Here is a 119,798-nt window from a genome sequence, read left to right as displayed (position 1 = left end):
GGCAGACAGCAATCTGAACCGCTATTGCAAAAGCAGCCGCTAGAGTCGCGGGTCGATGGAGAAGAACCTCGTCCTGAATCGGTTGCCTCAAACCGGCCACATACAATTCAAGAAGCACATGGTCAGGAACACCGACGACATTATTCTGCAATTTTTCAAATGCCAATTGATAATCATAAACGGTACCTGTTTGTTGAAGCTTCTTGAGAAGACCGATGTGGCTGGTATAGCACTATTGGTCAAAGCGACGCTTGACATCGTCTAGGAACTCAAACCAAGTAACGTGTTTGTGGCTGGAACAGTAGTTCCATATCCAATCTGCCACCACAGGTTCGAACAACATAATCACATAATGGAGGCGTTGATTCTCGGGTGTACCCACATGATCAAAGTAGAATTGGATGCTTCGTATCCAATTGTTAACCTCGGTCCCGTCAAACCGTGGAGGTTCCATCTTGATTGGCTTGTGTTGTTTCTCGTGTGAGAAAGACCCAAGTTGCGGTCTAGGGGGCGGTGGACCCCAGCAAGAGGAAGCACTGACCATCTGCGGTCGTGTTAAGGGTGCCTGAGTCTGCTGCCATTGAGGTTGTGGCAGTTGGGTCCGGCAAAAGGAGGTTGCCACCGCGGAGATTGTCTCGGGCAGTCCGAAAGGCGGTAGTGAAAAGGCTGATGCGCTCGCTGAGAAGGGCATCGTCCGCAGCGGTGTGGTGGAGTAGTGCAAGGTAGGTAAGGTTTGTCCTGTGATAGGCGTCGAGTAGAGTGTGTCACCCGAAGAAGCCTGTGAATATGAGAAAACTGGTATAGGAGTCGTAGCCTGAGTAGAAAATCCAATCCCAATCGGAGGGATCGTTTGTTGGCGAAGGGATTCAGAGATGCGATTGTCAGGAGGAATCATATGCGTTGTCAAACCCTGCACAACGGATGTGAGATGTTCCAATTGCGAACTCAATGATGCGATCGATGGAACATGTGGAGCAATCGTTGTCGATGGCGGTATCGACACACCGATCGGTTCCGTGCGACCAACACCGGGCTTGCTGGCCGACATGATAGCAGAGCACCGGAGGAAGAGAACCGGTGAAAGCACCAGATAATACGGATTACTCCGGCGAGCAACCCGTTCCCGTCGCTAGGGCTTAGCGGCGGCTGTTGTATCTTGAGCAAGAAGCAAAAAAAACGTAAAGAGTAGGTTAATTCTGATTTATTGATAATGATGTCAATAGACAGAATACCTATTTATATTATCTAAGGACCCTAGGTTTGGTTCGACTCGATCATTTCGGGAAAGAACCAACAAGAAAACCCGAAACGGAGCTTATATTATGCTCGACGCAAAAAGTTCTTAAAGGAAATAATTCAAAAATAAAAGTACTAATAATTATTCTAATTAAATGAAAAGAACTACTTAGAGACAAAGTCTCCAAACCACGCTGGTTTCTTGGGCTGCCTCGTTGATCGCCGTGGCTCTGTGTTCTCAACTCTCTCCTCCACTTCATCCTCGTCGCTATCTTCCAACGCCGTCTCTACCTCTTGTGCTTCCATGGCGTCGATGCTCTGTTCTAACATTGGACCCGTATCATGGTTCTTCATCATGTTTCCTGCATAAGAAGACACATCTGTGGGAGAGAGAGATAGAAACTGAGTGATAGCCTCAAATTCCAATATATAACAGAGGGGGAGAGTATACTAGGATTGAATGGAACATGAAGATCTACTGCCTTGTTTAATTTGCTTCACATACAATGGCTTTCATATTACACTCCCTCCGTCTGCGAATAAAAGTCTCATTTTTATATTTTAGTCCGTCTGCGAATAGGAATTACGGTTCACTTTTATCACAAATAGTAATAGACATTCCACTAACTTTTTTCCACTCACTTTTCTTAACATTTTTTAAAACCCGTGCCACCAAGAAATGAGACTCCTAATGGCGGACAGAGGGAGTATTATGTAGACAAAAAAATAGTCAAAGATTAATTGTTCATTACTCATCATTAGGGAACAAAACTTGAGATTATTTCATCATTATAGAGATTGTTGAAAGATTATCTTTAATTATTGGTGATTTGTTTCCTTTTTTATTTATATGTTGATTGACTTTCCTAAATGAGAGTCACGTAAGAGTCCTATAAATAGCTCTTTTTCCCTCATGAGGATTATCTGGGCCTGTGCAGAAGATGGTTCTTCTTTTGATATTAATTCTAGTTTTTATTTTCTCTTTTTGCTTTGCTTTCAATTATTTTTGTGTCAACCGCCTTTCGCTCCATATCGAAATCATTACACTTGGTTCAACAAACTAGGATATACTAACTTCTAAACTGGCAGATGAGGTTAGTATTACACTGAACTGTCTAAGAATAATAATGCAGGAAAAAGCAAAGATTTATCTTCAAATAAATAAATAAAATGACAAATCGAGCTTTTATTTTGTACGAAAACTACTGTCTCGGAAAATTTGTCACTTATTTTCTTTTCGTACATCCCTAAAAATTTGTCACCTTTTATTTTTATCATTTTTTATAAAAGTAGGACCCACGTGCCACTAACTTTTTCAATCCACTTTCTCTATATTTTCTTAAAATCCGTGCCCGGTCAAATGGTATCAAATTATTAGGGACAAAGGGAGTATAATTTAAAAATAACAATAATAACTTTAATATATGTTGAATTCTTGCACCATTTCTGTAATTTGGGCTGAGTCTACACAAGCCCGTTGTGAATTAAAATATGGCCCCAATGTTTTGTGGCTCGTTTACTTGATTCACTTACCTGATAGCTCTGATGGCTGACACCTGGCACTTTACGCGGATCTTGACTGATGGCGGTCAGATTGAGGGTTATGTTAGTTTGCTGAGTTAAGTTACTATGCTCTGCCTTCTCTCTACGCACTCTCTCTAGGGCGATTCCGCCTGATTCTTCCTTCGATCTTCTTCTAGACCGATTAGTCTCTGTTTTAGTGAGATCTAATCGGTGGAGGTCTTGACTTGAGGTCACTTCTTCGGTTTCCTTCAAGATCTAGTGTGAGCAGAGGTGAAGCCAAAAATTTGTACGAGAGGGGGCAAAAGTATAAATATATATTGATAAATAAATAAACATAAAATGATAAAGATAATAAAATTATATTCATCCGTTCTAATTAAGTTGAGTCACTTCTTTTCTGCATTGTTTTGAAAATAATTCGCAATGAAAAATCTTATTAAATCGCAACAGCCATTTCCACATAATTCATTTTTCTTTTTTTTCCTTCTCATTTTTCTCTATAAGTTCCAAATCAGAGAAAGACTAACATTTGATTTTTCAATACTCAAATAACTTTTGATTTTCTCTCTAAAAATAACTAAGTATTATTAAATATTAATTAAAGTACATATTTGACTTTTCGTTTTTATTCAATGGGACAACAAAGATTTTTCTAATAAAATATTACAGGGGCAAAGTTATTAATAATACACATATTATAATAATATATTGTATATATCTATGGATAAATGAAAAGTAGAGGTGGGGCAATTGCCCCTTGTGTATATAGAGTAGATCCGCCCCTGAGTGTGAGGTCTGACTCTGAAGTTAGATATGGTTGTGATCAGAGATGTTCTTGAGAGTTTCGGTGTTCTGTGAGAATCGTGACGGTTCGCGTGATGACATGGCTGTGGTGAGAGGTAGTCGGTGAGATATAGGGTTTTTGATCTCTGATGATCTAGTCCGTTCAGCGGTTCATCCTTTGTGACAATCGGTTGAGATTTGGGGAGGTCCGAGGTGCAGTCACTGACCGTGACCTGAGCCATATCACAACTTTGATTCTCTTGTCTGGTTTTTGTTTGCTTAGATCCTTCAGGATAGCATTGTTGTATTACTGATTCTGCTACTTAGTGTGCAGGTCTTACAATCAGTGAGAGCTTGAGGTTTAGTCCTGCTGGAGGGTCTGAACATGGCTAGGGTTCTGATTGTTTGGTTCTTGTACTTAGTGTACTTGTAATCTTGTATTCTCTTTTGTAATTGGCATGTATCTTCTGAGATTAGTCATCTCTGTAAGCGGTGTAACAAAAGAGGTCCCCAATAAAATTAAATATTAAAATTGTTGATCCGATCCCTACAATATGTTATATTAAAATTAAATATATAAAGCATAAAAATATTCTCCCTCTGTCCCATTATAAATGAAACGTTTTCCTTTTTAGTCTGTCCCATTAAAAATGAAACGTTTCTAAAAATGAAAACAATACTCTCTCTACTTTTTCTTCTCTCTTACTTTACTCTCTCTTCATTAACTCACAAAACAACACTATATAAAATCCTGTGCCGAAAAGCAAATGTTGCATATTTAATGGGACGGAGGGAGTATAAATGTGCATTACCACGTAGTAGTATTTGCATGTGATATTCACAGGAGATATCATTTGCCTGTATAAGCATTAATATAAATAGTTATCCCTCCCTCTTGTAAAAATAGTCTATTGGAAATGACATGTTTTAATGCATAATTGATAAAATTAAAGAGTACAAGAAAAAAAGTTGAAATAGTATAGTAGATGGTTTGATTCATAAACAATACACACTCTTTCATCTGTCTCATAGAATTAAGCTCGAGATTTTTTCTCAATCTCTCTTACTTTATTATTTACGGATTCCGTCATTTACTACTTTATATTTAACTACCTTTTCTATTTTGCTTGCTTAATCAATTACATATTAAACTTAGTGTTGTTACCAAAAATTTAATTATTGTGGGACGAAAAAATTGAAGTGAACAAGAAAGGAAAAAGAGTTTCTGTAAATGAAAGTAACTATTTGTATAGTACCATAAATAGTAAGTAGGTCTCATATTTCACTAACTCAATTCACTCACATTTTATTATAAAATCAATATAAAAAAATGGGTCTCACATTTCACTGACTTTTTCAATTAACTTTTCTTTACATTTCGTGTCCGGTCAAAATGTGACTCTTAATCGGGGACGGAAGGAGTAATATGGATTAAAAATAAATAAATTATTTTTATGGGATAGGGGCCCAGACATTCAAACAATCACACGTGTATATGTATTTTATTTGGGTTGTAATATTTTTGAGCAAAAAGGAATTTCCCCCAACAAACAGTACAAAGAAGTTCGCACGATCGCATCAATTTGTATCTTGCATATAACTGAGGTTCCTTCTGCTCTCCCTATATTATGCATATTTCTTCTTTGTATTGTGCTAATTCCCTCTCTCTAAATTTAATGTTGTTAATATGGACATATTTGAAATTGAAATGAATTGCTGATTACGAGGTTATTTATTTTGAAGAATTTGTGTTAATTGAAGGGGTCTGCGCTTTTTTTTTTTGGAATTTCAAAGCAATTGAGGGTAGTTACAGTACCAGTAAAACTTGCTCATATGCAATCAAATATAGAAATGTGAATTTACCACTTCTGTTTAGAATTGTGGAAAATAATTTATGTTTAGTGATTGTTGTTATTACTGTGTGGAAACAATCATCAGTTGATGGTTGGTTGTTGATAGTTATATAATTGATGTTGATTTTCACTCCAATTCAGATTTAAAGCAGTGAAAAATAATGGAAGATGTTGTGACTGATACAGCTGCTCCAGAGTCACCATTGGCAAAGTGGAGAAACGAAGTCTCGAGGAAGTTTCAGCATTATTTGGAAAGGTCGAGTCCCCATACAGCTCGTAGGTGGCTCGTTACACTTGCTGCTGCAGCAATCTACATCTTGCGTGTTTATTATGCTCGGGGGTTTTACGTCATCTCATATGGCCTGTCAATCTACATCTTGAACTTGTTGATTGGGTTTTTGTCACCCAAGGTTGATCCCGAGCTGGAACTGCTGGATGGCCCCTCTTCGCCTACTAAAGACTCGGATGAGTTCAGGCCCTTTGTCCGTCGCTTGCCTGAATTTTTGTTCTGGTTCGATACTTATGTCTTTTCTATGCTAAACATTTCTTGTTGTTGTGTATTTTTAAGCTATGAGTTGCTCAGTTTGTTACTTTGGCAATTATAAAGTACTCCCTCCAATAAAATGAGGTTTTGTTAGTAAAGTAGAGAGAGAATAAAGTAAGAAAGAGAACGCCAAAAAAGAAAGTGATTCACTTATCTTGGGACGTCCCAAAAAAGGAATATTAATCACTTAGCAGGAAGAGAAGGAGTAGCTTATACTCCATTATGCAGCATATGCTTAGTGAATATATTTGCAACTGTAGCTGCACTTTTTTATGCTTCATCAGTTTCTGTTGTGCATTAAAGGGAATCAATGAGAAAATAGATAGAAAGGAATGTAACTCTGTCCCATACTAGATGTCACTCTTTCCTTTTTAGTGTGTCCCACAAAAGTTGTCACATTTCTTCTTTTGGAAAACGTTCCCTCTCACATCAATTATAAAATTATATTTTCTCTCACCACTTAATACACAAAATAACATCTCCTAAAATCCCGTGCCATCTCCCAAGTGTGACATCTACTATGGGACGGAGGGAGTAGTATCTAGCGTTTAGTGAATATAGTTGCAACTGTAGCTGCAATTTTTTATGTTTCATCAGTTTCTGTTGTGCATTACAGTGAATCAGTGAGAAAATAGATGGAAAGGAATGTAAACTAGACGTAGTATTTTGCGTTTAGTTTCTCTTTTAAGACCTGTGTTTGTGCTAGTACTAGCACAGCCATGACTCAAGTTCATTTTTTGTTAAATTTGGTTCCTTCTTCTGATTTTGTTCTGTGCATATTGTTATTTGAAATATATACATTTTCATAACCATATCCATATCATATCGAACTTAACTAAACTTGCCTGTCATTGACTGTCAGCATGAGAGGATTCGTTTTCTGGTCTTAGTCAATTATTTCATCAATTTTTTTCTGATTTCTGGTCTTGTTTTGAAATCTGGAGCTCCTAGTATTTTAATAATGTAATTGATATAAAATTTTGATGAAATTTAAATGTCTCTAGAGAAAGAAATCTGAAAGCCCAATAATTTTAGGAATGGAAGTTAATTGTGGATCTGGAAAATGCTTACATATTTTCCCTTTTTATTGGCAATGAAAACACTTTTAATTATGTGATTTTCTTATAATCTTTTCAGGTATGCAATCACAAAAGCTTTTTGTGTTGCGTTCCTCTTAACCTTCTTCTCCATGTTCGACGTCCCAGTGTTCTGGCCCATTTTGTTCTTTTACTGGTTTTTCCTTTTCTTTCTCACAATGAAGAGGCAAATCACACATATGATCAAGTATGGATATCTCCCATTCCGCTGGGGAAAGCAGGTGATCGCTCTTGCAATTTTAGTAATGGATGTATAAGTTGGTTTACATTTATTTAACTATATGAAAAAGTAGTTATGCACTCGTTGGCCCTTGATTAATCTACCATTCTTTTCATGTACATTTGAAAACAGCGGTACGGTGGGAAAAGGTTTGCTCAAAGCACAAGTGGTCTTTCAAATGACTGAGTTCATGTGCAGAATATATACCAATGGTGGAACTTTAGGTGAAACTTTTGACTTGAAACGTGCACGCTTTTAACTGTTGTAAATATAATGATTTTTTTTTTTGTATGATGAAAATATTGTTAATGGCAAGATAATCAGTTCGATCATAAGCAGGCAACACGAAATCCAGAAAATCATGGCTGGTCTGCTGCTAAGATGGTTTGGCTGAGTATGGAGTTCATCTAATCCATTTCTGTGGATGAAGAACTCTAGCTAAATAGTTGTAGATTTGGACAATTAATAGTTGTAAAACCATGTTTATATGTATAGTAATCTGTGGGGATATAATGTGATTACATAGTAGATATAGAATCTATGTTTTAAGTACATGAGTTTTGTGCAGTTATTAGGGTCCTTTTGTTACACATAATTGAAATTGATTTGGAATTAAAATTATACGGAATTGAATTTGAAGGGTGGAAGCTATGTTTGCATCCAATATGGGAAGATGTAAGTGTAGTTCTTTTGCGCGGATGTTAATAATTGTTGGAAATTCTGACAATAAATAATTTCAATACCATATTTATTTCATAGTACTCCTCCCGTTCCATTATAAGTGAGAAGTATTCTTTTTTGTTCGTCCCACTATAAGTGAGGACATTTCCTTTTATGAAAAAAAATAACTCTCTATCTCTCTCTTATTTTATCTCTCTACTTTATTCTCTCACTCATACTTTATTCTTTCTTTATTTAATCACAAAACACTGCTATCTAAGAATCCGTGCCTAAAAAAAATGTGTGACCTATGGTGGGATGGAGGAAGTAATAATTTCAGATTAAACGATAGATATGGATTATGAATTTAGTTTATTTATCAATTCATTGCCGAGTTGAAAACAATGTGCTGAATGCCTAAAGATTATCACCTAAAACGTTGTCTGTTGTTTTTTAGTGTGTTTATTTTAAGGTGATACAAATGATTTTAACCTTTTAAGGCTTAAAGAATATCTTGAGAAAGAAGAAAGTAGAAAAAGACAAATGTCTTAGGATCCAATATTGACTGTAAGAAATAAAATAAGCAAGGTCGGCTATGAGAATCAATGTGTAGCCGGCAAAGGAAGACTTGGCTATGATGCTACTTTATTATATACTACATCCCTACTCTCTAATTCATTTTGTCACTTAGATAGTTTGAATTACTAAGTAGTAACACTCTCAAGCAAAAAAAGAAACAATAAAATTGGTCATCTCATATCAACATTAACCGGAATGAAATTGGTGTTGTCTATTTAATTGGGCAATTTATTCATTTCTCTTATTGAAGCAGAGTCAGAGTTTGATCATTACAGATAATAGTATGATGACAAAATAAGTAGAGATCGAGTGATAACAAAGTGCCTGAGAAGTTGGGAGCTACAGAAACCGATTGAGGTAGTCATCGACGGTAGTGTAGTTGACATCAGGATAGAGCTGGGTAGCCTCAACCCCGAGCGTTGGATTGACCTCATAATAGGTCTGATCACCCTTAATGAAAGCGGAGTGGTTGATCGCCAATAAAAAATTCACGGGCATGGGCGACTCTGGAATCATCTTCAGAATTTGATCCCCTGGTTGGTATGTTTTCTCGAGGGTTTTTCCGATCTTCTTCTCCCAGCAAGCAACAAGCTCATTGAATGAGTATATGTTTTGAGATGGCCTAATGTAGAGGATCTTGTTCAAAGTTCTTGGATCAACCACAGTTTTGATAGTGTATGTGGCAATGTCACCTTCCTCATTGAACACAGCTACAACCATATCATCAATTAATAAACATCCCAACTCACAATTAAAAGACTAGTGGAGGTTCAAACCATCCCAAACTAAGAACTGAAAAATGTAGTGTGAGGCCTTTAGTGGTGTGTCCCAAATCAACAGACCATCACAAGACTTGCACTAATTTGGATGAAACATATATATATATATATATATATATATATATATATATATATATACCTTTAACATTTCCATCTCCTGGGATGACGACTTTTTCCCGGGGAGGAGCAGTGGTGCCCAGTTGCAGAAAATTGGAGAGCGCGAAGCCAGAAAAGAAGTTGCAAACGACGTAGGTGTAAGGAATGCCTGCTGCTTCTATCTCTCTGCGAAGCTTCACTCTCAATTGGTAATTTTGGTTAATGGGATCCACTGCACGACACCGATCGGTATCGCTTCCGAATTCAGAAGGTAAGAACCTCTGCAACAGTCAATACCAAGAAAAGAATATCTGGATGAGACGTGATTAACAAAAAAATGGCGCCCTTATAGACAAAGATATCCAAATCGGCATACCATGTTAAATTCGGTCACGTTATCCAAGAATATACAAATGAGACATGATTAATAACATTTCTAAGAAATGAGGGGATTTTCAACAATATTGACAAAAACATATATGTATTTTAATTAAATGGAAGAAGGTACCTTAACATTTCCAGCCTCTTTAATTGCAGAGATAATATTGTGTTGATCAGCAATTTGCATGAAACCTACAGTTGATATAACCACATCCACTTGCTTTATAGCCTTCACCAAGCTCTCATAATCGTTCAGATCTCCCTGCACAAATCCAACATTAATTTCACACTTCACACTTCACACACACAAGTCAACAACAATACACACACTCATATATAGATGAACATACAATTAAGATGGTGACACCAGAATTCTTGAAGCTGTGGATGAGTTGGGCTTTGGTTGGATCAGAAAGAGTGGCCTCTCTCAACAGAGCAAAAGTGGGGTGACCAGATTTTGCACTAGCTTCAACTATGAACTTCCCAATGTATCCTGTTCCACCAATTATCAAGATCTTCTCTGCCATTTTGCTATGTATATGTATAAACTATTAACCAATGATGAATTAAAGAGTTGTGATGGGCTCAACTATAAATAAGCAACCATTAGCTCTATAATATTATTCTAGCCAAAGAAGTTGACCCAAATATTGGTCTCTCTCGATCTTTAGGATTTCATTTTGATTTCTAAACTGAGCATGATTTGAATGGGAATTAATATACTATCACGAAAAATCAGTATTTTCCACATGAAAAGTATTGTTGCATTTTTTGACTTTCTAGACTCATTGGATTACTAAACCCACACTTGACTTTCCAGAACATTCGGATGCGCGCCCTAATATGTACTCCCTCCGTCCACAAAAAATGGATCACTTTGTGTATGACACGAGTTTTAATGTAGAATTGGTAAAGTAAGAGAGAGGAGGAGAAAAAATAGGTAAAGTAAGAGAGATAGGGAGAAAAAGTGGGTAAAGTAGGAGAGAGGGAAGAAAAAGTGGGAAAAGTATGAAAGATAAACTTTCCATTTTAAGAAAGTGATCTATTTTTTGTGGACGTCCCAAAATGGCAAAAGTGATCTATTGTTTGTGGACGGAGGGAGTACTTTATTTCTATTTTAACTTAAGGTAATATACACGTAATAATATTACTTGTGCCGCTCTGAAGGTTGATTATCTTTAGAGTTTAAGTGGTAAAAATGTGCATGAAAAAAAAAATACATGTACAAGTTGGATCGTTTGTCCTATGACGATACAGTGTATTGAAAGAGCAGGTTCATAGTGCAGGGGTTTTCAACCAGTGAGGAGGATTCCTAAGTCGACCTAGTTGTGTCGTTGGACCTTTGCCTAAAACCTGTTATCAAAACTTCAACCCACTTCTACTGGTTAGTATATCAGAGTAAAGGATTGATCCCACAGAGATGGATGTAGGTGAGATACACTTGCGATGACAATCGGGAAGGGTTGGTTAGCTACCACACTTTTGGGGTTGAGTTTACTTAGGCGATGAAATAAAATGGGACTCTACCTATCCTGACTAGTAATTAACTAAATGATTCATGCAGCGCGATGTGTATGTGAGGTTGTGAAGCCTGGACTATTAGTGTGCATGTGAAAAGTGAAAACTTACCCTGAATGGATAGACAAAGCAAAAAGGAATAACTGACTCACGGGCTGATACTGCCTAACTTGCAGAAAAGAAAACTGAAAAACCAAAAGAAAATTAAAAAAGTAGCTAAAGTAAAGGGTGGTCCCTAGGCTGATTGTGACATTTTCTTCTTCACCAAGTAAACGAAAAAATTATTAGAAAACTAAACTTCCATAGATGAATGCTTGAAGTCGGAATCAATCGACTTAAATCTAACCCAAAATCGCGACTCTAAACTTAGATTTAGGCAGAAATTAAATCCATGCAACTGGTAAAGTAAAAACCAACAGGCGTGTGCACAGATCAGCATGCATGGTGGCAGATCTATGCATTTTTAGAAGAAACGATTGATTGAAACCTTTAGAAACTTGAAGAAACACTAGATCTAACTTAACTAAGGCAGATCCAAACGCTTGACCAACAGAAATCAAAGTAAAACTACTAGATCTATCTAACTAGGCTGAAAGAAAGCATAAGCAAGCTGAAACGTAAATAAAAACCATAAAAACTCCATTGCATTCAAGATTATTCAACCAAAAGATGTTTCCAACAAAGCAACAACTGAAATCTAAGTCAAGCGCAAGTGAAAACAAGTACCTATACTAAGAAAGCATTAAAGGAAAGCATGTAAAAGGGATGTTGTGCTCCTCAAAGCGATGAACTTCTGGAACGAACGATGGTGGACTAGTTGATCGGATGGTAGACTCCCTCTCAGGTGGCCGGAAACTTTAAGTGAACACTAGCTACGCTAAGCTAAGAGAATGCATTAAAGCTTATCTAAGAAGTGCACTAAATTTTATGAAAGAAATGGTCTAAGCATGGACAATGTTTCTTCCATGTTGATCTTCTATTTATAAGGAGGCCTGCCCCAATCCCTAGGGTTACTCCTTCTCTTGACTTGACAATTATTCCCCTTTCTAGATGGATGATCCTTTGTAGCAATTCACTCCATCTTGTGCTTAAGCTTTATGGTATACATCCTCATCAGTATAACATCTTTTTGCGCTCTTTTCACCTGAATCCCTTTTGACCCTTTTCCCCCTGACTTGGTATCTCATCTTGCACACTTTAGCAACTATTTTTGCAGATATTATCCTATACTGACTAGTAACCAAGGCCTAAAACGAGACTTATCATGTATTGAGGAAAAATTTAAATGCGAATTACTAAGAAGTAAGAAAATTTGAATTTGAACACGTACTTGCTACATTTAAATTTGAACACAATTAACAAGTGAAACGTATGATTTTATTCTTTTTGATATGGTACAATAACTATAATAAGATAATGACACAATATGATATGATTTAAGCGTATTGCGAATGAGATATGACACACCGACATATTATACCAGAGATCGTGTCACATCACTAATCTGGGCTGGATTTTCTTATTTTCAACTAAAAAAGTGAATATTCTCTAATTGAAAAATTTGATGGCGTGACCATGGAAAATTCTTCTCACTAATTTACTTACACACGATGTCAATGTAGCCTGCAACTCGTGGACTGGCCCGAATCATCATTTTATTTACTTACAACATATTACCCCTAATCATTATTTTATTTATAACTTGTATCATTACACTACACTGCACTGGTAATGATGTGGAGCTCACTCTTCACTAGCAATACTTAGACTCTCATTTATCTCTCTCTCTTAGTTTACCAATTGTGTCAAAACAAATGTTCATAGTTGATATGACCACGTGTGCTAGACGTCAAGGGTGGCATGAGCCATGGGTTGATTTGGGCCAAAGATGAAAGAGAAGACAAGCTAAGGATCCAACAAAGCTAGAGGGCCTCCCGACGATGCAAGGAATAGAGACGGCTCGAATTTGAGGACAAATCATTTCCAAGAAGGGGAGGATGATACGAACATGGGTGCCCCAAGAAGAGGGCAAAGTCATGCCAAGTAACTAAATTGCAACTGGAGCTGCATTCAAACAGAAATCGACTTATTGAGATGACGTCGAAATACCCTTCAAAGACAACCAATCTCTTCTTCTTCAAAAGAGCTTCGCGTGAGTATCTTACACGCCTCGATCGGAGTTCGGTGGAGGGAGTTATGGCCCATTTACAAAATTCGCGCATTGAAACGACGAGGATTCCCGAGAGAACGCCCGGACCGGGCGTTTTGGCCTGTGACAAACGCTCGGTCGGGCGAATCTGCCGATACTTAGATTTTGTGGGCCAATTTTCTATTTTTGGAACCTTAGTATAAATACCTTTTGATGTCATTTCATTTGCTAGATTGTGATTGAATTAAAGTTATCTCCCTAGTGAGTTTTTTCTCTTTGAGGAATGTATTCAATTCCTTCCTTGAAGGTTGCTTGTCTCAATTTCATAGATTGATTCAAGTAGAGGTATGCATCAATGGGGTGTATCCATTGAGTAATGGAGCCAAGGGGTGATAGAGCTAATGAAAGTTGTCTAGGGTTGTTTCCATTGTTTTGGTCAAGGTCCTATGGTTGTAGCTCTTTTATCTCATCTTTATACACATGCTTTTCATTCCTAATCTACCATCCTCTCTTGTTTAGATTCAATTTTGGTTGGATATTTTATTATCTTTTGCTTTGTGTTGTGAAATTGAAAATAGCCTCACAAAAAAATTGTTAGATCAAACATCATCAATGTGTAAATTCTTGGGAAATGGATCATAAATCACAAGGATCCACATCAATAGTAGTTTTTAGAGCATCTACAATGGTTGGCGAGCGACCGGCTAGCCGATTCCCGGTGCTGGCCGGTCCGCTCGCCGAACCATTGCAATCGGCTGGCCGAAGCGCTCGCGGATCCGTTCGCCGCCATTGTAGGCTAGCGAGTGGCGAGCGATCGGCCAGCGCACATTTTTATTTATTTATTTTTTTTTAATTTTCGAAACACTATATATACGCGATTTGAACATCATTTTCATTTGCACCGCTTGTGTTAACGAGCTATCTCTCTCTCTTAATTTCTGTACAAGAGCAACAACGCAAAATGAGTAACGCGGGTGGTAGTAGTAGTAGTAGTGATTGCTCGCCTATACGTCCGGTGAGATAGACCGGCTGATACAGAGGGCTTTGCAGCCGGCGGTACCTCGACCTCGACCAGTTGTCCACCGCCGAGCAGTGATTGCTTGGGATCACGTAGTTGCATATCAGCGGTTATATGACGACTACTTCACAGAGCAACCGCGGTTTAACGCCAACCTGTTCAGGCGGCGTTTTAGGATGCGCAGGGAGCTGTTTATGCGTATCGTTGACGCTTTGAAACGTCGATATCTGTGTTTCCGCTTCAGGCGCGATGCGGCTGGCAGACCCCTATTCAAAAGTGCACTGCGACAATCAGGCAGTTGGCCTACGGAGGCGGGGCAGACATGTGGGACGAGTACCTCCACATAGGTGAGACAACTGCCCTGCAGTGTCTGAAGAATTTCTGTGAGGGCGTCGTTGAAATATTCGGGGACGAGTATCTTCGAAGCCCTAACTCCCAAGTCTGTCATCTGATGCAGATGCACGGGGAGAAGCATGGGTTCCCGGGGATGGTAGACAGCATAGATTGTATGCATTGGGAGTGGAAGAACTGTCCCGCTGCCTGGAAGGGGTTCTACACCACCGGCTACAAGGGAAAGAATCCCACGACGATCCTCGAGGTCGTAGCTGATTACCGGCTGTGGATTTGGCATGCGTATTTTGGGGTAGCCGGGTCGAACAATGACCTAAACGTTCTCAACTCGTCGCCCCTTTTCAATTAGCAGTGCCAGTGCCAGGGCGTCGGTCCGACCATCAGTTTTGTCGCCAACGACAACCGGCATGATATGGGCTACTACTTGGCGGATGGGATATACCCTAGGTGGCCCGTCTTTGTGAAGACGATCAGATGCGCAAATAAGGACATGAAGGCCTACTTTGCGGAACGACAGGAGTTGGTACGCAAGGACGTGGAGCGCGCATTTGGTGTGCTCCAGGCTCGATGGGCGGCAATTAAGGGTCCAACCGCCAACGCGTTTGTGGCATGTCGACTGCATTGCTTCTATAATGTACGCCTATATTATCATGCACAACATGATAGTCGAAGATGAAGGTGTACAACTGACTAGTTGGGCTAATGACGATGAAGCCGGTCCAAGCCACGGCGTGGCCACCCCAACGTACGACGGGGGTACCTCACGATGAAACCGGCCGCCTCCAGGCACATGCCGACATGCGCCAAGTGGATGCCTATATTCAACTCCAAAAGAATTTAATTGAAGAGTTGTGGGCGCGGAGGACTGCACGGCGATAGTTGTTTTTTGTTTTATTATGTATTTTTTTAATCATGTAAATTTCTTTTTGGACGCACTTTTTTTAATTTAAATGAAATTATTGCATTTTCCCGTATATGTGTCGTACATGTTGAAGAATGATTTCCTTTTGCTATTTATTTAGTTATTTTGTTTTTACGTCTGGTTTGTTTGAAATGCTTCTATAAGTATCAATATACTCCTCCGTTTGTGAAATATTGTTCACTTTTATTATTTCGGTCCATCCTTGAAATGTTAGTTCACTTTGCTTTTTTTCACTTTCGGTAAATGTAGCTCACTTTCCACTAACTCATTACACTAATATTTTATTATAAAATTAATATATAAATGTGGAACCCACAAACCTTTAACCTTGTTTACTCACTTTTCTTCATATTTTTTAAAACTTAAAATCATGTCGAGTCAAATGTGCACTCACTTTTCTTCACATTTCTCAAAATTCATGTCGAGTAAAAAGTGGATACCATTTCATCAACGGAGGGAGTAATGCTTATTAGCAACAAATTAACTCAGAAATTATCTAACTCAACTTAGTTTATCTGAATTACTTGTATAGTATTCATGAACTCAAACGAAGAAGAAGTGGAAGAATTTATAATATAAGCGTTATTCACGAATTTAACGTACATGATAGATCCATAAATGTTTCGAAGCACACATACATATATTAGTAATATAAAAAGGTGAATTAGAGGTTTCCCATTATAGATGTAGTCGGATTAATTCAGACAAATTGTTGGAGGTATTCATCCACAGTAGTATAGTTGACATCAGGGTAGAGCTGTGAAGCCTCGAATCCAAATGATGGCTCAATCTCAAAATATGTCTGATCACTCTTCACAAATACAGAATGGTTGATCGCCAGTATTATGTTTATTGGCATTGGTGAGTCTGCAAATGAATTGATTGGAGAATTGATAGACATTTAATATTGATAAAGAATATATTCCCTCCGCCCCTAATAAATTTGTCACCATTTGACCGACCCAGCACGAGTTTTAAAAAATATACTCCCTCCGTCCCCCATTAGGAGTAACACTTTGACCGGACACGGATTTTAAGAAATGTAAAGAAAAGTTGGTTGAAAAAATTAGTGGAATGTGAGACCCACTTTTTTGTATTGCTTTTATAATAAAATGTGAGGGAAATGGGTTAGTTGAATGTGGGACCTACTTACCATTTATGGTAAAAATGAAGTGCTACTCTTACTTGGGGACGGAAGGAGTAATAGAGAATGGATTGAAAAAATTAATGGAATATGTGTACTACTTTTATATAGTATTAGTTTTATAATAAAATATAATTGAGAATATGTCAGTGGAATATAAGATTCACTACCAAAAATAGTAAAAGTAAAATGTGACAAAAATTTTTTAGGACAAATAAAAATGGAAATAAGCGATAAATTTTCAAGGACAAATGGAGTAGAGGACATGAATACCTGCAATCTGTTGAAGAAGTTGGTGTTCAGGAAGATAGATTTTGTGGAGGGTTTTGCCGATTTTGTTCTCCCATAAAGAAGCAATCTCATTGAAGGAGTATATGTTTTTGGGAGGCTTGATGTAGAGTGTCTTGTTCAATGTTGTTGGATCATCAACAGCTCTAATGGTGTATGTGGCAATGTCACGTTCATCGTTGATCACAGCTGCAATAGCGAACAAATTAGCAAAAGATAAAAACGAAATAATGAATAGATGGTAGTGTTAGAAAAATAACTAAATCCTAATGCATAACCAAATAACTAATTCTGGAGGTTATTTTTAGATACGAATTAGGTCATTTGTTGATCGATTCAGTCCAGGTTATTTGTAGATCGATTTAGTTCATAACACGGAATGCCAATCTTAGATCGATTTAGTTCATATGAGGGTTATCAACCAAAACAATCTTAAAAACACTTACAATGGACTTCCTCTGTCCTACCAAAGATGACCCACTTTCCTTTTTAGTTTGTCCCATCAAAGGTTCATTACTAAAAATGGAAAGTCTTTTACCTCTACTTTTTTCCCTCTCTCTTACTTTATTATCTTCAATTAATACATAAAATAAAACTGCATAAAATCTCGTGCAGCTCATGGAAAATGTCATCTTCCTTCGGACAGAGGAAGTAGTAGTATCTAAAACTGACATCTATGTTTTTAATCTTAATATTTGATTTTTGATCTAATGGTTCGATCTAATCTAGTTATATGTTACTCCCTCCGTCCTTACATGTGACAAATTTCTTTTAGGCATAGGTTTTTAGGTATTGGTGTTTAGTTGTTAAATGAAGAGAGAATAAAGTGTGAGTGAGAAAAAAGTAGAGAGAAAAAATAGGAGAGTGGATAAAGTATGAGACAGATAGAATGTTGTTTTTTTGTTATAAAATGAAATGTATCACTTATGAGACGACCTAAAAGGAATACGTCTCATTTATAATTTATAAAGTGACAAATGAATCGTAGAATTTATTTATTTTAATTATCACTGTCCAAAATGAATAAATATCTTTTTAACCAACCTTTGGCATTTCCATCTCCAAAGATGAGGAGTTTGTCTCTAGGCGGAGGGGGGATTCCTGGCTGCATGAGCGTTGGCAGAGAATAGCCAGCAAAGTAGTTGGCTGAAACATAGGTGTAGGGAATGCCTTGTGCCTCTATAGCTCTCCGGATGTCAACCTTCACCGACCATGCCGATTTTGCCGGCTCCACCGCCCGGGCACGATCAACGTCATTTCCAAACTCCGATGGCAAGAATCTCTGTGCCATTATATCATTTTTGTTAATGGCTATAGAATTATTTATCTACCGCGCTATATAATGAATCCCGTACTTATTGTTACTACGTGTAATTAATAATTTTTTTCATTTTTAATAAGAGGATTCTGCAATTGACTAACTCATTATATTGACATTCTACTGTTTAATTAATATATTCTGATCCATTCACTTTTATACTAGTATTACTTTCCTTTCCTTTATATGGTCACAATTTTTTAAACCTTAAACTAGTCAGAACGTGTCTTTTATTCACGGGTGTAGGGAATAAGTGATCTTTTTTTGTATGATGAATGGCCCACACAATAGTGGAAAGTGAAATGACCTTAATATTTCCAGCTTGCTTAATAGCAGCAATGATGTTGACTTGATCAACCAACTGCATCTGACCCACCGTGGATATAACCACATCCACCTGCTTTATGGCCTTCACTAAGCTCTCATGCTCCTTCAAATCACCCTATTATATCAGTCAACTCGACTCAATTAAAAAAAAAATTCAAAGTAAGCTAGGCACATAAAATAGCCTACGATTGGTAAATGAAAGTAAAATTTAAAATTAGAAAAATAAAAGGTAAATAATACTTTGATTATAGTGACTCCAAAATTTCGGAAGTCTTGAATGAGTTGTGATTTAGCAGGGTCATCAATTGTAGCTTCTCTCAACAAAGCAAATGTGGGGTGCCCAGATTTCGCACTCGCGGCTACTATGAATTTACCGATATACCCTGTGCCCCCGATAATCAGAATCTTGCTTTTCTCCCCCATTTCTTTATTTTTTTTGAAGAAAATTTATATATAGATCAATATATACCATGGCTGCATCTTTATATACAAGGGAGGGGTGAAGCAAAACTACATAATTGACCTTGAATTTGTGCTAGTTTTGAAGGATGCTTAGTTACTAATATATGACAAATTTATGGTATGCTTTGGTGCATGGTTGGTGTCTCATGTGTGTCTCTTATATTTGAAGTAAATATTGTAAGTCCAGTTAAGTTTTGTGGTAAGGTTGTGTCAATTTTATTAGTTGCCACATTACTATATGATTGGATGGAAGCATTGCTATGAAAAAGAGAGATGAATGAAAGAGTGTCAAACTGTCAACGAGTAAACATGAGCAAGAAAACATTACTACAATTTATAACACATTAATTTATAATTATTAGGGGTTAGTACACATTAATTTATAATTATTCTTAATAAAATTTAAAAGAAATGGCTATTTAGAGAAAAAATTTAGATTAGTATATAACCCATTAAATTAGTTTAATGAAAAACTTAAGTATATACTCCCTCCGTCCCGCTTTAGCAGTCCCATTGACTTTTCTGTCCTCTTTTTGTAAAAATGATAAAAAATAGTTAAAGATGAGAAATGGTAAATTAAGAGAGAGGTATTATATAGAGAAAAGTGTTATCTATATTATTGTTTCTCTTACTTTACCATTTATCCACTTTAACTATTTTTTATCATTTTTACAAAAAGAGTACAGAAAAGTCAATGGGACTGCTAAAGCAGGACGGAGGGAGTACTATATTAGCAAATGTATCACTTAGCCCAAAAAGTGAAGAAATAATCGTAGAAATGATTGAATTTTAGGTTGAATTTAAATTTCGTAATTAGAGAATATGTTAATCTCATTATCTATAGTAAACAATAAGAGATATTAAAGAAATAAGAAACTGTAGTAAAGAAAAAGAATTGCCTATAGAGAAAGAACAGTTTTTTTGTGTGTAACACACTATAGCAAATTTGGTTCTGAAAAATTATGAATTTTAGTAGTATAAATTTATTAATATGCTATATTAAATAAATTAATATTAGTATATTTAAACACCAATAAAAAATTCTAAAATGACAAAACCATAATGGTCCATGCATTGAAAAGAGAGTTGAAGACACTTTAAGGGCGTGTTCATCTTTAAGGTAGTGTTCGGTTTCCAAGATAAAATAATACCAAAATATAATCTAGGATTGAGTTGTGAGATTATTTTAGTCATAGGGGGGTTAGCTATGACTAATTATCCCCTGATTATCCATCTAGGATTTAGTTATTGGGTTGAATCTCATGAACCAAACACACTACAAATTTAATCTCGGATACAATTTTGCAACCGAACACCCCCTAAGTTTATAAGTACCAAGAAATTGGCTCATTTCTGGGCGTGTCTAGGTGTTCAGTGTCCAAGTTATATATCCGACGAGTCCTAGAATTCAACCATGGCTCGCATTGTTCACTTGAGGGATAGGTAGAATCCAAATCTGCACAGAAGATAGGTTTTTTTATCTGCATCGAAAGTCCCACCCAGAATTGATGCCAAAATTCCATATTTGCCCCTCAAAATATTTCCACCCCCCCACCCCAATTCGTAGTTGTCATTGCAATCGAAGCTACAATCATCATTCTGGATGTTGCCCTAGTTTTGGTCGGCACTGCTCGAGTTACCAATTATTGTACTATCGGAAGGGCGATTGTGGCCCATAGAGCGTGGCTTCTTCTGCTGCCGAAGCCTTCTTCTGATGTCACAAAATCAGGATATTGAATACAAAATGATGAAAGTCATATTTATAGGATATAAAACATTTAACTATAATAATTTTAAAATTTTATGTTTAAACTCAAACATAATTAAATATATATTTTGAGAAATTATAAAGTATATTTTACAAATAGAACATATCTTATATTTAATATGTTAATTATTATTTATTGTTCTACTAATAAAAAATATAGCATACATGTTTATTAAATACTATAAAATTGAAGGTTTCTTTAAGTTATTTATATCATAAAAATAATTATTGAAATATCGAATTATGTGTTCAATATGAAAAAATAATAGACAATAGTTGTATGTAGGTCTAAACCACCAGGGCCAGTCCATCGGGTTTCGGGTCTGGCCCACTCTGGTTGCGTGATAATTAAGTTGTAATTTTATCGGGTTGAAAATTGCCAATCTTAATCTTCTAAATTTGGCTAGCTATTCGGGCCAGCCCTCAGGTTAACACTTGTGCTCCATCAAAAGCTCATACTTATCAGGACGAAGAGAGTCAGATTTTGGATTGAAGATTGCTACCAGGTTTTGGACCCCGGTTCCCAACCATGTGTTAGGCCTTTGCTCGGGTTGTGCCTTTGTTGCTATTGCATGTGTTTCTTGAGCTATGTAGGTTTTTGGTGTTGATTCGGTCTTTTGTTATTTGGTTAGGTTGTTGTTGTGTTTTCAGTTTTTACGGTTTAGCTTTTGACCGCTTGTCTTAAACTTTTGCTCGCCAAATACTGACTCGGCCCTTTTTTAATTAATAAAAAAAACATCGAATTTAATTTGCGTATTCACCTTAAAAAATGTAAAAGGATGACATTCAATCCGTGTCAGCACTCGGTTTGGCGTATTTTATTTCCGCTTGCCAATTCTATTTTTTAGATCTTAAAAATTCATTTTGAGGCTAAAATGGGTGAGCCATTCATTGAACCTAATCACACAAACTTGACATTGACTCATCGAGGGCTTTATTCCAAGCCCTCTTCATCCACTCAACATGGGATGTTTTGAACCACAGAGAAAAATGTCTACAAATGGATATAATTCACAAATAAGTTTGATTTTGTTCATATAAAAACTCTTTATCTATTTTTACAAATTAATAAGGAATATTTTGTCAAAATGTGCTCTTTGTTGTGCTAGTCGCAATGTGTATTTGCTTATCTTATGCATTTATATGATATTTTTTATTTGTATTTAAATGTATAAGAATCAAATAATTCTAATTATTTTGCTTAGTACACATATAGTATACATGTTCATTATAGTAGGTGACATAGTCTATTCTTTGTAGAAGAGAAATTTTATTTTACAACCCAAATAGTCTTTGATTATCTCTTGTAAATGATTGCGATGTCAGTCAGTATATTTCCACCTAAAGAAATAAATGACGATAGTGTGGGATAATAATTAAGAGAAAATAAAACTCTAATATGATAATGATCTAGGATGTGTTAAAAACGTTTTTAACATGCCTTTCTATAGGCAATAGACCTAATTCCATAACAAAAAAGAAAGGTGAAAGGAAACTCTTATTGATAGATGAAAAACAAATCAATGCCAATTCATATTGGTCGAAAACTTTTCGTCTACCTATTTTATTAACTAGGAAAGTAAATAACTATCAAAATAATTTAAGAAAACTCTAGATGAATGCCATCTAATAAGAATTCTTGTTTTTTATGAAGCCATAATTTCTTCGGGCTCAATTTTCATAAAACTACTCATCTCTTCTTCAAATTCTAGCTCATTGGCATGTAATTTAATTATGCAACTTTGGGTTGGTCAAACCATCACCTGCAATGGTCCTCTTGAATCAGCTTCTTGAATAAATAATGTTATTCATTTTTGAACTTCTTAGCTCCCTATCTTGTGAACGATCCAACATGCACTTGAATGTCATGAAATGATGATTCACGAGATACATCAAAGCATTCAGGCAACTAAGTACTTAAGATTCAAGTAGTTATCTCCTACACTGGATGTGAATACCATTAGAGAAATGAAAAAGCATGTATTCGCGTCCTTAAGATGTTAAGCACGTGCTTAGACAGCCTTTAACGAAATTTGTATTTTTGTTCGGCCTATGGGAACCAGCATACGGCGGCTTTTTTTTTTTTTTTGTTTTGTTTTTTCAATTTGATATTGGATTGATAAATTATATCGTCAATTTTCTTCTAAGCATGCATATGACTAATTATGAAATTTTGAATTATGCATGTTCTCTATTTTCTTTGAAAATTGAATTTCGATTTAGGACTTATATTATTTGTAAATTTTTATTTTAAGGATTTAAGATATGTAACTTTAACTTTTAGGATATAAATTGTATAATTTGAATCCAATTGGGGTTTGTGTTGTTATTTGTTGTTTTTATTATGTAATTTTTTAAATTTTGTAATTTTAGTTGTGATTATGAAATACTTCCTATGTCCGCGATTAGGAGTCCCATTTTGTCATTTTAGTCCGTCCGCGAATAAGAGTCACGGTTCACTAGTACTGTAAATGGTAAGAGGCCCCCACATTCCACTATCTAATTTCACTCACATATCATTTAAAATTAATATATATAAGTGAGATTCATATTACACTAACTTTTTTTTACCCACTTTTCTTAACATATCTTAAAACCCGTGCCAGATGAAAATGAGACTCTTATTCACGGACGGAGGAAGTAATGAATTTTATTTCACAAGTAAATTTTATTCTTAATATTAGTACGTTAAAAGAAAGAAAAAGCATAAAGGTAAATAGAGTAAATGAATTGTACGCACATAGTGTCTAGTGCGTAGTGCAAATGAGCAAATAGAAGTGTTCAAATTTAAGGATTTTTGCGAGGCACTCGGCTATTGAATTTTGGTTCTTTTGAAAAATCATCCACTACTTATATATTAATCTAAAAATAATATAACAAAATTAAAATAAATACAATAGAAATAAATTCATCATACCTTATTTATTAAAATTACATGCGAATGAACGTGGACTTTGCTAAGATTATATCCGTTGACAGGGGCGGAGCCAGGATTTCAATTCGACGGGGGCAAAAATATATCTAAGAAGAAATTTTAATAGTTTGAGATAGGGCATTTATAAAGAAAATCATAAATTTTTAAAAATTACTCTATGAAATAGTACTACATGAAATATATGAGGAGGGGCAAATGCCCCTTATCCCCTCCTAGTGGATCCACCCCTGTCCGTTGGTAATCACAATCAACTTTTTAATAAAATACTCATTTCTGTTTCATCAACACATACAATTCTCAATTTATTAAAACTTTTATTTTCATCAATTCTCTTTTAACTCACAACCCCAATACATATTTTCTTTTTCATATACTTTTAATCAATATAAATTATATAATTTTATTCAAATATATCGAAAAACTCATATAAAAATTATAAAATTTGTTTTACAATCAAAGAATCATTTTATCATTTTAGATTATCCACTATTTAAAGAACTGTTTTCTTTTTTCCACTTTAGTATATGGACCATAGTTCTACTAACGTTCTACACTCGCAATTATATAGGCATTTGAGATGACACGTGTATTAATGCATAATTGGTAAAAATGATGGACAAAGGGAATATGAATGAGATAAATTGGAGGCAAAATTAACAAATACTCCCTCCGTTCCACTTTAATTCACACCAATTTCTTTTTTCGTCCGTCTCCAATTAATTGACACCCTTATTTTTTTACTACTTTTGATAATGGACCACACATTTCACTAATAAGAGTCTCATTTTTCCAATTTGGTCCGTCCGTGAATAGGAGTCTCGGTTTATAATTACTATAATGGTAAATAGGCCCCACATTCTATTATCTCACTCTACTCATATATCATTTAAAATTAATATATAAGTGATACTAATATTCTACTCCCTCTGTCCCATTAGAAATGAAACGTTTTCCTTTTTGATCTGTCCCATTAAAAATGAAACGTTTCTAAAAATAGAAACAATACTCTCTCTACTTTTCTTTTCTCTTACTTTACTCTCTCTTCATTAACTCACAAAACAACATTACATAAAATCCTGTGCCGAATAGCAAATGTTGCATATTTAATGGGACGGAGGGAGTACTAACTTTCTTCCATCCACTTTTTTAACATTTCTTAAAGCCTGTCCCGGAAAGAAATGTGACTCTTATTCGTGTAGGAGCGAGTATATAAAAATAGGACTCACGTTGCACAAACTCTTTCCATCCACTTTTTACTATATTTCTTAAGACCCGTGCTAAGTTAACCGGTGCCAAGTAATGAGGGACGGAGGGAGTAGAGCCTTCGAAAATAACAAGTCACAACCCATATCCCTTTATCAGCTCTTTCCCTCTTGTTCATTTTCTGTCACACATTCTGCTGATTGTTAGTTTTAACGACTATGAAAGGGGTTGGAAATTATTATCACCATACAAAAGATTAGAGAATACCAAATCAAAACGACACACAGAATCAGACATTTTTCGGACACCCTGTTGTCACTATTGAGTTTTCACAAAAAGGAAAAAGGTTGTTCAAAAATGGGAAAAATCTAATCTTTGCTGAAATTAGTGGGGAACGTGGCGGGAGTAATTCTTGGGTTCAGTTCTGATCCACTGTATTTGTCTCTTCAAAATTTTCCCTACACATTGAGGCACTTTTCCTTGGAGAAATCTTGGGACTCCAATACTCATCAATCAGTGTGTATATATGGGGGACAGCAAAGCGTGAAAATTACTTATTTTACAGCTTCCCATTTTTTTTATTTCTTGCTTGTTTTATGAGTTTGATGATTCCTGCTCTTTTCTCTTTGTGAAATATCTGAAAGCATGGTTTTGATTTTGGTTTTAGTTTTAGCTAAAGGTGTCCTCAATTTTGGCTTTGGGGGTTTGTAGTTTGTTAGATTTGTTGCTTTAGATGGCATTGAAGGGGAAAAGGGGCATAGATGAGAAGGAATGTGGGCATAGAAGCATTGATCTTAGTGTGCAGGTGGTAGAGGAGCAGAGCCGGTGGGCCAGTTTGCCCCCGGATTTGCTTCTTGATATCATTGTTAGGGTAGAGGCTAATCAGCGTGTGTGGCCGGCTCGAAGGTCTGTGGTGTGTTGTGCTGCTGTTTGCAAGTCTAGGAGGGGGATAGTTAGAGAGGTCGTTTGGACACCCGAGCAATGTGGTTTGCTTACTTTCCCTATGTCTCTTAAGCAGGTAAGCTAGTTTTCTCCCTACGTGGTCTTTGCTTCATCGTTGTTGATTGATTGAAAATGTGTATCAGCCCGGCCCAAGGGATTCTCCGATTCAGTGCTTTATCCGAAGGGAAAGGGCAACCTCGACTTATAGGCTATACCTTGGCTTAACCCCTGGCAAGTGACCATCATCTCTCTCTTGGAATACAATCTATGAATTGATGTTTTGTGTTGTGATTTACATGTATATGCTAGTCTTGTCTTGATTTCTTTTTATAATTGGGGGCCGTTTGCTAAGGTAGATAACTCGCTTACCTTAATGATCTAAAATGCGTGTTCTCATCATAGTTGGAGTCTTGGCCTTGGCTCGTCCTAAAATGCGCGTTCTCTATTTCTGAATCTATGCAGCTATTTCGGGGGAAGCCAGTAAGTTTCTGTTAGCAGCGAGACGAATCAAAAGAGCGACAAAAACAGATTTTGTCATATCTTTTGCAGCAAATGATTTTTCTCACACCAGTGATTGTCATGCAGGCAAACTAAGGTGTCTTGCTTTCATTTCTATCCTCATTATAATCCTCTTGTTGAAACTATAACTTTATGTGACCAGATCCAACTTTTTTGGCTCCAAATTCTATGTTCACGATTCTCGGCCTCCCTGCAACACTCCTATCCAATCGCACCGTTGGTTGGGGAAAAGAATTTCCCCCAAGAAGGTGGCACCAAGAATACCTATTTGCAGCTTTAATGTTGCAACTATTGCTTACCAACTTAATGTTTTCCGCACAAGGGGACCAAGAAGGATGAACTGCACGATGCACATAATTCCAATATCGTCAACTGAGGAAGGTGGAAGTGTGACATTTGGTTGTGGTCACGATGAAGCTTTTAGTCCCTTGACAGCTACCGAAATGAGAAAACAGGATTCTGCTTCCGACGTCCCTATCAGAGGAAAGTCGAAACAACCGTACAGCAGCATTGGTGAACCACTCATTTTGAAGAACAAAACTCCGAGATGGCATGAGCAGCTGCAGTGTTGGTGTCTCAACTTCAGAGGACGTGTTACAGTGGCTTCGGTCAAGAATTTTCAGCTTGTAGCTGCCGGGGAATCATCAGAGAATGTTCCAGCTTCAGAACAAGAGAATGTTATACTGGGCAGAAGGGTTATACTGATCGTGGTTGTGCTGGTACTGACCCTGGTTTTGGTGGTGGGTGTTATGTTGAGGTCTTGGGTTAAATTGGTGCTGGTTTTGGTTTTGGTTCTGGTTTTGGTTGTTTCGCTGATGGGGTGGCACATAAGTAGGGTTCGAGTTCTGGTTTTGAGAGTTTTGGTTCTGAGGATGCTGGTTCCTTCCTACCCAGTTAGATTGGTAGTCAGGGTTTGTTGGTCCGCGGTTGGGATATTGGTTCGGTTGGGGGTTGGGTTGATTTGGAGCCTGATTTTGGTTCTGATTCTGATTTCCATCTCCCTATCGGAAATTTTGGTGGTCCCTCCACGGTGCATCTCTTTGTTTCCCCGGAATCCAATTGCCGTTGGAATTGTAGTAACCTGCGGCATTCGCTTGCTCCACATCCGGCGAGTTGTCCAGCTGATCATATGGTAATATTGGGGCTTCTTGGCCTCCAGTTGGAGAAGGTGGTGGAGTGTTCTGCTTGATTGCAGTCAGCAATTCCTTTTTTAATTCATCCATCTTCAAGCCCATCCGTTCCTCCTGGTCAGTAGCCGAAGCATTCGCTACCCTTTCTCTGCCGTACCCATCTCTCGCGTTGTCGTACGTCTTCTTCGCATTCAACAGCTTGCGTAGCACCTTTTTAGCTTCACTCACTCTCAACTGGGTGAAATCACCACCAGATGATGAATTCGCCAGATCCTTGGTTTCCTTGTTCATCCCCTCATAGAAGGTGTGGTGCACCTCTATCTCCTTCATGCGATGGTTGGGGCATGACTCCAGAAGGCTCATGTACTTCTCCCAGTATTCGCTCAGAGTTTCATCATACTCTTGCCTTATGCACGATATTTTCCTCTTCAATGCACTTGTCTTTGAAGACGGGAAAAACTCGACTAGGAAAACTGACTTGAAATCGGCCCATGTATTGATAGAGTCGGCTGGCAGGCGCATGAACCAAGTGTTGGCCTCTCCCTTTAGGACAAAAGGTAGAGCTTTCAGTCTGTAATCGTCCTCGCTCGCTCCTGCTGGCCGCCTCTGCGCCTTACAGATTTTGCAGAACTCATTTAAGAATTCGTATGGTCCCTCGTAGCTCTTCCCACATTACGTCGGTAAGATTGCGATAACGTGGGGTTTCACATCACAGGCGGTTTGGCCTGGGGTAACCACTATGGCTTGTGGGGGATCTCCATCGGCATGCGCGGTAAGTGTCGCGAGCTCGGGATCGTCCTCACCTTGGTCAGCCATTCTCACTAGTGTTCTTACTGGTTGGGGTGGAAGCTCCGGGAGTTGGTACTCTAGCTCCTCTTTTTCTTCGTCGCTACGCGTGCCTAGGTCGGACAGTGCCGTCGACAGGCCAGAACGAGTGGTAACGAGTATTGTTCCTCGGGGAAGTATCTTGGTCTCCACTGGCTAGGAGCTGAGCCACTTCTCATAAATTGAAAACAAAAAGAAAAGAAAAATTATAAACAGTATGTACGCCAAAAAGATCACACACAATAACAAGTATGAACGCCATCCATCCCCGGCAACGGCGCCATTTTTGAAGACCAGGTTCTTTGTCCTAGTGGTTTTCGTATGTGAATTGGAGTGTATCCAACTGATCAGGAAGTGATTCCCGACCCAGCTGAGTCGTTGGTACGATAACCGGGACCTGGCTTCAAACAAATTTCCTCAACCCATTTCTACTGGCTAGTATAATGGAGGTAAGGGTCGAATCCCACGAGGATGGACACGTTTTGATAACTGTGGTGACTTTCCTGGGTGTTTTGGTTAGCTACCACGCTTGGGTTGAGATTTTACCTAGACGGGAAATAAAGGTGGTACTCTACTGACTAGTAGGCGGGAAAATAACAGACATGTGGGAGTGTTCGTGAAAATAGGGGACAAGGTGTATCAGAGACATATGGAAAGTGGACAGTTACTAAAAGAGGAAATTTAGGCTACAAGGTATATCTGTTGGCTGGGGCTCTCTGACAGGTCTGGATAGTACATCTGAAAAGTAGGGAACAAAAGTAAAAGTAACTTAAAAGTAAAAGTGGTCCAAATAAAGTTGATTTTGACGTTTTCTTCCTTACCAAGTATTGACAAAAATCATATGAACACAGACACCATAACTAAAACTTCAGATTCATAAATTCAAACTCAAAATCCATCGATTAAAATGCTTAAACTTAAATTAAACGGTAAAAATGCAACTTTACTTCTACTGGCTGACATGCAAGGTGGTAATCACAACGCAGAAAAGAACTCATGCACGAAAACTTGGCTAAACATAGCTACACTTTGAATCAACAACTCTCGATCAGAAAACACTTAGAAATTGAAAGCAATGACTAAATCTAACTTTCCTAGGCAGAATGAAGCAAACTCGAACCAAAGTGACATGCGAAATAGAAACTTCATAATGCAAATGTCGGAAAATAACAAAGTACTTCGAAAGAGCAACAACGATGAGTGTTTGCAAATAACTAACGATGAAAACAAGTAAACTTTAAACTAAGAAAGCGATAAAGATTGTTTTTGCAACTCCGGGCGATGACACTACTACACTGCTACGATAACTGGCTGGAACGACGGACTGATGACTTCTCCGGCAAACTCTGGACGTCAAGTGACCATGGCTGTGGCGAGGAATGAGAGGTGGGATAATGCTGAAAGATGGATCTTCTAGAGAGAATTCTACTAAGTGTGATTGTCAAACTCCGAACTGAACTTTGAACCGACTCTAAAGGGGCGTTGATCGAACTTTTCTCTCTCTCCAAGTGGCTTCTTTTATAGGGAGGCTTGCCCTTGCTTTTAGGGTAGACTTCTCCCGCGTTTTGACCTTTTTGCCCTTGTCAATGATCATCCCAGCTATCCTCCTTCTCCATCTCGAGCCTTTTCTCTGGCATGCATCCTGGTCAGTATCGCACCCTTCTGGCGCCCTTTTCACTTGCGTCACCTGAATTGTTTCCTACTGACTTGGATCCTTCAATCCTGCACACTTAAGCAACTGTTTTGCAGATAATACATGCATTTCATGACATACTGACCAGTAATCAAGGCTTAGAATACGACTTATCAGACGTCAAGGATATGGTTTCGCTTTCGAAGCTTTTGTATTATGGATAGAAAATTTGACTTAAACCATTTGGATTTGTGTTGTTTATGTAGAACATGAAATTGTAATTGTAAGCTATTACCAAATGCTTTGCTAACAGTGACTATGGAAAATGTTGGTTTATTTATTTACAAGTGAAATATTTACAAACAAGTGTCTGTTCAAGTGCAGCATCAGCTTTATTATGTATGTATGTGTGTATGTGTTTGTGTGTGTGTGTGTGTGTGGACTTGTGATTTTCATCTTAGAGAACATCTATGCTGTTCTCTCTATTCCCTTTCTGGCATGAGACACGACAACCATGGCGCCGGGGCTTTTCTTGCTCAGAGTCGCTCATTTCCATGAGAAGACCTCGCAGGCATCTTCTTCTTATTGTTGGCTGATAGGTGAGTTTCTCTGCACGACTGGTGCTAACTTCAGCCTTTCGTGCCTCAGGCAGACTTGTTTCTTCTTTTGACTGGATTGGCTGATGGCTGACAACCATGTGAACTCCTGGACTTCCTTCAACGATGGAGTTGTTGATCCCTTGTGCATTGTTGTTTACATATTCCTCCGACGGTTGATCTTCCATGCATCTCTCATTTTCTGACTTTTTCCTTTGGGAGCTTTCCTCTCCATCGGTGGTAGCTTCAGGACTTTGATCAGGGTTGCTCTTGTAGCTCCGGTGAATGTGAACCGGCCTCTCTCTTTTTGAATGATCGGACTCCATGTGCATTGATGCTCCTCTGTTCTCTCCTACGAGGGTTATCATACTTACAGGCCTGTCAGAAATGGCTTTTTTGTGGTCTCCACCGGCTATTTCCTTGGCAAATTTCGACATGTCAGCCATGATCTTTTTGCTTTTCTTCACTGGTTGAGAAGATGTAGTGTCACCGGGTGTTATTAACATGTCAGGGCCATCTTGCTTCTTTCTGAGGATTTGGTCTACTTCGCTCGGGATTTCAGCCATTTCCACAATTTGTGCTGCAGAGGTAGACTTTGAAGCAGCAGAATCCACGATTTCCTTCTCGTCTGCTTCCACTACTTCCTTCACATCTTCAGACTTTGCATCCAATTTGATAGCGGGGGCATCTCCGCCATCATCCATGCTTTTGCTCTTTTCACGTTTCTCCGGGTCTTGGGCAGGTGGCGCTGCATCGTCAAGTTGTGATGTTTGAGAAGGCTTGTTTTCGTCATCATCACGCTTGAAGCTCTTCCCATCCTGGGCTTGGCCATTGGCTACAACAGGTTTAACCTCTTCCTTCGCCTCTGCTTCTTGTTGAGATGCTAAAATGGGGGCTTTTGATGGGGAAGCGGGCTTGGGAGAACGAGGAGTGGCACGGATTGGAGAAGCAGGTTTTGATGCTAGTTTGGGCGTGGAGGGGGTCACACGAGACGGGGATTGTGCTTGGGGTGAAGAGGGAGGGGATCTAGATTGAGACGTGATGCACTTTTTATTTTCACTATAAATACCTGCAAGTATACAGAGTAGGTATAGTATAGCAAAAGGTTAGTACCGGGTATCGAACACGGGGAAGATGTACACAAAGTGTCTATCTTCTACTAGAACTCAATTACTATCCGGAGAAACAAGAATTTTTGGAAACTTTTGAAAACAGTAAATATTAAAAACAGTAAACAACTAAATGCAAGCAAATCACGGAGAGAAAAGTATAGAGATAAGGGGAATTCCAGGGATGTGCTTTCACTTTTATGGTTATACAAATTCCAAACTACAATACCCTAGCACAGTTAATACTTTGAAAGGACGAGTCACCTAGCTTATGCTCATGCGATACAAACGTTGATTACTAACATTAGGGTTGTCAATCCTAACACGTAACTCCAAAAAGCTCCTAAGACCCTTGAAAAGTCCTCACTCTCAATTAACAGTGCCGTTTTAAAGGAAGCTAACTGTAGTGTCTACTAAGTGGATCTAACTCGCTAGAACTCTGTCACAGTTATGAAGCAAGTTGTATTGAATCATACATAATTGTGTCACTCAATTATGAAGCATCATGATTAACTTAGGGAAGAAACAAAGTAAAAACAAAACGGATATTAAATAGAAAACGGAATTGTATAACCAAAGTTGCTACTAACACATCCCTAGAATCCTATGAGTTTAGTTACACATGACTGAATAAACTAAAAACATAGATTGAAGGGAAAAAAATTTGAACATAAAACTAAAGCAAATAAAACCCGTAGGTTGAATCCTTGTCGTTCTTGATGTTCTTGAAATCCTTCTCCAACTCCTTGCACAATTGAAGTACTCTAGCTTTTGATCTCTATGAATGTTGCAAGTAGTCACTCTCTTTCTCTATGAATGTGTTCTTGTTGTGTGAAACTCCTTTTGATGAAGCTTGAGGTCCTATTTATAGGGGAAGATTATTCCTCATCATAGAAGGAAAAGATCTTCAAAGTTTGGTAAATCTTGGAGCAAATCTAGGGCTGGTCGGATTCGCCGCCTTTCTCCGGCGGGCCGCCGCACCTTGGCCGGCGGTCGCCGCGTTGGAGTCCAGAGACTCTGACCCTTCGGTGGCGGACCGCCACATGTCCTCCGGCGGTCGCCGGGCGAGACTCTTCTCCTAGCGTAAATTTCCGAGGCGGGCCGCCACATAGCTCTGACCACCGGGCGCCGGCGGTCGCCGTACAACTTCGCGGCGGTCGCTGGTCGCCGTCTAACTCCAGATTTCCAGACTATGCGTTTTTACTCCCCTTTTCGGCTCAAATATGCACATTTCTCACAAAACACGTCAAAATACCAAAATGTATAGAATATGCAAATAATGGACATGTAGAGTGATTTTGATAATAAAAACGGACCAAATAATGGCCTTAAAACAGTGCAAAATCCGGGCGTATCAACTCCCCCAAACTTACATTTTTGTTTGTCCTCGAACAAAACACTAAAGACACAAGAATAGACGCACAGAATGCACAAGGACTAGACGTCATAATTGCCTCAAAAGATGAAAGAATAGATTAAGCATGGATTAACACAATCAAATCAAGCAAGGCTTAATAGTGCACTTTCATTACTAACTCGTGGAACACCTTGAATTCAAGCACTCACATGTGGCAAACTTCCAAAGATGGGAAGTGTTCTTTCTCTCACTCTCAAAGTGTATAAAGGTAAAGTGTAAATCACTCAAATCATGCATCATGCAAAGTTTACCATAGGCTTGCTCAAAGTCTAATCCCTCCTCTACTCAATGTGATTAAGCATCAAAAGTCCGAAAGGTCTTTCTTTTCGGTTGTAACGTAGGCTCTTTGGTAGGTGAGGAATATTTGGCTAAAAAGTGACTCAAATATAAAAATATCCCAAGTAGAGTTAAGATGACTCCACTTTTCTAAAACTTAAGGCACTTCTAACACTTTATTTTTCTCCTTCAATTTACTTTCAATCCTTTGATTTTATTTTCTTTTCACAACCTTTCACACATTTTTTTTTTCTTTTTTTTTTCTTTTTTTTTTTTTTTTTTTTTTTTTTACACATCCTTTCTTTTTTTTTCCTAAGATCAAGCACATATTTGGAATTTTTCTCAATTTCACAACTTGTACTTTCTTAATATTAAGCACACTACTTTTTATACTTTCCTCCTTATCTCTCCAATTCCTTTACAAAAGAAGATAACAAAAACTATACTAACCCAAAGAATTGTCCCCCCATTTATTTTGGCTTCCAAAGAAAAGGCTCAAAGGCTCAAAATTGGCTCCAAAGGAAAAATTTGAGAGGGTCGAAAATTTTGGATATAAAAGTAGCTAAGAAAAGACGGCCTAACATCCTCCTAAATCAACTTAAACACTATGTAAACTTAGGCAGACTAGGAGCAAGTTCTAGAAACATATACATGCATACAGATAAATCACACAAGAAAGAATTTAAGGCTCAAATCTCACAAGGTAAAAGCACGATTCAAGGCGAACAAGCAATTCACTAATTATGCACCTTTTCACCCAACCATCATATCAAAACGTTAAGCCACACTTAAACATAGATGGAATATAATATCATTGGCAACTCGGTCTAATGTGTCCCTAAGCATGCGTGTTTCTAAGTTCTTCATGTTATGTTCATGACATGGATTCAAGAAAACATTTTTAGAACACAAAAATCTCCTACGTTGGAAAATTAAAGCAAAAACAAACTAACAACAAAAAGAAAACCCTAAACTCACGGTCCACCACTTCATCCCCCCAAACTTATTTACAACAAAGTGTAAAATAAGTTTGTAGAGTCGGTAGGGACGTGAGTATACTACTGAAAAAAAAACGTACCCTGAAAAATTTCGCGTAGAGGTTGAGCGGGGCGAAAATTCGAAAAATTTCGAAAAATCGCGCTGGAAAATTGTGCCCAGGTGGCGGTCCGCCGCAGCTGTTCGGCGGTCGCCGCACGTCAAAGATGCTTTCCAGCGTTCAGGTGGCGGACCGCCACAGAGCTTGCGGCGGTCGCCACGGAGAGGTCAGAACCTGCGAAAATTTTTGCAAAGCACAAAATTAAACCAAAACCAAAAATACTTAAAATTAAAGCAAAAATTGTTAAAACAAGGAAATAAATCGTCTCAAAAATATCCAAAGACATGGTACAAATGCTCATTTAAAGTCATCGAGCTTGACTTCTTCAATCTTGAGGAGGTGGAGGGAAACGGGCGCTAAGATCCTCGAAAGCTCCAACGAGGTACGTGATATCACTCCTCATTGTCTCTCGTTCCTCTCTAGCTTCGACGGCCATCCTTCAGAGCTCTTCATATTGTTGACGCCGATGAACGTCTTCCAAACGTTGTTGCTCCCAAAATTCTTGCTCCGCCGTGCGCCAATCGCCTTGAGCCGTCCACCCTTGGCGGTTGTAGGCATTCTCCGCTTGTTGCTCCGCCCATCGATTGTCCCAAGCGTTGGACATGTTTTGCATATAGGAGAAAATTTCTCCTAATTGGGCGGAGGTGTTGACTTGAAACTCCATATTCATTGTCGTCTTCGGGGTTGGGGTCGAAGCAATGGAAGATCCCACTAAGCTCTTCCATGGTGAGCGAGTGCCAACGGTTCCCTAGGCGGAAATCGATGCTAAGTGGAAAATTTTGGCGGCGATCCTTAGTAACCTTTAGCGAGCTGAGGAACTCGAGAGTATACTTTCGAAACGATGGCCCTTCCTTTGGAACATGTAGACGAGGCCATTCCCATCACCCACGTCGCACAACTTCCAAAAATCCTCCATGATCCCCAAAGTTCGGAGAGGGAAATCGTGGGGATATCTAGAAGGTGCCGTTTCTCGGGCCGACACTTTCTTCCACATAGCCTTTTGCTCTTCCGTGGCAAGGCTAATGCCAAAGTTCTTTGCATTCTCCGGTTTCCCTTTTGATCCCATTATCCTACAAAAGAAATTACACTCTTAAAAGAGCATCAACAAGTAGGAGATCAAAAGTTCCCCCAAACTTGCATTCAACCAAGTAAAAATCAAGAGATAAGAACTTATATGCAAGCTTGGGTAAAATAGCATCCTAATTTTTAGCATAATAACATTTTAAGCAAAAAACAACCAAATTAGGACACAAAAATCATCCCCCAACGTGAATTCATCCCCCATGCAGAGACGTATCAACCAAATATCCATAAAAACCAACAATCTCTACAAAATCACAAATATTGCAATTCATGGAAGTAATAATAGCCTCACAATGCTATGAACATGATTGCTACTTTTAAACTCTAAAAACCAAGAGAGAATCATCATTCACAACTTAATAATCACAAACCAAGCAAATTTTAAACCATAGAATTCAAAAATTCATACACATAATCATCCCCCTCATGAATTAAGAGATTCTACCGAACAATTCACCCAAAATAAAGCACAATCCATGGAAGAAGTAAAGAAAAACCCAGAAATTGAGTTAGGATTCATACCTTTTTGTGGAGAGAATTTGTAGAAGAAGAGCTCTAGACTTTGAGAGAATTGAGAGAATGATAGTGTGGGTGTGTGAATTTGGTGATTTATATAGGTGGGGGTTGTGTGCAAGGAAGGAATTTGAGAAGGAATGTGAAAAGGAATGGAAAACATACCTTTTATGGTGGAAATCCCGTCTCTGGACTGCGTGTGGCGACCGCCGCGTCTCTCGTGGCGGGCCGCCACACGGGCCTTTGTAAACAGCAATCTTGGCGGGCCCGTGCAGCAGTTACTCTGGCTCGCCCTAAGCCCGATCCTTCCTGCACATGTTAACACACGTGTGGCGACCGCCGTGCTTTAAGTGCGGCGACCGCCACCAATTTTTTTTTTTTTTTTTTTTTTTTTTTTGAACAGAACATAAAAAAAAACGAGAAAATTAAAAAAAATAAAAGAAAATTGGGTTGCCTCCCAATAAGCGCTTTTGTTAAAGTCGTTAGCTCGACTTGAAGTGGCCCACTAGTTGGGCGGATCAATAACTCGAGTGTTGAAAATTGGCATAGGGAGCAATTTGGTCCCTAGCTTCTTCCACCACTTGTACTTCCCCTCTTTCGTTTTGATGACGTATATCTCGGGGTCCTCTTTGGGTGTTTTCTTTCTCTTCTGTTTCTTCTTCTGTGGAGCAGATGTAGAAGAATTAGCATCACCCTTTTTAGAAGAGTGTCTTACCTCTTTGACAATGTAGATAGTGGAGGTTGAAGGATCCTCCGCTTCAAAGGGATCTTTGGACTTGGTCAAGTCGGTAGCCATGACTGCTCTGCACTGTTGTTCCATTTTTGCCCGCTTTGCCTCCTCAAACTTTAGCATCTCGCTCTCGATCTTATAGGTGGATCGACCATGATTATCACTGATTGTGATCTCGCCATGACCTACATCAATCAAAGCTTTGCAAGTGGCAAGAAAATCTCTCCCTAATATTAGAGGGACGTTCTTGTCTACTTTCATGTCAAGCACAATAAAGTCGGCAGGAAAAATAAAATCATCAACTTTAACTAAGACATCCTCAATCATACCTACAGTCTTGATGGACGAGTTATCGGCCAACCTGAGTGTTACATCTGAAGATTTGAGTGGCCCGATGTTGAGCTTTTCGTAGTACTTCAGTGGCATGAGATTGATGGACGATCCTAAGTCGCACAGTGCTTTGTCAACCTTCCCTTCTCCAATTCGGCACCTAATGATGAACTGGCCCGGATCTCTTTGCTTCACTGCCCTTTCCTTTTGGATGATCTCGCTGCAATGATGCGGTAGCTTAAGGTCGGCTTTAGTCGGCTTTTTTTTCCTCATTACCGCCTCCCTTAGTAGCTTCGCATACTTTGGTATCTCCTGCAACGATTCAACAAGTGGAATGTTAGTATGGACTTTGCAAAACATGTTAAGGAATTGCTTGAACTGCTCTTCAAGCTTGAACTTCCTCTTTGGCTGAAAAGGGAGTACAATCCCGTTGTGCCGCACAAGCTCCTGCTTAGTGGACGATTCTGCCTTCTCAGTGGCGGGCCGCTGCGGGGTGTGCGGCGGTTGCGTGGTTGACTCTGCCGTCTCAGTGGCGGGCCGCTGCGGGGTGTTCGGCGGTCCGCCGGCGACTGGGCAGTCCTCAGATTTCTGCTTTGCCACCCACTTCTTGTTAATATCATCCACTCTTGCTGCTGCCTTTGCTCTATCCTCATCTAACTTCTTCTGAATTTGCTCCATTTGAGTGGTAATATTGGTTACAGCTGCCGAGATTGTGTTCATTCCTTGCTCGAGGTTGTTTATCCTTGCTTCGACCACTCCGATCTTGGTGTCATTAATCTTCCTATCTTGCGTAATTACCTCCAAAATCTTCGTGATTCCTTGTTCATACTTGTCTTCCTTCTTCATCGGCTCAACCACTCCTCCTTTGCTAACATTAAATCCTGCAGGGGGTTGCAAGTAATTATTGTTAGAATAAGAAAGATTTGGGTGCGGACGGTTCCCATTATAATTATTGAAATTACCGCCCCCCTGATTAGGGCGATAATTGTTATTGTAGTTTCTGGGACCGCCTCCTTGCACGTAGTTGATTTCTTCCACAGTTGATATGGCAGTTTCGGGTGCCTTGACCGCCACTATGGAAGTTGCCGGAATTGGATCTTCCTTCCTCGAGATGTCCATTTGATCAATCCTGACTCTAAGTTCTGCTAACTCCTTAGCAAAAGAACTTTCTTCGGCCTCTTCTATGGCTGCTACTCTTCTCGTGGCATGCCTTTCCTTCGACCCCCCCCGACTGTTGGTGGCGAACTCCTCGATCACTGCCATGGCATCCTCTCCTGTCTTTCTTAGAAATCCTCCATTTGCCCCTGAATCAAGCATAGCACATATTTTCTCATTAAATCCATTATAGAGGATTCCTACCTGATGGTCTATGGAAAAACCATGGTTTGGGCACTTTCGAAGAAGAGCTTTGAAACGAGCAAATGCCTCATAGAGGGGCTCGTCATGGCCTTGTGTGAACTGAAAGATCTCACTTTTGAGCTTCAAAATAGTGTCTGGCGGGTAGTATTTGTCGAGGAAGGTAGCTACGATGTCCTTCCATGTGGAGACCTTTTCTGGTGGCATACACTCAAACCACTCCTTAGCAGAATCAATCAATGAGAATGGAAAAAGTCTTACCCGTATGGCATCGTCGTCGACACCATTTAATTTCAGAGTGTTTGCGATTTCCACGAATTTGGAGAGATGGCGGTTAGCATCTTCAGTCGCCCTACCTGCAAAAGGAGTTTGCTCGACCCTTTGGATAAGGGGCATGCGTAACTCAAAATTGTTAGCATCAATACGAGGGCCGTTAGGAAAAGTGATCATATTCCCATGATTGAACATGTTCATCACAGGTAATGTTTCTCTGTTCTTCTTTTCCATGGCTTCTCGGGCTGCTCTCTCCGCATCTCTCTCATCCATCAGCAACTTCACCATCTCCTGCAGCTTCTCAATATCTGTTCGGTCACCCATTGTTCCTGATCCTTTTTCACTTCTTATTATTCTACGAGTTCTTTCAAGTTCTAAATCAAGCGGCTCTAAGATGTACTTCCCAGAACGCGTTCGCATACAAAACCTGCAAGACTCGAAAACAAAAAAAAAAAAATTAAAACAAAAAGCAATAAAAATCCAAAGTAGTAAAATTATCGTTTGAAGATATCACTCCAAAGTGAATTGTCTTCCCCGGCAACGGCGCCAAAAACTTGATGCACTTTTTATTTGCACTATAAATACCTGCAAGTATACAGAGTAGGTATAGTATAGCAAAAGGTTAGTACCGGGTATCGAACACGGGGAAGATGTACACAAAGTGTCTATCTTCTACTAGAACTCAATTACTATCCGGAGAAACAAGAATTTTTGGAAACTTTTGAAAACAGTAAATATTAAAAACAGTAAACAACTAAATGCAAGCAAATCACGGAGAGAAAAGTATAGAGATAAGGGGAATTCCAGGGATGTGCTTTCACTTTTATGGTTATACAAATTCCAAACTACAATACCCTAGCACAGTTAATACTTTGAAAGGACGAGTCACCTAGCTTATGCTCATGCGATACAAACGTTGATTACTAACATTAGGGTTGTCAATCCTAACACGTAACTCCAAAAAGCTCCTAAGACCCTTGAAAAGTCCTCACTCTCAATTAACAGTGCCGTTTTAAAGGAAGCTAACTGTAGTGTCTACTAAGTGGATCTAACTCGCTAGAACTCTGTCACAGTTATGAAGCAAGTTGTATTGAATCATACATAATTGTGTCACTCAATTATGAAGCATCATGATTAACTTAGGGAAGAAACAAAGTAAAAACAAAACGGATATTAAATAGAAAACGGAATTGTATAACCAAAGTTGCTACTAACACATCCCTAGAATCCTATGAGTTTAGTTACACATGACTGAATAAACTAAAAACATAGATTGAAGGGAAAAAAATTTGAACATAAAACTAAAGCAAATAAAACCCGTAGGTTGAATCCTTGTCGTTCTTGATGTTCTTGAAATCCTTCTCCAACTCCTTGCACAATTGAAGTACTCTAGCTTTTGATCTCTATGAATGTTGCAAGTAGTCACTCTCTTTCTCTATGAATGTGTTCTTGTTGTGTGAAACTCCTTTTGATGAAGCTTGAGGTCCTATTTATAGGGGAAGATTATTCCTCATCATAGAAGGAAAAGATCTTCAAAGTTTGGTAAATCTTGGAGCAAATCTAGGGCTGGTCGGATTCGCCGCCTTTCTCCGGCGGGCCGCCGCACCTTGGCCGGCGGTCGCCGCGTTGGATTCCAGAGACTCTGACCCTTCGGTGGCGGACCGCCACATGTCCTCCGGCGGTCGCCGGGCGAGACTCTTATCCTAGCGTAAATTTCCGAGGCGGGCCGCCACATAGCTCTGACCGCCGGGCGCCGGCGGTCGCCGTACAACTTCGCGGCGGTCGCTGGTCGCCGTCTGACTCCAGATTTCCAGACTATGCGTTTTTACTCCCCTTTTCGGCTCAAATATGCACATTTCTCACAAAACACGTCAAAATACCAAAATGTATAGAATATGCAAATAATGGACATGTAGAGTGATTTTGATAACAAAAACGGACCAAATAATGGCCTTAAAACAGTGCAAAATCCGGGCGTATCAAGACGACAATCGAGAGGGTGAAGCAGGCTTTGATGAGGGTGGGGACCGCGATGGTGATGAGGTTTTAGGCTCGTCTTTGGTTCGCAATTCACTTGTGGGCAATTTGCTTGGCTCGGGGGATGCCTTTCGAGGCTCTGCTCTAGGTGGAGTGGCGGGAGAGCTGCTGCCTTTGGTTGTCAACTGCCTGGCCGGAGTCTTGGGTTCAGCTCGACATAGTGGTGGTGATGAGGTGCTAGATTGGGATGCAGGTGTTTGTTTAGTGGTCGTTGCTGGTGGTGGTGCAGCACCGGTTTGGGAGGGCGTACGGCGTGAGGCCGATGGAGGCCAAAATCGAGAGAATAACGACTTTCGATCTGCCATGAAGAGAGGGAGCATAAGTTTGTTTTTGTATTGAGATAGATTTTGATGATCAGCTAATACTATCTGGATATTTTATAACTTTTTGAGGTGCAAAAGTTGGTGCAGATGATTTCTTGGCCTTGTAGGGAATCAACTTTACTTGTCCAAAATCATGTCCAACTTTGGACCAAGTTTAGAATTTTTGTCCATATTTTCACCCTTCCATTGGGTTTTGCCCTTTCTTACACCACAAACTTGGTATCTATTCCTTGTACTACAAAAGATTATTCAAACTAAGCCAATTCTTATTGAATAAAATCAATTAATATCTCCCTCCCACAATAGAAGTCACATTTGGTGTGGATACGAGTTTTAAGAAATGTAAAGAATAGTGAGTTGAAAAAGTTAGTGTAAATGAGACCCACTTTTTTATATTAAAATGCAAGTTAGTGAAATGTGAGACCTATTTATCATTTATGGTAAATGTAAAATAGGACTCCTATTATGGGACAGACCAAAATGACAAAATATAACTCTTATCGTGGGCCGGAGGTAGTAATTACTTGGACAGTTTAGAAAGTCGAAGTTGGCAAAACTTAATCAAGAAAAGAACACAGAAAATTAATCCAACAAGCAACTGATTATGGGAAGAAACATTCTAATCTCAATAGCTTGCTTTATAATGATAATTAAGCCATCTATTCTTGAGGCATACTTCTCTGCCAAGAAGGTACAATCTAATTTTTATCTTTCTCATGCCACACATTCCACATATATGTCCTGTTCTCATTATGTGTTATCTAAGAAACTTCATACCTAAATTTAGTAATCATACTAGGAAACACAATACTGCAAGAAGCATGCTCATATGTTGTTTATTTGTGTTCCATATCTAGGATCAACAATGCAAGGGCTTCTACAGACAGTTCGATTTTGGACAACAAAGCGTCCGCAAGGTTTGAACAGTGCAAGGCCAGAGACAGGACTGCGCAACACAACGGTTGCAGAGGTGCTATCAACCAAAGGGCAAGACAAGGCCGGGTCCTGGCTTTGGTGTCGGACAGATGACACCGTCTATGATGCTGTCAAGCAAGTGAGTGAGTTCCCCCCATCTTTAATGAAATAACATGTCATGTAATGACGTATACTGATGAAGTGAAATATTGCAGATAGCTCAGAACAATGTAGGGTCTCTCGTGGTTCTTAAGCCGGGGGAGCAACATCATATAGCAGGAATTCTAACGGAACGAGGTAACATCGTGTAATTGTATTAAGACTCTAGATAAATACAGTAAATTGTAAAATGTTGCATGTCAAAACAGACTATTTGAGGAAGGTGATTATGCAAGACAGGTCCTCTATATACACAAAAGTTGGGGAGATCATGACTAACAAGGTTAGTGCTTTTGGTCTTGAAGATTTGATTGCCATTTCATCTTTTGACTATGAGATTTGGTTTATATTATAGGACAAGCTAGTGACAGTAACATCAGATACAAGCATTCTTCATGCAATGCAGCTCATGACTGGTACTTCCTCCATCCTAGAATCGTATTCCTTTCTAGGCCGTCCTATTATATACTTCCTCCGTCCGGCTTAAGATGACACGTTTTCCTTTTTAGTTTGTCCCAACTAAGATGACACATTTCCTTTTTTAGTAAATTTCTCTCTCCAATTAATACACTCAACCACTTTTTCTTACTCTTATTAAAATATTCATCTTTCTTTATCTCTCTACTTTAATACTTACACCCACCTTCTCTCTCTTTAATTAAACACTTTAACCAATAACTCCTAAAATCCCGTGCCGGCTAAGCAATGTGTCATCTTATCCGGGATGGAGGGAGTAGTTGAATCACTTTTTTATATGGAGTAATGAAAAACACTTAATTTCTCTGACTTTATTCTCTCGTTACTTTATTTGACTTCAATTATTTATTTTATTCTCATACTATTTTCTTCATTTATATGCTCCATTCGTTTCCCACAAATAGAAACTTTTGAAACGACATAGGGTTTTATACAAGTGTGTTAGTGGAAATGGTTTTACCTCCTTCGAGAGAAAGAAATTTCTTTAAATAGAAATTTTTATTTTTAGGAGATGGACCAAAAAGAAAATAGTCTGTACTTTTAAGGGAAGGGGGAGTAGTACTTTATTTAACTCCGCTTAACTAACAAAACACCCTTCCTTAATATCTGTATCCAAAAGAAAAGTGGGCCTATTTCATGTGTTAGTATTAAGACTTGATATTGGTGAAGAATATTAAAATAATATATATGTTGCAGAGAATCAGATTCGGCATGCCCCGGTTATAGATGGGAAGATAATAGGCATGATTTCCATTGTGGATGTTGTGAAAGCTGTAGTAGAGCAACAACATGAAGAATTGAAGCGACTAAACGAGTTTATCCGAGGATAATACTATTAAGCTCGTTCCATAAATTCATGTTGTATATCGATAATATATAATCAAATGTCTGGTTTATCATACTACAGTTAATATATACTCCCTCCGTAATAATCAGTGGTGGACGCATAAAAATTTATTGGCAGGGGCTAGACTGAATAATTTTAGACAATGCGAAAGTGATTTTTATTCAATTAAATTTTAGTTCATTTTAGTAAAGGTGGCTTAAAACAATCTAAAAATATCTCTATGTTTTTAAAATCCTGATTTTTGAAAATAAACTTATAACGAACTAAAAATTACTCTCACTTCTATCCTAATCTAAAGTGACAATTTAATGAAAAGACTATTTTGCCCTTTTTGGCGGGAAAACTTGAAGCTATTTTGTTTATCCTTTTAGTCATTTTAAGAAATGATAACCATTGGAAAAAAAAGAGGCAGAAATAATTGGACCAAAAATTGGTCCAATATAACAATGGCTTCTCAATCAAGATAAAACACATATACAAACACACACCTTCAATTGAATCTGCATTTTTAATTAATTGATTTACTGATGATATTATTTTTTATTGCAGCGTAGCAGAATTCTTAGAATCTAACGACAACTCCGACGATGGGTGTGACGAAGGCGGCAAGGCTAATGGAGGCGGGGCAGTGGCGGAAAGGCGGCGACTGGCTACGAGAAAGTGACGGATCCGGGGTGAGAGAGATAGGGGGAAAGGTGTGAAGACAAAAAAGAAGAGGAAGAAGAGAGAAGTACAACATCGGTGAAGGCGGCTACCAGGCAGTGCAGACTCGCCAAAATCGGTGAAAAAATGAGAAAGATGAAAGGGAGAGGATGGAAAAAAACTGGCGAGGCGGGTGGTGGTGGCGAAGGTGACGGCGGTGGTCGGCGAAAAGAGAGATGAGGAAAGGAGAGGGCGACGGTGGGGCAGCTGCCGGCCGAGAGAGTGGCCGGATCTCACCATAGCTAGGCTGGCGAATTCGGCGGGCGTGAAACGGGGAGAAAGAACTGACGAGACGGGCGGCGAAGAGAGCGCCGGTGAGGAACGAATAAGCCACTGGTCTGGCAGCGCCGATAGGGAGAGGAAGAGGGATAAATGGGCGAGCGATACTCCAATTTAGGGTTTAGAATAGTTTGTCATATAGTACATTATTTGGGCTTTAGTTGGGCTTCTAGAGTTTGAATTTTTTTTAATTATGTATGTATACCATAGAATTTAATTGGATTTTTAATGTATTTTAGATTATAGGTTTTATAGTTTATAGTTTACAGTTTAACTAATAATAGTATATAATTAATAAAATATAGATTTCTTGATTATGATTGTTTCTCTTGGAATTGTATACTCTTTTTTTAATTATTTTTTATAAAAGAATATTTAGTTATGAATTAAGAAATTAAATATTGATTGTTCCAAGTTGATGGATTACAATTCACACTTGATACAAAATTGTGCTTCTCCAACGTCACGCAATCCAACTATATACTACATGATAAACATTTATTGGAAGGAACAAATACATACTCCCTCCATCCCAGATAATTCGAGTCACTTTAACCGGGCACGAGTTTTAAGAATTGTAATGAAAAATGGGTTGAAAAAGTTAGTGGAATGTGAGTCCTACCTTTATATATTAGTTTTATAATAAAATATGAGTAGGAATGAGTTAGTGGAATATGGGATCCACTACAAAAAAGGTAAAAGTGAAATGGGACAAATTATGTGGGACGGACCGAAATGGAAAACTGGAACGAATTATCCGGGACGGAGGGAGTAGTAAATTAATACATTAGTTTAATTAAATATGTTGAAATTACTTATAAATATATATAATTTATAAATATATTTATATTTAAATTACTAGAAGTGCACATAGTTATAATTGAGTTGATTTTGTTAATCGAAACAGGTGAACTATTTATTCGTTCAAATAGTTTGGTTTTTTTTATTCTTTTGTAAATAGTAGTATTACATTTTTCTTTATTTGTATGTCTTATTCTATTTCATCCACACGTCCCCACTTTTGTTATTTCTTTTATTTTATACTACACTCATATCAAATATTGAAATAGCATACAATTATGTGCTAAAATAAGAAATGTTTCATTGAGAATGGGTTGAGAGAAATACAATTGTACAAATATTTTTTTATTGTTTATAATGTTACAAATACTTATTTTAATTAGTTCTTATTTGTAAATATATTTTATACTTATTTACTATATATTTTTTATTTTAAGTTAATATATCTTTATTATTAAAAAATTATTTGTCCTATGCATAGCACAGGTGTTAACACTAGTTACCTAAAAGTGCAGTTCTGCGTTGGACACTACATTTTCTATTGATTAAAAACGCTACAAGATATGTATGTTACGAATCTGAAAAAAACTCATTAAATATATGCAATGAAAAATCTTTTAGTTTAACAGATATGGAGTAATAATATACATTGGCGGGCACAAGAAGAAGGGAAAAGGGGCTTAAGCCCCTCCCAAAAGATATTTTTAATCATTTTTTCTACTACTGTAATTTTCTTGGTTGAAAATCTTGTTTAGCCCCTGCCAAAATGTGTCATTAAAGATTAACTTATTAAAAAGTGATTAGTTGGAAGGGGCTGAAATTTGAATTAGAGAATGAGAAAGTATCAACTATCAACAATGGCTGCCAATCGTTTGATGAAGAAGAAGCAAACCAAAGTTACTTAATTGGAGTATAAAATTATTATTTAAAGCAAATTCTTAATCCTTTTTCACGCTATTTCCCTCGCATGTTAGAGACACGTTTCATCTAGCATTCTAATTTCTTACATAGTTTTATCAATTTAACTTGATAAAATATATTTATTAAAAGATTTAAAATTTGTTTCCTCATTGGACCGCATTTATATTTAAACGGCTTATTACTTATTAGATGTTTTAATCTCTTATATAACAAGTTATTTGTTTTTAATATTAATAAGAGTGTCATCCTCAATTTGTTTCGATTAGAAATTTAGGAAGTACTTTCGCAAAAATGGTCAAAACTAAAAGATATTTCGTTTTTCATTAGTCCATTGAATTATTGAATTAATATAAATTTTAATCTATTTGTTATATATTAGTATTGAAGTGATCATTATCGAGCAGGCGGTGGTGACGGAATTGAGCATCAAGCGATTTTGAGGTTCTTGTATTTATAGGGTCGTGTATTAATCGTTACTCCTTATGAATTTATAAGGTCAACAACTATTAATATAATCTTTATGTTGCATCGTACAGGAAAAAAATATAACTGACTTTATTTTTAGGTCTATGGGTTTGTAACTGCTAATTAAACGCTAACTGCTATTTAAACGCCAAATTTGAATTTGTACATGACAAATGACACACTCCATTGTTGCGAATGTGGGCAGTTACAAATAATTATTGGGATATTTAATATTTTACATGGTGGAGTGCATGTATACATATGAAAACTGCCGTATAGAATTTCTAAATTTTATTTATAATTAATATATATAGAATAATTGCAATGGCAACAAAAACTTATAAATTATTTAAAATCAGCCCAAAACTCGCCTTTTATATATGTATATATTCATATGATATTATTTATTTATTTATTTTGAAATCTAATTAAATTACTTTCATAATTTATTTAAACTACCATATTCATTAAAATAACATACTCCATTTACTTGCAAATATCAATTAAAATTTTTAATTAATATTCAACTTAAATTCACGTGGTAATAAAAATATAAATATTGTTCAAATTAAATCCATATGATAATAAAAACATAAACATACTACTCCCTCCGTTCCATAGTAATGGAGGCGTTTCTTTTCGGCACGAAGATTAAGAAAAATTGTGTTAGGTGGGCTAAGTAAAGGGAGAGCAAAGTGAAAAATGAAAAAGGTAGAGAGATGAAGAAAGAAAAAAATAAGAGAGAGTAAAGTAGGTGTGGAAAAATGTGTTGACTTTTACTAAAAAGGGAAATGACCCTATTACCATGGAACGTACCAAAATGGCAAAATGACACTATTACTATGGAACGGAGGAGGGAGTAGTAGAAAAAGAAAACAAAAAATAGAAAAAAAAGAATGTAATAAAAATGAAAATACTAAAAATAAAAAGAGTAAATGTCAAAATTGGTCCTAAACATACAGCCAGAATACGAATTTGGTCCAAAACATTTGAAATATTTATCGAAGTGGTCATTTGAAATCGTTGTCGAAGTGGTACTTTTCCGTAAAAAACTAACGGTCAACGCCTAATTAATATTTTTTAACTTAATTAATACACTAATGCATAATTAATTAAACAAAATTAAATCGGAATCTCTCTCTTCCTAAATCGGAATCTCTCTCTTCTTCTCTCCGGCGCTCAGCGTCGTCGCGTATTTCTCTCTCTGCTCGCTCCTCCACAAATCGTTGTCATCATGTGTTTCTCCGCATTGCTGCTGTCCGAGATCAAAACCGTCGTCGTCCACCATTTCTCTCTCTCAATTTTCTTTCTCGGCGGTCCGGCGTTGTTATCTCCGCCGACGCGGTCGCTTTTGCTGGAAAATGGTTTCGCTTTCGTTGCCTCTGCCTGCCTCGTTGTCTATCGAGCAGTATTGCTGCTCCATGACCTCATCGTCGCCGCTCTTGCCTCAGTCCAACCTATTGTCATCCTCTCTACGTCATCCAGCTCAACCATCAATGCCCTCTCTTCTCTCCCTCCTTAATCAATCTTACTCAAATTCATATTTTTCTCATAATCAAATTCATGTATTCTCCTTTTCGGGGCTTACAGATCTTGAGGCGGCATGTGCTGTTGATTTGGGGGCCGAGATAGGTGGCGGCGTAGATTTTTTAGAGCAGGGGACTCTATTTTGATTTTTTTTTAATTTTATTTTATGTTATTAAATTTTTACGCATCATTATACTAATTAAGTCAAAAAATCGTTAATTGGGCGCTGACCGTCAGAAATTATGCATTAGTATATTAATTAGTTTAAAAAATCATTAATTAGGCATTGACCGTTAGTTTTTTATGGAAAAGGACCACTTTGACAATGATTTCAAATGTTTAGGACCACTTCGATGACGATTTCAAATGTTTTGGACCCGATTTTCAAAAAGTGAATGTTTTGGATCGAATTCAGACTATATGTTTATGACCAATTTTGACCTTTACTCATATAAAAATTATGAAATTGGTTTGAACCAAGAACCTTTAGGATTTACAAAAGCACATCTAGACTAAAAATTAATTTTGTATTGAAATCCGACGAATTTATATACTCCATCCGTTTCTTCATAGTTAAGTCATTTTTCCATTTCGGAAAGTTTCTTCATAGTTGAGTCATTTCTATATATGGTAACCTTTTTCTCTTTCTTACTTTACTCCCTCTTACTTTATTCTCCCTACCTTTTCCTCTCTCTTACTTTTTTATCTATTTATTTAACACACCCAATATTCTTTTCTAAAACTCCGTGCCAAAAAATTTCACCTCAACTATGGCGAAACGGAGGGAGTAGAAAGAAAAAAAAAATCATTACATGCAAAACTAATTGTTACCCGTCTAACTGACGAGCAATATTAGAGTTACAAAACTATCTATAAAATAATCTCTCAAACAATGCAAAATTTACTTCTCCATTCCGAATGATTATACAAAAAAGTTTATACTCCCTCCGTCTCTAATAATTTGTCACCATTTGACCCAACACAAGTTTTAAGAAATGTAATAAAAAGTGGGTTGAAAAAGTTGGTGGCATATAAGTTATACTTTTACATATTAGTTTTATAATAAAATGTGAGTGTGAATGAGTTAGTGGAATGTAGGGTCTACTACCAAAAAATGGTAAAAGTGAAAGATGACAAATTTTGAGGGACGAAAGAAAATGGAAATATTTGACAAATTTTCAGGGACGGAGGGAGTATTAATTTTTAATTAGTTTGCAAATCTAACTTTAAGTATGAATTATTGAGACTTTTATGTTTTTTTAAAAAAAATTAATTTTTATATGTAAAAATTTGATTTTTATAACACTATATAGCTGTTAAATTTTGAAATAGGATAAAACGAAACTCACTACCAAGCAGGCATGTGGGTTCGCAACCACTTCCCATTGGTCGACAAAGGGGGGACGTGGATGAATAAACCCTTCCCCTCCATCACTTGTCCAAAGAGTATTTGAGGAAACAAATAGCTTGCAATGCATTCTTATCCCATCTTATCCCCGTAACCACCCAAATACCAAATGAATGATTAATAGCTAGTGCGGGACAGACTTGCAAGAATGGCCAAAGATCTATACACACCACTGCCGTATAATTGCAACACTTCTCTTAGATACAAGTGTGAGACCTTGGAAGTTGGACTTCTGGCAGGACAGTGGGTTATGCCCCTCCCCATTAGTGGACCACTACGATTGAACACCCTTCACAATATTGTTGGGTCGGGATGTGGGAGGCCCTTGGGGTTGGGGTAGGGGTGTCGAAACGGGTAGCGGGTATTGGGTACCCGCACACCCAACCCGATACCCGTCGAGTATTGGATACCCGCTACCCAACGGAAACGAGTAACGCGTCGGGATCGAGTAATCAAATTTTTAGTTTTCGGGTGTCGGGTATACCCGATATCCACTCGGGATACCCGATAATCCCAAAATATTACCCGATTTTAGTTTAGTATTTTATAATTTTTAATATAATATAATTTTAAAATTATCCCGGCCAATTAATTACTCAGATTTCAATATATAATTCTTTTTCTTTTGTCCTCTATTATGAGTAAAGCGTGTTTTTTAGCATACAAATACCAATATTATAGATACAGTAGCATATGTATTCTATTAATTTATAAATTAGCATATGCTACACACACATGCATAAAATATACAGACTACATTAGCATAAATATTACTTATTAAGTTATAGATGTTCAATGTCTAATAATTTGTGGACTTTTTTATGTTTATTAAAAATGCGTCAAAAAAATACTAACATTATTAATGAACAAGTTGATAATAATGCAAATAATAATAATAATAATAATAAATATTTTCAAAACAAAAGAAAATATATTTTCAAAAATGTGGTGAGCAACAACACTAACAAAATGTTGTGGGCTTCCATATGATGAATGCAATTTGATTTATATATATATTGGACTCAGGGGTTATTATTTGTGTGATATATATAGTGGATTACACAATGGCACGCCACTAATCAACCCCAATATGAGACAATGAACAAATTATAAAGTTAAAAAAAATATTTCTTGTATCATCAAACGATATATTGCATACATGTGATAGATATGATAGCTTTGTGACGGGGATTAATCATATGCTATTTTAAATATGCCAATATAATTAAAAGTACTATAAATATAAGAAAAAAATACTCCAGTGAGCCCTAATTCTCACACATCCCTCTCTTCCGCCGCCAGCTGTCTCTCTCAACCTAAGGAATTCACAGGATTTATAGAATTCCATTTCCACACAATTCTTTCTCAACTATCCCTGCATCCCATGGAAGAGGAGATGTCAAAGGAAGTACAAGTAGATCAACCTATTTTCTCAAGGATACATTTTAGTGGATTGACAGTTGGATTATCCTATCAATTTGTAATCCTTGTTTACTTATCGGGATGGGCAGCATTGGAAATATTACGTTTATCAAGTGAGACGGCAAACATCGGAAAGACAACTCTTGCCATAAGGTAATAATGTTCAATAAATCTCAAGACTGATGAAGTATGAATTTATTATTGCTCAATGTGTTGTTTACATGAATGAAACTTGATAGTTGTTAAAGTCATTTCATGAAACTTTTGTTTTATGAAATCTCAACAGGGGAGCTTTCCAAAGCTTATCTTCGTAAGTATGAAGATTGCTAGCTCGGATTTTAGTTTTAAAGTTGCAATCATCATTGAAATATAAAATGTTTCCTACTATAATTTTTGTTGATCATTCATCTTTAATGAGTTGAAGTCAGATTCCATAAACTCTCAACTTAGCTATAGTGTTTCTCGTAGCTTAATTAGCAATATTAGAGCATCCACTATAGGTAGACACTTTTTGGTGGACAACTTTTTTTTTTTTGTCCATAGCCACTTTTTATTTGTCTACAGCCACAAAAAAAAGTGTCTGCAACAACAGTGGACACTTTTTGGTGGACAAATTTCACTTTATTTTATTTGTTATATATTTTAATTCAATTACAATTAAAATTATCGGACTAAAAATAATTAGAAAACGAGATAATAATAAAATTAAAAAGTGTGATGAGACCAAATATTCGTTGTTTTAATGGATACCGGAAAATTACACAACAAACATTTTATAAAAAAAAACATATAAAAACAAATAAAAACACCGCCACCATCTACTCGGTGGCGGAGTCGGAATCCTCTGCCTCTTCTTCGTCGCCCACTCCCCCCGGCGCCGCCGCCCCTGCCCCCGCCGCCCCCGGCGTCGCCCCTGGACCAGTCAGCCCCAGATCCTCTCTGATCCTACACATGAGCTCATAGTATATCGTCTTGGTGATTGGGTCGGTGGCCGACTCGTAGAAACGGCGGTTATCTTGCAGTTGTTTCATCAAATGCACATTCAGGTTCTGTTCAAGATCACATGGGCCCCATGGTCCACGGACTGAGCTCCAGAAGGCGCCTGCGCGCTGCGCGATCCAGACCCGGGCGCTGAGTAGCGGGAGGAACCTGCAGACATTCGGGCGCTGCGGATACTGACCTTCTGCCCCGGAGGGCGTGAACGCCTAGTGTGTGTCAGAGGGCTCCTCCGTTTGGGCGTCGTTGAGGTTGATTGAGTGTCTGTCGCTGCTGCTGTTGTAGTTCCCGGCTCTGTTGCATCTATTGCGCTTCGCCCAATGACTTTCAGTCTCCTCTGCACAGATGGACTTGAATTTCAGGCAGTTCTCGAGAACGAGAAACTCCTCCCACTGGGTGAACTTAGGCTTATATAGCGCGTTGTATTGGGACACAAACAGAGCCTTCACGTCGGCTTCGTTGCGGCCACTCTCAGCGTTGATAAGGCTGTTTCCGTAGATGCCCGCGAACTTCCTGGTGGGTGTCAGAATCCTCCCAAACTTTTTCCGGATCTGTTCCGCGTCACGCGGTTTGGCGCCTCTCGGCTTGAACTCATTGTAGGTTAACAAAACGCGCTTCCAAAAGCCAATCTCGGTCTGATCGGTGCCAACACAGGGGTTTGATGTGACGGCATCCCATGCCCTCGCCACAGCAATCGACTCGTCTTTGGTGTAGTGCCCACCCCGACTTGTTACCGCCGACTCATTACCGCCGCTGCCGCTGCCATCCCCGTCGCCGTCGCCACCGGCCCGTCCCCCACCGCCGTCGCCGCCGCCTCTCCCCCCACCGCCGTCGCCGCAGGCCCTCCCCCCACCACCGTTGCCGCCGCCTCTCCCACCACCGCCGTCGCCGGAAGATCTCGTCGGCGGGGTCTCCGGTAGGCCCGGACTCATCAGCCCCATCATCTGCTCCAGTGTGAACCTATCGAAATCAGACAAAGGAGTCTGGGTGCGCTGGAAAGAGTGAGAAGGGGTATCTGGCCGCGGATGGTTGGGCGAGTCCATAGTGGGTCGATAATCTCCAATTGCCGAACAACCCAAATTCCTCTGATGAGAAGATTGACCCCGATATTGGCTTTTGTTGCCACGGTGGGGATGTCGGTGACCACGACTGGAATGGCGGGGGACTGGGACTCGATCCCCACAGCTGAGATGGCTGGGAAGAAGGATAGTATCCGTATCCCGATTCTTCCCTGCCGGGTGAATCTTCGTCTCTCCCGTGCATTTGGTATAAAATTTAGGGTTGTGAAATTGGGGGTGGAGTGAAAATGGGTGTGGAGTGAAAAACAAATTGGTGGGGTATTTAAATAAGCCAAAAAAAATAATTACAAATTCGAATTAAAAAAAAAAAAATTTCAGAGCTGGCGACCGCCGCGCGGTTTCGCCGCGCAATAGATAGGCGCGGCGGCCGCCGCGCTTCTCTCTCCTCCGGCCCGTCCTCGCCGCAATCGCGGCGAATGTCCGTCCACCCCAACAAATTCGTCCGCCCCCGGGGCGGACGCCTCCTCCGCTATAGCCCGCCGCGGCGTAGCCTCGAACGGGGCGGCCGGCGCGCCGCCCCTATAGTGGATGCTCTTACATCTTAATTTCGTACCACCCTTTACTGTACTTGCCCATTCTACTTTTCCTGACCAAACAAAATTAAGATATGCCATAACTGAAATTATTGTGGGATTCAAAATATACGTAGTAGCCTTCATTTATAACATTTTTTTTGTTTGGACTTTTTTTATACTACCCCTGTATCCCACTAATTGGCAACGTTTGACTGGGTATGGGTTTTAAGAAATGTAGTGAAAAGTGAGTGGAAAAAGTTGGTGAAATGTGAGTCCTACTTTTATATTAAAAAATGTGAGAGTAATGAGTTAGTGGAATGTGAGGTTTATTACCAAAAGTAGTAAAAAGTACGAGTGTCAATTATTTAGGGTCAAACGAAAAAGGAAATTGGTGTTAATAAATGGGAAAAAGAGATAGTATTACAAAATAGGGAAACAAGCCAGAGCATCTCATGTCTATAAGAAACACGCGAGAGTGTGAGGCGTCTCGCTATACGCGAGAGTGAGGTGCGTGTTTCTTATACATGCGAGATGCTCATGCGTCACTACCCTAAATATTCCAGTTGCCGCTATTCCTTCCCTTGTGTGACTGTTCCTCCATTTTGTTTTAGTTTTCCAGGTAAAGTTGATGATAACCCATTCCCATTTTAAGTGTTACTCCCTCCGTCCCAAGGAAGATGACCCCTTCCTTGGGCGGCATGACATTTTATGCAGTTTTATTTTGTGTGTTGAGTGGAGAGTAAAGTAAGAGAGAAAAAAGTAAGAGATAATAAAGTAGAGATAAAGAGGTTTCCATTTTAAATAATGGGTCATCTTGGTTGGGATAAACCAAAAAGGAAAATGGGTCATCTTTAATTGGACGGAAGGAGTATTAGTTAATATTTGACCCTTAAAATTTCAATTATTATGGCTATTTTGCGTATAACTTTGTTGAATATAGAGATTTAGGGGTTGAATATGGATGGATTTATAATTGTTGGCTATTCAATTAGGTTAAGATTTATGGTTGAAAGTTTTTGACATTTGCTCACGATATATTTAATTTCGTTTAATTATGGTTTTTTCATTGAATATAGGTTTTGAGTCTTAAATATTGATTTTGTTGAATATAAATTTTTATAGATTAATTTTTGGCAAGCTCGGTGTGGCTGCACTAGGAAACAGCCGCTGGCTTTTTGAAAAGGCGGTTACTTCAGTTACTCAAAGAACTGAGCAGTTAGAGTAGCTCTTGTATAAGAGTGTGTATGTGAGGTCAAGAGAGTGAGTTAGTCGGTTCATAGTGACTGAAGATCAATAAATTCCTTTAATATTTTTGCAAAAAAGATTTCTTCCTTTCATTCTTTTGGTTTTGCTTCTTTGATTGGTCGATTATTCAATAAGGATGATCGATAAAACTTGAGATACCGGTGGCTATATGTTTTTTAAAAGGAATATTCTTCCTTAAAGACTAAGCATCAATATAATATCTTTTTTCATCACACATTGATTGTGATGTTCAAAAGAAAAAAGAAATTTGACATGTCTGAACATGATTTGGTAAGACATATTCAACAACTTCTTAAATAACTTCATAAATATTTTTTCATGTAACTTTTTTTTCATGTGGAACAGATAATATGATGAAACATTCAAAATTTATTGATATTAGTTACAATATTGCGGAAAGATATGTTCCATCTGGACCTCAAAGAGAAGAAATTGGACAAGTTGGCAGATGTAGTTCAGCAATCTATAGTCAATTTTATAATAGGGCTACAACTGACAACAAGAACGACTGCCTATCTATATGATCCGCCAAATGGATTGCTTGCCAAAAATGTGTAAGCTGAATAGATCTTTGCTACTGATTCAGTTTGTTAGTTTAAACTCCCTCCATCCCATTATATGTGATACATCCACAGGTATTTAGGTAGTGGTGTTTAGTGGTTAAATGAATCGATAATAGAGTAGGAGTGAGAAAAAAAGTAGAAAGAAAAAGTAGGAGTGAGAAAAAAAGTACTCCCTCCGTCCCAAGGAAGATGACCCCTTCCTTGTGCGGTACGGGATTTTATGCAACCTTAGAGAGTAAACTAAGAGAGGGAATATAGTAAAGATAAAAGGCGTTTCCATCTTTAGTGATGTACAATCTTGATTGAGACAAACCAAAAAAGAAAGTCGGTCATCAGTGAATCAGTGGGATGGAGGGAGTTAGAGAGATAGAATATTGTTAGGAAATGTGTCACTTATAGTGGAACGGCCTAAAAAGGAATATGTCCCACTTATAATGGGATGGAGTGAGTATATTTCAGTATTAATCTCTATTTTTCAGCTAAAGATGTTAATGTCAATCGGTAGCAATGTTATGGATGGCGTATGGCGGCTTACGGCGGTAAGCCAAAAAACCGCCACAGGGATATGGCGTAGCGCTATAGCGGGATATGGCGGTCGATAAATTAATTAATAAAATATTACTAATATATGTATAGATAAATTCAAAAAAATAAAAAATACTGAAACAGTTAATAAAGCATAAAGTCATAAGCAATTATATATTATGCCTATAATAATAAGTCTTAGTTCAACAATTAAAATATAAAGTCATCATCATAATGAGGTAGAAGTTTCTTTTCTTTTCTAGATATGGATGTGGTTCTTTAGGCTTTCCTAGAACTTGATGAGGTAGAAGTTTCTTTTATTTTCTTAGACCTAGACCTAGACCTAGTATAAGTGTTAGGCTCTCCAATGTTTGACGACTTGACACGGTATCCCAATCAAGTGAATCTCCATCAAAAACCATATCATTGCCTTCACCTTCACCTAGTATAAGTGTTAGGTTCTTTGGGAGAGAAGGCACAGCTAGTGTTTTTTGGGAGGGAATCTGATAAGAACAAAAACCCTAATATTTTACTAATTGGGTCGGGTTTGGGCTGGGTTTAAGGGTAAAATAAATTTGGGCCGAGGATTTGGGGCAACCCAACCAAAAATGACGCCATATCTGCCATGGCGCCTCTTTCGTGGCGGCAAATGGCAGTCGCCATTAAAAAGTTCCATGGCAGCATATCAGTATGGCGTTTTTCTTGAAACCCGCCATGCAATGGCGCCACGGCGGCGCCATAGCTGATATTTAATAACATTTATCGGTAGTGGTAGTTGTTCCTATGTCAACAACACTAAATTTAAATAAATTGATGATATTACACTACAAAAAAACGGTGTTTGTCTAGCACATATTTCCGAGCACCAATATGATTGATTCCGTGTGTGAAACTGTAATTATTTGGTCGATTCCTTTCAAAGCATGAGTTTCGATGTTGAAGCATAGAGCTCAATTTTATTCATGAGCTTGATGTAATGTAGCTTCACTTGAGTCATCACTCTTTGTAACTTTTGACCTTAATAGGAATGCTACTGTCTTTGTGAATTTTTTCTCTATTACATTTTTTAGCTTGTGTGAAACTGTGTAATTATTGCTCTGGATTTTGTGAATTTGGTCGATTCCGTGTGAAACTGTAGTTGTTGTTGTGGCTTTTGATCTATGTCATGAGGTATTGAGGTTGTGTTTTTTGGTGGGATTTTGCTTCTCCCACGGTGTCTGATGTGCCAATTCCTTTTCCTTGTCTTTGATCTATGTCATGTAGCACCTATACTTAATGGGGATTCCTCAAAACTATAGAGAGAGAGGTCACCTTTGAAAAGCATGTTGTTTTACTCTTGGATGGCCTTCTCCTGAACAATGTTATTAAATATCAGCTATGGCATCGCCGTGGCGCCATTGCATGGCGGGTTTCAAGAAAAACGCCATACTGATATGCTGCCATGGAACTTTTTAATGGCGACTGCCATTTGCCGCCACGAATGAGGCGCCATGGCGGTGCCATGGCAGATATGGCGTCATTTTTGGTTGGGTTGCCCCAAATCCTCGGCCCAATTAGCAAATAAGATGGCCCAAATTTATTTTACCCTTAAACCCGGCCCAAACCCGACCCAATTAGTAAAAAAATAGGGTTTTTGTTCTTATCAGATTCCCTCCCAAAAAACACTAGTTGCGCCTTCTCTCCCAAAGAACCTAACACTTATACTAGGTGAAGGTGAAGGCAATGATATGGTTTTTGATGGAGATTCACTTGATTGGGATACCGTGTACGAGTCGTCGGACATTGGAGAGCCTAACACTTATACTAGGTCTAGGTCTAGGTCTGAGAAAAGAAAAGAAACTTCTACGTCATCAAGTTCTAGGAAAGCCTCAAGAACCACATCCATATCTAGAAAAGAAAAGAAACTTCTACCTCATTATGATGATGACTTTATATTTTAATTGTTGAATTAAGACTTATTATTATAGGCATAATATATAATTGCTTATGACTTTATGCTTTATTAACTGTTTCAGTAGTTGATATTTACATTTTTTATTATTTTTTAATTTTTTGAATTTATCTATGCATATATTACTAATATTTTATTAATTAATTTATCGACCGCCATATCCCGCTATAGCGCTACGCCATATCCTGTGGCGGTTTTTTGGCTTACCGACGTAAGCCGCCATATGCCATCCATAACATTGCTCCTGAAATTATTCAGTGAAAAGAAACATCAGGAGAAGATGATATTATGTAAAATGATGAAGTGAAACCATTCGGATGTTCTTAAGAGAACTGTCAAGTTGCTGCTCCATGTTCTGCAGATCTTTCACGCTCATCGAGTCCAGATCTTTAGCTCGTGTTTATTTTGTTGAAATAGCAAGAAAATGTAGGTGACTGGTAATAGATATATATATCCTAAATGTACCATTTCTCATTTGCAAAATGCACGTTTCTGCAAATGAATGAAGATGTTTTGGTGTTATTTGATTCTTTTTTCTTTCTCTAATTATAGTTACATTTGATATCCATATATGTACTTACTTTCCTTTCAAAGCAAAATCCAATAGATAAAATATCAATATTTCTTGTATTATGAATTTGTTTGAGCTCTAAGTTTCAGGTGCTTTGCACAATGGGATCATCAGATAGTAGCTTCAATAACCTGCTTCATCCTAGAGCTTTCGTCGCGTTTAGATAATGGACTATCTCATAATCATGGTTGATTTTCCATTAATCAAAACTTGCTATTGCTGCTGATTGATGCCATCATCTGCTTGAATTTTTTTTTTTCTGATTTTGATGCTCAGTTTGTGTCGAATCCTCTGTTTTCCGACTTGATGATGCGAAGAGATAATAAGTGATTGTTGTATTCCTCAGCAAGAAAATGACAGTAATGTTTGGGTGATATATGTGATGTCAACATTACTATATTGTTTTTCTTTCTTCATGGCTACTAAAGAGTACTAATCACATGCTCCTTTCTGCCTTTTCTGTGGTAGTTATTTAATTGTAGAAATGAGAGGGTCATCATTGGGACGCTCAACTACACACTCCGATGGCTCACCACCACTTGGTCCTTTAAAGTTGTTGGACGAGAACAGTGAGGAAGAGTATTCAACAGCCCCTAACGTTGAAGGGGAAGGTAGAGATGCAGCTACTAATAATGCAAAAAAAGTAAGAGGCCGCATATAATTTTATGCACTCATTATATTATTTTAAGTTACTAATTGTATATTAATCTGTATTTTGTGTCCAACTGGTGTAGTGGCCAACATAAGCAATAAGTCTTCCAAGCACATAGTTGACCAGGGAGGACACTGCCAAACAACACTTTCAGATCAATATATTGAACATTATTGGAAAGAATTTCAGGTCAAATTGTGAATTTTATATTTATAACTCAATTATCATAAATTATTTAATACTTTATTAATTTGAGAAAGATGCAAATTGTGAAGCTTATGATCAAGTGCTATGCAAGGAAGCTTTTCGTAATCAGTGCAAAGCTAGATACGGCGATTCCATGGATTATAAAAAAAACAATGAAGAAATCGGCCTACTTCACGGATGCCCAGTGGACGACATACACCAATGCCTGGAAGCTTCCTGAGAATATCAAGGTTTCTGATAGGTGCCTCGAAAAATCGAAGACAAGGGCGGGAGACGGCCTTTGGAACACATTGTAATGGTTGTATTCCATTTGAAGAGAGAGTTGAAAAAATGGTAAAATTTATATTTTTCTAGTTTAATTTGTTTACTTTTTTAATTATTTTTTAAATCCTTTTTAATGTTGTTTGTAGAACAAAAAATTCACAAGGGATGGTTTCGCAAAATGCCACTCAGATTAATGTAAGTGTTATCTTAATTTGACTAATTTTGGGCTTTTGATCCCTATTTGGTATTTGAGAACAAAGAAAGATAATGTGCATAGGCTTGAAACCTATCATTTAGATGGCTCCATTCTGTAGCTTCTCTTCCTTTTATATGCATGCTAGTGCTATTAATAAACTTAAGGGTCATGTTCTGCTTTCCTAATTATTCTTCGTATTGTTTTGGTTAGTTCATACTGTCCAAACCCCACTGCATTAGAAGATGTATGATCTCACAATTATCAAGCAACAAAGAGTAAAGAGTAAAAGTGTATGACAGAGAAAGGGAGAGATATAATTGGGGGGGGGGTTCTCATTGTACTAACTATACTTCTCAAATTTCAATGTTTTAATATATGAATGCTACCCTTCACCCCTCTTCCCTGCAATTCTGAGTGCTTGATGAGCATTTTCATATTAGATTACTTATGATTTTCATAGTGCTTTCTGAGCATTTTCACATTATATTACTTATGATTTTGCAAGTACATGTGCTAAAATATGGATGTTTAGGTCAATGTAGTTGGTTCTAAATTTGCAGTTAGATATGTTACAGTGTTTCAGAAAATAAGTGAACTTTGATTGGAAATGAAAGTTGAAACACATAATATGGCCTTTAATTTATTCTTGAACTGGAACAGAAGCATAGATGTGCTTGTGTTTGTGTTGTCACTTTGGGGTGGAAGATGATGACGACGACTCTACTTGACTATCATCGCATTTAACTTTCTTGATTAGTTGAGCTTTGCCGTTGTGGTTCACAACCAGCATGTTGCATCGGATCTTCTTGACTATCATCGCATTTAACTTCCCTGCAATGTTTTAGCATCTAATTTTTGTTTGCTTGTTGGAAGGATGATATTGTGAGAAGGGCTGAAGAATTAAGAGCCGAAGGGATAGACGATCCGGATTTAGATGCCATCTTCTTGAGCTTCATGGGAAGGTGAACAAGAGAAAGCAGATTCCAGGTGTAGGAAGTGTAACAAAATTATACTTCCCATCAGCTACTTCAGCATATGCATCTAGGCGTTTGACCGGCAGTGACCCTAGGAAGATGGACGAGCTCTATGAGCATAGACTTCAAGAAGAGCAGGAGCGAATGGAAGCCCGGTTTGAAGAGAGAGTTAAAAAGATAGAAGAAGCGTCGGAGAAGAAAATGGAATTGATGAAGGAACATATGCAAGAACACATTAAGACCTTATTTACTGAAAAATTTGGGTGAACTATATAGATATAGATATAGATTAATTTTGAACTCATGACCTTGTGAAACAATTTAATCCGTGATTTTGTGAAACAATTTAATTCTCGCAATCCATTTGGCATTTTAATTTTGTTTATTTCATTCATATTTTTAATTTAATGCCATTTTAATTTCATTGAATTAACAATTTAAAATCAAGCTGAAGTAATGATACAAAAAAATAATGAAAAATATGAAAAAATCATAGAATTCCGAGCACTTGTGTGCTTGGAATATTACATTGCTGAAATGTCCTTCCCTAGTACAGCCAAATTGTGCTAGCAGTCTTAAAGCGAATAACTCACACAGGTGCTAGGAAGAGAATGGAGGTGATAGTGCATTGCATTTCCGAGTAATTCTTGTGCTCGGCCATTATACAAAGGAGTTGACCATGTTTGCGAGCACCTGAAATGTGCTTGGAAAAAATGGAGTATTGCTCAGAGACGTGCTCAGAAATAATTCCGATAGAGCAAATGGCCAACACCCTAATGTGCTCGGAAAACCTTATTTTTCCTAGCACTATGGAGGTTTTCCTAGCATTTTGGTGCTAGCTAATTGTGTAGTGTTAATCGAATGGTTTATGATATTTTCTACTACAGTTTATATTGACAAAAGATTTATTTTATAACGAATGCGTATGATGATATAATTTCCAATAGTTATTATTGTTTTATTCACATGATAAGGGAGTTAATCGATATAAGAAACATATAAAATGTAAGCTATTCGCAATCAATTGACATATTATAAGTACTTATTGACACTGAATCTGCAAAGTCGACATTACTGAAATAAATCTTGAAATTTAAAAGCACAACTATTTCCCCTTGAGTTTCTCTTAATTTTAACACAATTTCCGGAATCGTAATTCACCATTTCATGACACTTTCTGTAACGAGTAAGAGGTTTATTTGTCGCTGCAATTGCCTCCTCTTTGCTCGACTAAGTCCTGCTGCCGGAGGTACTTCAAAGTCCCTTGGTCTTAACCACATCTGGAGGATGAGCAACTATAATTTGAGGTGGAGCAGCACCATATACATTCTCGATCCTCTGGTTTTATCAATAGACGACAATCCAGTATTAACGCCACCAAAATGATTTTCACCAAGATCATCCAAGCTCACCTTCACATCCGTCGTGGCATACTCGACCGCCAGACCAACAGCCAGTCGCAGTGCCTCCGCAGTGTTGTACACTTCCGCCGTCCATCACACAGCCGCCACTGGGCGTCAAGCCCGAGCCCTTACTGCGCCTTCGCTTTGACGGCTACAATGCTCAAGATTGGATTCATAAAATCCAACACTACTACAATGATCAGTACATGCCGCTCCATGACCGTTTATACCTAACCCAATACTTGTTTGATCATCCGGCATCGGAGTGGAGAGAGTACTGGGAGGAAACCAATAAAGGCAAAGGTTGGGACGAATTTTTAATTGATGTCAGACAACGATTTGAGCCCGATTCACATGATGAGTACGTAGGGCGTCAACCAGCCCTACACCAAACCTGCCAGACCGTGGCCGTCGTGCAAGGAGCCTCCCCTCGACCAGCCAGGACATCCACAACACAATGTCGCCGGTGCAGGTGCAGGATATTATCTGCACAGGGCCACCACCGCCGCTCATGGATCAAGAGAGTTTTGAGGCAAATAGCAGGGATTCCTCACCTCAAGCAAGAGATTTTGTTCCCAATATTGTAGTGGAGTCAGAAAATATTGTTTTAAAGGCTGAAGATGTATTTTCAATGGCCCATTTGATTCTGGACCTATCATTGCTATGGAGGAAATAAAGGACGTCAGATTACAGGGTGTGGGACGACCTATTCAAGGGTTTTCGGGTGATGCAGCGGGTCTCCTTGATCCATACTACAATGACCGTAGCATTCCGCGGCAAGAAGGGCTCCCAAACCAAGCCGTACCTAATAGTCTCCGGATTTTTGTTGTGAACGAGGATCTTGCCATTACAAATTCTTCTCAGGTGGAGATATGTCTGCATTGGCTCTCCAAGATAGATGATGGTGTGTTGGATCTTTATTATAAAGGGTTTAAAGAGCCGGTTACTAGTTGTACTTCATTTGAGTTACAGTAGGATGAGAAAGCTGCTATCATTGTTGCTACAAATTCTAAGGAACGTGAGGGAAGGGTCCTTACTAGTGCTACAAAGCTGCTATCATTGGTGCTACATATCACTTTGGTGTGTTGTCTTGGATTATTCTAGCTTTGGATTCTCATACACAAATATTTGCTTCAGCCTTCACAATGGAGTTCATTAAGAAACATATAAAGGGGACTGTTTTTTCCATCAAGGCTTATGGCTGATTTTTCTGGAAAACAAGTTGGTGAAGTGCACTCCGCCCCGGTCGAGCAATGGGCTGATCCAGCAAATAAAGGTGTCACACTATTTTGATTATCAAATTTAGGCAACATCTACGGTGCTTGATGGTATATCCGATAGAAAGGTGATTTATTCATTATATGCCACCTTGAGGACAAGGTGGTTTTAATCCCACCTCGATCTACTATAATTCTATAGTATTTTGATTCATTGAGAAATAAAGTTAATTACTTGTTCTCATTCTCGGTTCTGGCGGAAATCGCCCCTAGCACCTAAACTAAGGTTTATCTTTCTTTTATTCTCGTTACAAACCTGAGTGCTCAATCCCGATAGAACAGGGTTCTATCAGATAACATCTTACCAGTCAGGATAGTATAGTCCCCTTTCAGTTTAGCGTCTAGATAAAACTCAACCCAAGCGTGGTAGCAAACCAACCTTCCAGAATGTCATCTCAATCATATCTCGCATACATCTATTTATGTGGGATTTGACCCTTTACTTCATTATACTAGCCAGAAGTGTGTTGAGGTTTTTATAACAGGTTTTAGGTTTTCGTGCCAACGACACGATTAGGTCTGGTTTCCAGTTGATTACACGACCCTGCACAAACCTCTGCAGCACAAACCTGTTCTTTCAAGCGTCGATTATGAGCTGAACTAAAATGAAGAAAAAATACAAAATCAACCGATAAAATGCCAAATCTGATTGGGCATCGATTCACCAAATTAAATTTGAAATCGATCAGATCAACGTGAAATCAGAAAATACAATCAAGTAACACGCAAATCGATCAACCTGAAATCGATTAAATCAACTTGAAATCGATTAACTAAACCTGAAATCGACAAATACAATCAAAAGCAGCATGCGTGATCGTCCAATGTTAGGAGATTTGCTCAGAATTGTGATCTTTAAACTGGAAACATAGAACGCAACAGAAATTGGTCGTCCAATTGCAACAGATTTGCTCAGAATTACAATTGCGGAAATATTAACTAAATTGATTATGAAATTAAGGTAGTTTTCGGATTGAATTAGGAAATATTTGATCATGAATAGCAGAGTAGATTTGGTGGAGGAGAAAATCACATATGGAGAGAAAGATCGCACGCTTCATGCAATAATGTGTTAAATGACAATTCTGCCCTTTTATTAATTAAAAAAAATTAAAATATAAAATTCATGTGGCAAAATCTGGACCACCGGATTCTAGAAACTAATGGAGTAGGATTAGTTGTAGTTATCCATTGTCAATTGATCACATCCATATATTCATCTAGTAATTTAATGCATAAATTGTACTCCGTTTGTTCCCTCATAGTTGAGGCGGAACCTTTTTGGCACAGATTTTAAGAAAGGAATGTTGGAGTAGGATTAGGATCAGTTGAGGTTATCAATTGTCAATTGATCACATCCCTATATTCATTTAGCAATTTATTGGATAAATTGTACTCCCTTCGTTCCCTCATAATTGAGGCGGAACCTTTTTTGGTACGGAGTTTAAGAAATGAATGTTTGTGTGTTAAGTAGATATGATAGAAAAAGTAAACACTAAGGAGTAGGATTAGTTTTAGTTATCAATTGTCAATTGATCACATCCCCACATTCATCTAGTAATTTAATGGATAAATTCCTTCGTTCTCTCATAGTTGAGGCGGAACTTTTTGACACAAAGTTTTAAGAAAGGAATGTTTGTGTGTTAAGTAGATAGATAAAAAAAAGTAAAGATAATAAAGTAGAAAGTGAATAAAGTACAAAGAATAAAGTAAAAGAGAGTAAAGTATTACTACCATATGTAGAAATGACTCAACTAAGAGGGAACTTCCCTTTACGGAAAAATGACTCATCTATGAGGAGACGGAGGGAGTAGTAGTTTGTTTGGATGTCGTATGTGGGTCGAGAATTGCCGGAAATGTGCCACAGCATAAACAACACTTGGAGAACATTGTTGTGCGACAGCTTGGAGGGACACCGTTCATTCCTGAAATGCGTGATTGGGGTTTTGACACTTGGCATTTTAAAACAAACTGATGAGGGAAATCGAAGAAGAATTGGACAACTGAGAATAGTGCGTATATTCAACAATGGGAGACAAGGTTGAATATTGTGTCTAACCACTACTTGGAACCTCTCCCAGAGAATGTCCCGAATTCAAAACTAGAATGTTCATTCCTCCAAGATGTCCCAATATGAAGGATGAATAATGCTTAAGATTATGGGGGAAATTGAATTTTTTTTTCGCCTGAGATGTGAAGTTATTTAATATGAGTATGCAGATGTGTAGTAATCTTAGTCTGGATTGAAGTTTTTGCTTTGAAAATGGTTTTGAGTGTTCATTATGTGTTTACTTTTTACACAGGGTTTATTGGGCTGCATTACCGAGCAACTCTACAAGGTAAACCCCTCAACTGGAATCAAAATTTGCCACTCCCTCCATCCCACCGAAGATAACTCACTTTCCTTTTTTAGTTTGTTCCACCTAAGATGACTCATTACTAAAAATAAAAAGCCTATCTCTACTTCATTCACTCTCTCTATTCTCTCCACCTAACACACAAAATAAAACTGCATAAAATCCTATGCCGCCTAAGGAAGGGTTCATCTTCCTTGGGACGGAGGGGTTACTTCACATTGCTACATGGTAAGTTTTAGCTGCAATCACATGCATCTACTAGTTTATTATATGATCCCATTCTTGTATGTGTTATTGGAACTTATTATTGCCATCATATACAAAGAAACCTTTCTCTGGTAATTAATAGTAGCTGAGAAAGTTAATGGTAAAATGGGCCAAGTGTAAATTGGATTCCATTGTAAAAAATTTTAGTAATAGAAAGACCAAGAATTGTAGGAGCAACAGAGCAAGGGCAATAGGAAATTGAGTATTTCTGATTGATGTCTTAGCAATGTGCTTCAGCAAACAAATACTACACCACTGAGGATTAGCATTTACTTCTCATACTAAAATGAGTATCAACTAGATTCACTTTGTACTATTATATGCAATGGACAGCAGTAATATATCAAACTAATGTCTCCTACATCAATAATTTCTGATGATCAGATTTCATGGTAAGTCAGAGATGATGGCCATGCTATTGATTATAAGATGTCCTTGATTGTCCATTTGCTTTTGAAGTCAATAGGAATGCAGACTCTGACTATGGAAAATCTGTAGTTTTAGTTTGATTGGACACTGAAATAGATAGGAATGCAAAAGCTTCAAACAAATCCTTTCATGTCATAATCAAAGGCTTGATAATTGATGTCAGTATTATGGAGAAAACTTAGAAGATAGTCTAGAGATTACCCTTGCTTCTTGTTTGAATATTCTGTTGGGGCAAAGTATGGACGCAAAAGTTTGCTTCGAGTATTATTTTGACAAACACGCTGTTGAATATTTATTTTGTAGAAACGGGAGGATCATTCATACGACATTCAACTACACCCTCCGATGACTCTTCGCTACCCAGTGATCTAGAATTGTTGATTGAGGGATTTTCACCTGATAATGTAGAAGGAGAACATTCAGCAACAAATAACACTGAAGGGGAAGGGGAAGATGCTACTAATAATCAAACGAACGAGTCAAACGCGGATGTAGCTTTGGAGGGTGCAATAGACCACAAAATCATACTCCCCCTTCTCCTAAAAATAGGAACTTTTGAAACAACACAAGTTTTAAAGCAAAATTGGTAAAGTAAAAGAGAGATAAAGAAAAAAAAGTGTGTTAGTGGAAAATGGGTCCACCTCGTTAGAGAGAAATACATTTCCTTAAAAATAGGAAGTTTCTATTTTTATGGTACAGACCAAAAAGGAAAGAGTTTACATAATTTCAGGGGACGGTTGCTCTTGCTCGGATTCTCCTACAATTTCTATTGCCCTTGCTCAGTTGCGACAAGATTCTACACATAGAGAAGGTGCAAGTCACATCGATATATTTACGTGTTTATCATTTATCTATGTAAATTGCACGAAAATTGAATTAGTTCACATAATCACCCAAATAGATCCATTAGGGTCCGTTTGATTCCGCACTCTTCCGCTGCAACAACCCCTACACTTTTTTCCAATCTTTCTTACTTTTATCATTTATGGCCCCTATCATGTGCTACATTATTTCAACAACTTTTTTCTCATTTTCTATTACTTTACCAGTTACTCCCTCCGTCCTTTAAATTGATTCACACTTTGACCAGACACGGATTTTAATAAATGTAATGGAAAGTGGGTTGAAAAAGTTAGTGGAGAGTGGGTCCTACCTCTATATATTAGTTTTATACTCCCTCCGCCCTTTAGAAATAGGTCATATTTCATTTTCCGTCCGTTTTATAGAAATAGTCCATATCCATTTATGGTAACCTTTTTTCTTCTTCTCTTATACTTTATCATCATGGTCCCACCACCCACTACACAATTTCAACTAATTTTTCTCCTTCTCTCATATTTTACCAATTGCACATTAAAACTCATGTCAACCCTAAAGAGCCTATTTTCATGGGACGGAAGAAGTAATAGTGGCATATGGGGTCCACTACCAAAAATGGTAAAAAAATAAATGTGACAAATTTTGTAGTACAAACGAAAATGGAAAAATGTAACAAAATGTAAGGAACGGAGGGAGTACATTTTACAACTTGTATCATTCTCAAATAACCTATTTCTTTGGAAAAGTGGAAGCATCAATTTTCAGTATCGATATATTTATTTATCTTAAGATACCTTGAAAAAAAAATTCTTATCTATATAGTTTCTGATTTTTTACTTTGAATACTTACTTTTAATTTTTGTACACAAAATAAAAAATGGATTCATGAAAAAAGAGTTTACAATGATATTCACGACACAAAGTTTGATACTACAGTTTGATACTCCCTCCGTCCCAGAGAAGATGTCACACTTGGGAAATGACATGGGATTTTAGGAGATGTTATTTTGTGTGTTAAGTGATGAGAAAAAATATAATTTTATATTTGATGTGAGAAGAAACTTTTTCTGAAAGAGGAAATGTGACATCTTTTGTGGGACAAACTAAAAACGAAAGTGTAACATCTTTTGTGGGAAGGAGGGAGTACTTTGATTACTCTTGTACGGAAGCGGAGGAAGTGATGAAAATGACACCATCGGAAAACAATAACAATATATATACTATGTCCGATCCCAAAAATTTCATTTTATGGATCTGCATTGATACAAACAGATGATTAATACAGGCTTGAATGCCAACTATATATGTATTGCATAGAGGGGAGTGATCGATTGCTAACTTATCATTTAATTGCTAACTCAACTTATTTTTAACACAAGTATACCAGCGAGTGTACGGGGCTAACGTAGCAAATAATAAGCAAAGAGTATTGTATCCACAGAGACAATGAGTGTCAACCTAATTACCAAGAACCAACCTCAACTACTATCTAGATGATTTGGAAAGTTTTGGTTTTCTAAATCTACTTAAGCAAGGTAAAAACAATTAAAAACAACTAGAGAACTAAAATCAAATAAGAGAAAACGGATGTAGATCAAGGATGAGAAGGGTAGAATCCTACGGGATCGATAACAACTATCCTATGCTCAACTAATTTCCAAACTATGCCAATAAAGGGTCTCAAGGGTTATTAAGCTATCACTAAAGTAAAACTATATCTTCTCCCGAAGCATACAATTTGTAGATTGCTACCTAGAATCGAAGTGTCCTTCCTACAACTAAGATAACAACTCCTAATAGCTCATAAGATACTTAGCTTCATTCAAAGGCTCAAATCTGTCAATTATATTGGCAAAGACGTCAGCTTCTCTTCTTTCAAATTAAACTACTCACTTCTTAGTTCTTGTAGTAAAATTGAAGTGACTGATAGAAGTGCAGTGCGTGCTATTTGATATCACTCGATCTAACAGGTCCAGAGGATTCGACAAGGTCTCAGAGGCTAGAAGATCATGAAACTATCAGAAAGGGGTCGTTGGACGCACTCTATTTCTTCAAAAACCTCAACCCACTATACAACAACTAGCACAGGGAAGTAAAGGATCGATCCCACGAGGACGAAGGTGTTACGAAACTACATTTGAGGATGTTTTGGGAAAAAGGTGTTGGCTGCTGCTACGCAATTTTGTGTGTCGAGAACTTAAAACTACTGGGTCTGAGAGATAGGGAAAAAACTTTACTCTACCTACTGGGTCTAAGAAATGAGAACGTACGGAACATGCATGACTTTAGAGAAACGAGATATTTTAAATTCTAAGACAACTGGAGTTAACTTAACTAGACGGACTTTCCTAATTTGGACAGACAAGTATAAAGCGAAAAGTGAGGACAAGTTTCCTTAAACTGCCAGGGTCTGGAAAAGCATGCAGAAAAGTAAAAAGACAATGCAGATGGTACTGACAGAGTCTGGGGGACATGCAGAAAAAACAAAGTACATGTGCAGAAAGTACTGACAAAAGCAGATCTGGTTCTAACTACCAACAACTTCATCTTCTTCGGGAATCAAACGAGAATAGCAGATAAAACAAAGTATTAAACACCATGAAAACAGAGCAAACTTCAGACCTAAACTTGAAATGAGAAATTAAAGCCTAAACTAACAGATCTACGCTACTGGACCTAAAGGATGCAGAAACAGAAAGTAAATAGCCATAATCATGCAAACGTAAACAAAAAACATCAGATCTATGAAACTCCAACTCAAATCCACCACGATTCAACAAATCCAGACACCTCCATACGCAAATCCACAACCTCCATCAACAAACCAACAGATTTTAGCTCCAAACATCCAACAATAAACAAGAACGAAAGCTAAAAGCAAGAAATAATCATCAACTCAGCGAGATCCAACAAAAACCAACATAAATTTCCATAATAATGAGAACTAAGTTCGAATCCAGTAGATCAAAGTTAGAAACTAGAGTTACGAAACTTGAAAACCAACAAGTACTTGAAACGAAAACAAACTAAGCAAAGCAAAGTAAATATTGTTTCTTCGCCTTCACAAGGCGGTGTTACACAGCAGCAAAACAACGATGAGAACCACGGTGGCCAGAATCACTCCATCTCCAAGTGCGCAGCAAGTGAAATGAGAAATTTGAAGTGTGGAACTAAGGAATGGAAAAAGAGCTTGAACTAAGAGAGTGTGTAGAAGTGGTTGTCTTGTTCTTCATGTTTGAGCTCTTTATATATATGAGGCTCTGATCCCTAGGGTATCCCTCTGGTAGTTAGACGCTTTTGCTCTTGAATAAGACTCTTTAAAATAATCTGCTCTTGCTCCATTCTTCTCCTGTCGCCAACTTTTAATTCTCCCAGGTCCGAACGATGACTTCTGATTTTTACTTCAATTCCATCTCTTTTGCATCTGCTAGGTCAGGTAACAACAACTCCTAGGTCCGACAGATTTACTACGCACCTGAACTCATAAACACAGATTAGCGCCCCAAATGCACAGAATTTTAACCCAAAACCAATGCATGAAACGACCCTTATCAAAATGCTCACACTTAAACCATACTTGTCCTCAAGTATAAAGACAAGAAAAAGGAATAAGGCAAGTTTCAATGCATGGTTTCCCCTTAACCGACTCTACTAAAAGGAAAAAAACTCAAACTACTAGACCTAGACGCTAAAGGACTTAGACAAAGAAAACAGACAAAGACACACATACTAAAACACATTAACACATAAATGCATAAACTGGTTCATTTTCTAGTAGCCATCCCCACAAGATTAAGGTCAATCCAAGAACCTACAGTCTCCGAATCTTCCCCTTCCCTTCTTCTATCTAATCGGCTTGTCAGTTTGTCAAAATAGCCTCTAACTTTACTAATTGTTGGATTCGCTCGATCACTCATTCCTCACCAGGGATGTTAGGATCATTCGCTCTTATATTGCCATACCACTGATGCCTCGGGTCAGAGTGTTCCTCTGTCTTTACTCTTATTATGACTTTTTTCTCCTTCCGTCCTGGACTTTGTCCAGCTTATACCTCCCTGGACTTCGTCCAGCTTATACCTCCAGTTTTTTTTTTCAGACTCTCTGGACTTTGTCCAGCTTATTCCTCCTTTTTAGATCCTGGACTTCGTCCAGCTTATACCTTCAGTACCCTTTCCCTAGGCCCGAGAGGTTATTTCTATCACCAAAACTTTTCTCCTTCTAAGTTCTCTCCCTAAGCATCAAGTGGCAGCCCTCTCATTTTGTTTTAGTATGAAGTATTTAAGGTAACTCACTTTTATGGAGGGCTTCACAACTAGATCAGTCGAGGCATATTCTATCGTCCTTACTTCATCCAAACCGATTTTGATTTATTAAGGAAAAGTGCATCAAAGTTGACATGCATTCTCTCTTCAATTACTCTCACTAAGGGGCATTTGCTTTCCATTTACCAGTTATGCACAAACACAAAATTACCTATAAGTGACTTACTACTAGCTCCCAGACCTAGCAGACAGACACACATGGTTGACACTAACTTGCACTAACTCCTTCCCCCCTCCCACTTCACCATGCTTGTCCCCAAGCATTTTCGGTGAAGTGGAAATCAGGGCTAAGTTAGTGCGACACTCAACAAACTCACAAAACACATATTATATAAAAACAAACTTCTCACACTTAGACCGAGCATCGGGCTAAGTGGGAGAAGGTATACAAACTAACAGATACCAAAGCATGCTATATCAACATAAACTTCTCACACTTAGACCGAGCATCGGGCTAAGTGGGAGAAGACAGATAACACATATATACATAGTTAACATGTAAACATAGATATTTGCAGACACATATATACGAGCATGCTTTGTAAAAAAAAAACTAAAACATAAAAAGACATAAAAAAAAACAGAAACTTAAAATTACTTGGTTTGGGGGGGGGGGGGGGAGGGGTTAATTCTGGCTCTGGTCCCCGTCGTGGGACCAAACTTCTTGGACACCATCTTTACTTTCTTCTGGCTTGGTTTGGATTCATCATCCATCTTGGTCTCACTGTCCTTTCTCTTCCTGGCTGATGGCATTTCCTGGACGCTGGATGCTGGCTGCTCTGAGGTGACTCCTAGGGCTTGTTGCCTAGATTCTGTGGGCAACTTTGGGGGCATGCGCTGCTGTTGGACCCGGAGGATCTTTTGGTCGACCACAGCGACCATTCTCATCATTGTCTCCACAGCCCGGGTCATCTTATCAGCTTGCGCGGCCATCATCTCCCTCTGGGTCACTGCCTCCTCGTGTATCTTCAGCAAGATCTCCTGTTGCTGCACCGTATTCGCTCCCAGCCTTAGCATCGTCTCTTCCATCCCGGTCTGCCATCCTTGATCAGTCACTCTTTCGCTGCCATCTTCTTCTTCCTTCTCGGTCTTTATCTTGGTTCCATCGAACTTCCCCACTTCGTAGAATCTGAGTACATCGTCTTTCATTATCGTCAGTCCTTGGTTGAAAAAGAACGCGAGATCGAAGTACCCTGGGGCGCTACACATTGGCAGGTTAGTGACCGAGTCGGCTATCTTCATTGACACGTTCCTCTGGAGGAAGGCTCCTAGCAAGTTGCAAGTGTAGAGATGGCGGTCGGAGTGGGTTCTGACTCTCTGGCATGCATAGGCAGTCCAGTACCCGAGGTGGACCTTCACATTGTTCAGCATACACCACATGAAGTACAGCTCTGGAGTAGTGAGAGTTGCACCCACTTGACCCAAGAGATTGTATCCGATGTATACTTGTGCCAATCGGAGTACAGGGTCAGTGATGTGTATCCCCTTTGATGTGCTCGTCTTGAATTTGACCACCTTTTTGTGGGCAATCATCCTCCAGGCCTCCTCAGCATCGAAGCATGCTGTATTCTTTGGTGCGCCGATCTCTCTATCGTTCCAGGTCCCTTCTTCCTCTTCCTCAGGCGTGAGTAGTCCCATCCTTAGTGACCACTCTCTGATACTCATTTCCATCTCCTCATTGAACAGTCTGAATGAAATTGAGTCCGCGTCGAGATCCGTAGTTTGTTTGAATTTGAAGGACGTGAAGAACTCCTTTGCCAGAGCCACCGGTACCTCCTCTTCACTGTGGTTTAGAAGCCACTCGAACCCGATGCTTTTGAAGTAGGAGATGAACTTCTTCTCCACTCCCAGATCCCTCAAGTCCGAGAGGCACAACTTCTTCCCGGATTTCGCCGACTTCCCATTCGCGGCGCATCCATCACATGCTCGCTGCAACTTGGGGTCCTCGAACTGGACCATCGCTTCCAATAACCTCTTGGTCACAAGGACCTCCATCGTTTCGAATGGGCTTTCTTCCACATTAGGTATCCCCGTCTCCTCATGCGCTTCCTCTTGCTCTTTCTCTTCTTCTGCTGGATGGGCAAATCGCACTCGGATTGCCTCTGGCTTGTTAATTAGAACAGTGGTAGACGCTGGGCGAGATTTATTCTTTTGGGGCTTAGCACTGTGCTTCCCCTTTCTCTTCCTCTCTGCCTCATATCTCGTCTCCAGGGCCTCCGGAGAAAAATCCTTCTCGGCCACCAAAGATTCCTGGACCTAGGGGATGTCGTCCCCTGTTTCTTCTGTGTCCTCCAGTCTTAATCTCTTGGCCCTAAATGCCTCTACTTCATCCTCTTGCTTCCTGTTCCGGCGGGACTTCCTCCTTGTCAACCTCTCATCTGTCAGGGTCCCTTGCTCCTCAGTAGTAGTGTCGTCTACCACTACGATCTCTGTCTCTATCTCTTCACTTTCTTTCTCAGCACCTTTTCCATCGCCGTCTCTTTCCTCTTCCTTCTCAACAACATCTTCACTAACAGTCTCATCTTCCTTCTCAGCCTCATCATCATCAGTCTCCTCTTCCTTCTCAGCCTTCTCATCACCAACCGCTTCACCTTCTTTACCTGCTCTACCCTCACTATCCTTCTCACCATTTACAGCCTTCTCCAGATCCTGCCCTTCCGTCTCCTCTACATCATCTGTTTCTTCCACCTTATCTTTCCCTGCCTCAGCACCCTCTCTACCGTCTATACCCTCTCTCTTCTCTCCCTCATCCCCTGACCCAGTGGCCTCTTTATCCAGTATTTGTTCTTGCTCAACTCGTTCACCCCCCTCCTCCTCTCTCTCAGATTCCTCGGTATCCATTTTATCGCCATCCTCCTCGGCAGTCTCTTCTTTATTTACAGAAGGCTCGGCAAGCGGCTCAGTTTCTGTTTGAGGAATAGTGTTTGGGGGGTTCGTTTCTTGGGTTAGGGTTTCTGGTAAGATTTTGGAGTTTTCTTTGTGTGTGGGTAAGGCTTGTACAGTGGTTTTTTCGATTAAGGTTTGGGGCCTTGGTGGGATTGTGAGTGGGGTTAGGGCAGGAAACTCTTCTTCTTGCTTCTGAAACGCCTTAGAGATGTTAGCGAAGAATTTGCTCTCCTTCGGTACATTCCCATACTTCTCCATGAATTCTCTCACTACCTCTTCGGGATCCAGAACTTCCTCATTAGGTCGTCGTGGCGGAGGCTAGTGTAGATGTTGGGTTTTCCGGTGTGATTTCTGGCTGTGGTTGAACTACCGCCGGTGTGGGTACTGGATTTTCTTCGGCAGTAGGGTTCGAACTCGTTGTCTCTGCCGACGTCTTTTTCGCCTTTTCCTTCGGTGGATTTTTTTCGCGGGCTGAGCGCGCCATCGGATTTCTCTGCATCTTCGTTTACGGTGGTGGTTTGCGGCGGTAGATTAACGGTGGTGGTGGTTTTCGGAACTGCAGAGAGAGAAAAAGAAATTGTGAATTGGGAGTTGTGAGGAAATTATTTTAGGAGAGGTAAGTTAATTTGGTTTTAGGGAAGTTATTTTAGGAAAAGGAAAATAAAAGGAAAATAAAAGAAAGGAAATAAAAGAAAAAAAATAAAAAATAAAATAGAATATCATGATTGGCTGCAGGTGAACGGTCGAGTCTCTGATTTTTCTCCGCCCCCCTCTGACCGGTTAATCTTAAACACTTAGTAGAAAAAACGAAATTTGCTAAACATATGGGTCAAAGAGATGAGCTTTTCAAACTTGTGCATTTTCCACAGATGCTCAGAATTTCAAAAATCTTTTTGGGTTTTAGAAGTATATTTAAACATGGCTTACTGGGCAATAGTGGAAGGTGTGTGGAGTGGAATTTCTTCCACTTCATACAACTCCGAGCTATCCCTAAACACCTTCACTCTATGACCATTAACAAGGAAAGGAACAGAGTTAGCATTAACAATTGTGTATGGGCCTATCCACTTGGACTTCAGCTTTCCAGGCATGAGTTTGAGCCTTGACTGAAAAAGGAGTACTTTCTGCCCGACACGCAGCTCCTTGGTCTGAAGGTTCTTGTCGTGCCAGAGTTTGGTCCTCTCCTTATACCACATGGCTGAATCATATGACTCCAGCCTCAATTCCTCTAGCTCCTGCAGTTGCAGCTTCCTTTCTTCCTTACATGCATGAGGCTTCATATTCATTTCCTTGACTGCCCAATACGCCTTGTGTTCTATCTCCACGGGCAGGTGACACATTTTTCCAAATACCAATGTGTAGGGTGACATTCCAATTGGTGTCTTGTAAGCGGTCCTATAGGCCCAGAGGGCATCATCAAGACACTTGCTCCAGTCCTTCTTCGAGGTATTCACCGTTTTCTCCAGAATGCTCTTGATCTCTCGATTTGAGATTTCAGCCTGACCATTTGACTGGGGGTGATATGGGGTAGATAACCTATGGTGGACTCCATATTTTCTCATCAGTGCTTCAATCGTCCTATTACAGAAGTGAGTTCCTTGGTCTGAGATGATCGCTCGGGGCACTCCATATCGGTTGAATATATTGGCCTTTAGAAACTTTGAAACTTCCTTCGCGTCGCTTGAACTTATAGCCTTGGCCTCTATCCATTTCGACACGTAATCCACAACAACCAATATATACGTATTTCCATATGAAGATGGGAATGGGCCCATGAAGTCCATGCCCCAAACATCAAAGATCTCGCAGACTATTATCGGAGTCTGTGGCATCTCATCTCTCGTAGAAATCCCTCCGGTCAGTTGGCACCTATTGCAATTCTGGCAGAACTCATAAGCATCCATATTCAGCGAAGGCCAGTAGAAACCGCTGTCCAGAACTTTCCTTGCAGTTTTCCTTGGGCCGAAATGGCCACCACATGCCAGTGCATGGCAATGGTTGAGTACGTCTCTTTGTTCCCACTCTGGAATACACCGTCTTATCACCTGGTCTGAACCCATCTTCCAGAGGTATGGGTCATCCCAAAAGTAGTACTTGGATTCACCTTTAATTTTCATCCTCTGGGCCCTAGTGATTTCCTGTGCAGTAGGTAGTTCTTCAGTAACTAAATAATTCGCCAGGTCCGCGAACCAAGGCTCCTCATTCGGTTTGCCTTTTCGTTTTTCTGATTCCTCGGGCCCAGTTAATGCTAATACTGCTACCCATCTGATGGGTCTAGTGGATCCCCCCAAGTAATACAAATGATCTTCTAGAAAAGCATCGGGTACGGCTTCCTCATCTTCTCCTTGGACAATTCTGCTTAAGTGGTCAGCCACTCTATTCTCGGTCACTCTCTTATCTCTGACTTCCCAGTCGAACTCTTGCAATAGCAGCACCCATCGGATTAGTCTTGGCTTGGATTCCTTCTTGGCTAGGAGATATTTAATGGCTGCGTGGTCAATGAACACTATTGCCCTCGACCCCAGTGGATATGGTTAGTGTCACACCCCAATCCTTTCTGATGTATAAACTTATAATAAATAAATTCAAAATTTATTTATAAATAATCCACTCGTCATGTAAATAAAACACACATATTATATCATTTCAAAAACAAACATTTATCAAGTACATATTTTAAAACATTCTAAACCTAGTGGGACCCTCTCACCACTCTATATACTATACATTTATGTAGATGCAAATATGATGAGGAGGAGAAGGTTGCCAAAATGCGTCAGCCGCCGACCCTGATAACATGTGGAGTTCCTATGACCCACGTCAACGAATAATTTCACTGATATCTTATTCCTGAAAAATATTAGTGGTTTATATGAGCCACAACTCAGTGTATATAAATATTACCTTTAATTCCACATCCCAGATATCAATATATTCTTTAACCAATATATAAAACAATAATCAGCAAATATTAAAATTAATTTCATATACGTATGCATATGCCACTCTGTTCAGTTTATTATTCTGTGACAAATCAAGCCTGGTATCTGCCCGGGATTCCTCTATGACCCAAAGGTCCCTCTGTAATTGGACTCATAGGTCCCTCTGTATTTGACCCGAAGGTCCCTCTGTAATTGGACTCATAGGTCCCTCTATGACCTGAAGGTTTCTCTATGTTTTTTTTTTTTCAGATTCAGGGCAAGACAGTCACAGATCCTCTTTAATCACATGATTCATGTACTTTCAAAACCACATCATATTCCACCATCAATATCAAATAACATATAACCATTTCAGGCTCACATCATATAACTAAAATATTTACTCCAATTTAACATATGACAATCAACCACATAAAATATGTAAAATTAAAAGTGTGATTTATGCACACCTGATTACGGCAGAAAATCTAACCAAGTTCTGAATCTGCCATGCTAACCAAGTTCTGAATCTGCCTCCTAATCAGTTTCTCGATCCTTGAATCTAAATAGTGCAATTCTATTTGATTTTAGTGCATAACTATATAAAATTTTGTTTTTTCAATCCACGTCTCCCTCTCTATTTTTCTTCTGTTTTCTTTTTCTTTTTTTTTTTTTTTTTTTTTTTTTTCCTTCCTCAAGCTCACTGACTCTACGAATATATATAAGCATGCAAGGCTGTTATTCAAAAACAATAACTTAAAGCTACTTATATTAATTATAAATATTAAAGCAACATGCATGCTGTATAATATACTTTTGTTACACTTGTCCAACAAGATTAGTGGCACTGCTAACTACTACCACGTACATACTAACACATTTATATTTTTCAAACTATGCTACTATTATTATTTATTTATATTAGTTTAGGATCAATATCATTTTCTATTTAATATACATAAATATGTACGTACATAAATACTAGTACTACATATATAGTACACATGCACACACATTTACATTTATATATGTACTAATAAAATATGTCATGACAATATAATATGATAATATGCAATATAATGTAGGTTTCGGGTTAGGGATGTCACAATTCTTCCCCAATTTAAGAATTTTGTCCGCAAAATTCATTTCTCACTAAGTTAACGCAGTCTATGAAATTGCTAACCGGTAAACAGATGTGGATAATTCTTGCGAAGAATTAGATCGATAAAGCCGAATCCTTCTGGCGTAGAGAAATATTATGAATCTGTGCCAACTCTTGAGGTAATGTGAACCTATACGCCAATGGTTCAACTCATTCAACAATATCTCACGGTTCAATATAATGAGGACTCAACTTAACTTTTTGCTCAAACTGCATGACTCCTTTCTGAGGTGAAACTCACAAAAAGACTTTATCAAGACCGAGATAGTAAATCGCAGATCTCTGTCAATATATAAGATACTAGAATACCATATAAGCGTTCCTATGGATAATGATGCCAAATCTTCAAAGCAAAATAATGTCGCTAATAACAGATTTTGAATAGAATAAGAAACTCCTTGTACTTGCGATTGTTACGACGCATAAGCAATAAACTTTCCATTAAGTCAAAGATAACCAAATCCATGTTTCAGCGCATCACTATAAATAACATAATATCTTGTACCTGCGGAGATAACCAAAATAGGTGACATATTCAACCGATGCTTCCACTCATTAAAACTCTTTTGATATGCTTCACTCCATATAAAAGAAGAATTTTGTCGTACTAACTTCATTATCAATTGAATAATAATCGAGAAATATTTCCAGTTGAAATCCAGTTCAATCTTTTGTAGATCCACTTCTATTCCATGACCTGACACCACGTGTCCCAACAATACCACATGTTCTAGCAAAAACTCACATTTACTCAACCTTGCAATAATCTGTTTATCTCGCAGAACTTGTAATACTGACTGCAAGTGATTAACATGCCCATCTGTACTTCATGAATATAATAGTAAGTCAATAGAAATAATCACTAACAGATCCAGGAATAGTTGAGAGAATTTGTTCATCAATGCCATAAATAATTGTAGGTGCATTTGTTGATTCGAAAGACATAAGAAAAACTCATAATGGTCGTACTGAGTTCAAAATGGTGTCTCTGCAATATTCTCTTTAGCTATCTTCAACTGATGATATCTTGATCGAAAATCAGTACTCGAAAACAGTTGCATACCTTGAAATTGATCAAATAAGTCTTCTATTCTCGGTAATAGATATTTATTCTTCAAAAATAATATTGGTGCTCTTCAAGGTAAAACATTAAGTCATACATATCTCTGACAACTCCTGTATCTGTTTCTTCAACTCTTGAAACTCTAATAAAGACGGTTGATAAATAAAAATAAAAATAAATGCAGTGCTCAATAGAGAAATATGTCTCCTGACAAGGTGAAAACCCAGATAAATCTGCACTTCCAATAAATCAAAAAGCCGATCTAGATAATATAAGAAAACCTGGAACAATATATTGTTTACCGTAAAATATCACCCGATCCCGTCTCGATGATCATATTACCATTTCTGACAAGCTACCTTGATTCGATGAAGTGAAAACCAATCTATACCCATAATAATATCAAAAGTTGTGTATGAATAAGAGAATCAATATCCGCTGGCAGCTCAACTGAATTAACTCGCAACACCTTCTCTAGAAAACCGTGTATATTGAAATAATGCCAGCTCATAATCAACAATCATAAAACCTTCTCTGCTTCTTATCACAATACACTTCTTTGCATATATTTAGCATTGAGTTCTCTAGAAAAATCATCTGAACTGAATAACAGAATACCAGAGGTTGTATCATAGCTTGTGGGACTGTTTCCCACCAAGAGTAAGTATTGCTTCAAAGAAGAGACACCATATAATCAAAACCTTCTTCTGACATACAACTCATCTGATTGAACACCGGTTCTATCACTTTTAACTATATCCCAATCTCAGTCAGATTAGTCCCATAAAATCAACAACTTCTACTTTTTCGAGCTCTTTTAAATTTTCTACCTCTTTACATCATCATCATTGGTCCATGTACCAAAAATCCCAATATGATGCAGCATGTATATGAGATACAATTAATATATGATGCAGGGCAGCTGACCCTTCTCTCCTCAGTGACATATGTTCATGACAATACAAATGCTCATGAAACTTATGTATCATATGATATACATGAATACTATGTCCCAGCGGGATTCTATCCCCGCTCTGATACCACCTAAACTGTCACACCCCAATCCTTTCTGATGTATAAACTTATAATAAATAAATTCAAAATTTATTTATAAATAATCCACTCGTCATGTAAATAAAACACACATATTATATCATTTCAAAAACAACCATTTATCAAGTACATATTTTAAAACATTCTAAACCTAGTGGGACCCTCTCACCACTCTATATACTATACATTTATGTAGATGCAAATATGATGAGGAGGAGAAGGTTGCCAAAATGCGTCAGCCGCCGACCCTGATAACATGTGGAGTTCCTATGACCCACGTCAACGAATAATTTCACTGATATCTTATTCCTGAAAAATATTAGTGGTTTATATGAGCCACAACTCAGTGTATATAAATATTACCTTTAATTCCACATCCCAGATATCAATATATTCTTTGACCAATATATAAAACAATAATCAGCAAATATTAAAATTAATTTCATATACGTATGCATATGCCACTCTGTTCAGTTTATTATTCTGTGACAAATCAAGCCTGGTATCTGCCCGGGATTCCTCTATGACCCAAAGGTCCCTCTGTAATTGGACTCATAGGTCCCTCTGTATTTGACCCGAAGGTCCCTCTGTAATTGGACTCATAGGTCCCTCTATGACCCGAAGGTCTCTCTATGTTTTTTTTTTTCAGATTCAGGGCAAGACCGTCACAGATCCTCTTTAATCACATGATTCATGTACTTTCAAAACCACATCATATTCCACCATCAATATCAAATAACATATAACCATTTCAGGCTCACATCATATAACTAAAATATTTACTCCAATTTAACATATGACAATCAACCACATAAAATATGTAAAATTAAAAGTGTGATTTATGCACACCTGATTACGGCAGAAAATCTAACCAAGTTCTGAATCTGCCATGCTAACCAAGTTCTGAATCTGCCTCCTAATCAGTTTCTCGATCCTTGAATCTAAATAGTGCAATTCTATTTGATTTTAGTGCATAACTATATAAAATTTTGTTTTTTCAATCCACGTCTCCCTCTCTATTTTTCTTCTGTTTTCTTTTTCTTTTTTTTTTTTTTTTTTTTTCCTTCCTCAAGCTCACTGACTCTACGCATATATATAAGCATGCAAGGCTGTTATTCAAAAACAATAACTTAAAGCTACTTATATTAATTATAAATATTAAAGCAACATGCATGCTGTATATTATACTTTTGTTACACTTGTCCAACAAGATTAGTGGCACTGCTAACTACTACCACGTACATACTAACACATTTATATTTTTCAAACTATGCTACTATTATTATTTATTTATATTAGTTTAGGATCAATATCATTTTCTATTTAATATACATAAATATGTACGTACATAAATACTAGTACTACATATATAGTACACATGCACACACATTTACATAACTAATATATATATGTACTAATTTATACTATAATACAAAATATATATATATATATATATATATATATATATATACATTCATTTAATGATTTCCGTAAATAAGAGCTATCTATATATTCGATCATAGTGAGTCGATCATAACCATAAATATATTCTCTATGACACACTCATATCTCTGTAGTATAAATGACAATAAAATATGTCATGACAATATAATATGATAATATGCAATATAATGTAGGTTTCGGGTTAGGGATGTCACAGTTAGAATTTTTCAAATGAGTACACCACAGCCAGCATCTCCTTCTCGGTGGTGTCATAGTTCTTCTAGGCCTGGTTGAGAGTCTTTGAGGCATAAAATATGACATAACTTTTTCCTTCGATCCTCTGGCCCAAAACCGCTCTTATTGCAAAGTCACTGGCGTCGCACATTACCTCGAAGGGGTAATTCCAGTTGGGTGAGCGGATTATCGGAGCTGTTACCAGACGATCATTGAGTAGCTGGAAGGCTTGTTTACACTTATCATCAAGCCCAAACTCCACATCTTTCTGAAGAAGTCTTGTCAGGGGCTAGACGATTTTTGCGAAATCTTTAATGAACCTTCGGTAGAACCCAGCATGCCCCAAGAATCCTTGAATTTCCTTCTGATTCCTTGGGCATGGAAGTTTAGAGATCACCTCCACCTTCGCTTGATCCACCTCGATGCCCCTTTCCGATGCAACGTGTCCCAGCACTATCCCCTCCTTGACCATAAAGTGGCATTTCTCATAGTTTAGCACCAGGTTCTTCTTCCTGCATCTCTCCAAAACAACATCCAGGTGCCCCAGGCAAGTCTCCAACGAATCTCCATATACAGTGAAATCATCCATAAAAATTTTTATGCAGTCCTCCGGTAAATCTGAGAAAATGCTCATCATGCATCGCTGAAATGTCCCAGGTGCGTTGCACAGACCAAAAGGCATTCTCCGGTAGGCGTATGTTCCAAAGGGCCAGGTAAATGTGGTTTTCTCCTGATCCTCCGGATTGACATAAATGTGGTTTTCTCCTGATCCACTGTAGCCATCTAAAAAACAGAAGTATTGCTTTCCCGCCAACCTTTCCAGCATTTGGTCGATGACGGGTAGTGGGAAATGATCCTTGCGTGTGGCCGCGTTGAGGTTCCGGTAGTCTATGCACATTCTCTACCCCGTGACTAACCTTGTGGGCACAAGCTCGTTGCGATCATTCGTGACTACTTGTATTCCTGATTTCTTCGGCACCATGTGAACAGGACTCACCCACTCACTATCGGGAATGGATTATATGATTCCCAGGACCAGCAGTTTCAATACTTCCTTTAAGACTTCCCCTCTCATGTTGGGATTGAGTTTCCTCTGGAGATCCCGATGTGCCTTGGCTCCTTCTTCCAAACGGATGTGGTGCATACATAGATCGGGGCTGATCCCCACCAGGTCAGATAGAGTCCACCCTATTGCTTTTTGGTTCATCCCCAACACTTCCAATAACTTAACTTCCTGCTCCTTGGTCAGATGGTTGTTGATTATGACAGGTAGAGATTCGCCTTCGCCTAAGTAGGCGTACTTCAGACCCGGAGGAAGGTTCTTCAACTCTTTCTTTAGAGGGGGTACTTCAGGGGGCAACGAGTTCTTCTCCATACCTTTCTTGACTAGCTCGTCCAATTCTGGCAACTTTTCCACACTGGCCAGTTAGACTGATCCCTTGGATCCAGGGGATCCTGCTTCGCCACAGAAGTCCATTATTGTCTTTGTGATTTCTTAATCAGATAGCCCTTGCTTAATAACGGCTTCACACCATCCTGCAACTTCTTTTCTCATAGATTCAGTCATCTCCGAAGCATCAGCAAAATGGAGGTTTTCCACGTCAAGTGGTTTCCTCATAGCTTCATCAATGCTAAAGGTGAATTTCTCCCCACTGTAATCTAAATAGATGGTGCCATCAAAAATATCAATTATAGTCTTAGCGGGCCTCAAAAATGGTCTTCCTAAAAGAACGCCACTAGACTCAGCAGTTTCATTTTCACTCATCTTTATCACATGGAAATCAGCAGGGTACAGAAAATCATGCACTTTTACTATCACATTTTCTAATACTCCATCAGGGCTAATTCATGATCTATCCGCTAACTGGATCACCACTTTCGTATCAGTCATTCTTGCTCCTACCAGTTTTTTATATATGGAAAGTGGTAACACATTAATAGACGCACCTAGATCACACATAGCATGATTGACTCTAACACCTCTATAGTGATAGGTAAGGTAAACATACATGGGTCAGTCTGCTTCGACGTCATTATCCTATTCTGAATTACTGCAGATACATTCTCCCCGATCACGATCTTTCCGTCGGATTTTGCCTTGTCCGCAATGAACTCCTTAATGAATTTGCTGAACGGGGGCAGCTTCAAAGCTTCCAGGAATGGGAGATTGATTTCCAGTTTTCCAAAGATCTCCATGAAGTTCACAGGGTTGTCCTTTTTCTTCTTGGCATCTCCTCGGTAGGGAAAAGGTTTCACCCTCTTTGCTGCATTGGTAGGATCTTCTTTAGAGTGTTCTTCCGCCTCTCCTTTCTCCTTTTCAGTTTCTACCTCAGGCTCCGGGTCTAGGAAAAATGGGCTAGCCATTCGAGGTAACGGTATTCCCAAATCACCGGCTTGGATACCATCCTCTGCTTTGACTTCTTCTTTTTGCTGGACCGGGTGGATAACATCCTCGCTCATCGGGACTGGCATCTCATCATTTACCTTCAACTTGGGTCCTTCATATGCTTTCCCGGATCTCAGGGTAACCTGGCTGACATTTGCCCTTTCTGGTGTCTTTACTGAGGCTGAAATTCTCCCTTCATTCCCTCGCATGTCGCTCAGGGATGTCGCGATCTGAGATAATTGCTTCGACATCAGATCCATTGCGGCCTTGTGTTCCTGCTGAGCATCCTGGAGCTTGTGGACTACGTCATTATTGGCTAGTAAGTTGTTCTGCTTGTGCTGTTGAGAACTCACTAGGTCATGGACCATATCATCCAGATTCCTCTGGGGTCTGGAGTTCGGTTGACTGCCACTTGGCCCTTGACCATGATTTGGTCCACTCCCTTGGTGCGGGCGAAAGTTTCCTTGACCTCCTTGGTTGTTGTTGTACTGATTCCCTAGTCCCTGGTAGTTGTTGTTCCTCTGGTGTGGGGGTACATATGAATTTCCCTGGTTATTTTGATTCCTATTGTTCCAGTTAGGCTGATTTCCTTGACCTCCTTGACTCCAATTACCTTGTCCTCCTTGATTCCAGTTGTCATGTCCTTCTTGATTCCTTTCGGACTAGTTGGATTGGCTCCCTTAGTTTCCTTCTTAGTTAGTAATCTGGAGTTGAGGGTTTTGATTCCCATCGGACCACCTGAAGCATGGATTGTCCCTCCACGGAGCTTCTTTAATTTTCCACTGGTTCCAATTACTGCCCTGATTATTTTGGTTCCAATTTCCCACAGCATTTACGTGGGCTGGACAATCCATCCCTCCTTGAGGTCCGTAACAATTGTATCCATCCTCTGGACCCAGTGTTTGTTTATCTTTTTCTATTGGACCCGGTGAGTCGTTCTTCCCCAGGGCGGTTAGAATAGTCTTCTCCAGCTGCTCCATTCTAACATCCATCCTTGCATCTACTCGAGCATCCATTCTTTCTTCACTTTGCACTATTACTGCATCTACACTTCCTCTCCTTAGAATGGTACGAGGTGAACCGTATGCCTTTTTTGCATCAATTAATCTTCCCAGGATATCTCGGGCTTCGCTCACCTTCCTCTTGGTGAAATTTCCTCCACTAGCGGTATTCATCAGGTCTTTAGACTCAGGTTTTTCCCCTTCATAGAATAGATAGTAGGTTTCGGCTTCCATCATCCTGTGGTTCGGGCAAGCATCGAGCAGCCCCTTAAATCTGAACCAGTATTGACTCAACGATTTATCATAGTCTTGCTTGCATTCCTGAATCTCCTTCTTAAGAGCATTCGTTTTGTTAGAAGGGAAAAAGTAATCCAGGAATTCCAACTTGAAATCCTTCCATGTGTGAATCGAGTCGGGTGGCAACCTAAACAACCACGTGTTAGCCTCTCCTTTCAGCGCAAACGGGATCTCGCGTAGGCGGTAATCCTCCTCTGTTATATCGTTGGGCCTCTTCTGAATACTGCAAAGCTTGCTGAACTCGTTGAGGAATTCGTATGGACATTCATTCTTCCGACCCGAGAAATTGAGTAGAATGCCCAGCACATTAGTTTTGATGTCGATCGCCCTCTGGCGCTGGGTAGAGACGATAGCCTAGGCAGGCTCACCATCTAAATGGGCAGTGAGCGAGCCGATCTCCGGGTCGTCTTCGCCTGCGTTGGCCATATCTTCAACGCTTTCCTCCTCTGTTTCTGAGGTTGACTTCGATTCCTTCTTAACTGACGAAGTTGACTCCTCGTCGCTCTCCGAACTAAGGTGAACTGGATCCCCTGTTGTAAGCCCCGATCTGGTGGTAACTGGGAATATCGCTTCCTTGACCCGCCAACTAGTCTGGGCGCTTCTCCAACAAGGTGAGTTGTTCCAGTGTCCGAACCTGGAGCTCCTGTTCATAAACTGAAAAAAGAAATAAAAGAAAACATAATAAGTAAACTATTTATACCAAAACATTTATAAACACACAAATAACACCATGCATCCCCGGCAACGACGCCATTTTGAAGTGACTGATAGAAGTGAAGTGCGTGCTGTTTGATATCACTCGATCTAACAGGTCCAGAGGATTCAACTAGGTCTCAGAGCCTAGAATATCATGAAACTATCAAAAAGGGGTCGTTGGGTGCACTTTCTTCAAAAACCTCAACCCACTATACTACAACTAGCACAGGAAAGTAAAGGATCAATCCCACGAGGACGAAGGTGTTACGGAACTGCATTTGAGGATGTTTTGGGAAAAAGGTGTTGGCTGCTGCCACGCAATTTTGTGGGTCGAGAACTTAAAACTACTGGGTCTGAGAGATAGGAAAAAAACTTTACTCTAACTACTGGGTCTAAGAAATGAGAACGTACGGAACATGCATGACTTTAGAGAAACGAGATATTTTAAAATTCTAAGACAACTGGAGTTAACTTAACTAGACGGACTTTCCTAATTTGGACAGGCAAGTATAAAGCGAAAAGTGGGGCCAAGTTTCCTTAAACTACCAGGGTCTGGAAAAGCATGCAGAAAAGTAAAAAGACAATGCGGATGGTACCGACAGGGTCTGGGGGACATGCAGAAAAAACAAAGTACATGTGCAGAAAGTACTGACAAAAGCAGATCTGGTTCGAACTACCAACAACTTCATCTTCTTCGGGAATCAAACGAGATTAGCAGATAAAACAGAGTATTAAACACCATGAAAACAGAGCAAACTTCAGACCTAAACTTGAAATGAGAAATTAAAGCCTAAACTAACAGATCTACGCTACTGGACCTAAAGGATGCAGAAACAGAAAGTAAATAGCCATAATCATGCAAACGTAAACAAAAAACATCAGATCTACGAAACTCCAACTCAAATCCACCACGATTCAACAAATCCAGACACCTCCATACGCAAATCCACAACCTCCATCAACAAACCAACAGATTTCAGCTCCAAACATCCAACAATAAACAAGAACGAAAGCTAAAAGCAAGAAATAATCATCAACTCAGCGAGATCCAACAAAAACCAACATAAACTTCCATAATAACGAGAACTAAGTTCGAATCCAGTAGATCAAAGTTAGAAACTAGAGTTACGAAACTTGAAAACCAACAAGTACTTGAAACGAAAACAATCTAAGCAAAGCAAAGTAAATATTGTTTCTTCGCCTTCACAAGACGGTGTTACACAGCAGCAAAACAACGATGAGAACCACGGTGGCCAGAATCACTCCATCTCCAAGTGTGCAGCAAGTGAAATGAGAAATTTGAAGTGTGGAACTAAGGAATGGAACAAGAGCTTGAACTAAAAGTGTGTAGAAGTGGTTGTCTTGTTCTTCAAGGTTGAGCTCTTTATATATGTGAGGCTCTGATCCCTAGGGTATCCCTCTGGTAGTTAGACACTTTTGCCCTTGAATAAGACTCTTTAAAATAATCTGCTCTTACTCCATTTTGCTCCTGTTGCCAACTTTTAATTCTCCCAGGTCCGAACGACGATTTCTGATTTTTACTTCAATTCCATCTCTTTTGCATCTTCCAGGTCAGGTAACAGCAACTCCTAGGTCCGGCAGATTTACTACGCACCTGAACTGATAAACACAAATTAGCGCCCCAAATGCACAGAATTTTAACCCAAAGCCAATGCATGAAATGGGCCTTATCAAAAATCCACATGCATTTATAAGGTGATCAATCAAATAAATGTATAAGCACAAGAGAAGTCAAAATAACCACATGAGCCAAGACATAGAAAAAGGAAATGAATTAAACATAAGAATCATTGTATCTCCCCCGTAGAACTCTACGAAAGATTTAGCTACTCATGTTCAACACAATAGTCAAAGAAATATTCAAAAACATTGTTTGAACAAGAATAAAACTAAAAGTAGAAACTCCGAGAATTGGATTGGGCGGATTGGAGGCTTCGTCAAATTCCATCAAGTTAAGTCGTCGAATGCACTTTTACTACTAACTCGTATAACACCTTGGATTCATGCTTCACTCAGGATGTACATGTGTGTGTATTCACCTCACTCAAAGTGTATAGGATACCAAATAACACTCAAATCAATCAAAAATGCATGGTTTACCATAGGCTTGCTCAATGTCTAACATCTCCTCTACTTCGTGTGACAATAAATCTAGAGTCCGAAGGTCTTTTATTTAGGTTATAATGTAGGCTCTTTGGTAAGTTAGGGTAATATTTGGCTAAAGTAACTAAATTTCCAATAAGATAAAATCCCAAGAAATCACAACAATCAACTTTTAACTTCAACCATTCTCAAAACACTACTCGATAATAATTAGACTTTGTCTAATTTCTTCCCAACTTCCAAAGAACTCAAATTATTCTCTTTATACAATTTTTTTTCTTTTTTTTCCTCTCTTTTTTTTCTTTAAGTACAACCAATTACCAACTTGATAAGCTAAACACAACCAATTTCTTTCAACAACTAAACTCTCCAAACTCTTCTTTTCATAACTCAACAATTCTAGATTCTAGGATTCCCAACCTCTTTGATTAGCTTGACAAAAGGAAAGGCAATAGGCTCAAACTTGGCTATCAAGGGTATTATATAATAAGGTTAGTGTTTAGGTAAAAATGAGGCTAACAACGATGGCCTAACATCTTCCCCTATCTTTAAGGTCACTATGTAAACTCAAGAAGACAAGGAGCAAGTTCTGGAAACACATACACAATTGATGATAAATCACACATGAAAAATTTAAAAGCTCAAACCTCACTGGGCAAATAGCATGAATCAAGGCAAATAAGCAATTCGTTACTTATGCATCCTATTACTCAAACTCTCAAGTCAATGATCAAGTGATAGCTCAAAATGGAAGGTTCTTTTATCATAGACGACTAGTCTTCACCCAAATTACTACCAACTTTTTCAATTCAATTTCAAAACCCAACCAATCAAAGCAAGCATTCAAAGAGTTCTAACAAAATAATTATATCCTAAAACAAAATAAAACAACAAAAGCAATAAGATACGTACCTCGTTAGTGTCTCTATCCACCATATCATCCCCCCAAACTTATTCAAAGCTAAGCAAAGAATTAGTTTGAAAAGTTGGTGGAGAAGAGAGACATACATGGTAAGCAAGCAACAAAAAACACACCAAAAACAAAATAAAACGATAAAATTAAAAGTTACCTACTAGGGGTTACCTCCCCTACAGTGCCTTTGGTTATCGTCGTTGGCTCGACGTCCTCCATGAGTTGCATCATGTCATGCCATAAATGGTGGTGTTGGATTTTCTATCAATCTTGGAAGCATATGATCTAGTCAATCTCTTCTTCCACCAAGTAGTTTTCAAACCTCCATCACAAATTTTGGTTTCCACTTTGGGTGAATTTGCAGCTTTTGTTTTCTTCTCCTTCACTTTAGAATTTGGTGCAGTCTCTTCTTTAGAAAGTGATCCACCACATGAACCAAACATCCACTGCGGCAATGAAAAATCCCCCAATGTGGACTCAATTGCTTGTGTCTTTTGGACCTCTACAACATGCACAACTTTGCATTCCATCTTCATAACAAGTTCCTCATCTTCACGACTCTTCATAGCATTATAGATAGACAAAATGTGTCGCTTCTTGCCCATACGAAGAGTGAGCTCTCCCTTTGCTATATCTATCAATGCATTTCCCGTTGCTAGGAATGGGTGCCCTAGGATAAGCGGCACATTCATGTCTTCCTCCATATCCAACACTACAAAATCGGCGGGAAATATGAAGTCATGTACCTTCACCAGAACATCCTCAACAATTCCTTTAGGATGGGTGACTGATCTATCTGCCATCTGCAGTGTGATTGTAGTCGGCTTGAGAGTGTCGATCTTCATCTTTCTAAAAAATGATAATGGCATCAAATTTATGCTCGCCCCCAGATCACACAGTGCCTTTGTCTGTCTGTCATTACCAATGACGCATGAGATATGAAACTCCCAGGATATTTAAGCTTGGCGGGTAGCTTCTTTTGAATTATCGCACTACAGTTTTCAGATATGTTTACCGTCTCATAATTAATCCACTTCTTCTTCTTGGAGAGCACATCTTTTAGGAACTTAGCATACGTAGGCATCTCTTGCACAGCTTCCACCAATGGTATATTAACATGCACCTTCCTAAAGATATCAAGAAATTTGGAGAATTGCTCATCCAACTTCTTCTTCTTCACCGCAAATGGGAAGGGCACTCTAACTGTCGTAGGAATGGAGGGAGGGGGCAGCTTTTCTGGCATTGCGTCTTTCTTGGTCTGAATGTCTGATGCACTATTTTTTAGCACTAAATAAACCTGCAAGTATACAGAGTATATATAGTATAGCCAAAGGTCAGTACCGGATATCGAACATGGGGAAGGCAAGCACAAAGTGTCTATCATCTACTAAGACTCAATTACTATCTGGAAAGCAGTAGGTTTCGGAAAACTTTTAAAAACTAAAAACAATAAAAATCATATAACAACTAAATGCAAATAAAACACGGATATAAACGATAAAGATAAGGGAATCTCAGGGATGTGCGTTCACAGTTATGGTTATACAAGTTCCAAACTACAATACCCTAGCATAGTTTATACTTTGAAAGGGCGAGTCACCTAGCTTATGCTCATGCGATGTAAACGTTGATTACAAAATTAGGGTTGTCAATCCTAACACGTAACTCCAAAAAAACTCCTAAGACCCTTGAAAAGTCCTCACTCTCAATTAACAGTGCCATTTTAAGGGAAGCTAACTGTATCGTCTACTAAGTGAAGCTAACTCACTAGAACTCTGTCACAGTTATGAAGCAAGCTATATTAAATCATACACGATTGTGTCACTCAATCATGCAACATCAAAACTACTTAGGGAAGAAACAAAGTAAAAACAAAATGGATATTAAATAGAAAAATGAATTGTATAACCAAAGTCGTTACTAACATATCCCATGTTTTGTTGATACCTTCTTTTAGAAGAAATTTAATTTCAGTTTCTAAATTGGTTTTTGATGGATATTCGATTTCTTTCAATGGCAGTTGTGTTATAAAGAAAGATGGTTCTTATATCTGTCGTGGTATCATGGAAAACAATTTTTACACAATCATATCTACACAATTTAATAATCGCAAATTAGAACTCAATAATGCATCAAAAGTTTCAAAGAAAAGGAAACAACCTTCAAGTTCAATGAACGAAACGTACTTATGGCACCTAAGACTTGGTCATGCCAACGAAAGAAGGATTCAAACTCTAGTGGACCAAGACCTTCTTAAAGGTCTAGACACAGAGTCATTTTCTACGTGTGAATCCTGCTTGGAAGGAAAGATGACTAAGAGACCTTTTAGGGTGAAAGGTAATAGGGCCAAGGAAGCACTAGAACTCGTTCATACTGATGTGTGTGGACCAATGTCAACCGAGGCAAGAGGTGGCTTTCGCTATTTCATCACCTTTATTGATGATTACTCGAAAGTCGGATATGTTTATTTGATGCGCTTTAAATCTGAAGCTTTTGACAAGTTCAAGGAGTTTAAGGCTTATGCGGAGACGCATCATGGAAAACGTATCAAGTGCCTGTGATCTGATCGCGGAGGCGAATGCATCAATGCCGAGTTTTTGGACTACTTATTGGTAGAGGGAATTGAATCCCAACTGACTGCGCCGGGCACACCCCAGCAGAATGGCGTAGCTGAAAAAAGGAATAGGACCTTGTTGAACATGGTCCGATCTATGCTGAGTTATGCACGACTGCCTATTTCATTTTGGGGACATGCCTTGCTTTCCGCGAGTGATATTTTAGACAATTTTCCGTCAAAATCTGTTCCTGCCACTCCATATGAGTTTTGGACTGGGCGCAAGCCCAATCTAGAACATCTCAAGATATGGGGGTGTCCAGCTCATGTATTGGAAAAGGATACAACTAAGCTGGGGTCAAGGACAGAGGTATGTTTGTTTATAGGGTACCCCAAAGGTTCGAAACCTTATGAATTCTATAGTCTCCGAGACAAGAAAGTCATAGTGAGTGCTCACGCGACATTCTTAGAGGAAGACTTTGTTATGAATCATAAACCCAGCAGTGAGGTAGCTCTTGAAGAGCTCACTTCAGTCACAAGTTCCATTAACCAAGAACAAGTACCAATTGTACAACCTATTCCCGAACCTTCAACTTCTACACCTAATGTTGTAGTGCCGCGCCGCAGTGGGAGGGTCTCTCATGAGCCCGATAGGTACATTGGTTTGGGGGAATCCGTGGATCACTCCTCGGACAGCAATGTACTAGATCCCTGGAACTTTGCAGAGGCGCAGGCGGATGTCGATCATTGCCAATTGGTAAGTGCAATGGATTCGGAACTACAATCTATGATAGACAAAGACGTCTACGATTTGTCCGTCCTACCCGAAGGCTGTACTGCCATTGGGAGCAAGTGGATATACAAGCGTAAACATGGACCCAATGGACGAGTTAAAGTCTTTAAGGCAAGACTAGTGGCTAAGGGGTACACCCAAAAGGAAGGTGTCGATTACGACGAGACCTTCTCCCCAGTGGCCATGCTCAAATCGATCCGGATTCTGTTGTCTATAGCAGCTTATATGGATTGGGATGTGTGGCAGATGGACGTTAAGACTGCGTTCTTTAACGGTAGTCTTGAGGAGACCATCTACATGGAACAACCCGAGGGTTACGCTGTCAATGGCAAAGAGCACATGGTTTGGAAGCTTAAGAAAGCCATTTATGGCCTCAAGCAAGCATCTAGATCATGGAATCAGTGCTTCGATCAAACTGTTCACAAGTTTGAATTCGAAAAATGCCCTAACGAGAGCTGCGTGTACAAGAAGGTTGAGAAAGGGAATGTGGTGTTCTTAGTTTTATATGTAGATGACATTCTTCTAATTGGAAACAATAAAAAGATGTTGTCATCAGTACGAACTTGGTTGTCAAACCAGTTCGAGATGAAGGATATGGGAGATGCGGGACACATCCTAGGTATCAAGGTCCTTAGGGATCGTGAGAAAAGGATGTTGTGCTTATCCCAAGAACCCTACATCGACACTGTACTTAGCCGTTTTAGCATGCAAGATGCCAAGAAAGGTTTCTTACCTTTTAGACATGGCATTCATTTATCTCAAGAGATGTCTCCTAAGACAACAACTGAGATAGCTGACATGAGAAGGATACCATACGCTTCGGCAGTTGGTAGTCTCATGTATGCTATGCTTTATACAAGACCTGATATTTGCTTTGCTGTTGGCATGGTAGCAAGATATCAGTCGAACCCGGGCCAAGGACATTGGACTGCAGTAAAGAACATACTCAAGTACCTTAAACGGACTAAGGACTATGTTCTAGTTTACGAAGCAGGCGAGCTCTGTCCTTTGGGGTATACTGATTCAGATTTTCAAGCTGATCAAGACTCGAGGAAATCTACTTCTGGTTATGTGTTTACCGTAGGAGGTGGAGCTGTGATTTGGAAGAGTGTAAAGCAGAAATGCATTGCAGACTCTACCATGGAAGCCGAATATGTGGCCACTTCAAAGGCTGCAAAAGAGGCTGTATAGCTCAAGAACTTCCTTATGGACTTAGGTGTCGTTACGAATCTGCCCAAGAGCATCACTGTTTATTGTGACAATTCTGGTGCTGTGGCTAATTCGAAGGAACCAAGAGCTCACAAAGCGAGCAAACACATTGAGAGGAAGTATCATATCATCAGAGATATAGTGCAGAGAGGAAACATACAAGCGGTCAAGATTGCGTCAGAGAACAACCTGGCAGATCCTTTTACTAAGGCATTGACGGTCAAACCGTTCGAGCGCCATGTGGAAGGGATGGGAGTTTGACTCGCTCCAGACCCCAACTCGCTTTCAGTATAAGTGGGAGAATTAGACGTAGTGCACTTTTTTTTGTATACTCGAAAGCTGTTTTGAGTATAAGTGGGAGATTGTTAGAGTTTGTATACTAGAAATCATCTTTCGAGTGATTGAATACTGTTGAAACTCTTATTTTATTTTCCAAAGGAATAAACAGATTATTTTTGTCATAATGTTGTTATGTTTTACATTTAATGGATGTTTAATGCATGTTTAAATGTACAAGTAATTTAACAAAGTCTAAGTCTTTGTTTTAGTAGACCGGTTGTGGGCGTCGTTCACTTTAAGGTAACACGGTCAGTTCTAAACAAAGAAAAAGAATAATTTCACTTTAAGTCTGATTATTTCTAATCCTTACTGAAATAAGATGACGTTGGTGTGGTATAGCACTGAATGGATCTAACAGCGAGATAGTCTTTATGCTATCTACTGAAAGACGAGGTCTCGTAAATTATTTCTCAATCAATGTACGTTAGCATTGAGCATACGGTATTGATTATGCACTACTTTGACTTACCAAATGGTGCGGGTTTATCGTAACCCAATAAGCCTGGTATATTAGGTAGTGGTGATTAATATCTAGCGGTGCTAGGATTACTATTATGTTGAATCGTGCACGAGGTGAGTCTCGTTTGATAACATCCTCAAGAGAAGCTTGAAATAAGGTTTTATTATTCGGAACCTAGCTAGTTGTAGTGTAATCACTCTATGAATAATAAATAAGATTTTCTTGCTGAGTCCTCTCTTGGAATAAATAAGATATTAATTAATTGAGTCCATAGCAGACAATAATTAATTAATGGATGTTTCTATCTTAAGCGCGGGAAATAAATATTAATTTTTGGAAACCCAAAGTACTTGTAATTTCGGATTTGGATGGGGAGTGCAATATTACTTCTGTAGTGGCTGCTCGTAATATTCCAATTTTAAGCTTAATTTAATTAGTAAAAAGCTAATTGGAGGAGCCCATATCCAAAGCCTTCCATAGATCCATGTCAGGGCCCAATATGTGACTTATTATAAATAGGAGAATAAAGGAGACAGAAAATATACTTGCTATATACTCCAAAATTTCGTCCCACTCTCTATCATCATAGGGGTCGAATTTCTCTCCTTTGTGGGATAGGATTTCTGTCTTCTTTATTTAAGTCCTAGTATACTGGTGAGATCAGCCTACCCTGATATCAGTTTAGAGTCCGGGAACCAGTCAGAAGATCTGTGGTTTTATACTAAAGATCTTCACGTGGAGAAGACCTAGCAATTTTCGATTCTTTGGAGAATCATCAAGGTATAATGGCTAAACCGTAGAAAAACATGTTTTAGGTTTCAATTGATTTAAAGCATGAGTTATTTGAGTTTTGAGCATGATACATGTGATAATTGCGCGAATAGAATTTATCTAAATAATCTGCTAATAGATCAGAATTATTATGTAATGATTTATGATAACCTAGCGCTTCCACTGCCAGTCCCTTCAATTGGTATCAGAACCAGTCTTTGGCTCTGATTATTTGGATTTAAATTTCACGAAATTCATGTATGCATGCGTTTTTATGTTCGAAGAATGTTCTTGTTTTTAATTGTTATTTTATTATGCATGATGAACTCAAGAACTATCGAAACAAATAACTCAAATTGTTGGAACGCACGAGACGTGCGATTCGTCGGCACTTGCGCCGAGACGAATCACGCGACATGCGATTCAAACTAGGGTTGTCGAGTGAGTGGGAGATTGGAGGGTGATTGGCCGGCGACACACGGACGAGAGAGGTCTCGTGTGCGCTGCCTGCGTGACCACCAGTTCTGCGGTCTCCGAGCACTAGCCGCCGATCGAGTGGGAGCTAGGGCGCGATCATGCGGCGACGCGAAAATGAGCGTGGGCTCGTCCGCACCACCGGCAAGACCGCAGCACCTTCTCCTTGGTTCAGACGGCAATCGACGATGGCAGTGGTCGATAGGAGCCGCTGCTCGTTCGAGAGCAGCGGCGGTTCCACTGCCAAGAAACCCTAAAGCTAGACCTAACTCTAACCCTAATCGGATTCCAGGATGCGCGGCGCCGAGCCGAGAGCTTCGCCGCCATGGGTGGACGTCGCTGGCTTAGGGCGAATCGCCGTCGGTAGAAGCAAGCCGCCAGAGCAGCGCGGCGATGCCCGCGCGATCGGCAACGTCGACGGGAGGGTTTTTCTTGGCACTCTCCATGTACTTGTCAGTTTTCTCCATGTACTTGGTAGTCTGATTCATGAATGCTGCAAGATATCTTCAGTAGTAGGCTTTTTCTGTTGTTCTACCAACCCATTAGACACTGTGAATCCTGGCGGTGGTTGCAGAGCATTGTTTGGATTCCCATATGAGAGATTGGGATGCACATTGTTACCATAGTTGTTATAGTTACCACCACCTTGCTTGGGGCGATAGTTGTTGAAGTTCATGTTATTCCCTCCTTGGTGCACATAGTTGACACCTTCAACTCCTCCTTGCAGTTCTGGTCCAGGTTGTCTCATCTCCATGATCCCCAGTTGAGTGGTCAAAAGATCTAGCTACATTGACATTCTGTCTATCATATCATCTTCTGTAGCAGAGGCCACCTTGTATGACTTGTCTCTTTCATTATACCATCCTTAATCAGTGGAAGCTACTCTCTCAATTACTTGCATGACATCATTCTCTCCTAATTGAAGGAGTGCTCCTCCTGCGCTCCAATTCAGTTCACGCATTGCATCTGGAGTACATGTTGGAACAGATATACTAAAAAACATTTTTTGAGTTTATTTTGAATTTGATAAATTGCTTGTATATTGTAAGCACTCTTCATTTAATGAGAATAATAAATGTTTTCTTCATACTGTGTATTTTACTTTAATGAGAATTGACCGTATCTAACTATATATTAAATTATATAATTAAAATGCCGGAAAGTAAAATCAGTTTAAGTCTTCTGCATTGAAGGTTGGGTCGTAGAACAGGTCATCACAGTAGGTGGCCCAACCGGTACCTTGTAGAAGTAAAACTTTTTCACAACCTAGATAGGCCTTGGCTACCTATCGTGAAAGGTTGCAGTGTCCATCTGAAAGTCGTCTTTACCTTGAAAATGACTAGTGACATTGGTGTGGTATAGCATTGAATGGATCTAAAGTATAGACACGTCTTTGTTGCTATCTACTTTAAGACGATGTCTTGGAGATTTAATATTTCCTAATCTTTGTAATAATATAGGACACACGTTATTTAATCATACGCTGCTTTGACTTATCAATAGGTGTGGGTTTTTCGCAACCCAATATTCCTGATATCTTGGGTAGTAGTAATTAATAACTAGTACGGTGTCAGTTTTATTATTTATTACATTGAATCATGTGCCTGCGTGGTTTGACTATATCCCCAAGAGGTGTTCGAGAGAAGTCATATTATTCGGAAACCCGGCCGGTTTGGATTTAATCCAAGAATAAATAGAAAAGGAAAAGTATATTTTGATATACATCTCGTACTAGACAAACTCTTGGAAATAAAAAGATATTAATTAAGTTAAAGTCTATAGCATACTACAAATTAATTAATGGATATAAAAAGTCTTAGACACGGGAAATAATATATTAAAGAGGTTAACCCGGATTGCTTGTAATCACGGATTGGATGGGCGGTCAGTATTTCTTCGATAGTGGCACAAGAAATATTCCATTGGCCTTATATTGAATTATAGGTTATAATTTAATTAGTAAAGAAGGTCCAATTGGGGAGGCCCAATCCAAACCCCATAGATCCCTAACCTAGCTCATCATAAATTTTATAAATAAGGATGTAAGGAGAGGAGACAAAACAACAACACAAAAAACCCTAGCCTCCACACTTAGAATTTTCAATCCTCTCTCTCTAATAGAGGAATTCGAAATTCATCTTTGTGTGTTCTTGGTTTTCTTGTCTTCTTCTTCAAGATCCTTATAATTTCTAAAAGATTCCTCCCACAAGGAATTTAGATCTATAGAGTTAAGGGTCATAGGTTAGAAGATCTTTGGTCTTGCATTCACAATCAAGCTTCAAGATCTACACGTGGAGAAGTAGCAAGCCACTTCGATTCTTTGGAGAATCATTATTATAAATATTCAACATCATAATTTAATTTAAATTATGTAATTAATTGCGCAATTATATGTCTCTACATGTTCAAGCGTGAAATTGAATCGATCCACATAATCACCTAAATAGATTCTTTTGTGGATTTATTTGTTTTTGCAATTTCCGCTGCGTTATTCCCCAACAATTGGTATCAGAGCTATGCTTTTAGGCTCTGATTATGTCGGTTTAATCTTTTTTTTTTCAAAATTACATGGATCAATGAAGAATATTTTAGATCTATAAGTGAATATTCTAGATCGGCTAAAGAACATTCTAGATCTATGAATTTTCTTCAAGATTGATGAAGAATGTCTTGATCTACAATAGAGTACTCCAACATCTACAGAACATATTCTAGATCTATTTTATATAGTTGTTAAATGGAATATTCTAGATCTATAAGAATATTCTTGATTAAGAATATTGTAGATCTATGATAGTTTATTCTTGATCTAAGTTTATTATGTTCTACTCATGTAGATGTACATGTTTGAAAAATGTGATGGATGATTGTTTTCATGCTTGCAATATTGCGTGATTGTTGAATCTTGTTGTTCTTCGTTTTATTGTAAACCCACGGGGGTTGACCGTGGTAGATTTGGTCTTGCTTTTCCTTGTATTTTCTTTTGTAAACAAATGTAATAGTTAGAATACAAAGTAATGTAATACAATGGAGCAAACAAGACGAAGAACGAGACCGGCGAGAGAGACCTAGGCGGCCGCCGAAACCCTAGCGGGTTCGGCCGCACACAGATCTGGTCGGCGGCAAATGGCGGCGGCAGCAGGACGCCATGCAATGGCAGCGGCTGCTTTACGAAGCAGCTGCAGCAGCGCTGCGTCGGCGGCTCCAGGCTGGCGGAGCCGATGGCGGCTGGGCAAGGCGGTGGCACGGGCTGACGGCGGTGGCTGGCAACGCTCGGCAGCGGGAAGGCGGTCCCGATGAAGACGACAGCGGCACGGATCCCTACAAGGCGGCGGCGGCTAGTTGTTTTTATTTAAGGGCGAAACCCTAATTAGGGTTTTAGATGACCCGATTAATAGGCAAGGCCCAATGTGTGGTCTTGACCTAATTTTTATGCCCTGGATATTTGATTTATTCAAATGAGGTATATATATCTTATTTAATCCTTTTTATCCGGAGTACCATGGAAAGGATAAATTGTGATTTATTTTAATTATTTAGTTTTAGACAATTAGTGGTTTAAAATCACATTATTTATTTGGTTATGTGTGATGTTACAAAGTGTGCAAAATTATTTGCCTATAAAATTTACATCTTATGTGAATTAAATAACTTTTTGCTTGCATGATAATCAAATGAAAACCATTTTATCTAAAAATGATTAAGCGATAATTACGAACAGTCATGTTGTATATGGTCTCCATAAATGGTATTCAAATGTGAAGTAAATTAGATAACATTTCGACCTTTCTTTAGAGGAGTTGTGTTATTAGTAATATTTACAGATTTCATAAGATTTGAATAACTAAAATGGTTCTTTTAAATGAAAGGCATATTTCTGAAGGAATATTGTGATTAGTAGGAGCAATATTATCATGAAGTGAGCATTGTTTAAAAGATGTTAACCATGGTCTTAGATTCTCATTGAGTGGCGTGCGACCTTTCTTTAGAGGAGTATTCAAAGCGAGATAAGATTCTTGAGGACTAGAATTATGGTACTAGCTTAGGCAATATTAGGAAGTCATGCCATTCTTATGGTCTCTGGACTATCTGTCAGTATTGTGACCAAGATTTTTTTTTTAAATCTAAATAATCCATGACATCTTTTGGTGCTTGTTTATTTAGCGTTTTAATAGCATATGTGATTCTAGAATGTTTTATGGTTTTTACCTTCCTTTATCATGTATGGTTGTGTGATGGATACCTTTTATTTTCTCAGTCAATATCAATTATGTCGCTCAATCCATTATCTGTGATCTTGAAAGAAAACAAACTCGAGGGGCCAAACTATGTAAACTGGAAACGTAATTTGGATATTGTTCTCATCGCTGATGATTATAAGTTTGTGCTTGAAACTGATTGCCCCGAAAAACCTGTTGGTACTTCTGCGGAAGATAAGGCCATGTACAATAAGTGGATAAAGGCAAATGAGATGGCGAAGTGCTATATTTTGGTTTCTATGTCAAATGTACTTCAACATCAACATCATTCCTACGAATCCGCTTTTGAGATCATGGAGAACCTTAAATCTCTTTTTGGGACTCAGAGTCGATCTGCTAGATCTCTAGTGATTAGGAGTCTCATGAATAAGACGATGAAGGAGGGCACGCCAGTTAGGGACGATGTCCTTGAAATGATGCGCCATCTCAATCAAATTGAGGTCTTGGGAGGATCAATAGATCCAGATTTTCAAGTAGACATAATACTCCAAAGTCTTCCGGCAAGTTTTCAACAGTTCAAAGTCAACTATGAGATGACTAAGCAAGACCTTAACTTGGCTGAACTTCTAAGCAAGCTATGTTGGTTGACCGCGCCTCCAGTTCCAAAGTCACTAGACCTAGGAAGGATGGCAAGGCGGAGCAGGGATTGAAGGCAAGGAGGGGCAAGAAGAAGGTCAAAGCAAGAAAAACTGGCAAGTGTTTCAAGTGCGGTGAAAAGGGACATTGGACACCTGATTGCCCCAAAAAGGGGAGCGATTGCAGTGGGAGCTGTTTATATTCATTTTTCTAGTAGTAGAGTTTTGGTATTAAACAATGCTTTATTGATACCTTCGTTTAGAAGGAACCTGATTTCAGTTTCTAAACTGGTTTTTGACGGATATTCTATTTCTTTCAATGATGCTTGCATTATAAGGAGAGATGATTATTTTATCTGTCAAGGTATCATGGATAATAACTTGTATACTATACGCTCTACGCATCATCTTGTTGAGTCGAATAACATATCTGTTTCTCGCAAGAGAAAAACTTCACCACACGATATGAATGATATGTACTTATGGCATCTAAGGCTTGGGCATGCGAATCCGAGAAGGATCCAAAAGTTGGTAAGCCTTGGCTCAATTGAGGGACTAAGTTTAGACCCTTTTCCAACTTGCGAATCCTTCTTGGAGGGCAAGATGACCAAAAGATCCTTTAAGATCAAAGAAAATAGAGCTAAGAAAGTACTAGATCTCATTCACTCGGATGTTTGTGGTCCATTCCAAATTCAAGTTAGGGGAGGCTATGCATATTTCATCACCTTTATTGATGATTATTCAAGATTAGCCCATGTCTATTTGATGCAACGCAAATTAGAATCCTTTGAGAAATTCAAAGAGTTTAAGGCATTTGCAGAAACGCGTCATAGTAAGACTATAAAAGCCTTACGATCTGATCGAGGAGGCGAGCACCTTAGTGAAGAATTTTTGGGCTACTTGGCAGAAGCTGGGATTGAATCCCAATTGACCGCTCCTGGCACACCTCAACAAAATGGGGTTGCAGAAAAGAGAAATCGAACATTTCTTGAAATGGTTCGGTCAATGATGTGTTATGCTCAGTTGCCAAAATTGACCTTAATACCCTTATTGACGTTTTTAGTTCATCGTATTGACATTACGGGGTTGATGATCTAGGCCCTTAATTTGAATATCTAATGACTATTATTTAGTTGTAGTTAGCAATTAAGTATTGAGTTAACAATATAACACTCCCCATTGCACAGATTTACTTTTAAGTAGTGATTCTGTTTGACAATCTTTCATACTACGATTCTAAAAATATTACTCCCTCCGTCCCATTGAAGATGACTCACTTTCCTTTTTAGTTTGTCTCAACTAAGATGACTCATTACTTAAAATGAAAACACTTTTATCTCTACTTAATTCCCTCTCTCTTACTTTACTCTCTCCTCTCAACACACAAAATAAATTTGCATAAAATCCCATGCCGCCCAAGAAAGGGGTCATCTTCCTTGGGGCGGAGGGAGTACTTCATACGTTCTGATAAATACTCCAACCGTTCCAAGATAAACGAGTCATATTCCTTTTTGGGATGTCCCATAATAAGTGAGTCATTTCCCTTTTTAGCAAAAAAATCCACTCTCTTACTTTATTCACCATCTACTTTATTCTCTATTTACTTCTCTACTTTTCTTTCTCTTATGTGTTATTCTCGCTACTTTAATTATTTAAATATCAATTTCTTAAATCACGTGCCCAAAAGAAGTGTTTCGCTTATTTTGGGATAGAGGGAGTATGACATATTGACCTTTTTAGTCTCAAATAAGATGACAGGAGTATATTTTTAGTTTTGGAAATTTTCTATCTTCTCTTTCCAATTAAAATAAGAATAGTGATTTAGAGACATAATGTCTTCATGCCATAATACACTTATGTATTTTTGCTATACATATAATTTACAATGTGACTATATTACCCTAACATTATAGTATTAAATAGATATATATCTGATTAAGGAAAATTTAACCTAAACATTATAGTATTAAATATATATATATATCTAATTAAGGAAAATTTAACCAGATTAATTATTCTTATCTAAATGCATATATGTTAATTGGAGATAAACTTACTCATGGACTAGAGTGATGAATTTAAAAAAAATTCAATCAAAACCATTCTTGTCGTGTAAATTTTAAACAATTAATTAAAAAATCAGTAATTTAGATTATCAGTATTAATGAACACACTACATAACTAAATTTTTATATTTAATTGTAAAATAATTTGATAACTTAAATAGCATTATATGATTTTTCAAATAAATTTTTATTCAATCATTCTATGATTTAATATTCAGCCTTTTCTTTATCCATTGTGCTATTCTTTCATAACTTATTTTTTTCGTTAAATTTTTTGAAACATTTTCATTGTGCTATTGCATCAAAATATTAAAGAATTGAGCAAAGAGCTATAAAAAAGAAAATATTAATTATATATATTTAAATATTAAATATAGATGAGTTAAGAAAACGTACGTATAATTTTTTATATTGAGATTCTATGTAACGTTCCAAAAATTAAGAATTAAGAAACTGAAATTTTGGATAAAAAAACTAAAATTAAAATTATGAAATTATTAAAATCGGAACTGTAAACTTAATGCATACTATATCCTATATAAAATTCTAATTTATAGCATGCTACAGTAGTGACGAAGCCACTATGGGGCCTGAGGGGCCATTGGGCCCCCTAGCTTATACAATTATTATTATATATATACTATTACAAAGATAAAGATTATGAGTAGCCCAATTGGTTTTAGCCCAAGTCATTGTTCTTGCACTACCTGAGTTCGAATCCCTAAGCCAGCAAATTGTTCATTTTTTTATCCTTTGCACAATTTACTTGCATTTTTATGCTCCCAAGTCGACCCCTTGAGCCTAAAATTCAAATTTTTTTCTTTGCTTTATTTTTTACACTCTTATATCTAGGAGTTTGTTTAATGTTCCCAAAATTCAATTCATTAAGTAACAAATCATTATTTTTACACTTTTACTTCCTAGAATTTGTTTTAGTTTCTTAATTACAGTATATTTTTTTGTTTCCAAGTTCAAATCCTTCTACCTATAAAAAAAAAATATCCTTATTTTATTTTCTTACACTTTTATGTCTAATAGTTTTACTCTAACTGCTATTTTATTTGCATATATCCAACTTTTAGTTTTATATTACTCTAATTTACTTGCACCTTGTTTTATAAGGATAATAAGCACATATAGTACTAGCATAATTCTAATTTCTATTATGCATTCTTTTTTTTTTTCCTCTCATTATTCATCTACTATATCTTTTGCAATTCTCCATTGCTGATGCTAAAAAAAAATTCAACGATGCCAACACTAGAAAATACCTAGCCTCAGGCCCCCCAACGTAAAGTTTCTGGCTTCGTCTGCTACAGTGATTTGAGCTAAGGTAATGGTCCATACAGAAAAGAGAAAATATTAATTACATATTTTAATATTAATTACATATTTTAAAAATATTAATTACATATTTCAAAAATTATAAATTAAAGAAATTATAATTCTATAAAATAAAGAAATAAAATTAAAACTACAAAAAATTCTATAAAATAAAGAATTAAAATTAAAACCGTAAACACTAAACTCAATTAGTATTAGTACACCATATCAAATTTTAATTTATTGCATGTCATAGTTAAATCAGCTAAAAACTCTAATATTGCAGTATTAAAAAGAAAAAAAAATATTTTAATATATTTAAAATATGAAATATATGATATAAGAACATATGATTTTATCGAGGTTCAACCGTAATGATCCAAGATTTAAGAATTTAAAGAAATCAAAATAAAAAAATTAAAAATTAGAACTATAGAATTCTTAAAATCAAAACCACATACTTATTAGTCTACTCTGATTAAAAGTATGATTTATACACACCTGAGTTTGATTTATACACACCTGAGTTAAGATAATAAGTCTACTCTGATTCTTTATTTCACCTATTGATTTACACCCTTGATCTATCTCTCCTGGACCTGCTCTCTCCAGCTTTCTTCTTCCTTTTTCTATAAGTCGACGTGTTTCTCAGCTCTATTGTTATTCCACACTCTTACAAAGCTAATCAATTCTTAAATTGAGTACCATAGCATTTTATAATAACTTTAAGAACACATGATTTTCTTGAATAAATTCTTCCTCTCCTACACTAACTATTTATTGAGGCCAAAGTCGGCTAAACTGAGTATCGATTTTAATATTCTTTTTTATTATTATTAGTATAAAACTTTGCTTTATTTATATAATATCACAGCATGCAAAATTTTATGATCAAACGTGGACGTGACGTTTTATTTATTCGGAGAAGCAATTTGTATGTTTATCGTCTAGGAGCTTTATATTTAATTCTCTTACTAATTAAATGAAGTTACATATCTCGTAACATGCATGGAGACTATCGGTTGACAATAAAAATATTAATGCATTTCCAAATTACATGCTATATATATTTGCATCACTTTAATTATATTTTTATATAATACATTGATGTAATTTACAGATTTTGTATTCATCTCCTCCGTAAAAATACTTTCATAAATATTCAGTCAAGTGTATATAATTAATCTTTCATGTCTTATATCATTTAATATACTTAATTCAATTAATAATAAAATAAAATAAAATAACATATAGGCTACAGTATCATATACTCCCGTAATATATTTATTTTACAAAGCTAATATACACCTACATAAAATATAGTATTAGGTAGGACATGCAAAATTGAGGTAGAGTCTCAAACATGCAGCAACGAGGAAACGAGAAAAAAGAATCGAGCAAACTACGCATCGGTTAGGATGACACATATAAAGAAAGGACCGACGGTAGTAGCAACCTTTAAAAATCATGTTGCTTGGTCTCCAGTTTCAGTTGGTGAGTTTGCTGAAATGAATAAGGATTTCTCATATCTTCTCTTCTTTGGCTACCTAAATTTCAAGAAAATAAGCGTTGTCGGGAATATCAAATATGTGACTTTTTCTATCTCAAGGAATTATTTATGTAATTATACACTACATGAAATCGTCAATAACAAGGAGTTTTCGTTTGTTATGAACCTCCTTTTCCTTAACAAAGAAAATCGATCCGGTAAGGTACGAAACTCAAGAATCCGGCGCCCTCGAGATGAGAGTCGGCGGCCAACGGTTAAACTGGCGTGGAAGAGATCTCCGTCGGCAGTGATTTAGGGTTGAGTGTGTTACGCAAGTAATTGGGCGATAATATTCTTCATTAATTGATTGTGAAATTAATGAAATGCCCTATTTATAATAACTAGGACCCTAGGGTTGGTTCGACCTAATCCTATTCATCGGGAAAGAACCAACAAAGAAAACCCGACGGAGCTTATAAAACGCTCGACTCAATAATTGTTTAAAATTAAATAAATAATAAAACGACAACCAAAAATAACTAATATTCTCAATCTAAATAAACTAAGCTAGCTGATGCATTTCCTCGAACATCTTCGGCGCCTATTTGGCGACGAAGTCTTGAAAACGATCCGGCGCTTTTAGGTCCTTTCTCGGTCTCAAGTTCCTCGCCGGTTCTCCTCTTATCACCTTCTCTGTCCCGGTATCTGCTGGCTGTTCTTCTGAACGTGGAGCTGTTGAACTTGGTTGCTCCTCAGTCGGCGTGGTGTTCGTCGTATCCTGTTTCAGCCTCTGTTGTAGTAGATGAAGATGCATTCGTAACAACTCCCCTCTCCTTAGCAACCGCCTTGTCCTCAAGGTGGAGAGTAGGGAAACGGCGTCGCAACACCTCCAGCGGTTCCCACGAGGGAGAATCGGAGCCGTCAGACCACCTAACCAAGACATGTTCAACTGCCGCTCCTTCATGCCACATCACTTGGGAATCCAAAATGGCGACGGGGTGCACAATTGGGCGATTTCCTTTGAAGTTGGACGGTAATGGTTCGACCTCATCGCCCTTCACAAATGCTCGTAATAAGCTCACATGGAAGACATCATGAATTCTGCTCCCAGCTGGCAAACGGAGCTTATAGGCGACCGGCCCAATGCGCTGCAAAATCTCGAAGGGGCCATAGAAGCGCTTTGCTAGTTTAGCCGACACTGGCTTCGCCACCGAGTGCTGGCGGTACGGCTGCAATTTCAGCCAAACAAAGTCCCTAACTTCAAACTCAATATGTGTCCGGTGTTTGTTGGCTGATGCGCTCATGCGTTGCTGAGCCTTTGCTAAATTCTTTCGGAGCTCAACCAACAATTCTCCCCGTTCCCTAATCAGTTCTACCATATTAGGTGGTGTTTTCACCGAAGGAACAACGGCTACCAGCAAAGGTGGTTCCCGCACGCTTTAAATGGAGACGTTCCTAGCCCTGAATGATGGAAGCAATTAAGCGATAGTTCAGCCCAAGGCAGGAAATTGGACCACGTAGATGGGCGATCGGCCGTAAAGGCACGCAAATATTGTTCAAGCCCCCGATTTCGGATCTCCGTTTGACCATCGGATTGGGGATGGTAGGCTGTGGAGAAGTTTAACTTGGTTCCGCTAAGGCGCAATATTTCCTCCCAAGTTGCATTCAAGAACACGGAATTGCGGTCCGAAACCAAGGTCTTTGGAAACCCGTGATGGCGTACAACCGTGTTGATAAATAAATGGGCCACGCGCAGGGCGTCGAAATGCGTAGGAAGTGGCGCAAAATGAGCGTACTTCGAAAGTCTATCCACCACCACCATTATAGTGGTATATCCTCTGGATTGCGGCAACCCCGTGATAAAATCCATTGAAACATCCTCCCAAACTTGTGAAGGGACCGGCAATGGTTACGATAATCCCGCTGGTTTTTGGGTGGAATATTTAGTCGATTGGCATATGACACACTCATCAACAAAGTCCTTGACGTCCTTCCGCATTTTAGGCCAAAAGAAGCTCGCTGCCAGGAGTCGGAAGGTACGTTCATGGTCCGGATGACCCGCTAGAGGGGTGCTGTGATGTTCCTCTAATAGTAGCCTCTTCATGGTCGACGAGGGGCTGACGAAAATTCTGCGATTGTAGTAGATAAGGCCATCGACAAATGACAGGTGGATAGGAGCCGCGCCCGAACTGATTTTCTCTGTCAGTTCAATTAACTCCTGTCGAGTTGCTGTCTCCTGCCGCAAAACGTCGAGCAACTTGGGGATCGGGCGAGCTGTCGCTGCGAAGATGACCCCATCGGTGTCCCACCCGTCGTGACCCAGGGCAGACCCAGCTGACGGCTGGGCTTCCTCCGCCGGCTCCTTGCCTTCACGGCGGGATAAGGCGTCCGCCGCCCGATTAGTCGTTCCCTTCTTATACTCAATGCGGAACTTATACCCCATCAACTTCCGCACGTAGAGTTGCTGATCGGGAGTCTGCACCACCTGTAGAAGCAACTCTTTAAGGCTTTTCTGATCGCTGCGGATGACGAATTCTCTTCCCAATAGGTATTGACGCCATTTCTGAACCGCTTCTACTATAGCAAACAACTCCTTGTGATACGTAGACGCGGCTTGGTGGCGCGGGCCCAGCTTGCGACTGAAAAAAGCAATGGGGTGATTGTCCTGAGTTAGCACCGCCCCGATGCCAATGTCAGAGGCGTCTGTCTCAATAAAAAATGTCTTGTTGAAATCTGGTAATCGCAGCACTGGGGCTGATGTCATGGCTGTTTTTAGCGCCTCGAATGCTGCACCCGCCTCGTCGGACCACCCGAAGGCATCTTTCTTCAACAAATTGGTCAACGGGGCGGCTATGGCAGCGTAATTTGCAACAAAGCGCCTATAATATCCCGTTAAACCAAGGAATCCCCGCAGTTGTTTCACCGTGCGAGGCAAAGGCCACGCCGTCATGTCCTCTAGCTTTGCCGGATCTGCTCGCAATTTGCCATCTGAAATCAAATGCCCCAAATATTCAACAGTGGTGCTACAAAAAGAGCATTTCGATAATTTAACAAAAAATTTGTTGGCGAGCAGGAGCGATAGTACCTCGGCCAAGTGTAAACAGTGTGACTCCAATGTTGGACTATATATCAATATATCGTCGAAAAATACAATCACACACTTCCGAAGGAGAGGCTGAAAAATGCCATTCATTGCTGCTTGAAAAGTCAACGGAGCATTGGTCAAGCTAAACGGCATTACCAAGAATTCGAAATGGCCGTCATGCGTTCGAAACGCTGTTTTAAAAATATCATCTTCATGCATCCTGATTTGATGGTACCCCGAGCGCAAGTCAAGTTTTGTGAAAAATTTCGCCTGCCCCAACTCATCAAATAATTCGCCTGCTGTCGGGATGGGAAAATGATCTGGTACCGTCGCCAAATTTAATGCTCTATAGTCGATGCAAAACCGGAAGGTACCATCTTTTTTTCGAATTAACAGCACCGGAGAAGAAAATGGACTCTGACTCCGTTGGATGATCCCCTGATCCAACATTTCTTTGACTTGCCGCTCAATCTCATTTTTTTGGAAATACGGGTAGCGATATGGTCGCACATTCACTGGTTTGGTGTGTGGCAGCAAATGGATTCGGTGATCGAATGGCCGAGCTGGTGGCATTCCCTCTGGCAGATCGAACACCCTGCTATTCTCCTCTAGCACGCGGCAGAAATCTGCTGGCAGATCCGAAGGAAAGTCCGCCGCTGCAGTCAGCAATGTTGCCGTCGGTTCAGCGGGGTCCAGTGGAATCAATTCATAGAATTCGTGGGCTGGGGAAAAAGAGGCTAGCAAGGCCAACGAGTGTAATGAAATCTGGCGGGGAACTGGCAGATCGCCCCGCAATAAGATGCGATGATTATCGCGCTGAAACTCCAATGTCTTTCCCACAAAATCGGCTGATATTTTGCCTAAAGATTCCAGTCATGCCATACCAAGAATCACGTCAGGTCCATGGATATCTAATATATGAAGATCAATTTCGAACGCTACCCCTTGCATAGAAAGTTTGGTGCGCCGAGAGACATGGGAGCAGACCAAAGACCCTCCGTTCCCAACATAAAATCTGAACGGCCGAATGGGGGTTAAGGCTAGCTGAAGGCGCTCAGCTATACATGGGTGAAGAAAATCATGAGTACTGCCCGTATCAATTAGGACCGTGACCTCAGTAGTGCCAATTTTGCCCACCACCTGGAATGGCTTCGAGCGGCTGTTCCCGTTTAAGGAATGTAGATGGGATAAATCCGCCGTTATCACCTGGTCCCCAAGCTGGTTTCCTTCTTCAAGTGCCTCACCTTCGTCCTCCTCATCATCACCAATGTAGCAAAGGAGTTTAACGGCACACACATGGCCGGGGACGTACTTCTCTGGACAGTGCCAACATAGGCCCTTGCGCGATCGCTCGGACTTCTCGGCATTGGATACAAGAATGGGAACCACTTTTGGCCTCTGCGAATCGCGAACTGTCGGGACTCCACGTGGCTGAGTTGGCAGTAATTTCGCATTCTGGGCTGGGGTGGAAGCGGCACTCAATCTCGAATCCCGGCCTGACCAACTCCGTTTCTGGAATGAACCTGCCTGCTGGGAACGGCGTTCCTGCGACGCCCCCAATCGGAGGGCCAATGCCATCGCCTCTGCGAGCGAGTGCAGTTGTCTGAGCTCCACTTTCTCCTGAAGGTCGGGTAAGAGGCCCTCGACAAAAATTGGGATCAAGGCCTCGTCCGAAAGGCCTTGCACTCTGTTCAAGTACTTTTCAAACGTATCATGATAATCCGACACCGATCCGGTCTGGACTAACTTCGCCAGAGGTCCGATAAAATTGCGAAAACTCTGTGGATCAAACCTGTGGCGGACATCCTCCAAAAACTCCGGCCAAGTAACAAATGGATTATTATCGCGATAATTAAAGATCCATTCAGTAGCAGGAGGGTCAAAAAGCATTACCGTGTAGTGAAGACGATCCTCCTCCGGAACCAACATATGATCGAAGTAGTATTCCACGCGGGAAATCCAATTTGTGCCATCGGAACCGTCAAAGTGCGGTGCGTGAATTTTAACTCCTCGTTGTATGTCCCGGTGGCGGTTTTGATGGTGATTCGGCATATGCGGTGGTTCCCAATACGTGGTGCGACGGCCACCCCGTCTAGCGCGCTGCCTAGTTTCTGGCGGATCCCAACACGAGCGTTGCCGTGGATACGTGATGGCCAATCGGTTGTCTGAGGCATATCCGCGTGGGGAATCCCTCATCTGACGCCGATCATGACGGGCATGGAGAACCCCACGCTGGCAGCGCCGGCCGTGTCGCGTATCACGCAAGTCATCTCTCCTGCCCACGGGTGGCAACGGAGACCAGTCGCGATGTTCTGCATACTCTCTGTCATCAGAATCAAACCCGTCATCAGGAGGGTCAGAATCCTGTGGAATCGGGTTCTCCAATCCATCGATGCGGCCTTCTAATTGATCGAATCTGGCCATGATTTGGTCTAAGCCACGCGTGATGGGGTCTCCTTGGTTATCAGCGTGCGGCCTTGTAAGCGGTAGATCGCCGCGTGGTGGGGGGCGAGGAGCACCCTGCAGATTGCACCAGCCCCCTTGTTGTTGCCGGCGTGACGGACCGATCGCCAACTCCTGGGCGTTGCCTCCAGTCAGTGCCACCGGCGAATTGATCGTGTTATCTACAATTTCCATTGAGTTCGAGATGAAAGACACCAGTTGTTATGAACCTCCTTTTCCTTGACAAAGAAAATCGATCCGGTAAGGTACGAAACACAAGAATACGGCGCCCTCGAGATGAGAGTCGGCGGCCAACGGTTAAACTGGCGCGGAAGAGATCTCCGTCGGCTGTGATTTAGGGTTGAGTGTGTTACGCAAGTAATTGGGCGATAATATTCTTCATTAATTGATTGTGAAATTAATGAAATGCCCTATTTATAATAACTAGGACCCTAGGGTTGGTTCGACCTAATCTTATTCATCGAGAAAGAACCAACAAAGAAAACCCGACGGAGCTTATAAAACGCGCGACTCAATAATTGTTTAAAATTAAATAAATAAAAAAACGACAACCAAAAATAACTAATATTCTCAATCTAAATAAACTAAGCTAGCTGATGCATTTCCTCGAACATCTTCGGCGCCTATTTGGCGACGAAGTCTTGAAAACGATCCGGCACTTTTAGGTCCTTTCTCGGTCTCAAGTTCCTCGCCGGTTCTCCTCTGATCACCTTCTCTGTCCCGGTATCTGCTGGCTGTTCTTCTGAACGTGGAGCTGTTGAACTTGGTTGCTCCTCAGTCGGCGTGGTGTTCGTCGTATCCCCTGTTTCAGCCTCTGTTGTAGTAGATGAAGATGCATTCGTAACATCGTTGCTGGAGTTATAGCAGACGCATCGATGGATGATCGTGTTGCAGAATATTATCACTATTTCTTTAATATTAGAAGTTACGTATGGATAAATATAGTTATCTTAGTGATCTTTTTAAAGTACTATGTTTTAGCTTTATAAATTGTAATTGGTTATGTTTTCCTTTCTTTCCATTCATTTACATTTATTGCTATATTTTCTTTTTTAGATATTAATTTTTCTATTTACTGTGTGTTAATTAAAATTTGTTTATCTCGCATTTTGAAGCGGATATTCTTTTAAATTTATGATAATTGATATTTATATAAGCGGTAATGCAAATAACTTTAAGACTAAAATTATCAACAGCATGCACCTAATCCATTATCGTTTTTATTAGAACATCGAACTTAAAATGCAGTAGAGAAACACCTCCAGCAGTACTGCAAAACCATTCCTATTATAAATTTTTAAAGAAAAAATACTTATTTTTAGATTTACATTAAATATATACTAAAAACACTTTTTTATTGCATTCAATTCCAAATTATTTTATATTTATCAAAATAGAATAAGGGAAGAAAGATAAAAATACAAGAAGAAACGATATGGAAAAAACTTGCTTAAGCAGAACAGATGCAGACGGCGCTGGAGAAGAAGATAACAAATAATAACCTAAATAATCTATTTATACTATGTTAATTACTACTTAATTAGTGGGCTGGCCCATATATACACGCTTTTTCAAAATTAAAAGTACAAAAGCAAAGGCTAAAATATGATTAAGAAAATTAGAAAAAAAAATACTCAACCTAATTAAAACAAAAAATGCATAAAAAGATATGTGACCTAATTAAAAAATGATTAAGAAGATTAATAAGCCAAATACGTAAGAAAACAGAAAGATTAATAACTAAAATTACATATTTTTTAAATTATATAATTTTTATTTAAAAAATATAAATTTTATATATAGTCATGTTCTCTTACTGTATTATTGAATTGAATTTAATTAAAGTTATTAACAAATTGCTATGGGGTTAGTATGTATAGATAAAATGTGTATTGAAAAGTATAAAAAGTAAGTGGCTACAAAATATCTATTTGGTTTGAGTTTAGCGTAAATGATTGGAGTAAAACCATTATTATTTATTGTAACATTTACACTAAAATGAGCCGGAGATGGTCTTACTCACAAATTTAACATTTTGAATATTATAAATTTTTAGATTAATTATTTCATACGTATGGTATTCTATTATTGAACGATATATGTGCTCCTTTTAATAAATCCAATAATAATCTAATTAACATAGATTTTATGTTTTTTAGTTGTTTGATAAAGTGTTATTAAATATTTAATTTTTATTATATTTATAGTTTGTACTATATCGTTCTCATATTTATTGATTAATTAATAATATGATATTAACTCAAAAATAAAATAAAATAGATCGTGCAACGCACGGGTGTGATACTAGTAGAAAATAAAGAGCGAGACTCCTGACCACTTATATGAAGGAATGAAGGGTTGTGAAACGTAGTTTATTGAGTATGAAATAAGATTAAAAAATAGAAGTAGTTGTAGATCACCTAAATAGTAGAGTAAAGGTCAATTTTGATCATAAACATACGACCAAATGAAAATATTCATTTTGTAAAAAACGGATCCATAACAAATAAAAATGTCGTCAAAGTAATCCTTTTTTAGACGGTTCAGTCAAAAAACTAATGGTCCAACGCTACACAGTGGCATGACCGTTAGTTTTTTGACGGAACCGTCAAAAAAGTACCTCTCCGACAAGAATTCCATTTGTTATTGACCCATTTTTCAAAAAGTGAATGTTTTTGGACAAAATTCGTATTTTGGTCATATGTCTAGGAGTAAAATTGACCTTTACTCCATCATCGAAAACACTTTTATTTTATTCATTTTTGGGATGTCTAGCTTCATCGGCTTTTTACGATCCAATAGGCCTCCAAAACCAAATGCATCAAGCCAAGGCCTCACATTGTGATGGATTTCCAATGCCCAAACCTTGCTTTCAATTCGGCGACAACTGAAAACATGTGGTTCTCCCCATGCCAAAAGGTTGCTCGTAATGTGCTTACTCTGAAGATATAATATTGACGGATCTTCAGATCGTAAACCAATTGAGCCGTAGAGCTGGAAGATGTCATCTAATTCAAACACTTTAAAGACTATTCACAATCAGAACTCAAGAAGAAGATAGATAGAGATTATATAATCTGTTGTTGTTTACACAGTTTAGCACAAAAACTAAATTAACAAGTAAACAGAAAGAATGCACCCCATTAATTTTTGTTTGGTTAGGAGAAGTAGAATGGGCAAGTTTAGTAAAGGGTGGCACGAAATTAACAGCTAAACACTACAAAAAAGTCGGGGTTTTCCGAGCACTAGAAATTAACATGTGCTCGGAAACGTGAAAATGTGCTTGGAAATAACCATATACTAAGCACATATCGACCACAAGATTTGCTCTGGCAGATGGCTCGTCAGAAACATTTCAGAGGAAGTTCCGAAAACGACCATGAAAAGTGTCCGAGCACTGTGTGTGTGCTCGCAAAAAGACTCGTTTGAAAGTTTTCCGAGCAGCTTGGGAAATGTGCTAGCACTTACAAGTGCTCGGAATTCTCCTCATCGTATATGCGCTAGGAAATTTGTAATAAGTGCTCAGAATTCTGCTCATTCGAAATGTGCTAGTACTAATCTGTGCTCGGATATTTGTGAAAATTCTTTTTGCAGGGACTTTTTTAATTTTTATTATTATTTAAAAAATTAATATAATAATTATATTGTAATGAACCTAAAATAGCAAAATCCAAAAATTGCATAAATCAAAATAACATCGTTTTACACTTCAAAGGAAGTTAATTATTTTTTAATATGAAACACTATTAAAATATAAAAAGCACTAATTAGTACTCCAGCATTAAATAATTATTTTTAATAAAAAATACACCGTCCGTCCCATAGTAGATCACACTTGGGTGATGGCCCGGATTTTAGAAGATGTAATTTTGTGTGTTAAATGGTGAGAGAAAATATAATTTTATAATTAATGTGAGAAGAAACTTTTTCCAAAAGAGGAAATATGATATCTTTTATGGAAAAAACTAAAAAGAAAAGTGTGACATCTATTATGAGACTGAGGGAGTACTTACTATTAAAATATAAATAGCACTAGTTATATTGCGGGACATAATAGTTAGCTTATTCAATGAATATATAAAAATGACTTAATATTGTTTTATTTTTACATATATTCAATAAAATTACTAAAAGTCAAAATATATTCAACAAATAATATATTATGATATCCTATAGCACTTTTAAAACTAGGCTTATTAAAAAAGTAAAGTAATGAAATCAATAATCAAAATTATTACTATAATTATTTAAATTAGGTTACAAATAAATTTATAAATAAAAGCAAAAACCAGCGAATATACCAATTATTGATTAGTACTACAAAGTTGAAAAAAGAAAATAATAGTAGTAGTCTCCCTATAGAGAGTAAAATATTATTAATGTTAAGGCTGAAACTTATAATAAAGTTTTATATTTTCATTCAACTTCAATTATCATGAAGACTTAATTTAATGTTGCAACTTGTATTAAAATTATAAGGTAAAATTGAATTGGGCTTCAAAATTAATTGCGGCCCAATCAATAGAAAACTAATATTCAAGGAACTAAACCCTTCTTCTCTGCTAAAGTAGGCGCCGCTGCAGAGCTTAACATCCATTGAGGGCGGGGCAGAGAGGTGCAGACACTGTGGGGTCGGCGGCCGATTGAGGGTATTTTCCGGCGATTCTCCATAACCGGCGGTGGGTTCGACCGACCCCATTCGACCCCACCTAGATCCGCCGCTGGATAAATATATCTTAATGGAGTAATATACTGCTACTCCCTCCGTCCCGGAGTATTAGACTCACTTCTTTAGGGCACATGATTTAAGGAATTGATATTTAAATAGTTAAAGTGGAGAGAGTAAAGTATGAGAGAGGGAAAAAGTAGGGGAGAGAGGAGAGCAAAAAGTAGGTGGAGAATAAAATAAGATAGATACTTTTTGCTAAAAAAGGAAATGAATCTAATATGTTGGGACATCCCAAAAAGGAAAGTTGGTCTAATACCTTGGGACGGATGGAGTACTAAGTATCTATATACTACTCCCTCCGTCCCACTTTAGGAGTCCCGATTTATCATTATTGGGTGTTCCACTTTAGGAGTCTCGGTTGGAATATTCCATAAATGATATTAGACCCAACATTCCACTAACTTTTTTCCACTCACATTTTATTATAAAACTAATATAAAATAGTAGGACCCACATTCCACTATCTTTTTTCACTAATTTTCCTTTACATTACTTAATACTCGTGCCGAACTCAACTGGGATTCCTAAAGTGGGACGGAGGGAGTAGTTGTTTACGTGTGTGTATACTAGTAATTAGTATGAAAATGATAGTATACTAGATTATTATTTTCTCTCTTACTTTACTCACTCCGTCCCAGCTAAGATGACACATTGTTTAGTCGGCACGGGATTTTATGAGTTATTGATTAAAGTGTTTAATTGTAGAGAGAGAAGGTGGGTGTAAGTATTAATGGCCTGCTATTGTGTAATCCACTGTATATATCACACAAATAATAACCCCTAAGCCCAATGTATATATAAATCAAATTGCATTCATCATATGGAAGCCCACAACATTTTTGTTAGTGTTGTTGCTCACCACACTCTGTGCAGCAGAGCTTATACTAATGTTCGAGGCAAATGACTCAAATTGGTCGAGCTAATTATATTTTTTTTGAATTATTAATTATATTTACTAGCTATCATTCGTTCTTGCCAAAAATAAGGTTGATACCCCAACCTAGGGGTGTTGAAACGGGTACCTGCGGATACCCGCACCCGATTTCGGCCAAAATTGTTGTCCCGATACCCGCCCCGCATTGTGTCGGGTATTACCCGATACCCGAGTCGGGTATCCCATACCCGACACGGTGGGTACCCGACCCGACCCGATATATATTTTTTTTGAAAATATAGTTTCTTTTGTTTTGAAAATATTTTTACTATTATTATTATTATTTGCATTATTATCAACTTGTTGATTATAATGTTAGTATTTTTTTGAAATAAACATAAAAAAGTCCACAAATTATTAGACATTGAACATCTATAACTTAATAAGTAATATTTATGCTAATGTAGTCTGTATATTTTATGCATGTGTGTGTAGCATATGCTAATTTATAAATTAATAGAATGCATATGCTACTGTATCTATAATATTAGTAACACGCTTTACTCATAATAGAGACTAAAAGAAAAAAAATTATATATTGAAATCTGAGTAATTAATTGGCCGGGATAATTTTAAAATTATATTATATTAAAAATTATAAAATACTAAACTAAAATCGGGAAATTTTTTAGGATTATCGGGTATCCCGAGTGGATATAGGGTATCACGAGTGGATATCGGGTAAACCCGACACCCGCAAAACTAAAAATAGATTACTCGATCCCGACGCGTTACCCGTTTCCGTCGGGTAGCGGGTATCCAATACTCGACAGGTATCGGGTTGGGTGTGTGGGTACCCAATACCCGCTACCCGTTTCGACACCCCTAACCCAACCCCACGGGCCTCCCACATCCCAACCCAACAATATTGTCTTGGACTCTTCCGCCGCAGTAGGACTATGTGCTAGGAATGTATTAATTCAGTCTTGACCCTCTGAGTTTCTTTTGACTATGTACCCATTCGCCTTCAAAACTATTTCTTCGAGTTGAATTATTCTTTTATCCTTAATTCATGATTGATGAACTTATATTGGTCGCGAAATAGCTACGCTCACTAGCACTAGGGAGTTGTGGTCATGACAAGCTGATCTGAATCGGCTTGCACTTTTTCAAGTTGCAGCTGCATTTGATCTCGGTGTTCTTTAACTCGTTGCTCGACCATTTCATTGATCTGCCTAGCATTGATGGGGGTAGAACCCACATATGAGTAAGTGGCTAATGGGAAGTATATGCTTGTTGCTTGCCCTGCGTCAGAATTTTTTTTTCTCTTCTTCACCTTCCCAAAAGCTCCAAAAAGATGACTTCATGATCCGGGTTCTATATTCCTTCAGCCCGTTGTTCTTCAGGCCGTGCCATAACGTCATCCTTCCCTTAAACAAACATGAAAAACATTCAAAATGCGTGACAACAAAGTGGAGACCTCACAAGCAAAAGTCATCATAGAATATCAATTAAACTTCATAGGAAAGTAGTAAATAAAGTCAATCAAGTCAATCAGACAATTTTGTGAGAACTAGAAGAGAACGAATATGCAGCGACTCTACAAATTCAAGACAGCCTCTACTAACAAAAACAAAAATAGGAGGCAATACAGAAAAATTTCAACCAAAGTATCCATGAGTAAACAGGTCCACTTTGAGTATATAGTATAAACCGAATGTGAAGCCTAATTTTAGTCTGCTATCAAAAGCATTTTTCAAATCCTAAAAAAGCAAAAGGGACCACAATATACTCATTGCTACTATAATTTAGCATTTTATAAGCCAAGAGTCTAAAATATGAATTTTGCATTTTCACTGTCGAAATAATTTTTCAGTTAATTGAATAAACTTAGCCAATGGTTCAAACATCCTAATCTATTTGGTAGATGATTTGCTACCACTCATGCACCTTATGATGACCATGATCCTTCATCCACCTAGAGTGAGACTCTCTATATCAAGTCCATCATCATGGTACCTTGACTTGTAGCCACTCCTACTATGTCTCTCTCGGTCACTAGGTGTCATGAAATGGTTATGTCTAACTCTATCTCTAAGGTGGCTTATATCCTCATGATACACCGTAAATCATCCTTGCATAGCATTTACAATACCCCGCACCTCGTGCATCTCCTTCATGATTGAGGAAAAAATCTCTTTGAGGGTGTCGTCGGATGTGGACGCGATGCCGTCCCCATCCTCCCTTCTAGGAGAAT

At 38.5% G+C, this 119,798-nt stretch overlaps 7 protein-coding genes, 1 long non-coding RNA gene and 1 other non-coding gene across 14 annotated transcripts; 5 read left to right on the top strand and 4 right to left on the bottom strand.

The window, feature by feature from the left end:
- The first annotated feature begins 5,029 nt into the window (after window positions 1–5,029).
- On the top strand, window positions 5,030–7,809 carry LOC125202746 (protein RER1A-like). Of its 4 annotated transcripts, none has more exons than XM_048101202.1 (5): window positions 5,030–5,148; window positions 5,538–5,907; window positions 7,078–7,258; window positions 7,390–7,481; window positions 7,597–7,809. In XM_048101202.1, exons 2-4 carry the CDS (start codon window positions 5,558–5,560, stop codon window positions 7,441–7,443), a joined length of 585 nt encoding a protein of 194 aa, XP_047957159.1. In that variant the 5' UTR covers window positions 5,030–5,148; window positions 5,538–5,557; the 3' UTR covers window positions 7,444–7,481; window positions 7,597–7,809. The 4 variants fall into 4 exon arrangements, with proteins under 4 accessions (XP_047957159.1, XP_088920430.1, XP_088920428.1 ...); XM_089064304.1 differs by having other exon boundaries at window positions 7,574–7,809; XM_089064302.1 differs by having other exon boundaries at window positions 7,390–7,809.
- An 873-nt stretch (window positions 7,810–8,682) lies between these two features.
- On the bottom strand, window positions 8,683–10,413 carry LOC125202737 (isoflavone reductase-like protein). Its single transcript, XM_048101184.2, has 4 exons — window positions 10,103–10,413; window positions 9,880–10,014; window positions 9,415–9,652; window positions 8,683–9,206 (listed from the first exon to the last, which is right to left on the bottom strand). The coding sequence occupies exons 1-4, from the start codon at window positions 10,277–10,279 to the stop codon at window positions 8,836–8,838; spliced, it is 921 nt and encodes a 306-aa protein (XP_047957141.1). The 5' UTR covers window positions 10,280–10,413; the 3' UTR covers window positions 8,683–8,835.
- Window positions 10,414–16,260: 5,847 nt separating this feature from the next.
- On the bottom strand, window positions 16,261–19,246 carry LOC125202293 (isoflavone reductase-like protein). Of its 2 annotated transcripts, none has more exons than XM_048100672.2 (5): window positions 19,028–19,246; window positions 18,768–18,890; window positions 18,187–18,424; window positions 17,128–17,331; window positions 16,261–16,577 (listed from the first exon to the last, which is right to left on the bottom strand). In XM_048100672.2, exons 1-5 carry the CDS (start codon window positions 19,208–19,210, stop codon window positions 16,411–16,413), a joined length of 915 nt encoding a protein of 304 aa, XP_047956629.1. In that variant the 5' UTR covers window positions 19,211–19,246; the 3' UTR covers window positions 16,261–16,410. The 2 variants fall into 2 exon arrangements, with proteins under 2 accessions (XP_047956629.1, XP_047956628.1); XM_048100671.2 differs by having other exon boundaries at window positions 18,768–18,902; window positions 19,028–19,245.
- A 6,642-nt stretch (window positions 19,247–25,888) lies between these two features.
- Window positions 25,889–30,485, top strand: LOC125196196 (tubby-like F-box protein 5). Its single transcript, XM_089065133.1, has 5 exons — window positions 25,889–26,173; window positions 26,241–26,328; window positions 26,560–26,692; window positions 26,759–27,335; window positions 30,471–30,485. Exons 1-5 carry the CDS (start codon window positions 25,889–25,891, stop codon window positions 30,483–30,485), a joined length of 1,098 nt encoding a protein of 365 aa, XP_088921259.1.
- Window positions 30,486–30,624: 139 nt separating this feature from the next.
- LOC125196186 (uncharacterized) lies at window positions 30,625–41,514 on the bottom strand. Its single transcript, XM_048094600.2, has 2 exons — window positions 41,465–41,514; window positions 30,625–31,826 (listed from the first exon to the last, which is right to left on the bottom strand). The coding sequence occupies exons 1-2, from the start codon at window positions 41,512–41,514 to the stop codon at window positions 30,662–30,664; spliced, it is 1,215 nt and encodes a 404-aa protein (XP_047950557.2). The 3' UTR covers window positions 30,625–30,661.
- LOC148932513 (small nucleolar RNA R71) lies at window positions 38,730–38,836 on the top strand. Its single transcript, XR_016136083.1, has one exon. It is a non-coding gene; the product is annotated as a small nucleolar RNA R71 (small nucleolar RNA).
- Window positions 41,515–42,166: 652 nt separating the features above from the next.
- Window positions 42,167–43,798, top strand: LOC125186113 (CBS domain-containing protein CBSX3, mitochondrial-like). The gene is made up of 5 exons (XM_089063381.1): window positions 42,167–42,397; window positions 42,474–42,555; window positions 42,627–42,700; window positions 42,779–42,833; window positions 43,591–43,798. The coding sequence occupies exons 1-5, from the start codon at window positions 42,173–42,175 to the stop codon at window positions 43,722–43,724; spliced, it is 570 nt and encodes a 189-aa protein (XP_088919507.1). The 5' UTR covers window positions 42,167–42,172; the 3' UTR covers window positions 43,725–43,798.
- A 7,312-nt stretch (window positions 43,799–51,110) lies between these two features.
- LOC125202585 (uncharacterized) lies at window positions 51,111–61,415 on the top strand. Of its 2 annotated transcripts, XR_007173122.2 has the most exons (6): window positions 51,111–51,419; window positions 59,201–59,375; window positions 59,467–59,573; window positions 59,660–59,924; window positions 60,002–60,050; window positions 60,925–61,415. It is a non-coding gene; the product is annotated as an uncharacterized LOC125202585 (long non-coding RNA). The 2 variants fall into 2 exon arrangements; XR_016135964.1 differs by having other exon boundaries at window positions 59,467–59,924.
- Window positions 61,416–107,142: 45,727 nt separating this feature from the next.
- On the bottom strand, window positions 107,143–107,769 carry LOC148932512 (uncharacterized). Its single transcript, XM_089065132.1, has one exon. The coding sequence runs from the start codon at window positions 107,767–107,769 to the stop codon at window positions 107,143–107,145; it is 627 nt and encodes a 208-aa protein (XP_088921258.1).
- Window positions 107,770–119,798: the final 12,029 nt, after the last annotated feature.

The sequence above is a fragment of the Salvia hispanica genome, chromosome 2, assembly GCF_029641045.1.
Source record: "Salvia hispanica isolate PSC_SH4W2 chromosome 2, Shi_PSC_v1, whole genome shotgun sequence".
NCBI lineage: Eukaryota > Viridiplantae > Streptophyta > Magnoliopsida > Lamiales > Lamiaceae > Salvia > Salvia hispanica.
Note: the sequence above shows the minus strand (reverse complement) of the source record. Positions and strands in the feature narration are given on the sequence as shown.

Bases quoted from the DNA above. Each gene is read 5' to 3' on its own strand.
- LOC125202737 (XM_048101184.2), bottom strand. From the start codon at position 10,279: ATGGCAGAGAAGATCTTGATAATTGGTGGAACAGGATACATTGGGAAG. The intron at 9,653-9,879 runs GTACCTTCTTCC...TGACTGTTGCAG, and splicing joins AAGAGGCTGGAAATGTTAAG to AGGTTCTTACCTTCTGAATT. The intron at 9,207-9,414 runs GTATATATATAT...ATATGGTTGTAG, and splicing joins AGGAGATGGAAATGTTAAAG to CTGTGTTCAATGAGGAAGGT.
- LOC148932512 (XM_089065132.1), bottom strand. From the start codon at position 107,769: ATGGTAGAACTGATTAGGGAACGGGGAGAATTGTTGGTTGAGCTCCGA.
- LOC125196196 (XM_089065133.1), top strand. From the start codon at position 25,889: ATGGCATTGAAGGGGAAAAGGGGCATAGATGAGAAGGAATGTGGGCAT. The intron at 26,174-26,240 runs GTAAGCTAGTTT...AATGTGTATCAG, and splicing joins TCCCTATGTCTCTTAAGCAG to CCCGGCCCAAGGGATTCTCC. The intron at 26,329-26,559 runs GCAAGTGACCAT...GAATCTATGCAG, and splicing joins ATACCTTGGCTTAACCCCTG to CTATTTCGGGGGAAGCCAGT.
- LOC125202293 (XM_048100671.2), bottom strand. From the start codon at position 19,210: ATGGGGGAGAAAAGCAAGATTCTGATTATCGGGGGCACAGGGTATATC. The intron at 18,425-18,767 runs GTCATTTCACTT...ATAATGGCACAG, and splicing joins AGCAAGCTGGAAATATTAAG to AGATTCTTGCCATCGGAGTT. The intron at 16,578-17,127 runs GTATTCATGTCC...ATTCATTTGCAG, and splicing joins ACTTCTTCAACAGATTGCAG to ACTCACCAATGCCAATAAAC.
- LOC125196186 (XM_048094600.2), bottom strand. From the start codon at position 41,514: ATGGACAAAAATTCTAAACTTGGTCCAAAGTTGGACATGATTTTGGAC. The intron at 31,827-41,464 runs GTAAAGTTGATT...GTCTCAATCTAG, and splicing joins TTGGACATGATTTTGGACAA to ATCCCCTCCCTCTTCACCCC.
- LOC125186113 (XM_089063381.1), top strand. From the start codon at position 42,173: ATGTTGTTTATTTGTGTTCCATATCTAGGATCAACAATGCAAGGGCTT. The intron at 42,701-42,778 runs GTTAGTGCTTTT...TTATAGGACAAG, and splicing joins GGGAGATCATGACTAACAAG to CTAGTGACAGTAACATCAGA. The intron at 42,834-43,590 runs GTACTTCCTCCA...TATATGTTGCAG, and splicing joins TGCAATGCAGCTCATGACTG to AGAATCAGATTCGGCATGCC.
- LOC125202746 (XM_048101202.1), top strand. From the start codon at position 5,558: ATGGAAGATGTTGTGACTGATACAGCTGCTCCAGAGTCACCATTGGCA. The intron at 5,908-7,077 runs GTTCGATACTTA...TAATCTTTTCAG, and splicing joins TTGCCTGAATTTTTGTTCTG to GTATGCAATCACAAAAGCTT. The intron at 7,259-7,389 runs GTGATCGCTCTT...ATTTGAAAACAG, and splicing joins CATTCCGCTGGGGAAAGCAG to CGGTACGGTGGGAAAAGGTT.